Here is a 136,883-nt window from a genome sequence, read left to right on the forward strand (position 1 = left end):
ATAGAAACTACAATGTGACATTAAGTATCTGAGATTTTTATTGATAACAAAGGCACAAATGTCACATGTATGTAGCACTGATATAGTTGTGGACTGTTGGGTACATTCAGAATTGAAGGAAATGCTAAATTTTGGTGAGAAATTAGTACCAAAAATATGTGTGTATGCTGTACTCCCCCATGGATCTTTTAGGGACCTTCTGCTCCATGGACCCCAAGGTAAGGAACCCCACCCCAGAAAAAAGGGTGTTTTTAGTCTCCAGCAGCTTATTTCAGTCTTGGCTCACATGTGGGACAAAAGCCCGATTCTCTCAGCTTCCACCGGCCCCAGAAACTGACCCACTGGCATGGACAGTAGGTGAGTTTCTAGACCCCAGACCACCTTTATTAACCCCCCACCCCCACCCCAGGCACTGTGGGGGTGTGCAAGCCCGGGAAAGGGAGCGATTAAAGGGAAAACAAGCCCAATTTTGCTCTGAAAGCTGTTCCTTGTGACTCATTTCTATTTTGTGCACAACAAAGCACCTACGTATTTTGTCATTGAAAAGTTAATCAAAGCCCGTGAACTACTATATCTTTTAAAATTATAAAGATAAGGGGATGGCCTGAAACACGGAGGCCCTCCACGTGTGTAAACAGTGGTGTTCTAACGAACAGAGGAGACCCAGCAGTTAATTTTTCTCATCTCCAAACAGGCTTTGGATTACCAACCTTTAATTAAGATACAGTGTTGTTTCAAAAGCAATGTGTGCTAATAAATACCATCTGAGCTGGGGTGGGGGTGCTACAAAAATTATAATTGCAGCTGAAAAACCATGAGACGTGCAGCAAGCTAACCACGGAGGCCTTCTGGAAGGGAATAGTTTCCATGTGCTTCAGAGGTGAGGACACGCCTCGTGGACCATGTTCCGTGGCTTCAAAGCCGAGCCATCGTGAGGTGGGTTCTGCCTTCGTGTGTGGAGGGCAGACAGGAGGAGGCAGGGCCCTGGCTCAGAGGACCTCTGCCCTGGCCTTTTATGGCTTTAGAATCAAGAAAGTACGGGGGTGAGGCTGGAAGTATTCTTACTGCCGCTGAGACCCATGTGCTTTGGAGAAGGGAGTTCCTTGAAAAGAAAGTGTTTCTGCAGCTTGAAATGTCCTCTTGGTGTACATGTGACCTCGTCACACCCCCTCCTTAAGAGCTGCTGGATAAAATACAAGCTGTCCCGCTAAATTAGAATTTCAGATAAATACTGAATAATTTTTTTAGTGTAAGCATGCCCCGTGCAGTATGCTAAAAATATACAAAAGCGTTGTCATTGTTGACCTGAAACTCAAGTTTATCTGAGTGTCCTGTACTCTTACTTACTAAATCTGGCTACTCTACCCCCACTCAAAGCAGATCCTGGAACCTGTCGTCGGGATATCTGTAAAGAAACCCTGGGCCAGCCTGGATCCACGGAGGTCAGCTCAGGGCAATGATTGAGAATGCGAACTTCAGAGTCTTAAGGACTTAAAGTGGCTTCCAGCTCAGGCCTGTCACTTGCTAGTGGATTGACCTTGAGAAGGTTCCTTGGCCTCCCAGAGCCTCATCTTTGTCCTCTGAAGAATGGAGAGACTGAATCAGGGCGGATGTTCAGCCACATCCAATGGAACAACCTGTACTGGTTTTGCAAAGAGCAAGGCACTTCCCAGGCCAGTGCGTGAATAGCCTGCCAAGGCCGCCTCCGTCTCGCCAGCCACCCTGGCTCCTCCTCTAGATCCCCCCCAACCCCAACCGGTTTTCCTCTGGCAACAAATACCTGTCACAGACAAGGGCACCCAGTGCTGTGCTCAGTGTCCTTTCTGGTTGGTGGGTATGGTGGTTTATTAATAGTTAAATAAATTGACTATCACTCCTGTTAGGAATACCTACCTCAAAAGTCATTGTGAAGGTCAAATGAGTTGATGGAGAAGAACTGTGTGATAGGGGACCCTTATCACACACGGAAGGAAGGAAGGAAGGAAGGAAGGAAGGAAGGAAGGAAGGAAGGAAGGAAGGAAGGAAGGAAGGAAGGAAGGAAGGAAGGAAGGAAGGAAGGAAGGAAGGAAGGGAGGGAGGGAGGGAGGGAGGGAGGGAGGGAGGGAGGGAGGGAGGGAGGGAGGAAGGAAGGAAGGAAGGAAGGAAGGAAGGAAGGAAGGAAGGAAGGAAGGAAGGAAGGAATCCATATACCACTTATAAGAAAGAACCTTGGCTTTCTTTGTACGGGACATCATAAAGCGCTTCCCTCTATATGCATATAGATATAGGTAGATATAGCTATAGATAGAAGTGCACATACACGCGCATGTGCGTGTTAGAATCACTCATTACACCGGCTTAAAGAAATCTGAAAGACCATTGTAGCTTTAGTTTGATTCCTTCCACTTTATGGAGAGAAAACCTGAGATCCGGCTTAATTTACCGGCTTATCTAAACAAGGCCATTTCTATGCACTGGAGGAGAATTGGCCTGAGGGATCGCCGGAAAGATGTTTTTGCTCAAAAACTATCCCTTTCATCTAACTGCCACAAAGCCCCAAATTGCACCCTTAGCATTTCAGCCACCGTTTAGAATTGAAGGAAGGCGTGTCAAGGGGTTTCCCAAAGCCCACTCTCTTCAAGCCAGAAACAACCCAGGGCCATCCAGGGAGACGCAAGCACCAGGCTAAGGGCGTGATAGGAAGGGAGCTCTAGCCGGCCGGGGTGGCTCAGCGGTTGAGCATCGACCTGGGATCCAGGAGATCGCGGTTCGATTCCCGGCATGGCACATGCCAGGGTTGTGGTCTCGATCCCCAGTCGGGGGCGTGCAGGAGGCAGCTGATCAGTGACTCTCTCATCATTGATGTTTCTCTCTCTCTCTCCCTCTCCCTTCCTCTCGCTGAAATCATTAAAAATATATTAAAAAAAAAAAAAAAAAAAAGAAAGCTCTAAACGAAGCCACAAGGACACTTAGTCCTTGCAAAGATACAGGTGGCCAAAGTTAAAACTGTGTGACAGGCTGTCCCGCGGTGACCATTGTACACCTGTGCTGTTGCATAAGAAGAACAAATACAACAAACAAGAACAAATAAGAACAATAACAAAATGCGTAAAGACTAACGGATGTTGCATTCGGAAGAACTTCGACGGGAAAGCGGGACCCCCTCGATGCCACCGCACGCTGACTGAGCTCAGTCTTTCTTAGACTGTTGGTCAAGGGTTTTCCAGATGGTTGGATGGGAACTTTTTTCGCAGATCTACAAAGCACAGGTGGTGAAACAGACCCTCAAAACGTCCCGGGGCCAAGATGTCACAGGGCCGGTATCTGTTCACAGACACAGACGGTTCCCCCTCCCGCGTTAATGCCAACCGTGGGCGCAACGTCCTTGCATTTGGATGTGCCTTGCCTGCTGCCCGGGAGTCCAGCCTACCTGCATGTTATCCTGGGGACAGTGGGTGAGACCTATGGACTAGGCCGATTTCTCCAAAACATGGTCCACATAACCTCGAATAATTAGATGGGTTTAGATTAGAAGATCAGAGTCTAAGGAAATGCAGAAGGAAACTTCTAGAAAGAAGAAAAAAAACAGGGTTAAAATTCTGGCGTTTCCTTCCAGTATCAATACTTGTCATTTACTAATTACCAATGGCTGATCGCTAAACAAGGTAGCTTTTCCCATCAGAGTGTAATTCGTTTCATTGTCTTTTCTCTGAATCGTATTGTATTCCACTCCACCCGCCGGATGCCTGTTTTAATTAATTTTTGCGCTGCATTCAAAGGTTTTGCTTTTGTGCCTCTCTGTTTGATTTAAATTCCTCCTTGCAAATAAATAAATAAATATCAAAGCTAATGAGGCTCTGAAGATTTGAGATGTAAATATCATATGCAGATTCTTTCTGGGGTCCCAGCTCAGCGGAAGACCAAAAATAACACTTGGAAGTTTGATTAAGAAATCTCAGGCTCCCCCTTCCATATCTCCCTCAAGACCACCCTTCTGCCGGCAATTTCAGTTGTTTGACACAAAAAAAAATCATGCCCCACACACTCGGAGCCCCAGAAGCAAGTTCCTTTCAGGATCGGCTCAGGCTCGCACAGGGACTGCGCTGAGCCGCTGTCTAAGATCCGTCTCCAACTGGCTGGTTCACGTCTGTCTCGAGAGGCTGCCTTCTGGGTGTGTCTGTGCACACGATCACACGCATGCGGCTCACCTTGTATGCACGCACTCTCTCCCGGGCACTCACATACACTAAACACACGTGCACACACAAAATCCTACAGCCTCTCAGTCAGACTCGCCCACATTCATACACACAGGCCCTCTCGTACAAACTCCCAGCACACATTTACACCCACATGCACGTTCACACACGAATCCAGACACACGCACATGCATACACACACATTCTCTCACACACCCAACATGTGTGGCATGCTTCGGCCAGTCAGGGTTTCTCAGCTCAGAGCCACACCAAGCAGGTTTGCACCAGGTCTCCCAAAAGGCATCCTTGTGAGACATCCAGGGACACCCCCTTCCTTTCCTTTCGGGAGTATCCTTGGACGGCTGGGGGCTCAGTTATTAAACTCGATCCGAAGAGCTCTTAGGTTTTGCAATCTGCTTTTGCCCAAAATATGTGTATCCTTTACTGAGAAAGTCTGATTCATTTCCCAGAAATGTTCATCTGCTATTAATCTGGCAGGATATAGTTAGTGTTGTGATATTTCGGATATTGTTTTCCGGGGCGGGGGTGGGGAGGGCAGATTTCACGTGGCTGTCCCCCGGCGGCCCCCGGGATTACTCAGTGCTTAGAAGCCGCTCAGAATTGTGTGACAGCCTTTCCATGCAAGGGACTCACAATCATGTCTCATTAATTCGACGTGAATGAAGCCTCATTTCTGGCCTTGAGGAGCTTAAGATTTATGTGAAATTAATAACAGAACAGATGTCTTCACAATTTGGTTCCTCTGGAAAAAAAAAAAAAAAAAAAAAAGGAGGCTGATGACTTTGAAAACTTCAGTGCTTTAAAATGCAGGCCCAGGGAGTTTTCACTCCAGGGTAAAGAGCTGCGCCTCGCTCTCAGCCCCATCTCAGAACTAAGCGGAATTTAAATGTCAGATTTATATTAAACAGTCATATTCCCCATTATGACATATATAAACAACAGCTTATTACTTTCATTAGTAAGACGTGTTGGACATTTAAGCGAAAGCTTCCGAGATAAAGCTGCACCTCATAAGCACGGGACGCTGGGGAGGTGTGGGGGATATGCAGGCGGCCTGGTTTTTAGCTTGGTTTCTGATAATTTAATCATTGATTCCCCCCAGGAAAGCAAAATGCATCTGTGCTCACACAGAGCTCACCACTTTATGAAGAAGCTGAGCCGTCTCACGGGTGGACGTTTGTGCTGGGCGAGCGGGGACCACGAGCTCTCCAGTTCACGGGGCACTTTAAGTCCTGCCTCTTTATTTTATTTTATTTTTTCCTCTTGCCCCAAATCCCTCTCCTTTTCCTAGGTTTCTGTTGTACTAGGTGCCTCTGCAGCTAAATTTTAACACTCCTCCGGGCTGCAGGTGTCTGTGCACCAGTGGGGGCTGGGATCTTACTTCTCAAAGTCCAAAGAGGGACAGTGTCGGGGGAAGATCACCCAGGGGCTTGTCCTGGAGGCGGCAGGAGAGGATAGTTAGCCCCGGGCCAGGCTGAATTAATGAGGTCCTCAGCTCAAGGGACCTGTTACAGAGCAAAGCCCAGAGTTAAAGTGCTAGATTCAGGTCCCTTCAACCACTGTGATGACTCTTTTCTCTGTTCCAGGCCTGCTGTGTGTCCCCGAACCTGTCACTTCCCCACCCCACTCCCATAAAGAAAACAAGAGAACTGCGCCCAATAATCAGAAAGCTCAGTCACAGTCTCCATCTACCCCAGCTGTTGGCCTTCCTGACACCAGTTCTCTTACTGCATCTCTCCTGCCTCCTCCTTTCAAACGGGACCGGGTCGGGGGTCCCCGCTCCAATCCCCTCTGCTGAGTGACCCCCCGGTAACGGTCAAGGGCAGCTCTCAGGTCTGGCCCAGGGCTTCCTGAGAGCGTGGCCTTGGGCAAACACAGAGAATGCTCCTGGGAGCCACCCTGCAAAAAACGTCCGTGATACAGATAAACGGGTTTGCTGAAGAACCGGGGCTGTGAGCACGCGCCACGGGAGAGCGCGTCTCACACAGGCTGCGGGTGAAAGCGCGGTGGGGAGACTTCACATCACCCACCTCTGGTTGTGTCCAGGTTTCAGCCACCAAGAGAAAACATTTCAGCACAAGAACAGGACATGAAAGCGCACAGCTCTGCCACAGAAACGTGTAAGGCACAGCCTGAGGCTCCCATGGGGGTGCGGCTCCCAGTGCTTCTAGAAGGTGCTGCTGAGGCTGCTACCGATTTTAACCCCTGGGCCCTGCCTTGGGCTTGCGGGGATCTGGGGACCTCCCTTCCGCAGGGGAAGGCCTGGGTGCCCCTTAACCTTCTTAGAGAAAAACCCACCGAGCAAAACTGTGAGGTGACGTGACATGGCTGCACTCGGCCAGCAGGGACTCATCGACCGACTTAACGTCACACTGCATTGTGGAAAAGGCTCGCTAAGGACCACGAAACAGGTGACAGCCCCGGGCTTCCGTTCACCCCCAGCTTCACGCCAGGGCACCAGCTCCCCAAAGAGTGCGCCCGTCTTGATGAAAATGTCAGTGAAATGCAAAAGTGCGTAAGGGGTGTTTTCACAAGTCATTTCCTCTTAACTTTCCGGCTGGCTGGCTGCTCCTCGCCGACGCCTGTCTGTCTGTCCGCTCAGCCGGGGCACGGGACCCACCTTCTGCTCTGCCTTAGAAGAGCCCTTGTCCGAAACGTCCCCCCATCCCCGTGGGCGCCTGGAGGGAGGGGGGTGCAGCCGCTGCTTGAGGCTTCCCTGTGTCCTGCTGCCGGAGTTCAAAGACATGGGCTGGCATCGCTGGGCGCACAGGCCAAAGCTGCGCCACGGGGGTGAGGTGGGTCCAGCGGCAGGTGAAAGGGAGGGAGAAGTCCCAGCCCCGGACTGGAGCCGGCATCGGTGACCCGAGGGAAATAAGAGCAACATGGGAATGTTTCCTTTTAACTCAGGAGCTGAAAATGCAGGTACCGGAGGCTAGACGAACAGCGTAACTGAGGGTTGGGGTAGACACGAGGTAGTAGGGAGTGGTGGGGGTTGAGGCGAACTAGAAATCACTGTCCCCTCAGAAGGGGCAGGTGCTACTCAGCTTCAAATTTTTTTACTGTGGGGATGCAAGCCTGGTATCACTAGGTCTTCTGATTTTTTTAAAAGAAAATCCAGAAATCTGAATTTTTTAAATGTGAAATCTCTTGATTTTGTATTGGCTGCTTATTAAATATTTAAAACCTTTTTGTGGGTCAGGTCTATGGCCAAAATAGAACATGGATGTGGGTGAACTCTGGCCTTCAGTCCCGGGAGGAAACTTTTGGGCCTCAGGTTTGTCCCATCCTTAATTTCAACATGCATCCATTCCTTCATCTATGCACCCATCCATCCATCCATTTACCTACCCATCCATCCATCCATCCATCCATCCATCCATCCATCCATCCATCCATCCATCCATTTCTCTACCCATCCATCCATTCATCCAGCAGCCACACACTCCACTGAATATTCGTTAATGCTCCCAGCTGCAAGGTAATGTGATAGAATCAAGGGTGGGTCTAACCCCAAGGCCAGTCTCATCTCTAGCCCCACTTTGGACCTATCTTGACTTCAGCGACAGAGGCAGCCAGATATCGTTTTTAAATAATATTGTGTGCGTGTTTGTGTTTTAAGCACAAACCAGGGATCAGAACCAAGGTCTTTAGCCCTATCTTGGCTTCTAAGTTGCACGTGACCTTGAGCTAATGTCTTCTCTTCTTTAGGCCTCCCTTTTCCCGTCGCATAAGCTGGAGAATCTTCTGTGAGCTTTATGTCGCCAGTGACATTTCTGGTCTGGTTCTTAACCTTATTTCAGGCCCCCGGCCGGTATTAACCTTGGTGCTGACATCACCTCGCTGTGCCGAGCTGGTCTTCACAGGCTCCCTGCCCGAGGCTGCCACCGTGCCCTCCCTGAGCCCGGCCTGGGCCACAGTCACAAGAAATGCCTCCGTAAATGCTGCCACGGCTGAGCGCCCTGTTAGCCAAAGGAGAGCACAGGAGAGTGGCATCCCTCAGCCCCTCGGGGGGAGTGCTGGGCTGCAGTGGGGAGGGCTCCCGCTTGGAGACGGACTCCTCCTGCGTCCCCAGCACTCCCAGCACTCCGGCCTGTCCTTGCGCCCGGTAGGTGGTGGTGGTGCCAGAGCCTTTTAATAACACGTGCCAGGCAGGTTCTGCTGTAGGGTGGTGTCTTCCTTGTTGCTGATGTGAGGACTCCGGGAGGATGCGAGCCCTGAATTAACCCCTGCCTGACCCACCCATGCCTTCTGAGGGCAGCACCTTGACCTCTCCTGGCACAGACATTCGCAGAGTAAGTGCAACATTTGCAGATGAACGGGTCACTGTCTTCGCACACACACGTACACGCACGCACATGTCCCCATAAGCTTTTCCCTACCTGCGGCCCCTGAAGGCCACTTGTGCAACAGGTCACCCGGGCCTCCTACTCAGTCACTGACCCAGGTGCAGGAGCTGCCCTTCATCTCACATCCATGTCACAGGCTGCCCAGCTTCACCCTAACCATGTGACTCAAGCGGTCCTCCCAGGAAACGTCGTCAGGTTAGCAGGGAGCTAACTCCTGGGCCTCCCTCGGAGTAACAAACTGGGGGGAAACAATTTTGCTGATGTGGGAAAATGCCTCATCACTCTTGAACCCCCCTCTTTGAGGAATCGGCCCCTTCCCTCGAAGGACGTGGGGGGAGCTCACCCGGTCAGGGTGCCTCAGCCTTGACCTCAGGTTGAGTGATGACACATTAGCGCATTTCCGCCCACAGTTGCAGAACTGCAGCTCAGCTTCCAGGCTGTTCTTTTCTCAAGGCCCAAGGTGGTGCAGCGAGAGCAGGGCTGCGTGCTCCCCTGGGCTGTTCTCTGAGGCCAGGCCCCACCCTCTTGTTCCGCTTGTGCTTTCCGTGCGTCCTAGGTTGTGGGTCTATGCACGTCTCCTACATGTATTCAAGGACTTGGGGCCTGTCAGGGTCTGCTTTCTGCCCATCCAGCCAGGGGCCTTTTCAGAATTTATGGGTCTGCATCTTCTCCAGCAAACAATGTGGCCATAATTTCACATTTGTGCTTTTTCAACTATTTCAAAAATTATTTTTCCAGGGCCTAGCTGCCCTTTTTGAAAGGCAGGGATGGGAAAGACACACTCGGGTTTGCTCTGTCTTTGTTTAAGCCTGTTGCTGAGAAATTGTACATACTTAGTGCATCGTATCTGTCTTTCAGGCTTATGGTCAATAGCAGGGTATGTGTTTTTGTATAAGAACCGGCGAAATTTATTCAACAGATTATACATTCATTTTACTATTATGACTTCGTCCGAACAGATAATCCACGAAAAATGCGCTTTGGATTTCTTAAAAGTGAATTTAATTATAAGTAGCAACATGTGCTGGGGAGCTGTAATTGCGAAAAGCCATGTTCTGTAATCTGCAGCGACAGATTGTATTTCCAAGGCTTATCGCCGAGGAATTACAGGACCCAGTTTATGCGCTGCAAGTGTCTGGGTATCGCAGCTTCGCTGAAAAACACACCTCGCGAGCACAGCCTGTCCCAGCCGGTCAGGTGTGTCCGAGCCTTTCAGCAAGACCCGCGTTGTGCACCCAAAGCGGCCATCCCATTGATCCGCTTGTGAGACAGAGCCAGGCTGCTGGCCTTTGTCTTCGGGTCCCTGGGTGGTAAGCATTTCAAGTACTTTGCGGGCGTGTCTTGCATCCCTCACTCCCGGCCCTGCAAAGTGATTGAGAAGTTGGCACGGATCAAAGAACATAAATATTGTCATCGAGAAACAGAAATGGAACTATTTTGCTGAGCACCTACTGTGTCCCAGGCACCGTACTGAGTACACACTACGTCTTAGCTCCACGAAGCCTCCCAGGAGAGCCCCCTGAGCTCCGCAGATCCTGAGTTTATTGTACAGATGGAGACACCGAGGCTCAGAGGGAGAGACTGTGCAGCAACGTGCCCAGCCAGCGTGACTGAGTTCATGAGTGGCGTGGCCAGGACTTGACCGCAGCCCCAAAGCCTAGGTTCTCACCAAAGCCTTCCCGTTGCTTGCCTGCGTGGGACTCACAAGGTCACCGGAAAACAGAGTGACAGGCAGCCGGCCTGCCTATGGTGGCGGAGAGGCTGTTTCTAGCAGCCGCACAGGCCGAGGGAGGGAAGGGCGAAGCAAGCTGGGGCGCTGCCCCCACGGGGTGCGCTTTGGAAACCCCCAAAGCCTCCCTGGCTGCCGGCCTGCATTTCCACCAGAGTCCCTCTTGGATTCTGGACCCGGTGGAGGGGGTGGGGGCAGTGCCCACCCTGCTGACCACCCTTAGTGCTGGTCCCCGACGTGGGAAGGCGAGGACCAGCTGAGTGTGATGAGAGTGGGCACAGGACGCGGAAAAATTCCCAGGGTTGGAGACCGATGGGGCGCGCAGCTGGGCCTCCAGGAGCCCCCAGCCTTTAAGGGGAGTTTGTGGCCTCTGGGCCGTGGCCGGGTGGGTGGCCGACTAAGCCAAGTGGTGCCGATTTTCCTACGGCAGGGAGCTGAGGCTCTGGGGCAGCTCCGGCTGGGAGGCAGGCAGTGTGCGCAGGGACCTGGGTGCGAGGAAAGACGCGGGGAGCTTACAGGAAAGGGATTGACCGGATTCTTAGAAAAACAATAGCCAGAGCTTGTTGCCGCAGAAGGATTAGGGTCACCAGCTGGCTGCTCGATAGTGTGACTGGTTCCTGATGCTCCGGAATTCAAGGGCAGGAGGCACCGTGGGGCACGAGCTACACCTCGGGCTCCCGGGGCCCCTCCTGGTCCCACAATATGTAGGATGCTCCGATTGTCCGTTTCTCCTTCCATCTTACTTGACGCTTCTTGGAGTGCGTGGTGGGGTGAAGCTTTAGGGGCATTTATCTCGGCCAAGCAGAGACCTCATGGGGCCCCTGGAAACAGACAAACCTCAGACTCAAAGCCACAGGCTTCCTGTTCTTTGCCTGGACGCTGCAGAGAGCAGGGGCCTGCTAGTCCTAGGGTCGGGGCCTGGCCTGGGTGTAGATGGGAGACCTTCTGGATGGGGGGCGGCTGGTAGGATAAAGTCATCCCTACAGGTGAGAAGCTACCTGTATACAATCATGGGATCTCAGAAGGTCTGTGAGAGCCACAGGGAGAAGCCAGGAGAAGCCACAGGGCCCCCACTGTCCTCAGAACACAATCCAACTCCTTAGCTGGGCCAGCCAGCATGATCTGGTCCTGAGACCCCCCAACTTCACTTTTCTCTGTTCCTGTTTCCTTTATTGCCTCTCTCCCCTACTCTCCCCCAACTGCAAGCCCCAGGAGAGCAGGGACTGTACTTGACCAGCGCAGCCCAAATAAACACTCACCAGGCAAATAGATAAATAGGAAAAGAGACCCAGACAGGGAGTGAGGCCGGGCCATAGATGTCCAGAGAGGGGACCGAGATGTCATTGGGGGCGCAGAAACCAAAGCTGCAGGCTCTGGGGCACCGGTGGATTCAAAGCAGATTGCCTGGGTCAACACTCACTAGCTGTGCCTCAGTTTCCTCATGTGTAAAGGAATAATCTTCCAAATAGTTCATCCTCAGGGGCTTGTTTGTAGGACAGAGGAACTAATATATATAAAGTGCTTGGAACAGGGTCTGACGATACCATTAGCATGTCAACCAGCGGCAGTTGTTACTGTTCCAGGCCTCCAGGCCTTCAGCTCTGACGGGCAGAGCCAGGCGTGGTCGTGGGCCTCGGTGTCCTCGCCTTTAAACTGGGAGCGAGAAGCCCGGATGTGAAGTGGGTGGCGATGTCATTACTGAGCAGGTGGGGAGCAGGCACACACACACTGGCAGAAGCCCCTTTAAGGTCACGCTTCTGAAACGTAAACTTCCCCAGAGTTAAGAACCACCTGGGAATCTTGTGTGTCTAAAATCGAGGTTCTGAGAATACACCCCCACCCTCCCCGGGTTCTGATTCAGTCTCTCTGGAGTCTGCAGGGATGTCAAGAACTCACGGGCTGTGGTTGCGCATTGATGCCGCTAGATGGAGCCACGAGACCAGAGAATGGTCTGACCGGGGCGCCTCTGGCCCCTGAGGCTGCTTCGCCAAGAGTGGCCACCAGGTGGCGCCGCCTGTCCTCGGAGGGAGCCGCGTGTCTGCTGGGGCCTGGGGCGGGGATTGTGCCTTTGCAGAGTCAGCCTTCTGAAGGGCTCACAGGCCCGTCTCTGCTAAAGTGGGCTCTGGCCCCTAGGAGTAGCCCTGAGGCCAGGGGAGACCCAGTTCTACTTCAGGGTGATGGCCCTCCAAACCCCTCCCCCCATCAGAGCCCCACCTGCCGGTGGTCTTGGCACCTGTCCCCAGTGTGAAGGCTTTGCCTTCAGTAGGTGCTCGGCCAAGTCTTTGGATCACTTGAGCAGGTAAGACCTGCTAGGTAAGCTCTGTGGGGAGCTCTGTTATCATAAAGACAGTGGTCAAGGCCTGGCTGGGTGGCTAAATGTCACCAGTTTGATTCCGGGTCAGGGCGCATACCCAGGTTGCAGGTTCAGTTCCCAGTCAGGGTGCATTCGGGAGGCAGCTGATCGATGTTTCTCTCTCACATCGATGTTTCTCGCTCTCGCTCTCCCTCTTCCTCTCTCTCTAAAATCAATACAACATTTTTAAAAAATAGAGGTAGTGATCAAGTGTCTGCTACATGTGTGCCAGGCACTGTGTTGTGCTTCATAAACACTAACAGGTTCTCACCCCAGCCCTGTGGGATGGTTATTATGATTACTGAACAAATAAGGGGAGTGAACTCTACTAGGTTATGTCACCAGGGGTCACAGTCACTAGGCCACGGTCCGCACTGCAAAGTGGTTGCTGTACAAGCGCTCTGAATCAAGGAGGGCTTCCAGAGGGTGGGTTCTGAGCCAGCTTATAAATAGGGTAGAGTCATGCATTGGCCAAAGGGGGGCATTTGGAGAACATCTCTAAGCAAAGGGAAAACCAATGAGTTGAGGGTGGCCGTGGGGCCAGGCAATGTTTAACTGCAGGGGTGCAGGGAGGGAGCGAAAGACAGTGGCGTTGGGGAGCTGGCTGACAGAAGGCCTCACAAATGAGAAGATGGGGGGGGGGAATCAACTCAGGTTCCAACACTGCAGTTCCATGCTGTGCATCCTTGGTCCAGATACTTAACTTCTCTGGGCTCACTTCCCCTCACATTCACAGCCTGGTCACAGGTTCATTGGGAGGACTGGGTGAAGGTGCCTGTCACAACTCCTAGTTCAAATTGAACCCCTGGGGGTTGCTGCTTTTCTTTCCTGGGCAAATCCTTCTCTGTGAGCCTCAGTTTCCCCATTTATCCAAGGTGGCCATGTGGCGTGGTGTTTGGGTACAAGGGTTATCCTGCTGCTGATGCTGGGCGAATGCCCCTGAGAAAGTGCTCCTCTCTGAGCCTCTGTTTCCACAACGATAACACAGGGATGCTAACCATGCCACCTCCTACTGAACGCCGCAGTGCCCCGCCTCCCTCCCTCCCTCAAATGGCATCGCTCAGCTCTGGCGCCCTGGCTTTGGTTTGGGGGAGCCCAGCAAAGGATCAGAGGGAGGGAAACAGCAAGACCAGGGCATTAATTCCTGGGTCCCTCCCTGGGAGGTTTCTCGGGGTGGCTGCTTTCCGCAGTTCTCTCTTCCTTCAGGGTTCCCGCCCTTGCCCTCTCCTGTTGACCCTCTGGGCTTGCTATGGTCACAGTCCTGAAGCTTCTGGCCCAGGTCCCTGCACCACTGGTTGGCTGCCCTTGCACCCCACCCACAGGCTTTGGAGTTAATCCCTTTGTCATAAGCTCTCCTTGAATGACCCTCATCTGGCAGGGCCATCTGCTCCCTCCTGGGCTCCTGGCCGCCCTGGAGAAGTCAGGGCGGTCGCGTAGGGTCTGCTGGTCACAGCAAAGAAGTGGGGTCTATTCTAAGAGTGAGCCGACGCCAGGAAAGGGCCTGAAGCAGGGAGCAGCCAGGCCTGCTGAGCCTTCGAGCCTGGAATCCACAACCTGGGCCTGGGGCTGGGGTTCCGGCAAGAAACCCAAAGGTTGTGGGGACTGCAACCCCAGCAGGTCCTGCCTCTGCCCCACGAAGCCCGCGTGTGCTGGCACGCTCATGCCCCTGAGAGCGCTCCTCGGATGCCCCTTGGCAAGAGGCAGAGACAAGCTGTGGGAGGGCCCGTGACTTCAGGTAGTGGGCCTGACTGGCCCTGGTTTCTCAGTTAAGTCTTTCACCTTATGAGTCAGGACCCTTTGGTTGCAAGTGATGGAAACTCAACCCAACTAGGCTTAAGTAAAACAAAAACAAACAAAAACATGAACGGGATTAAGAAGTAGAAATGTCCAGTTATAAAAATAGTCATGGGGTGTAAAGCGCAGCACAGGGGATATAGTCGATCTTAGTGTAGTATCTGTGTACGGTGTCAGATGGGCACTATACTCATTGGGGGATCCCTTTGTAAATTATATAAATGTCTAGCTACTATGGTGTACACCTGAAACTAATATAATATTGTGTGTCAACTGTTATTTAAAAATTTTATAGAAAAAAAGAAAAACACACAAAATATGAAGTTAGGAGGAGGGAATATATTGGCTCAAGAAGTAAATAGCTCGGGATGGTCTGGCTGCAGGCACGGCTGGATCCAGGAACTCAGCCAACAGGAGCTCTGGTCGCCAGTTCTGCCCTCTTTGGTGTTGTGTCCTCTCAGGAAGCCTCTGTCACCTTCATCCCCTGCATCACACCAGCTTCATTCACAGCTGAGAGTGTGGTCTGCATCCCAACTACCTCCAGCAAAAGCCCCCGAATTCATTAACCAATTAATTAAATTTTGTTTCATTCCTTCATTGATAGTTTAGGCCCCAATGTTTTACAAAGACTTTTGGGGAAAGGTTAAATTTCAAATGGAGTGTCGACGAAAGAGCACCAGCGTAAGAAAAAGTCTTATAAGAGTTTATTTGAGCTAAACTAATGACAATTGCCAGGAAGCAAAAATCTCAATGGATTGAGAAAATGCTCCAGAGAAGGGCAGTTTGGCAGCTTATTTTATACACTGGAATCCAAAGAGGAGATGTGAGCAGGGTTACAGGACATCCATGGAGGGCAGATTGGGGAGGCAGGAGAAGGCAAGGCAGGGAACGCTCTGGGACGGATCAAAAGTAAAACAGAGAGACACGAAGTTCTTCACATGGGTGGGTGCGGGCCGGTTAACTATGAGCCTCGGCCTGTAGAGCTGGAACCGGGGACAAGGTAACGGGGAGGGCTCTGTCCTCTCGGGGAGGGCTCTGTCCTCTCAGGCTCTGAGGCCGCGGTTGTGCCCTGAGGGGTCTGAAAAGGACATCACTCTGCATTTTAAAGGCATGTTATCTTAGATGCAAAAAGATAATAGGCAGGCTCACTTAAGGCAGAGAGTGACCTCTGTCAGGGATCCAGGCCTCGCACATGACTTCCCGCCGTGACCCTCCGTTCAGTTAGAAATTTTTAAGTTCAGGTCATCATCTTATGTGGTTACGTTGGTCCCTGTGTTTGTAAGGCCTCCCCGAGCTCGTCAGGTTTAGCCTGTTTTCAGCCTCAGCTTCCCCTTCGGGTCATAAATCAACCCAAGGGACACACTGACCAGCCTTTTGGTTGGACGACATGGTCCTATGGGACTAGGGAGGCTCGTTCCTAGGAAGTCAGTGTCAGCGGTTGTCTCGCTGAACAATGACCCCCTGGGGACGGGGCAGGCCGAGGCGGTCACCTTGCATGGGAGTCAAGGCCAGATTCTTCTCAAAAGGGAAAGGCAGGTAAATGGAAGGCAGTCAGGTCTCACGGGCCTTCATTAAAAAGAACACTCTGGGTCGTTCCTAACCTACAAGCTATCGCGATCCAAGCTTTGTCTGTCTCCTGTTTCTGTATTTTGCATCTAGTAAAACATTTACAGTTTGAGGGTACATTACACACCTCTTCAGTCTTCATATCTCACCATGAGATGGGTTCCCATTTACTGATATTATTATTATTATTTTTATTACTTTAATATGGCCCATCTACTTCCCATTGGAAGCACTCAAGTGGCCTTCGTTTTTAATCTGATTCCTGCTAATTGTGTAACTGGGGACTGTAACTTGAAGGTTCAATCAGGGCCAAGGCTGTAAGGACACAGTGGTGTAAATCATAATTACCGCCTATCAATTCCCAGAGCCCGGAAGGCCGGCAAGAGTTTCAAAAGCAAGTTTCCTGAGGCTCAGCGGCAGTTAGGGGGCCGTGTTTCCACAGGCACATCAGCTCCCATCTGCGTTCGCACAGGGGCTAAGTCCTCGTTGGGTTAGGGGGTAAGCACGTTCCCGTAACTGGGTTCCAGTATTTATACAGAAAATTCCTTTGTTCATATTTCTTTTCCACTAATCTACAACTTACCCCGGCTTTAGTTTGTCTCTTTACTCACTCAGAAATAACCAACTCATTAGGACAAACTTACTTTCTTTTAACTTCTCTCAATACGTACACACACCCCTTTCCTTCCCTCTGTAAGAGCATTTCTTCTAAATTTCAAAAGGGAAACCATAAAAAGAGTATTATTAATAATACAAAAGTTATACACCTGCAACAATCATTAACAGTTGGGTTATTTAAGAACAAAATTTGAGAAAAGCCCAAAGAACAAGAATAACGGTTATTATGGCTAATATTATTCACAGACAGGTAAAGACAATCGAACAATGGGGTTTTGTTTTTTAAGTTCAAGGTAAATTTGTAGGTATACAGGCCTCCTGGATGTCTTGGGATAGCCGCCTGTCCCTGATGTTGGCAGCTTCTCACCCTCGAGGACTCTTTGATGTTGCTGTGGGCAGGGGCGAGTGTCGGAGATGGTCAAATATCCATCTGCAGTTCGGCACCTTTTTTGTTTTTCAGATGAGAAATGTGAATCCTTGAGTTAACACCTCTAAGTTAAGCTGCACGTGGCCTAGTTAGTAACACTGATAAGGCCCCCTCCAATGAGGTTGGAGAGTATTGAATGGATGTCTTCTCCAACAAACGAAGTCTCCGGGTTGTAAGTCGTGGTCTGTAAAGTGTTAAGCCTTCATCTCCCGGGAGCACACTGAAGTCATTCCGTTACTAATTCATCAATTTCTTTAAGCCGGTGAATAAGTCCTTGATAATAATGCAGAATGTCTCCTTTTAGGAAGGTTGGTTCATATGTCCCTTCATGCAGGTGCATAGGGCAGCCAGTGACTATTTCATTAGGAGAAAGGCTATATTTACGAAAAGAAGCAGATCTTGGGCGAGGAGCACTATAGGGAGAGCTTTTGGCCAAGGGAGATTAAAAGCTTCTGAAAATTTATCTAGCTGGGGTAATGAGCACAGTGAAATGGAACAGGCCACATAGTACAAATGGATTTTATTATTGGCCCAGTGAAATGAGTCCTTAGGTCACTGCAACTCAGAGGGAATTCAAATAATTGGAATTTTTCCCAGTAATAATTTACCTGCCGTTTAGGCTGTTGCTCTCCTGAAAGGGAGTACCTCAGCCCAGAGAGAAAACATACAAATCACAGCTAGCACATATTTGTATCCTTGAGGTTGTGGCATTTAGATAAAATCCAATGGCCATACCTCGAAGGAAGTGGGAAAGGTCCCTGGGCCCCATGGAGCGGTTTTCCTGGGTTCTATTTTGGACAGATAGAATCTGCTCTACACTTTACGAGCTACAGGGGGAGAAGTTTCCAGTAATATTGTCCACTCCGCGAAATCATCTTTTCCAGACCCCGGTGTTACCGCACGTACATGTGCAGTGTAGCCAGCGGGCCCCTCTAGGTAACATTAGTTTCTGATCGGGACCATGTCTGTTTGTCTGGGCCCAAGGGTCTCCCTTCTGGTTGCCAGCTCCTCTTTTCTTCTTCGGGAGCTGCGGTTGGAAGTGTAAAAGAGCCTTCTGACTTCACAGGAAGCAGGGAGCATGCCTGAGTCTGGATAATTTGGCTGTTTAGTGACACCGCCCGGCGAGCTAAGGGATTCCCTCTGCTCCCACGGGCGCAGCTTCAGGATGCCCCGGGATTTTGGTGATGGCCAGTTGTTTCGGCTGCTGGGTGGCATCTGACAGTTCTGCCACCTCTCTCCCAGCCCTCCCGGGCCGCCCTGAGGAGCTAAGAAGCTTGCTGCGTCCACAATATTCTGAAGCCCTGAGCTGCGACCCAGAGACACGGCGACGACCAGGGTGAATGTTGGCTACGTGACCCTCGGCTGACGGACGAGCTCGAGTTCTAGGGATTAGCTCAGCTCGCTGGGCAGGTCTTACTTCATTCGGGCAGATAAGAACTTCCAATCCAGTCCACCGTGGAAGCTGCTTCATCTCCAGCTCGGTAATGTCCCTGTTCACCTTTCAGATAAGGCCCGTCTGCAAACCAAATTAAGTCAGCGTTACCGAGAAGCTTCCCGAAAGCCAGCCCTACGGGACGGCGGTCAGCGAGCAAAACACAATCGCAGGTGCCTTCACCCCGCCAAGCAGCAAAGGCGCTGCGTTCAGACTCTTGCATGGACGTAAAGCAACGTTAGGTGCAGCCCTAGCCTCGGCCGGCGGACTGAAAGGGCCCGGGTTTGATTTCAGCCAACGGGACACACCTCGGTCCCTGGCCCCGGTCGGGGCGTGTGCAGGAGGCGACCAATCGATGTGTCCCCCTCACGTCGATGTTTCTCTCTCTTTCTCTTCTCTCCCTTCCACTCTCTCTGAAAAACCATGGAAGAAATATCCTTGGGTAAAGATTAAAAAAAAAAAGTACCATTAGGTCCAGAAAGAAGGAGCCAGTTGGTGACAGAAGTGTTGAGGGTGATGAGAATTCAGTGGGGATGCAACAGGGGGAGGCACATCGACAAAGGCCCGTAACTTCTCCTGTGTGTGCGCGTAACACGGCCGCAGAGAGGCCGCCACGCAGGCAGGGAGCCCGTCGGCCCCTGAGTCTAATCGCTGACTCTAATATCCTGCAGGTCTCCCATGATCTCCATGTTTTTGAGTCAAAACTCCTAAGGCATTTCTTTTATTTTCACATATAAAAAGGAAGACAGTTTCTAAGTAATGTGTCCCTGATGGGACACCCAATGGGAGCTTTAGATAATTCTGCCTCTGCTTGTTGACCTGCCGGATTCCACTGATTTGAATCACATCGATCTGATTATAATAGGACATGCAGAGGCTGGACCATTAATGAGAAATTTGGAATCCAGTTGTGCTGGTATCCAGTCAGACCCAACAACCCTCTAAGCTGTTTTTTGTTTGTTTTTAAGAGAGGAAAGGAAGACCTCTGAGTCTTCCAGGATTCACTAGTAGCCCATCTTTAGATATGAGATAACCAAGGTATTTTCCTTGGGGCAAACAGAGTCGAGACTTGTTCTTTGAGATCCTATATCCTTTACGGCTAGCTGCTGTAATAAGTAAGTTGTGTCCTCTTAGGAGTTTAATATGTCCTATAGCATAAGATCCACATATTGGATTAGAGTGAAATTTCTGGGAATTCCAATATCGTTCAAATCAGTCTTGCGTATCTGAAATAGGTGGAATTCTTTGTATATAGCTGGGGCATTACTGTCTCAGTAAACTCTCGATCTTCCCAGGTCAAAGCAAAGAGATATTTACTATCTTTATTTGTTGTTGTTTACCGGAATGCTGAGAAAGGCACTGCATAAATTTATCACAGAAAAATATTGCCGCCCACAGGAAGAGCTGATAACAGGGTATGTGGAGTTGGAATCACAAGAGGTCTGGGGATAACTTTTTGCTGTTGTTGTTAATCCTCACAGGAGGATATTTTTTCCATTGATTTTTAGAGAGAGTGAAAGGGAGGGAGGGGGGAAAAGAGAAAGAGTGAGACATTGATGTGAAAGAAACACTTAGATTGATTGCCTATTGTAAGAGCCCCAGCGGGGGCCAGGGAACAAACCTGCAACCCAGGTACCTGCCCTTGACCGGGAATTGAACCCATGACTCTTCGGTGCAAGGGCCGACTCTCTACCACTGAGCAGCACCAGCCAGGGAGGGAATAACTATTTTATTTACAGCTCTGAGATCCTTTACAAATCTCTACCCTTTCCCACTGAGTTTCTTCACTGGAAGGATAGAATTACAGGGGCTCGTGCATGGAATTATAAGCCCCTTTCAAAGTAATCTTGAATAATGGGTTTCATTCCAGCAACTACAGCAGGTCTTAAAGGATATTGGTGAATATTGGGTAGAGGCAACGTATTGTCAACAGTTAATTTAAGAAAGTGGCTTTCAGGAGAAGGTACAAAGGCACACTGGAAGGTTCTGTAACAAACAGTCTCAGGATTTCTTTAAAATTGACTCTGTAGCTGGTTCATTTAGTTCAAAATACATTTCAGCCTTCTGGACTATACGTGGGCGCCAGTGGTTTCAAGAAAGTCTCGCTTGTCAGGTGACTTGAGGAGATCTGACTAGTAAAAATATGTGTTGCCCTGAAACATTCCTTAGTGCGAAGGGAACAAGATGTTCTTTAAAAACAGTTTTGGTCGATTAGATAGATATCCCTACCATCTGCCCAGAAGCTCTACCCCGAGGCAGGGTGTGAAGGACAGATACAGTGCTTCAGTGTCAGAAGGGCCTCGGTAACTTCCCCTTAGGTGGGAATTCCAATTTCTCCCGTGTTCGTCAGGAGAAGGGGGAACGCCCTCTCTAGCCCCGTAGCCCCCAGCACCCCTTTGCTTGTTCCTGTTGAATACCGCTTCGGTTTTCTCCAGTCCTTCTTAAGGTGACCCGACTTTTTACGATAAGAACAGACTCCCCCCTCCCTCGTCTAAGAGAACTCTGGGGAGGTCTCTGATGGCTTGATTGCTGGAGCCGTAAGTTCCTGATTTTGGCAGCTTGGTCTTTTTCTCTTTGGAACAGGGTTAGGTAGTTGATCAGCCAGAACTGCCAGTTCATCAGTATGTGCGCTTGGCCAGTTTAATTTATGTTATTGAATCGGAGTTATAAGCTCTTCATCTAGTCCTTCCAAAAATGCTGAATTTAGCAAGGAGTCATTTTGATGATCCTTAAAACTGTCTGGAGACAGGCCTCAGTGTCAATGGGATGTTTTTGTTTTTTGTTTTCTAAATGTTTAAAGAACTCGAGTGCTGGCTCACCGGGCTTCCCCTTACTCTGCTCTCGTGGTCCAGTCCTTTCTCAGGGGTATGGTTGGTAAAGCCGGTGGGCTAATTCCATGCATTTTCCTGGCCTGCCTCTCTTTGTTCCCAGACAACCTTATTTGTGCATTCGGTTGCTCGCCTCTCAGAAAACAGTAGGCATGTAGTTGGAATAGGTGAGAATAGCCAGGATCCTATGTTCTAACAGTTAAACCAAATTCCACCGGGGTCCTGGAGGGGTTCAGAGAGATCATCAGATTCCTGAATTCTGTTCTAGTCCCAGGAATGAACCCAGCCAGGCGCTGGTTCCCTTCTGCCCGAGATGAGCTTTTCTCCAAAGGGAGCTGCCAGAATTTCTGTGTGGGGGGGTGTGTCGGTGCCTGTGTTTCCCTAGTCTACCCTGGTCTGCTATTTTGTTCTGAGTGTCCCCCGGGTGAGTAGCAGCTGCGGCCGAGGAGGCCAAGGCAGTAAAGGGTTCGGCAGGGCAGCTGGGGAAGTGGGAAAATGGGGCTTCGAAACCTTCCTCAGTTCAGAGACAGTCTCTAAAATTTCCTTATTAGCTTCCTGGAGGGTAGAAAGTCTCTGTGCTGTTTAATGGCTTCTATTTGCCAACTGAGATAAGCATTCTACTCATTCAGTTCGACTTTAGAGCTGTGCCTTGCCCCCCCCCTCCATGGTGCATGTCCAAAAAAAAAAAAAAATAGGTGCCTGGCTGGTGTGGCTCAGAGGTTGAGCATCGAACTGTGATCCAGGAGATCGAGGTTCGCTTCCCAGTCAGGACACATGCCCAGGTTGCGGGCTTGATCCCCAATTGAGGGCATGCAGGAGGCAGCCGATCAATGACTCTCATCATTGATGTTTCTCTCTCTCCCTCTCTCCCTTCCTCTCTCTGAAATCAATAAAAATAAAAAAATAAAAAACATTGGAAAAAAAAAAGGTGTCCAAAGAACTCCATTTAAGGCATCTTAAGTTATCACTTCTAGTTAAATCTTCCCATTTCTGTAAGTGCTTGCAGATAAAGGCTCCCTATGAATTGTATATCTGCAGGAATATCGTGGGGGCCGGGGGCTGGGGCTTTTCGGCCTTGGGGGCATCGCTTCCCAAACGAATTTTAGTTTTCTTTTGAAATTTTTAGAATATGAATAAATTTGTAGGGATATTGTGTAGTGGGTTGAAGTGTGACGCTTATGGGTTGAACCTCAAGGGGCTGTCACTTCCTGAGTCACTCCAACCCTCTGACGTGTCTAATACAATGTTAGGATTCAGAGCACGAGGTAATCAGCTTTATGTGCGTGTCCCTGGACGAGGCAATTAATTATAGTTGTGTTGAAATTCCTTATGGGGCCCTGCTTGTTTTGAGGGATACCCTCAAACACCTCCACATAGATTCCTAGTCACCTAAAAATGAGAACTGAAGGGAGGAAATGGCCCTCATCTTTGGAGCCAAACAAGTTCAAACTCTTACTTGTCCAGCAAAAGGTTTTGTTCAGACTTGCAGTGTGTATTTTCCAATTAAATAGCCAAAATTAAAAGCCTGCCACCCATTTTTCTCCCATCCTTGAGTTATCTCAGCCTTGAACCTTTAATGCCACCTCGAGCATTGTTTTTTTAAGAACGCCCCAAATAAAGTCAAGGCCTCCTACCTCCAAACCAGAAGGTCCAGAAAGCCAAGAAAAACTCATCCAAGTGCACTGAATGCAAATCAGGAAGAGGGAAGGGCACCACAGGCCCCTGCTGGTACCTAGCACTGCGTCCCAGTCCACAGGGTGGCCGTGGGCGGGCTTCTTTGGAATCCTACCTACTATGTCTAGTAAATGTCAAGGTAAAAAAAGTCCAGCCACGGAAAAAGCCTTATGAGAGTTTATTTGAGCCAAACTGACAACAATTACCTGGAAGCAAAATCTCAATGATTTGAGAAAACGCTCCGGAGAATGGTAGTTTGTAGCTTATTTTATTCACTAGAATCAAAGGAGGAGACATAAGGAGGGTTACATGAAATCCACTGGGGGTAGATTAAGGAGGTGGAAGAAAGCCAAGGGGAAATTTCTGGGATTAGACAAAAAGTAAAACAGACACACACCTCTTTTACATTGGTGGGTACCGGACAGTTAATGAACACTTACAGCTGCATAGAGATGGTATTTGGGGAGCAAGGTATCAACGAGGCTTCTGTGGTCTGCGCCGGTAGATGTGCCCTGCGGGGTCTGGGAAAGGAGATCACTCTGACAGTTCTAAGTATATTGTCTTAGAGGCAAACGGGCAATAGAAAAAAGACAACAGACTTAAGGTAAAGATTGACCTTTATCAATGAAGATTCAGGCCTAGGATGTGACTACCCACCATGACCCACTTTTAGTTGGGAATTTTTATGTTCAGACCATCCTATGTGGTACTTTTGGTCTCTGAGTTTGTAAGGCCCACCATGCAGGCCTCCAATGAGCTGTCAAGTGTAGTATGCCCCGTTTTTGTCCACAGGGGCAAATGATGTAAAAGTCCAAAACTGAGCTGAGGGAGTCACATGTAAGGCAATAGAGAATGGTGGGGATTGTGGCAAACCAAAGTACTTGCCTCACCTAAAGGGAGCAGCCGTTATTTAGCTTTACCTAATTGCTGCCATGTAGAAATTGGCACTCAGGGTTGCCAGAGCTTTGGGAATTTCTAAAATAAAACCAGAAAGTCAGAATTTTACATAAAGTATCCCAAGTTTCAAAATGCTGTTCAGGTTGGATTTAGCCCACAGGCCACGAGTTTGAAAGTCCTGCTTTAGTGAGACAACTTTTTCCATTTTCACTCCCAGCTCTGGCCTCTCCAACTGGCTCTCTGATTCTCCCCAGAGGCCATAGGCATGAGTCAAAAGGGGCCCAGCCAAGAGGCAACCCCCCTCCCCACTGACCTCAAACTCACCCTCTCCCAAAACCAAAGGCTTCACCCTGGGTCAGGCTGATGGGCCCAGCTCTCTCCTGCAGGGCAAAGTCCTTCCCAAGGGCCTCCTTTCAGACTGACTTCTGGCTGGCCAGCAGCACTTGCCTGCCAGACAAGCCTGCACTGGTCTTAAACCCATTGAGATCCAAGCTGCAGAGGCTTCCTTGGTTTTTAAGATAAAGACCAGACTCATCACCACGACCCGCCCCCCCCCCCCCCAGGCCCTTGCAGGCCCTCACAGGCAGATTGCTCCTGACCTTTTCAGCCCATAACTTTGCTCCTCAAATTGGTCTTTGCTGACCCCCAGGCCTGTCCCATCACCCTGCCCCCTACCTTTCTCAGATAGGGGGACTTCCTCTTCCATGCGTCTTGCTGTCTGTCATCTCTGGACCCTTGTATACGGTGCCCGAGACTGTGTCTGAAACATCCTCCCACCCCAGCCACCTCCACCCAACACTCCTTTGTCTTGTAGCTCTTCAGGCCTCAGCTCAGAAGTTGCTTTCTGCAGGAAGTCTTTGGTCGGTCTACACTAGTTTAGAGGCCAGGTGTTCCCACAGCCTGCTGGAGTCCCCATCACAGCTTGGCACTTAATTAAGTCCCTTTCCTGAGCGCTGAGGGGGCATTCCTCAGAGACGCTGATCAGGTCTTCTGTGTTTCAAGTGTATCTCTAGCACCTACCTGAGTCCCAGTAAATGCTTAAATATTTGCTGAAGGACATAAGAAAGGAGGGAAGGAAGGAAGGGAAGGAGGGAGAAAGGCTGGACCGTCCACTGTATCTGTTTGCATCTCTTTTTCCATTCTGACCATCTCTCTCTATTTCCACCTTAAACATTTACAGTCTTTTTCTCTAATAATCTGTAATGCAGCTGGTGTGTTTCTGGCCCTCCCTCCCCACCCCTGCCCACATGCTGCGGTGCAGGCAGTCCTGCCCCAGCGTCCCTCCAGGAGCCCTGTTCTCCAACCTCAGGACATCCCGAGCCTACAGTGGTGGCGCCAGATGTTTCCCCGCAGGGGGTCCTTGGGGTTTGTGCCCGGATGGGGGGGGCGAGGGAAGGGGGGGAGCTCGCGCCCTGACGGTGCGCGCGGAGGCCTGCAGCAGCGCGCGCGGGGAAAACAGGCGGGGAAAGAAAAAGTGGAGAAAAGGGGAGGAGGGCGAGCGGGGCAGAGGGGCGGGCCCGAGCGCGCCGCCCATCCCCCGCCTGCGCCCTCCCAGCCCAGCCGGCCACATCTGGCGTCGCCCTCCCCTGTTTCCGCTGCATCCAGACTTCCTCCGGCGGTGGCTGGAGGCTGCGCATCTGGGGCTTTAAAACTACAAAGGGACTGCAGGGCGGCGAGCGCGGGAGGCGGCGCGCGGGCTGGGGCGCGGGGACCCGAGAGCCGCGCAGCGCCCAGGCCGCCCAGTCGCGCCGTCGGCGCCGCGGAGCCAGCGCCACCCGGGCGGCCTCGCGGCCCCCGCGCAGCGAACCAGCGGCCCCGCGGCGTCTGCGCGGCCGAGAGCGCGATGATCCCGGCGCCCGCGGCCCGGGGCGCGCGGGCCGGCGCCCTGCGCGCGCTCTGCGTCCTGGGCTGCCTGCTGGCCCACGCCGCCGCCGCGCCCTCGCCCATCATCAAGTTCCCGGGTGATGTGGCCCCCAAGTCGGACAAAGAGGTGGCCGTGGTGAGTCGCTCCGCGGACCTCGAGGAGCCAAGTTGAAGCAAACTTCCTAGGCGAGGTTGGGGGTCGCCCCGCGCCACCTCCCCGCATCCCCAGTGGGCACCAGCCGTGGGGGAGGGGCCTCAGGAAACAGCTTAGCGGGGAGTCTGGGGCCAGCCCGCGGCGGGATCTGTTTTGGAAACCGTGGGGGTGCTTTGGGGAGTCCAGAAGGCCTTTGATAAACAACTTGGAAACTTCCCGGGTACAGCAGGGGGGCGTGGAAAGAGGGGGTGGGAGAGTCAGGGGGTGCTTGGCAAACAGCTGAGAAGGGCCTCTTTTGTAAATAACAGGGACCTTGTCTGGTATCCGAAGGGTTTGGCAAGGGGGTGGCTTTGTAAACAACTTTTGGTCACATCTGGGGGTTGGCTGACAAGACCCTTGGCGAGCATCTCGGGAGGCCTTTGGCAAAGGGCCTCAAGGGGGTCCCTTCTGCAAACGGTGGAGGCTCTTTTTAACCCCCTGCGGCACCTTGAGAAGGGGCTCCCGTGGCACGCGATTTGGGTACATTCCCGCACGCGTTCGTTTGTGAGCTCTGGGCCAAGCGGGGCTCGGCAAACATCTGGGAACCTTTGGCACACATCTGGAGAGGGGCCTTGGACAAACCGCTCCAGGGGACCGCTGGGCGAATGTTTGGGGCAGGAGTGGAGCCCAAAGCGCATCTTTTTTCGCCTGGCCCAGTGGACAGAGTGGCCAGAAGGGTCAACGGTTGGATCTCGGAAAGTTTCCTCGAACTTCTGCAACTTGTGCAAAGGGATGTTGGACAGGGGAGAGGTGGCCGGCGGGGTCGAAGTGAGGGGCGGGCGCAGGAGGCCTGGCGCGTGGGGCGGGGGTGGAGGAGCCCGGCGGGCGGGAGGGCGACGGGGAGGCTGGGGAGCCCTGGCTCCTGGCCCCGCGCCCAGCTGCGGCTCCAATGATGTTCTGTGAGCGCGCGCCTGGCTGGGGGCTCCCTGGCCCCAGCGTCGTCGGAGCAGGCTAGGGACAGCGGAAGGGCACCACCCCGCACCCTGTCAGGGCCTTGAGCTGGGGGACCCCTCAAGATATTCCTTCTAGCCCACAAGAAATCTGCGCCCTTATTGCTTTACCCTGCCCCCCTAAAAACCCCTAATCTCCTTTAGCCTGGTCCTCAACTTGCTTAAGACAGAACTCCCATGCCTGCTGGTCCCTCTGGGAAACCCTTCTCAGGGTGTGCTATCCCCCCCCCCCCCTTCCCAGCAGCTAAGCCTTTGTCCCCTGTGGATAAATGGGTCGGGAGAGCTTACATTTTTAGGGGCTGCTGTTCTTTCTCGGGTCTGGAGCTGGCTGGCATCACGATGTAGCTTGGCTAGGAGTGAGCGAGGAGCCTTGGATCCTGGACCAAGCTACCTGGGCGCCTGCACCTCCACGCAGCATATGGAAATCCATGTTGCCCGGAGGCAATGCGGTGGGAGGAGGCTTGAGAAGCAGGATGGATATTAGACAGCCTGGCTTCAAATCCCAAGTGTGCTAACCAGCCGGCCTAGTAAGCTCCAGCAAGTGCCTGAACCTCTCAGTTTCAGCTTCTTCTGCAATCTGAAGATAACAACAGTAACTTAAGGGAGAGGTAACCTTAGACACTCTGAAGGGGCACTCAATAGTGCTGGTCATCATTGTCATTATTGCTATCATACCCTGTATTTTTTCCTTTCCTAATTTCTCCTCCAAACAAGGTGAGGGCCCCTATAATAAGGTCTCCTGGCTCTTTTCACCATTTCAACACAGCACCAATCACATTTAAGTTTGCATTTATTTCTGCCGCGCCCTGGCCAGTGTGGCTCAGTTGGTTGAGCATTGCCCCACGCAGCACGAGGTCTCTAGTTCGATTTTGGTTACCTGCCCAGGTTGGGGCTCAATCCCCAGGAGGGGGCATGTAGGAGGCAGCCGATCCATGGTTCTCATAGCTGTTTCGCTGTCTCTCTCCCTCTCTCCTCTTCTCTTTCTAAAAACATCAATAAAACATATTCAGAAACATCTGTTGTGTTTATCCTAGCACTGTCAAAAAGTATTTGTTGAACAAATACATGAGCTGGCTGGCCCCTGACCCCCTGCAGAGGCCTGTTGGGCTTTGGCCTCAGTTTGGGCAGAGCCATGGCACAGCCCCTGAAGTGCCAGACTGTTTTCCTTTTGGAAATGACAGATCCGGGTTTGAACCCAGGCCTGTCTGTTGCTGCAGCCACGCATATAGCCCCTGAATCTCCGTATAAGAAAAATGAGGAAAATAATCCTTATGTCATCATCAGCAGTTAGGTGGATTAAAAGAGATGATGGAGGTAAAGACAGGTAGTGAATTACAGTTCTGAGCATGGCTCTGGAGCCAGATCGCTTGAGTCCAGATCCATCTCTGCCATCTGTTAGCTGTGTGATCTTAGGCAAGTTTCTTAACCTCTCTGTGCTTTAGTTTCTTTCTCTATACGATGGGTATAGTAACAGTAAGTATATTATAGAGTTACTGTGAGCATTAGAGTTACATGACCTCAGTGCCAAGGTGCAGCCAACTCATGGTAGCCGTGCTCTCTGCAGCTGTTATGTCACTCAGCTAGTGGGTGTCAAAGTTGGCTTGGGAACCTAAGACTCCACCCAATGCCCTTGGGCCCTGGGTATTATGTCTTGTCTGGGCTATGGGGCTGGGCTGGAGCTGGTTACTGCAGCCAGCTTTGGTCAGGACTGTCCCCTCCTGACGTGGCTGCTTACCTCTGGTGCTCATTTCTTCCAGCAATACCTGAACACCTATTACGGCTGCCCCAAGGAGAAGTGCAACCTGTTTATGCTGAAAGACACGCTGAAGAAGATGCAGAAGTTCTTCGGGCTACCCGAGACAGGTGTCCTCGACAAGCGCACCATCATGACCATGCGGAAGCCGCGCTGCGGCAACCCCGACGTGGCCAACTACAACTTCTTCCCCCGCAAGCCCAAGTGGGACAAGAGCGAGATCACATACAGGTGCCAAGGCGGGGCTGGGCGGTGGGGCCTCCAGGCCATGGGAAACAGGGTCTCCTTGGGCCTTGCCCCACTCTGGGCACCTGGCAGGTGTCCTATGAGGGCTTGGTGTCTTAAGGAGTTTGCATACAAAGTTTTTAGGAACTGGAGTCAGACCTGGACCTGAAGCTCACACTTACTAGCTGTGGGACATCAGGCTACTTATTTTTTAATGCCCTGAGCCTTGGTTTTCCCATCTACAAAATGGGGCTAAAACAAAACCTCCTTCATAGGATGGTGGGGAACTAAGCTAGATCACATATATAGAAGGCTTTCACGGTGTCCAGCATATAGTATCAGTGTAATAACTGCTAGTCAATATTATTACTAGGTGAGGTCATTGGGGCAGGTGGAAGGAAATTGATGATTGGTTGCTAAGTGGGTTTATATTATAAAGTTGTAATTGGTTGTTGATTGGGCTGAGGGCTCTGTTCTGCACGGCTCGTGTTGGATTCCAAGGATGAGATCTCTGACCAATGTCCCATATGCACTATTTATGCTCCTGTGTGTCCCCCCAGCCAGAAGTGAGGGATGAGAGTCCTGAAACGAGGGCTGAAGATGTTGGTTGGTCTAGGACACACAGGACCTCAAGGCACTCTGGGTGGGCTGTTCTCCCAGTGAGCTCTGCTCAACATACACACATTCATATGCCTGCGTATGCATACACACATGTATACACACGTGCACACTCAAACTCATGCACCCCTCACATGCTTATGCACACACTTGCACACCTGTGCACATACACCACCCTTGCACTCACACAATTTCATAGTGCTTGTACCCATGCACACACACTCGCATGCATGTGCATACTCGCTTCTTAGCACACACGTACACTCACATGCACTCCTTCCACCCCCAGGATCATTAACTACACGCCTGATCTCGACTCCGAGACGGTGGAAGATGCCTTCTCCCGTGCCTTCCAAGTCTGGAGTGCTGTGACCCCCCTTCGGTTTTCCCGTATCCACGACGGAGAGGCAGACATCATGATCGACTTCGGCCGCTGGGGTAGGCAGAATTGGGACCGGCAGGGGTGCAGTGTAGAGATGAGGGGGATCCGGCCACTGGAGAGGCACGGGGGGGTTGAGAACAGCTGAGATAGGAGGGCAGAAAGTTACACCGAAGTGGCGTGGGTGGGAGCAGACACTGCAGAGCCCTGTGGATGTGAGGCAGGTGCCGTGGCACTATCCCCTGGCGGCGGTGTGAGCCTGCGAGCGGGTGGTCTTCCTGCACTGCCCAGCGTGGTAGCTCCTAGAAACACAGGGCTGCTGACGTTTCAATTGGTTACAATGAAATAAAATCGAAATTCAGTTTCTTGGTCACACTGGCCACATTTCAGGTGCTTAGTAGCCACCTGGGGCTGGTGGTTATTGAATTGAACAGCACGAAGAATGTCCCCATCACCGCAGAAAGTTCTGCTGGATAGCGCCGGTCCACACTGAGGAACCCCAGGCGTGGGAGTAGGTCAGAAAGCATGGAGCAGTGTAGACAGGAGAGTAGCTGGAAAAGAACTTGGAGTCGATGGCTCCATGTGGGTTGGTGGTGTGGGCAGTGGCCGTAGTGTAGACATAAAGGTAGGTAGTGTGGACATTGTGAGCAGTGACGTGGGTAAATGGCACAGCCCAGGAAGACTGTAGGCATGTGGGTGGGTGCTATGGCCCTGGGCGGCCAAGCAGGCATGGGGGTTAGTTAGTGTTGTGAATACTGGTGACAGAACTGAGGCAACACTGTAGACCTTAGGATGCTAACAATCAAGTCAGCAACTCTCTACTGACTTGCTGTGTCCCAGTCTTGGATAAACCCGACAGGACAGGGAAGGGGACAGATGTCAGGTGGGCTGAAGGGCCCCAGCTATGGAAGGAGCGTGGCTGGGTGTCAGGTCCCGCTGGGGCGGCTAGAAGCTGAGACCAGTGTGTTTCAGAGCATGGAGATGGATACCCCTTTGACGGCAAGGACGGACTCCTGGCTCACGCCTTCGCCCCAGGCCCTGGTGTTGGGGGAGACTCCCACTTTGACGACGACGAGCTGTGGACCCTGGGAGAGGGGCAAGGTAAGAAAGCGGCCGTCCACAGGCCCAAGCGTCATCTCCAGCCCTCTGCATGTCTCCCTGTAAGCCAGCAACAAGGACTGGGCCTCCCCAGCAACCTCGGGCACCTCCGTCTGCTCTAATGGGAGAGTGTGAGATTGGGGGTGGGCGGCGGGGGGACGTCACAGGATCCTGGTCCCCAAGGAAGGGCCTGGAGAGGTTAGAGGCCCACCCTGCCCTGCCCTGCGCTGTGTCGCCCCTCAGTGGTCCGTGTGAAGTACGGCAACGCCGACGGGGAGTACTGTAAGTTCCCCTTCCGGTTCAACGGCAAGGAGTATACGAGCTGCACCGACACCGGCCGCAGCGACGGCTTCCTCTGGTGTTCCACCACCTACGACTTCGACAAGGATGGCAAATACGGCTTCTGCCCCCACGAAGGTGAGTCCTTCTGGTCTCCGGCTCCCCAGGCTCCCTGCTGCCCCCCGTCATTTATACCCCCCAAGGCTGACACTGCCAGCCAGCCAGCATCCCCCCACTCCCTTCAAACCCCATTGTCCCTCTGACCTGTATGATTAGCTACTTTATGCTTTCATTAAATCAGTTCCATTCTGAGTCTCGCCGTTAGCAATAATATTTGTGAAATCGTAGGTCTGATGTGCTAATTACTTTTTCTCTTACGTACCTTGGAATGAACTTAGAACTATTAACATGCTCGGTGGTTCTCTCTAGAACCACTGTACCCTCCAGCCAGAGTTGGGGGCTCAAGGGAGTGAGGAGAGGCTCGGAGACGGATCAGAAGCCTAGCAATGGAATTGGGGGGGTGAGACTCAGACACCAAGGCTGGTAACCGGCCTGGCTTGGAGACACCAACCTCTGGAATTTCAGCCATTAATCCTGGTTCTGATGCCAACTTTGCTAGTGTGTGTGTGTGTGTGTGTGTGTGTGTGTGTGTGTCTGGATCTGGGGACTATGCCAATTGCCTCTCTTGGTCTCTGTTTATTTTTGCTTGTGTCTACATGTCTGTGTCTTGACTCAATATTTATGTGTGTATGTTTGTCAGTGCTCAAAACACAGAATTTTCAGATATTCTGAAGCCATGTAGAGGAAAAAAAAGTTTAAGGGTTAAGGGTGTTGACATAGTCCTTTCTTAAAATATCCTTGACACACTTCATAATCAGAAATCAGAGAATCATAGTATGTATAACTTCATAGTCAGTCATCATATCTGATGATCCTGGAGATCGAAAGCCAGAAAAATGGCAGAAAACCCAACTGTTTTTCTAAATACTTCTTTCTCCCCCATAGACTCCTTGATCCATATATGCCTTTGTCTTCATGGCCCTAACTTTACATGTTTGTGAGTCAGTCTGACTCCACTGCAATTGAACACCGACCACCAAAGCTCATGTAATACGTTGTGTTAAGTAAGAGTTCAAGCCGTTAATAAAGCAGAAACCTTAAACAGAAATATTTCACGTATCCTGCATTTCCCAGTAGGGATTCGTTACCCCTCCCACGTATCTCACCCATGTGCCGAGAGAAGAGCGCTTTGATGACAGAACTGAAAACAGCTGTAATTCATAAATTTGGGAAGGGTTCTCCCCTGCATTGGACATGAGCCATCCACTTGGTATTTAGCCAGATGCAAGTGCGCACAGCACGCACATGTTTGGGTCTCGGGGCAGATGTTCTGTTCCGCAGCCCCTCCTGACTGCTGAGTCAGTGTCTGTTTCTCTTCATTCTCCTTGGAGGCAGGATCTGAAAGGAGATGGGGCCTCTCTGGGTGGTAGACAGGCAGCTGATGGGAGGCCAGAGGCGTGGAGGTTAACTCTTCGCCTTTCCCCACTCGGAGGCTTCCAAGGCATCTGGCCTCCGTCTTTTCCCTTCCTTTAGTCCCATTGTTTCTGGCCTTGCAGGAGAAGGTCTCTCGATTGGGGGGAGGGGGCCAGTGAGGATAAGGGGCCTGATTCCCGCAGTGGGGGGCCAGGGACCGGGCTCCATTCTGGTCGTGGCGGAGTTAACGGGGCCTGGTGAGGTCACCTCTGGCGCTGTTGTGCGCAGATGGTCCTCGTTACACACTTGTGGTTTTGCTAGTTGGCAATTCCAGAGACACCATTTTGTAGCTTTGGGGTGGATGAGGGCATGGGGAGTGGGGGAAGAACCTAAGATAAGCCCCGACTCTGAATCCCACTCTCCCCAACTTCTCCAGTCATGGCCCCCACCCAGGGGAGGTCAGAGTGGATGGCTTAATAAAAGGTTCCCAAAGGCCACCCTTCCCCTCCTTCCCCCTCACCCACTGCCTCCTGCGGGGACCGCAGCAGAGCTTTCCAAAAATCGCCTGGGGTGAAAGGAGGTGAAGCTGTGTGTGTGTGTGTGTGTGTGTGTGCGCGCGCGCGCGTGTGTGTGTGTGTGTGTTTGCGCGCACACATGGGAGAGAGAGAGAAAGTGTGAGCAAGAGAGACTGAGATTAGTGTTTTGTGGTTGTCAGTTACGCCCCTCACCCAGTTCTTCCATTCATGGATGGTGAGCAGTTCCAAACCCAGCTTTCTCAGTGCCTCAGTTTCCCTATCTATCAGATGGCCACTTGATCCTGCTGACCATAGATGATGTATTTAGTACGGTGTGGGCATCAGCCAGGCAGGGTGGGCAGTGAACTTGGGGCTGGGGCAGGGTTCCTGGAGGCTCCCTGCTGTGTGCGGGGGTCCATCAGTTCTCTAGGGAAGGACTGGGTTAACCAGGAGGCGAGGGGTGGTCCCAGGAGCTCAGAAAAGCAGCAGTTTACCAACCCGTCTTAGTGGTTTTTAGTATTTTAACAATGCTGTAACCTCACTGGAGGGAACCAGCAGGCTGGTAGCCAGCCAGCTCCGTGCCCACGGAGGTGCCCAGCTGATTTTCTGGTGCGCCTGGTGGGTGGTCTCTCTCACATTTGTACTCTCTCCCCACCCCCAGCTTTGTTCACCACGGGTGGCAACGCCGACGGAAAGCCCTGCAAGTTCCCGTTCCAGTTCCAGGGCACGTCCTACAACAGCTGCACCACCGAGGGCCGCAGCGACGGCTACCGCTGGTGCAGCACCACCGAGGACTACGACCGTGACAAGAAGTACGGCTTCTGCCCTGAGACCGGTGGGTGTCGCCGCCTCTCCCTGCCTTCTACAGGAAACCCACGAGAACCCCCGACCTCCTCCCCCCGTGATGGGGTTCTGGTCAGAATACTTAGCAGCTGGGCATCAGAGGCACGGAAATCAGAACAGATGTTGGGACCAATAGCCACTCAGCCAAACTGGTGACGCCTGGTGTCAGGCGCACACAGGCCCCACTCCGCACGACCCACACTCTCAGCCTCTCCCCCTCTCCTTCCTTCTCCCTCCCTCCCTCCAGCAGGGATTTACTGAGCACCTACTTTCTGCGGGAGAACACATGGGTCTCCGTAGGGCCGCTGTAGGAGCTGACGGTCCCGGGAAGTGTGTTGACACCATCGTCCCTGCCCAGCCCTTTGCCTCTGTCCCCTCGGTCCCCATCCATGGGAGCCTAACTAAAGCCCCAGGTTTGAAGCCCGGGCCCTTCCTAGCAGTTTCTGCTCAGGCATGTTTCTTAGTCTCTCTGAGCTCCGGTTTCTCCATCCATGAAACGGGTAACATGGTTCCAACTGCACAGGGCAGTTGGAGTGGGAGGGAGACGTGTGGAAAGCACTGATCCAGCGAGTACTCAGTCAGCATGTTTGTTAATGCCCACATCATGTCATTGTTCCTCGCGGCCCCTGTCCCATGTCCCTGACTCCTCAGCCATGTCCACTGTCGGCGGGAACTCAAAAGGTGCCCCCTGCGTCTTCCCCTTCACCTTCCTGGGCAAGAAGTATGAGCGGTGCACCAGCGAGGGCCGAAACGACGGGAAGCTGTGGTGCTCCACCACGTCCAGCTTCGACGAGGACCGCGAGTGGGGCTTCTGCCCGGACCAAGGTACAAGGCCCGGCCGCTGGGCAGAGACCGGCATCTCCCACATCTGGGCCGGTCACCTTCCTGAGTCCCCCCCACCTCAGGCACAGACAGTGCCCCCCGCTTACCCTGGCTGAGTCCCTGCCCATCCACAGTGGGGACACTCCCTGCTCCAGACCCGCCCAGGACAGAAACACTGCCCATTCTTGGTGGCCACAGTGTCCCTGCTTAGGCCACGCCCATCCAGGCAGAGGCAGGTTTCCGAGTTAAGACCCCATCGACCTCGGTACCTGCTCCCACCGAGACTAGCCAACATGTCACAGTGCTGGGCTCAGCACCCTACGAGGCATTTCCACTCCAGCGCGCAGCTGCTTCCAAGGAGCTGGGTGGGCGGGAAAAGAGGGGAAAGCAGGAGGAACTCACCTTCGCTCCCGCTCTGCCCTCCACGCAGCATGCAGAGCCCCAGAGCCCTCCCCGCCCCGTCGCACCACCTTCACCAAGTTGTGAGTGGGGATGCTGAGAGAGAGTGACCAGGAGATAGGGCGTGACCCTACTGTGTGGTCAGTGCCCTGAGCAGGGCACTAGGACCCACCTAAATCTATAGGTTTCGGGGTCACTGGCCTCATTGGTGGCTCAAGATGACCAGGCGAGAGAGCTGGTCCAGGGCGGGCCTGAAAAAGGTCTGCCTCTCTTTATGTTACTTTTCTACCTTTTGACTCACAATGAGATGGAACTTGGAGAAGGCCAGCTGACAGAGGCTGGCCCAGGGAGCCCCTGTTCCCCCCAGATGCCGTGCTAGGACACACCGACTTTACCTGCTCCACTCCAGCCTCCCCCTAAAGGTGGGCCTCACCATCCGCCAGGATGCTTTAGGGCTCCACGCTGGCACGGTGCACCCAGCTGTCTGCTAGTTTCCTAGCAAAGCATCCCAAACTGGGTGGCTTGAAACAACAGAAATGTGCCCTCTTGTACCTCTGGAGGCTCGAAGTCTAAAACCAGGGTCCCAGTGGGTCACGTCCTCCCTGCGGCATCGCTCCCTCCCTGCCTCAGATGTTACGTGGCCTTTCCCCTCGGTTCCATCTCTGTATCTTTTCATAAGAACACCAGTCATATTGGATTAAGGGGCTACCCTACCCCTGTGTGACTTTACATTTTAACTTATCTGCAAAGACCTCGTTTCCAGATAAGGTCACCTTCACAGGTACCCGGGGTCAGGACGAACCTAGCTTCTGGGGTTGAACATACTTCAGCCCACAACAGGTGTGACACAGGGTTTGCCCGCTGTCTGTGGCTGAGCCTGGGCAGCCACTTGAAGTGGGAGTGGCTTTGACTGCTGTCCCTGGGGCAGGAATGGTGGACCCTCGGGGCCAGCCTGTCCCCACCCTCTTCCCTGTTCAGAGACTGTGCAGAGCAGGTTTTCCCGTCGTCTCTATAGAGAAACACAAAAAGGCAGGAAGCACTATGTTTAACAAATGGGACTGGAAGTAGAGGACGGGCAGATGCCTCTTTTTCTTTATAGCACACGTGCAGCCTGCCCTGGGAGGGACGAGGGGACTTGGGCTGACCCCGTGTGAAAGGAATACGCATAGTCTGTTAGTCCCAGGATTCTCGGGAGCAGGGAAAAGCAATCTGTGCCACTTCCAGGGCCCTCTGTCCCACCATGAGATGCCCCCAAAAGGCTCCATCACTGAGGCCAGGGCCTGACTCCTCTCTCACCTCCCTGTCCTTCTGCACCCTCCCCTCCCTGTGGCCCTCAGGGTACAGCCTGTTCCTGGTGGCGGCTCATGAGTTCGGTCACGCAATGGGGCTGGAGCACTCGCAGGACCCTGGAGCCCTGATGGCGCCCATTTACACCTACACCAAGAACTTCCGCCTGTCCCAGGACGACATCAAGGGCATTCAAGACCTCTACGGTGAGCCTCAGCTTGGGGCTTCGGGGCGGGGGTCTGGGAGGCCATGCAGCCTGGGATGGAGGCCCAGGGGGTGCACCAGCAAGGTCCCATCTGTCCAAGATTGCAGGAGACAAGGGCAGGAGGCACGAGTGTTGACCTGGTCGGGAGGAGTCAGAATACTCCAAGGGAACCCTAGGACAGTTCTTTTCCCTTCCAAGTAACATCAGTGTTCACGCCTCTCTCGGCTCTCCAGCAGGCAGGGCAGAAAGGGGCTCTCCATCTTTTGGAAAGTAAATTAAGACCTGAGAAAGGCCATCAGGTTGCAGCAACCAAGTTAGGTTTAGAATCCAGGAGAATTAGCTAAATACAGGGTACAATTTCCCAGCACGTGCAATGACCTTAATGACACAAGGGTGTAGGTTTCTAGTTTTCCTAATTATTCTTTTATTTTAATGTGTAATAGGAACAATACAACTAGGACCTGAGACCAGTGACTTCTTTATTATCAGTGCTTGTAATGAGGCTAGAGTTTAAAAAGTCCATGTTTTAGAAAAAGTAGATGTATAATGGTATGGCAATACCTGGACCATGCCAAAGGTGCTTGAGCCCAGAGGCTGGGGAAATAAGTGAGCTTGGAAAGAACCCACAGTGGAGTGAGGCACCGGGTTCTATGCTGTCTCTCCCCACCAGCTGTAAGAGAGGAGCTGGTCCTTACCTCTCCAGACTCAGTTTCCTCATCTGTGAAGTGGGAGTGATAATGATGCCTACCTCCCAGGGATAGAGTGGGGACTGGTTCAGGTGACCTCAGTGAAGAGCATTATAAAGTGTGAAGGGCCATGGGATTCTGGTCTCTCCACTCTCCCCGCCTCCATGCGTCGTCTCCCTCTCCTACCCCGGCTTACGCTAAGGCCAGAATAGTATTTCTTCTGATCCTTAGCAGGTTGGGTGGGCAGCTCTGGGGCTCAGCCTGGTGGGGAGAATCCCTGGAACTGGGGAGAGTCTGAGGTCAGGTGTCCTCCCCCAGGGCCCTCTCCTGATGGTGACATTGACACTGGCACTGGTCCCACCCCCACGCTGGGACCTGTCACTCCTGAGATCTGCGTACAGGACATCATCTTTGATGGCATCTCTCAGATCCGCGGGGAGATCTTCTTCTTCAAGGACCGGTGAGCACGGGAGCGTGCTTCTTGTCCCCTGCCTCTGGCCCTGCTCCATTATTGTACCCCCGCCCCTCACACAGGGACCCACCGGGCGCTTCGTAGAATAGCCCGTATAGATAGCTTTGCTGCATGTCAGACGACCTCCGGATTTCAGTGACTTACCCCCACAGGCATTTCTTCTGCTTTCTCGTAGTATGTGTGTCTACGGGGTGTGTTGGCTTCAGGCTGTTGGCTTCAGGCGGCAGTGGGCCTCCCACCCCAGAACCCCCTAGGGGGTAGGTGTGCTCTGCTGTCACTCATTCTCCTGGGATTTGTGGCTACTCGTGGCCGATGGCAGAAGCCAAACCAAACCGCACAAGCACAGTGAAAGCCTCCGCTCACATCAAATCTGAGAATATTCCATTGACCGAAGCAAATCACATGGCCAAGCCCAGCACCTGCTCTCAGGGCTGGTACTGTGAAGTCACATGGCAACGGACACGGCTCTATAAAAAGAGGGACAGAAGGAAACATTGGAAATAATAACCCAGGCTATCACAGGCCTTCAAAATTGGCCTTGACCTCACATGGCCAAACTGTTGTATGTCCAGGGAGCAAGTAACCACAGGATAGAGAAAGGGGGTATCCTTCATGCTATAAAGGGCCCCACTCAATTGACTAAGAGCTGAGATACATCCAACTGCCCTAGCCTTCCTGAATAACGGCAGATAGTATGAGGACTGCACTAAAGGACCCATCCATGCAAACATACCCATCCATCCATTCATCTGTCTATCCATCCACCCAATATCCATCCATCCATTATCTATGCACCTATCATCCATTATCCGTGATCAGTTCTTCACGCTCCATCCATCCATGTGTCCATTCATCCATTCATAGAGCATGCTATTGACAGAATGGGCTCTGGAGCCAGATTGCCTGGGTTAGAATCCCAGACCTACAACTTACTGCTTGCATGATCATAGGCAAGTTAATTATGTATCTACTTTGTACCTCAGTTTCCTCATCTATAAAATGGGACTAATTTTCCCGTCTGTCTCATAAGGCTGTTGTAAGGATTAGATGAGTTTAGTTCTTAGAACAATGCCTGGCACAGAGTGTGTTCAGTCACATTAGCTGTTATTATCAACAAATATTACTTGGCATCTATGGTGCCAAATACTTGGTGAGGCTTTAGGAGCTGGGGATGGGGGTGGTATGCTGGGGTAGAGGGGCTACTTAATGCCTAGATCAGTGTTCTTAAAGAGGTCTCCATGGGCCTCTTACCCCAGAACCCCCTAGAGTGTGAGTGTTAAAACTCCGGGTTTGTGTTCCCACCTGTAGGCCCGATCACTTGCAAAATAGTTAAGCACCGATCACGTGCAAAAATTAGTGCTAGGCACTGAAGGGGGGCACAAGAAAAGCAATAGTGCAGGATAATTCAACTTAGACTGGAGTCAGATCTGGATGTGAATCCTGGTAACCTCTCTGAGCTTCATTTGCCAAATATGATCGTGATACCCTCCTTTACCCAGATGTTTAGCTGCAAGTATCAGAGAATCTTAACTCAAGCCAGGTTAGACAATGGGAAAAACTGTTCTCACGTGGTACAAAGTCCAGGGTTAGGGCTGCCTCTGGGAGCAGGAAGAGGGTCAGTGACTCAGTGATAAGTTTGTCCACTGCCATCCTCTGCATTGACTTCATCTGAATGCCGGGCTCCTCGTGGTTACAAGGTGGCTGCCAGTGGCAATTGGGGCTACAGGCTTCCTTGCCCACGTATAGCAAGAGAGAAGAAGAGAAAGAGACAGAAAGAGAGAGATCCCAAGTACAAAATTTATGTCTATCTGTTCAACCTTATTATGCAAACAAAAGTCATATAACAACTAACAGTTGCCAGGGAATGCTAAAGCTCTGATAGGCTTAGACCAGTGGTTCTCAAACTTTGGCATGCATTAGGCTCATCAGGAAGGCTTGTTAAAACACAGATCGCTGGACCCCAAGCCCGGAGAGCCTGATCCATAGGTCTTGGGTGGGGCCCAATAATTCGCATTTCTAATGAGTTCCCAGGGGGTGGGCTGGGATCACACTTTGAGAAACCGTGGCTTAAACTAATCAGAATAGTGTTGGGTCCACCTCCAGCGAAGGATGGATCGTAAATTTGGAAGCTTTGTGAGGAAAGGTGATAGGGAATGAATAGATAATAGATGCTGGGTAGACCAGCTAGAGTGCATATTATAATATTGTGAGAAGTACATTTTCTAAGGCACATAAAGTGCTGCCAAAGTATACAAATCCACTTCATTTCATTTCAGGACATGTTTTGAGTGCCATCAGCCCCTGCCTCAGTTGGCTTCTAACCTTAGAAGAGCTAAGACATTTAAAAAAAAAAATCCAGTTACTATTCCAGGCACTCAATGTTGGTGATTTTTGAGAGGCTCAGAGGAGGGAGAATACAGTGTGCGCAGAGGTAGTTAGGGAAGGCTTCCTGGAGGAAGGAGCAAGAGGGAGAGCAAAGAGGTTGCCTCCCAGCCCTGGCATCTTGCAGAGGGGGCTCTGCCCATCCTGCAGTCCTTCTCCGACCTTCCTTTGACCTTGCTTCCCCCTCGAAAGGCATCACTGCCCAAATGTTTCTGAATGGGCTTGGGGAGGCACCTGTGGTTGCCGCTGCAGAGTGACTGAGGCTGTGGCTTCCCATGTCCCCTTCTTTCCTTCAGGTTCATCTGGCGGACCGTGACACCAGGTGAAAAGCCCACGGGGCCCCTGCTGGTGGCCACATTCTGGCCTGAACTTCCAGAAAGGATCGATGCCGTGTACGAGGCCCCGCAGGAGGAGAAGGCAGTGTTCTTTGCAGGTGTGTGGGCAGGATCCTCCCGGGCCCTCAGCTCCGCGGGGCTCTGCCCCGTGGTTCCTGTGCCCCTGTGGGCGCTCCCTCTGCTTTAGGGATCCATTCTTTCAACCACCATTTCTGAAAGCATGGGATTCAAATGGGAAATTGGCTCAGACACCGGCATCCCATAGCATTGGCCCACAGTGAACATTTCATTACCTTGAATTCTTTCTCAGTCCTTTTGGTTCCTTTTCTAGAAGGAAAATCAGCTTAGTGCAGGTGTCTCTAATGGCAACTAGAGCCTTTAGCGGACAACAACTTTAGTTCAAATTTTAAAAAACACATCATTTGCTTTTATTTTTAAATTTTAAAATGAACTTATTTCTAAAGATTTCAAAATGAATTCCTTGTAATCAAACTATGAAGTAAAAAATTCCATAAGGGGTCTCTGCAAGCAGTGAAAAATCATCCAGCTAGGCCCACATGGCCAATATTTGGGGAGCCCTGTGTATCCTACATTGACTTGAGCACCTGCCATGGACTAGGGATCCAGCCCCTGCCCTCACAGAGCTCATAAACTAGTGGGGAGACAGAAAACCAGGCTGTTGGGGGGGTGCAGTAAGTGCTAGGATCAGGGAGATAGGACCCGCAGGTCTGAGCCAGGGCACAGGGATGGCTTCTTGGAGGAGCCGAAGGCTCAGCCTGCACTGTGGGTACATGGTCTACCCGCCGGCTCCCCAGCTCCCTTCTCCCAGGGATTATGGGCTGTGGCCAGGGCAGTACTGGTCCCCAAGGCACCTTTGCACAAGTTAGAAAAAGGTGCCTCTTCATGGCAGGCATGGCACTCAGAGTGCATGGTTGGTGAGTGGAGTGAGGGCTGGACTTACTCCCCCTCATCTCCTTGGCCAGGTATCTTCTATAACCAACTGTAAAACCATCCACATGAGCCCCGATGTGGCCTCTGAATCCAGACGTAAGCAGGAACTGTGTCCCTGCTGAGAACGGCCACAGTGGGGTCCCCGGCAGACAGATGATGGGAGGATAGGCTGACCGGAGGCATCTCGGCACCACTCACCGACACATTCTTTGCTTCCACCCCAGGGAATGAATACTGGGTTTATTCAGCCAGCACCCTGGAGCCGGGGTACCCCAAGCCTCTGACCAGCCTGGGGCTGCCCCCTGATGTTGAACGAGTGGATGCTGCCTTTAACTGGAGCAAGAACAAGAAGACGTACATCTTTGCTGGAAACAAGTTCTGGAGGTGAGTCAAGCAGCAGAGCCGGCTGCGTGGGCATAGAGAAGGCTCCGTGGCTTCATGCCTCCTGGGTCAAGTTCGGAGGTTGGTGGGTCACGGATGCCCCACTCTGGTCTCTAATCTGCCAGGACTCCAGCCCCTTTGAGAAGTCATCAAAGGATGACCCATCCTTGTGCACATTAATGGTACAATTCTGGTTAGAACCTCCCCCCCTTCTCGGAAGTCTTGACTGGGCCCATGTCTCTCTGGTTTGGAGCTTCACCATATGGGATGACTCACTGAAGGCAGGGTAACAAGAAGAAAGATAACACCTTCTCCTGTTGACATTATGTACCAGACACTGTTCCAAGGGCTTTATGAGATGAGGACACTGGGGTTCAGAGAGATTAAGTGTGTAGCTTAAAGTCACACAGCCAGCTAGTGGCAGCTTGGGATGTGAACCCTGGAATTCTGGCTCCCAGAGAGCATGTTATTTTCCACTATTCTACACTGTGCCTAAAAAATAGTGGGGTCCCAAGAAATGAGAGTATAGAGAGGCAGGGATGGAAGAGGGCAAGCTACGATGAAAACAGAGATGGGCGCACCAGCTTCTTTTAGGAATCAGGCCTCGGAATCAGGCTCATTGAAAGCAGCAGACACCCCCTGGCGGGTCTGCCACAGGCCCAGTGGCTGTGGGCGGAGGCTGGCAGGGGCCGGCTGGGAAGCAGGTAGCTCTCTGCTCCAGGTTGTCTAAAGGGGGGGACTGAATTCTGAGAGGCCATGGCCAAGGCTGAGGGTCAGGGGCCCAAGAGCTGGGAATGGTCAGTGAGAAGCAGTCTCGGCTTGATTAAAATTTGTCCTATTTCCCAGGTAAGGAAACTGTGGTCCGACGTGTGTTGTTGGCTACAGAGCCAGGATCATAACTGCCTCTCCTGTCCTCTCACCCTGTGCCCCTCACGGCCCTCTAAGGGTCAGTCGGTCAGTGGAAAGAGGTGATTGTGCAAGGAAGGGGTGAGTGGGTGTCTTCACCCACCCAGGTTTCTCCGCGGCTGCTCGTGCATCTGGCCTTTGGCCTGTCATCCCTGAAACAATCCTGCTGTCCTCCCAAGGGCCCTGTCTTCTCCCACGTCTCCTCCCACCACCCTCCCCTGGCTGCCCGGCATTCAGAAGGGTGGAATTCCAGACACACTGCTGAGATACTCAGCAGCTTAAGCTGATTGATATCTCAAGCCTCAAGAAAGAGCGCAGTCAGCCGGGAAACCACAGAGCAGGCTTTCTGCCCACAGGCTCCAGAGCCCTCCCAGGCGCACGCGTCCTGCAGGATCCTGGCATGGGAGGTGCTCCGGGACCTTAAAACATGGTCGGTGAGCTGCACAGGTTCACAGACGTGAGTCTTAGAACCATGGAGCCCTAGTGTCTTTGAATCGTGGTGTTGCACAGACTTTTCTAATCATCTTCCAACATGCTCTGTGTATGTAAACACATGGGAACAGACATGTCCGTGTGTGAGCATGAGCACACACGCCCATGCATGAGTGTGCACCCATGCACACGCGCGCACACACTGACACTCAGGCGGTGGCGATGCTTTGCTGGGGTTTCTAGCAGTTATCTGCCTCCCAGTCCTTCTCTGCAACAAGCCCACCTTCCAAAGTCAAGGTCCTTAAAAGTGGCAGAACTGTAGGGCCTGTCAGAGGCTCTGGGCAGGTTTCCAGAAGAGACAGATCTCGCTCCCAGGAGAGATGGCTAGTGAGCTTGAGATGCTGGTCCTGGTGCAGAGTCTGCAGGGGCCCCAGAGCCCCCTGGCTGGAGAAGGGGAGAGAGTCCCCGAGCAACAGAGGACGCGTAGCTGCCTCCAGCCTGGGCATCCCCTCCTACATGCCAGGGAGAGCTCTGCTCCTTCTGGATGCTTCCACAAAGCCCTCAAATATCAATTCAGTATCTTCTGTGTGCCAGGCACTGAGCTGGGGGCTGGAAAACAGTGGTCAAGAAATAGTCACCCTGCCTTGTGGAGCTTACGGTACAACAAGAGACATAAACAGATTTGAGTAAAATGACAATGGTTCTCACGATGGGCCCTGAACTTCATGCCAAGGCCCGAGGCTGTGCATTTCACCTGTATTTCTCATCAGAGGTAGATACTAGTATTAGCCCTTTTCCAGGTGTGGAAACTGAGGCCTATGTCCTCAAGGATACACCTGTGGAAAAGCTGGGACACATATGTCTGTGTTCCTCACTGCTGTTTCTCCAGCTGCAGAGGGGAAGTAAAGTGCCACAGAGGAACCTTTCAAAACAGTGTACCAGCGAGCCTGGACACTGTAGAGGAGACTCTGGGGACAGAGAGGAAAGTGAGATGTGGGCCCCTTCGGAGCATCGTCTGGTGCCACGATGCCATGCTCTTCCTGGGGGAAAAGGAACATAGAAGCAACTAATTCACTTCTCTGAGCCTCAGTTTCCTTGCCTATAAAATGGGGTTGATTCCTGCCCGCCCTGACTTCTGTGGGTAGAGTGAGAAAGAAACGAGGGCAAGTTCAAGGACACCTGGCTCTGGGCCGTCATCACGGTAGAGAATGTAGGTGGAGGGGTCGGTGGAGGTGATGCAGGTGGAGTGCTGGGATTTTGAGCTGGGACGCTTGGTTTTGGTACCCCAGGTCATGAGGAAGCATGTTAGGTCTTGCAAGAAGTCATATGATGGGGCTGGGATTAAGGAAGGCTTCTCTGGCAGTTCTCAGGGTGCTGGGCAAAGAGGATAGAACCCTGTAGAAGGGAGCTCAGAGGGTCAGAGGGGAAGCTTTTGCTGACATCTGGGTGGAGGTGGTCAGGCTGCCGTGGGGAAGAAACGTCAGCTATGTGGCACTATAGAGGGGCGCTTGGCTGTCACCAGGATGACATGCAATCATGGATGTGCCTAGGAAATTAGCACCACGAAGGCAAGATGCTATCTTGTGTACTGTGATATCTGCAAAATGATCCCAACATTTAAAAAGTTCTACAAAAATTAAAAAGACAGAGGTATCACTAGCCAGGAAAAAGACTATGCCAACCACATACTCAAGGTATTTACCCGAATTAAAGGCAGGGCTAGGATAGCTATGCAGCCAGGATAACTGGGGTGATAGGAGGTGCACCCTGTGACTAACAGGGTTTGGACTCACATACCACCTGCATTGTAACCTCGCTGTCCTGGCCGAGATCATCTCCCAGGACATGCACTGTCATCTCCACTTGACAGATGAAAACGCAGCAAGCCACCCAGAGAGAGAGTGATGGGATGGGACCCTTTCCTGGACTCCTAGTCCAGTGCTCATCACATTGCACTGGATCAAAGTTTGTAAGAGAATAATATTTCCCCAGTAATCTACCAAATACCAGATACAGGGATAGGCACTTTGTATGTGATGTTTTATTTCATATGTACCTTAATTAATACATTAAATTAAATATAATCCCATCTTCCAGCTGGGAAAACTGAGGCTCAGAGAGGCTCCCACTTAGAAGCTGGGTACCCTTTTGAAGTCTCTGGTCTGTGAAATGGGTATTTCGGTAATAATTGTGTCATAGGGTGTCACGAGGATTGACTGGGAAAGGAAAGGAACGGTGGTTTACTTGCTGCTTCAGCGTTAGCAGTAATCACAGGATTGCTTTTATAGGACTGTGAAGGTCACGGAATTAGTGAGCGGTGGGCTGGGATTCAGGCCCAGTTCTGACAACGTGTCCTCCCTTTCCCACCCGCAGCCCCCCTGAAAGGCCAGGTCTGGTTTCCCAGGCCCACCCAGAAGCCATCGGGGGCCCTCCCATCCAGGCCCGGGGGGCAGGGGGGTGGCCATTAGGGAGACCACTGGCTCACCACGTCCGGTTCCTTGCAGATACAATGAGGTGAAGAAGAAAATGGACCCCGGCTTCCCCAAGCTCATCGAAGAAGCCTGGAACGCCGTCCCTGATAACCTGGACGCCGTGGTGGACCTCCAGGGCGGCGGTGAGCTGCCCAGGCCTCTGACGGCTTTCTAGGACTCCCCACCCCCACCCAGGCCCCGTCCTGCAAGCACACACTCCCTCATTGTGCAGGGAGGCTAGCGGGGCCGGGCAAACAAACCAGTCCCTTCAGCCGGTGCTGGGAAGGCATCCAGACCCCTGACCTCCGCTCAGGCGGCAGGCTCCAGGCAGTAAGACCCAGAACGGCCCCTCACAGCTGCAGGGCCCGGGGCCAGGACAGGGGAGGGCGGGAGGCCTGCGGGGGCCGGGAACATGGGCTCCGTGCCCGGCATTCATTCTGGGGGCCTGATCCAGGCCCTTTCGGCTTCCACAGGAGGCCTTGTCACCGCCGCCCATTAGCAGTAGGATGGCTCCATTTGAGATAGGACCAACTCTGTCATGGCCTCTTGCTGGTATGGCAAAGAGCCCCATTCAACTCACTTTGCCTCTGGTCCCTTGCTGAATACAACAGGATCATCGAGGGATAGAATTTGGAGTTTGAAAAACATATTCTTGGGGAGGCTTCTGTGAGCTCTCTAGGGCCCTGAAAGTGGTCCAGTTTGGCATCTTAGAGGTGATTTTAATTAAATTCCATGAAGATTTTCTTTTGAGCCCTTATATGCTGGCTAAGCGCATGGTCCTGACCTCCAGTGGCTAAAGGTCTACATGTCTAACAAAAAGCAGTGTACAATTAGGTGTTAGGTTAAGGATCATCTTCAGGAATAAATAACTATTGAGCACCTACTATGTGCCAGGGTTTTAAAGAAAGTAAATGGGATTATGTATGTCAGGAGTCACAAATTCCAAAGCCCAGAGGGGCCAGGCCAGTAGCACAAATGAGTGAAGTAGGCAAGGCAGGCAGGGAGTGGTGGGGTCTGTGGTGAAGCAGAGAGCACATGGCTTATTTACAGGGGACAGTTGCTTCTCTGCGTCTGCTGATTGCTGCCCTGCAAGAACAGGGTCCAGTGTGGCTGGATATTCCAACTCATTTAAAAGGAAGCAAAAAATGTCTGTGTTTCCTTATGAAATTTCCAGATGTTTACACGGTGGAAACTTATTTAGAATTCAGAATAAAACAAAACAAAAACTCGTGTGAGCCAAATACAACCCACGTGTGGGCCAATAGAATGAGCAGCCTCCTGGTTTGTTGCCTCTGGTATGGAAAGCGCTTAGTTTGGTGACTGTGCTCTGAGGAGTACTATTGATATTAATAGCAGCAGGTATTGTCTGACTTCACCCTTGCCACAAGCCCTAACAGGTTAGTATCTTTTCCCCACCTTGAAGATGAACACAGGGACTCAGAGAGCTCCCTTCCTCACCATGTCCCTTTCCCAGCTTCAGAGGGGTCCTCTCTGGGTTAAAAGCTGCTTCCCTTCAGTGGGCAGGCTTTCAAAGCTCCCCGGAACCTTCCCCCTGCCAGAATGCCTGAGGGTGCTCACAAACTCTCTCCTTTCTTGTCCCAGGTCACAGCTACTTTTTCCAGGGCATTTTTTACATGAAGTTGGAGAACCAAAGCCTGAAGAACGTGAAGGTTGGAAGCATCAAATCCGATTGGCTGGGCTGCTGAGCCGGCCGCAGCTCCCGCAGGGCCTGCGTCTCCATCGCTTTCTGCACGTCGGGCCCTGAGCGCCGGGGAAGGACCCGCAAGGGCCCGGCAGCCCGCAGCTCTGTGGTTAATCAGCGTTCTCACCGCCACCTGGTAATGGAAGATTCCCGAGAGTGGCTGTGCCCTGTGCCCAAGGAAAGGTGCTGACTATACCCCTCCCAGGTGCTCTTTACCCCTCCATAGCCCACCAGCCCTCGAGAGCCACCCCAAAAAGATGCTTTAATATCCACGCAGCCCTGTGCTGGGCTGGTCTGGTGCTGCCACACTTTAGGCTCTTCTCCCTCCACAACCTGCTGTGGCTTCCAGCACCCTCAGAGCCAACAGAGACTGTCTCAAGAGGGCACCGGTGGCCCAACAGCCTGGCCTGGCCTGAGGCAGTGGGAGAGGCATGGCCCGGAGGCCACCCAGGCACCTGGCTTCTCCCTGCTGTCTGCCTTAGAACCTTCCCTGCACTAGCAGTTGGCTTTGTATGCACTTTGTTCTGAAGTCACTGCACGAAGCATCTCAGCCCACGTAGGGATGGTTCCCTTGTTCACTCTGTGTAGTCCTAACCTACCCCGTCACTTCCTCCACTGGATGGAGGAAAACCAGCCGTGGCTCCCTGCTCAGCCCTCCCCTCCTCACCCTTCAACAATTCCCCATGGGAAATGTCAACAGGTATGAGTAAAGACACTAATTGAGTGGCAGTGTTTGCTTCTGTTTTTACAGAGCCTAGAGAGGGGCCCCAGCCCCAGCCAGAAAAGGAAACTAAAAAGTCTGAGTCTCTGCTCCCTGAAGGGCGCAGGTGACATTTGAGAGATTCCCTAGTGTGTGAGCTGAAGTCCCTCCATCCCATGGAAAGGGACCTGAGACAGCAGTGAGTCATTCTGTGACTATAATTACAGGGTTCCCTTTCTCTTTGAGTCTCAGTTTCTTCATTAACAATAATCCCAATTCTCATGCTAATGAACAACGCCCCCCTCCACGAACAGAGGGCCTACTGTACATGCATCACTTCATTGAACTTTTACAACAACCTAAAGAGGGCATGGCTGTAATTAGCCCAAATTTTATTAATGAGAAAAGTGATTTGCCCAGGGTACAATAGATATTAGATAACAACCCAAGTCAAGGCCAGAGGTGACCCAGAGGAGGAGCTTTAGCCCTCAGCCCAGACCCTCCAGCAGCAGCTACCCTCCCCACTTCCCCAAAAGCCACCCTAAGTAAACACAGCCAGAGGAGAAATGCTGGCTTGCTTTCTGAGCACACCTTCTAATGAGTAAGCTCCTGAGGACTCCTGCGGGGAGGGACATGATGGCACGAGGGCGCCTGTCCTGACATGTGTTGTCCTTCAAGCCTCATAAGAACTATGAGGTGATTCTGAATTTTCCGAGGAGACAAACCTGCAGAGAGGCAAAATCTCCCGCCCAGGGTCCCAGAGCTGTTCAGTGAGGCTGGTATGCTGAGACCTGGGGTGGGCTCTTTGGGAGTTTCATGGAGGACAGTCTGCACCACAGTGGTCCCGGAGGGCTTCCTGAAGGAGGTCTTGGTACGAAACTAAATGATCCTACTACCTCAGCAATACTTCACTCTTCTCAGCCCTGCCCTTGGAATGGGCTCAGTGTGGCCTGGGGCCACTGGATGCAGTGCCTGGGACAGGTGGCCTTGTGCTTTTCTCTTCAGTGAAACTGACACGACCTGGAACTCCTTCATGGTCTTGGGGTGGGGGCAGGCTATAGACCCAACCCAGGAGGTTGGGTTTCTCTCTGGGCAGCTGGCCATTTTTGCTGGGCCACCTTCGGATTTCATCATCTCAGCCCACATGCATTGAATGCCTGTGATGTATAGCGTTCTGGGCTCAGCTTGGGCTTATGGCCCAATTTCTTACTTGACCTGCCACTGATTTCTTTTAGGCCAGAGCTGTGGGCTGATTTCGGTGGGTAGGGTGCCCAGGATCTCCAGGGTCTGAGGGAGATGGCCCGGGAGTCTGACAGGCCTCTGTCTCCTCCACTGCAGGAGGCTCAGGAGCAGGAGGGGTGGGCCTTTTATAGAGCTCAGGACTGACCGGAGGAGAACTGGGACCACTGGCCCAGAGACAGGGTTTCTGTGTAATTTGCCTGAAATGGGCTTGGCAGGAGTCCAGGAAAACATTTTTGTTAGGTAGGAGTAGCCCCGGAGAGACTATGGGGCTGTTTTGGGGTTCCTGAGATGGGTGTGGTTGGGGAATCCTGCTGGGAGGGCCCCCTCACATCCTGACCCTTGGGGATTGGCAGGAGAAGCTAAAGCACGTGGTGTCATCTCTGGATGTTGGACTGTAGAAGTTTTGCCTTTCAGCCAAATGGGCTTTCCCATTTGAATTCCATTTTTATTTAAGCATATCCTTCGGCTCCCACCCTGCCTCATGCCTGGCTGGGAGCTTCTCTACCCTCAGAGTGTGGCAATATTCCAAGGTCATTCAGATAGCAATCATTTGAACAACCAGAACTTTTTTAAAATGAAAAAGGAAAACCTAACTACTTTGACAATGGAAGCATGGTTTTAAATAGCTTAAATCAGGAAAGTCAGAATGGGGACTAGGCGCTGAATCATTAACTTGGGTAAGTCAGAAGGTCTCTCTGAGTATTTGTCAGATCAAACTTCTATGAAGCTGTAAGCTGAGCTCCTGCAGCTCTTACTGGGTTTGGAAATAACTTCACTGCTGACCATTCAGAGTGGAGAGACCTTACTGAATACATAAGTCCCTCAATAGGAAAATCAGGATTCACCATAAGAGTAGTGATAAACTAATCCTATGATAATGGCTGCTCTAGATGCACCCTGGATTTATTCTATTTTTTCTTCTTTTTTATTTTTTTTTATATCTTTATTGATTTCAGAGAGAGGAAAGAAGAGGGAGAGAGAGAGACAGAAACATCAATGATGAGAGAGTCATTGATCAAGCCCACAACCGGGACATGTGCCCTGACCGGGAATCGAACCCCGATCGCCTGGATCCTAGGTCGATGCTCAACCGCTGAGCCACGCCCGGCCGGGCCCTGGATTTATTCTAAAAACAACTAATCCTCAAACAGACCAAGTTCGTCTGAAATTTAATAAATTGTTGCCAAACAAAACATAAGGTATAATAAAAAACTTAACCAGAATCTGGATGCCTAATAATGAAGAGCCATGGTGTCCGGTACCCAAACAAAATATAAAATGAAAAGAAACAAACATGTGACTGGTAATCAAGAGAAAATCAAGAGAAAATAATTAGTAGAAACCAACTCGGAAATGACAGGGTTGATGATAAACCACCCCCAAATTTTAAAAGTATAACAAACAAAAATTAATAAAAATAAAAGAAATGGAAGACTATATATATTTTAAAAACACATGGATATTATATAAGTAAAAAATAATAAAATCTAAAACCTGATGTCAATAGGCTCAACAGTAAATTAAGTAATGTGGAAACAACAGATTTGTGAACTTGAAGACATGGAAATAGCAACTATCCAAACTATAGCACAGAGATTCTAAAAAAAAAAGGCTGCCTCCTCTGCCCCCACCAGAAGCAATCTTCATGAAAAAGCAATCTATCACAAGGTCTAACATACTTATGATCAAAGATCCAGAAGGAAAAGAGGGGCAGAAAAAAAAAAAAAGCCAAAAATGAGAACTTTGTCACAGGAGGTCTGCACTGCATAATGTTAAAGAAACTTATTCAGGCTGAAGGAAAGTTACTCGAGTTAGATCAATCTAGACAAAGAAACTAAAAATGCCAGAAATGACTTCCCAGCTGGGCACTATTGCAAGAGGCAGCTACTATTCCGACTGGCAGCTACCTGACCAGGCACGATCCCGACAGGCTGCCACCATCCAGAGGCAGCCAGTATTGTGAAAGCTGTGTGAGATCAAAACTCTGTTTTTTTAACTGAGAGGCTGGCTAGGCTCCCAAGGTCTCACAGTCCACTTAGAGATGGCCTTCATCATCTTCCCACAGGGTGGGAGAGGGAGCTGGAGCATGGGAAGGGGCCCTTATTCCCATTTATAATACATGTATGTTAAGGCAAATCATGAACCAAAGGTTATGTTACCATAAGAAGCATTCAAACCCGTGAAGAATTTTTGTGAGTTTATTTGAGGCACTGTTGACACATGCCAGGAAGCAGAATCTCCATGGATTGAGAGAGTGCTCCGGAGAATGGCAGTTTTGCACCTTGCTTTATAGGTTACAGTCAAAGGGGGAGACGTAACTGGGTTGCATGAAATCCATTGGTGATAGGTTAGGGAGGCGGGAGAAAGCAAAGTGGGGAAACCTCTAGGATTGGATAAAAAATAAAATGATAGACACACTTCTTTTACATAGGTGGGTACAAGATAGTTAACAGTCAAAAGTTAACGTGATAACAATGATAATGAGGGACTTTGTGGCTCTCCTTAGGACAGTGCCTATGCTTTGAGGGGTCCAGAAAAAGGAAATTTACTTTGTTTTTGCAAAGGCATGTTAATCAGGTAATGTTATTAAAGCTGCAAAAACGGGCAGGCTTAGTTAAGGTGAAAGTTAACTTTTTTAAGGGAAAGATACTGCCTTAGGACATGACTACCCACCATAGACTGCTTTTAGTTAAAAAAGTTTTCATTTCAGACCATCCTCTGTGGTTACTGGAGGTCTCTGATTTGCAAGGCCACCGTGCAGGCCTTCCTTGGGCTTGTCAGGGTTAACACGTGACCCCTTTTCTTCCACAGTTATAATTATAGGGAATGATGTTTTGGTCTCAATAAAATAAAGGTCCTTCTAATAACGGGGTATCTATATCCAGAGTGTGCTGGGCATGTGAGGGGAAGCACGGGTGGCTAGTAGGCTCCCATCCCTGCAGCAGCTCCCATACTGGCCGAGGCTCGGTGCCCACCTGTCAGGGACCAGCTGGGCAGGGGTCTCCTTGGCCTCTACTAGTTGGATTAGATGCCTCTGCTTCCAACTCCTCCAGATTTGAGGGAGACCCATTTTTGTGTGCCTGCCTATCAAAATAGTTCCTGCTTCTTGAGATACTGGCTGCTCCCTGCAGGCTGGATGGGACTTAGGGGTTCAACTTCACTGGTGCAGCAGTCAACGTCACTGGTCTGCTGCCACAGGTGCCCACGTAAGTCCTAGTAAATCCAGGTCTTTCACAGCCAGTCCTTCAGTTATTTCTTTGGAATCCAAGAACAATACGCTGAGGTTTTCTGGGACTTTAGCACTTTGAGTAATAATACATAATCCTAATGTATACACTCAGCTGGTCCTTACTTGGCCAAGAATTAGCCCCTGAGGTACCTGAAAACTGGATTGGGCTTTTTTTCATGATAAAGGCATTAAAATGACTATGCTAATTAAGAAGCAAGTCTCAATGAGACTCAGTGGAGGTGAGGCGGAGGAGTGGAGGAGGGCAACAGTTCTGGCAGGGGCACTGTGGAGCCAGCAAACAGCAGAGGGTCTTGTCAAAAAAAGTGTTCAATGGGCCATCCCTGCTTTCCCTGGGTCTCTCCCACCCTGGAGTCCCAGGCATTAAAAACTGAGTGCTGGGCTAGAAGTTAGAAATTTAGATCTGGCCCCAGCCTATCTTTACTTGGGAAGATCACTTAAGCCCTTTGTAACACAGTTTCCTCATCTGTAAAATTGGGTTAATTATGCCCAGCCTTTCAACTTTCGAGGACTGTGTTAAGAATCAAATAGGCTAATGTACATGAACTGTAATAGGGATAAAGGGCTCTAGGCGTCAATATTGGGTAACATAACCTGTCTCTGCTTCTATTTTACGTTTCTGCCTTTAGTTTCCTTTGCATTATGTTAAAACTTATTTACAATCTCACCAGATTGCCAGCCCTAATCCCCTCCTCTATAGAAATTCTGGAGCTGCTGCAAAATAGTAACTTAAGGCCTGAGAATGTTTCAGAGGCCCCTTCTGGCTCTGATAGTCTATTGCTTCTGGCCTCTCATGGTGGGACTGGTGGGGAAGGGGATGAGGAATGGACAGCACCCTGGAGGTGACATTGGTGGGCCTGGAGTCATCTTTTCTCCTGCTGGGCCTGCCCAATGGCTCAGATCCTTGAGGATCCTGGAGAGACAGCCTTCTGTGTAAGTATCTGGCCAGAGTGCCAGTAGGGTCTGCCAGTCACTGCATGGAGACCCAGAGGCTGGGGAACTTATATCATGGCTGTAATACTCTGTTATTAAGGTTCTCTGTTACACTGAGAAAGTTCAGTGGGTAAGTTTGCAGGAGCAGCTGTCCCAGGACCCAGACTCAGGTTGTCGTCATGCTTAGTCTGCTGTGAGCAGCTGATCAGCAAGGATAAGTCATTCACCATCTTCATCTGACTCCCAGCCACTCAGGTGGGGAACCCGTCCCCCCTGCCCCCCCAACCACCCATTTCAGTCCAGACAGGCCCTTGAACTTCTTCAGGGTGAAATGGGGCCACAAGCCAATTCACTTCCTTTTTGAGGACCAATTTCCTCATCTTGTGTGGAGGGCCATAGTCGTTTTTTCCTTCTAATAATAGTAGCTCGATATTCCCCACTGCCCCTGTTCTCAGTGGGACAGATTCTTCTCCTGGTATCAGTTTCTATATTAGTCAGACTCTGTGTCCCATCTGATGAACATCCGGCGCAGACAGGTTTAAACAAAAGCAAAATGTATACCAGAAATCCAACGCATAAAACCCACCCTGGGTGCATTAGCTCACTTAAGGAAGCAGCCCAGGTCCCCCTCCAATTGCTGGGTTCAGATCCCGCTGATCGGAGGCCTGCTGACCCCAGCTTACAGGGGCGGGCGGCAGGGCGGTGGACACGGCGGTCTGGCCAACACCACGGAGCCGGTGGACGCGGCCGGCCGTCCAGACGGGCCCCACCGAAGGCAGGGAGCTCTGCCTGAGCTGCCTCGGGGCGCGCTGCCCTGAAGCGGAAGCTGACACTTCCAGGGGGCCGAGCGGGACCCCAAGAGCAAGAGCCCGCACCTTAGAGGGCGGGGCTCGCGCCGGGGGCGGGGCGCGGCCCTAGGTAGCGCGCGCCTGCGCAGAGGCCCGGCCGCGGGGACCCGGCGCTCCGACTCCGCGCGCCTCCGACTCGGGCTCGGCGGCGGCTCCCGCGCTCCGCGTCCGTCTCTTCCGTCGGGTCCGAGGCCCGGCTCCGCCATGAGCCGGTGCGCAGAGGCGGCGGCCGTGGCGGCCACGGTGCCCGGCGCGGGCGTCGGGAGCGCGGGGCTGCGACCGCAGATGGTGCCCCGCCAGGCGTCCTTCTTCCCGCCGCCGGTGCCCAACCCCTTCGTGCAGCAGACGCGGATGGGCGCGGGGAGGCGCGTCCAGGTGAGGGGCGCGGGCCAGAGGGCAGGAGGGTCCAGGGGAGGGGCGCGGGCCAGAGAGGGCAGGAGGGTCCAGGGGAGGGACGCGGGTCAGAGAGGGCAGGAGGGTCCAGGGGAGGCGCGCGGGCCACAGGACAGGTGGGTCCAGGGGAGGCGCGCGGGCCACAGGACAGGTGGGTCCAGGGGAGGGCGTGGGCCACAGGACAGGTGGGTCCAGGGGAGGGCGTGGGCCACAGGACAGGTGGGTCCAGGGGAGGGCGTGGGCCACAGGACAGGTGGGTCCAGGGGAGGGGCGTGGGCCACAGGACAGGTGGGTCCAGGGGAGTGGCCTGGGTCAGAGAGAGGAGGCAGAGCCAGGCTAGGGACATGGGTCTGAGAGAAGGTGTGCGGGGAGGGGGGTGGGTCAGAGAGAGGAGGTACATTCAGGTGAGGGACATGGATCAGAGAGAGGAGGTGGGTCCAGGTGAGGGGCGTGGGTCAGAGAGAGGAGATGGTCTGAGGATGCTGTAGGTGTGATAGAGGAGGCATTTGAGGGGTGCGTGAGTCTGGGAAGCAAAGGCTCTGAGGAAGAAAGAGCTGGGGGTCTGAGAGGAGGGGGCTCATGCAGGGACCATGGGTCTGCCAGGAGTGGAGCTGGGGGTCTGAGAGGAGGGGGCTCATGCAGGGACCATGGGTCTGCCAGGAGCGGAGCTGGGGGTCTGAGAGGAGGGGGCTCATGCAGGGACCATGGGTCTGCCAGGAGCGGAGCTGGGAGCCTGGGGGGTGGGAAGAGATGGTGCAGAGAACACGTGGGTCTGAGACAAGGTCCTAACCAGCAGGCGGCTGAGCAGGCCAGTGGCAGGGGAAACATTCCTTCTGTGCTGAGATGGGGAAGTGAATCCGGGAGATCTTCAATTGGAGTTTGTGAGAATGTGGTGGGAGGCCAGCCTACCATAGGAGAGCGGGTTTAGGGAAGTTTTTTTTTTTTCTTGCCTTGGGGAAGGAGAGGCGTCAGTCTGGGACCAGCAGCGTGAGTGAGAATGCAGAGAGCCAGGCCTGGAGTTAGAATAAGTGAGGCTGAGACGACCTAGCTGAGCAGAGGCATGGAGGGTGGGAAATCAGAATCTAGGAAAAGGGATCGTGGGTGTTGGCTTAAGGTGTTGAAGCGTTTTTTGGTCCTGAATCAGTCTTGACCCAAATACTTCTAGATTCAAGAATGAGAGGCAGCCCAGACTTTCTTCCACTGTTAAAAATGGCCACATACAAAAAGGAAGTTTCCTTTTTCTTGCAAAGCACTGCTTTTACCATTCACAGTTACACTCACTCTTTGGACTTCCTCTTTGGTGAGGCTAGTGATGAAAGAACAAGATAGGCTTTGCCGGCTACATTTGTCCTGAGTGGTCTGTATGGGGGGAAAATGGATTTGTTTTTTCCCTGTCCATATCACAAGTTTCTTTACTTTGGATTTGAAATGGTGCGATTTATGCACAGCCTACTCATGTGCACTGAGACCATTGTCTTGTACAGGGGAGGCAGGTTAAGTGCTGGGCTGAGCAGCATGGGTGGTGGTTAAAGTAAATGATAGATGGGTGTCTGGCTGAAGAGGGTGTGAGAGAGAAAGAGGAACATGATGTAGTAATACCTCTTTGTAAAGAAGCAGAATGTTTAAAACTTTGACCTTCACGTCTGTAAATGGATAGATGTTCCCTTCGTATCTTAAAATTTTAGGAACACTTCTGAGTACAGTGACTGTCATTTAAGATGACTTTTGGTCAAGTCAGTGATACTTAAATGAAAATATGTCCATCTCTTTGGCTTCGTATTTTTGAAAGAGGCTTGAAGTGGCATATGATGTTGCACCGAGAGTAAATTATTGTCTTTTAATAGCAGGGCCTGTTACTTCCAGCTAACTGTGCCAGAGCTACAGTACAATGGAAAGATCACTAGTCTTAGTCAGAAAGCATCTCAGGCTCTGTCGTCTGTTAGTTGTATGACTTCGGCCAAGTCACCTTAACGGCTCTGAACTTCACTTTCCTCATCTATTAAATTGGGATAATAATACATCAAAGGAGGATTAAAATTAAGGAAGTAATATGTGAAAGAACCTGGTATTGTTTGCTGATCTTCATATGATAGTTATTTTATGCTATTTGTTGTCTACATTTTTAACATAGTACTTAAAATTTGCTAGTATCGAATGGAATTGAATATAGACTGGGTATTTTTTTAAAATTAAAAATCCATATACTACAGGAATACAAAATAGGTTTCAGTGGCTTCAATGGTCTAGGTAAAGGGAAGATTTAAATAGACATAATTAAAAAATAATATTGGCTATATTATCCAGTTTAAAAGATGCATATACTGCCTGGCCAGCGTAGCCCAGCAGCTGAACATCAACCTATGATCCAGGAGACCACCACTCGATTCCCAGACAGGGCACATGCCCAGGTTGTGGGCTCGATCCCTAGTTGGTGTTGTGCAGGAGGCAGCCAATCAATGACTATGTCATCATTGCTGTTTCTATATCTCTCTCTGAAATCAATAAGGACATATTTTTAAAAAATAAAATAATTAAAGATGGATATACCTTCACTTAAGTAAGACTAATATGATTAATTCAGACTAAATTTAATTTGAATTCAAATTTAATCTTGAATGATGATCAGTGTCTTGCTTAAGAACTGTTATCGCTTTTGCATTTCATAACAGGGCTTAGCTTTGCCCCTCCACTTCTCCTTTTAGGCTACTTAAGGGTCTGATACTTAGTGGCATGGAAAAAAAGTAGCCTAGCTTTCATTTCCTCAGTAGAATCTGGAATGAAAATGAGTGTTTGGTTGTAACTGTGGGGTCATTTACCATATGAAAATATTTGTTGAATGCCTACTATGTGCCAGGCACAGTGCAATTCTCTGGAGATACAGCAGTGAACAAGAGAAATAAGGACCCTGCATATCTAAAGCTTATATTTCATTGAAAAAAATTTAAACAAATAAGTACAAAAATAAATAATCTCATGTTTTAGTAAGTGCAGTGAAGACAATCCAGAGAAGAGGATAACCCTAATCAAATGTTAAGAAATGTCTCCCTATAGAGATGACATATTACCAAATGAAATACGATGGAGAATCCTCCTAATTTTTCAGTTACTCAAAATTGGTTTACTGTTAAGTACTATTATTTGTTGCAAATCAGCAAGAGGTACAGAAAAAAACATTGCCCAATATTTGACAACGTACTCAGTTAAAATCCATGTTACCTGCTCATTTTGAATGTTAGTAAATCTTATATGAATATTCTGTAACCTCATTACAACTTTCCTTCCTTACATTCAAGAATATTTCTTGGTCATTTGACAGGCTGTCTTTATTTGACCTGCCTTGGAGCCAACCCACTGCAGCCTTTTCTTTGGGGGTGTTTGCCAAAAACAATCAAAGGCAATTGCTTAACAGCACACTTACCTGAGGCAATGAATAATGATCAGGGCATAACAATAAGCTAACCAAGAATCTTACAAGAAAAAGCTTGTAACTTTATGCTGTTTCAAAAGACACACTTTCAATTCAAAGACCCAAATAGGTTGAAAGTACAAGGATGAAAAAGATATACCATAGTAACCAAGAGAACTGGAGAGACTATATTAATATTAAGTAAAATAAACTTAAAGATAGAAATATAGAGATAAAAGAGAACATATTATAATGATAAAAGGGTTGATTCATCAAGAAGATACATAATTAGGAGATTAAAGATGGTGGTGAACTGAGAGGAAGCTACACTGACATTCTCCTGGGACCAAACTGGAATTACAACTAAAATATAGGAAAACCATCCTGAATAATCAACTGCAACTGAAGACGAGCTGGAGAGCACCCTCATAACCAAGGAGGAAAAGTGGAGACTGCATAGAGACTGGTAGGAAGTGCAGAGGCTCAAGAGGGCTGGCTGGGCTCCCACAGGCAGCAGCTGAAGTTCCACAGGGATAGCTCAGCTGTGGGCGGTTCCCACTGAGGACTCTGTGGCCTGAACCCCAGGCTAGTCTTCCCAGCCAAGGGAAGCAGAACTGAGAAAGTTGCCCACATAACATCTGGCTGTGAAAAGCAGCCAGGTGTCTGTCTGCCAGGGAGAGACAGCTGGAAATGCAGGCACCCTCTTAAAGAGCCAACACACAAAGTTTTGTGTGCAGCCACTTACCTTGGGCACCAGCAGAGGGAGGGCAGAGTGGACTGGAGCTGTGTGTGAGGAGAATCTAGGGTTGTGGGCTCTGGAGATAGAGCTAAGAGAGCACCCCTCTGGATTCCTGTGCCGAGTCATTTCCCATACTGCACAGGACATCTTTCACAGGCAGACATTTACCTCCCAAGCAGCTTTCGCCTGAGGGGGAAACAGTTGCCCTACCCTGCTGGAAAACCTCTGGCCCTACCCAGAGGAGTTTCTACAGCCTGAGGTTCATTAGGAGAATCAGATTAATCAGCCTGCAGGCAGAAGCAGACCTCAGAGCACTTTGAGTCTTTACCTGATCTGCTTCTTGACATGGGCCTTGGAAAAGCAGACTTTGGTGTGCATTTTGGTCCTAACCAAACGAACCCAGCCCCAACAGAGGAGACCTCAAGCCATGGGTTGTTGATAGCTCCAAATAGGGTACTCAAGGCCAGTCACAAATAGTGTCTGATATTGGTCTGCTCCAGAGACCTTCCAAAAAGACTGAGAGTCCTAGCTGGCCTACCTGATACATAGAAACAAACCCAAATAGGCAGCCAAAATGGGGAGACAAAAAAACAAGCCCCAAATGAAAGAACAAGAGAAGTCTCCAGAAAAATAGCTAAATGAAATGGAGATAAGTAATCTATCAGATATAGAGTTCAGAATACTGATTGTAAGGATGCTTAACAGCATGAAAAAGGATATGGAAACTATGAAAAATGATCAGTCAGAAATGAAAAATGACATAGCAGAAATAGAGAATACATTGGAAGGAATAAACAGCAGATTAGAGGAAGCTGATGATCGGATCAACGAATTAGAAGACAGGGTAGAAAAAATCACTCAACCAGAGATCCAAAAAGAAAAAACAGTCTAAGGGAGCTGTGGGACAACATGAAATATAACAATATTCGCATCATAGGAGTGCCAGAAGAGGTCAAAAGTAAGCAAGGGTTAGAGAACCTGATTGAAGAAATAATGGCAGAAAACTTCCCTAACTTGGTGAAAGAAAATGTCACACAAGTTCAGGAGGCACAGAGAGTCCCAAGCAAGAAGAATCCAAAGAGGCCTATAGACACATCATAATTAAAATGCCAAAAATTCAATACAAAGAGAGAATCTAAAGGCAAAAGAAGAATCCAAAGAGGCCTATAGACACATCATAATTAAAATGCCAAAAATTCAAGACAAAGAGAGAATCTAAAGGCAGCAAGAGAAAAGCAAGCTGTTACCTACAAAGGAACTCCCATAAGGCTGTCAGCTGATTTCTCATCAGAAACTCTACAGGCCAGAAGGGAATGGCATGAAGTATTCAAGGTAATGCAAAGCAAGGATCTGAAACCAAGACTGTTGTACCAAGCAAGGCTATCATTCAAAATAGATGGTGAAATAAAGAGCTTCCCAGACAAAAAAGGTTAAAGGAGTTCATCACCACCAAACCAACATTGCAGGAATTGTTAAAGGGATTGTTGTAATTAGAAGTAGAAATAGAAGCATTGCAAGAAATGTTACAGGGACTGCTGTAATAATAATAAGAGATAGAGAAACATAGGCATAAAGAATTAAAATGGCAATAAATAAGGACCTATCAGTAATAACCTTAAAGACTTTAAGGGAGAGGTCAACAGCAATGCAGTCATAGTCTTGGACTTCAGCACCTCACTGACTTCACTGGATAGAGCTTCCAGACAAAAAGTCAACACAGAAACAGTGACTCTAAATGGCACACTAGATCATATGGATTTAATTGCTATTTAGAGAACATTCTACTCCAAAGCTGCAAAATATACATTCCTCTCAAGTGCACATGGGACATGCTCAAAGATAGACCACATGTTAGGACACAAAACAATCTCTACAAGTTCAAGAAGATTGCAATCATGTCAAGCATCTCAGGTCACAAGGGCATGAAATTAGAAATCAACTATAGCAAAAACACTCAAAACTTTCAAGCACATGGAAGCTAAATAGCATGTTATTAAACAATAAATGGGTTACCGATAAGATCAAGAAAGATAAAAAACTTCCTGGAAACAAATGAAAATGAACACACAGCAAACCAATATCTATGGGACACAGCTAAAGCAATCCTAAGAGGGAAGTTCATAGCACTGCAGGCCTACCTCAAAAAGCAAGAAAAATTTTTAGTCAACTATCTAACCTTATAACTTAAAGAATTAGAAAGCTCCCCTGGGAAGCTGTCTGGACCAGGGTTTTTGGTGTTTTGTTTTTTTTTTTTTATTGCTGCTCTGATTTCATCAGCTGTTATTGGCCTATTCAGGTTTTCTGATTCTTCCTCAGTTTTACATGATCTCACTCATATGTGGAATCTAATAAACAAAATCGACTGAGGAACAAAATAGATCCAGAGACACAGAAACATGGAACAGACTGAGGGATCTCAGAGGGAAGGTAAGGGTGGGAGAGTGGGTGGGGAGAGATTAATCAAGGAACTTATACGCATATATGCATAACCCTTGGACACAGACAGTAGTGTGGTGAAGGCCTGGGGAGGGGGCAAATGTGGGTTGGAGGGGGTCAATGGGGGGAAAAAGGGGGATATCTGTAATACTTTCAACAATAAAGATAAATAAAAAAATAATAATGGTTCAAAGAAGAAATCATAAGAAAAGCTAGTAAATACTTTGAGATGAATGAAAGTGAAGACAGAATATATAAAAACATGTGGCTAACATTGTTTCAAAGTCTGAAAAAACATGTTATAATAAAGGGAAATTATAGACCAGTTTCCTTCATGTTACAGATATAACAATATCAGCAGGTCAAATACAGCAATATGTAGGAGAGATAATATATCCTAAGTTTGGTTTATTCGAGGAATACAAGGTTGGTTTAACATACAAAAATTTATATTTCAACGTAATTCATCATATTAGCAAAACATATGAAAAGAAGCATATGATCATTTCAGTAAATGCAGAAATTTCATTATCTCATTTGACAAAATTTAGCATCTACTGATGCTTAAAAATTTTCTCAGTAAAATAGAAATAAAATGGTGTTGGAAAAACTAGATAAATCTATGAATATAAATGAACCTTGATCACTATGGCACACCACACACAGAAAAGTCATTTTAGGTGGACATGGCCTGAAACATAAAAGCTGAAATCATACAGCTTCTAGAAGAAAATAGAAAACATCTTCATTACCTGGAGGTAGGTAAAGATTTCCTAGGAAGGACTTTTATATAGAACATAAAAAGAATTGCTACAAACTGGTGTAAGACTAACAACCCAATAAAAATAGACCCAAGATGTGAACAGACACTTAAAATAAGAAGTTGAAGGGATGACCAACAAACGCCTGAAAAGGGTGCTCAGCATCATTGTTTATCAGGGAAGCGTGAGTTGAAACCTCAGTGAGATAGCATTTTTCACCCCTTAACTCGCTGCAGACTGACAACACCAAGTGTCAGTGAGGATGTGGGGCAACAGGAACTTTCACACTTTGTTCATAGAGATGTCAAATGGTACAACCACTTTGGGAAACAGCTTGGCAGTTTCTTAAAAAGTTAAGCATACCCTGATCCAACAATTTCACTTTCAGTGATATTAAAATATATGTTCACACAGGGACTTGAACATTAATGTTCATGGTCAAAAACTTAGGATAAGGCCAACTGTCCATGAACAGATGAATGGGTAAGTGAATTGTAATCTGTTCATACAATGGAATCATATTCTGCAATGAAAAAGACCATACTACTGATACATATGACAGCATGATTGAATCTCAAAACTATGAAGTGAAAGAAGCCAGACATAAAAGTACAGACTGTGTGATTTCATTTGTATGACAGTCTAGAACAGGAAAAGACTATGGTGAAAGAAAGTCTCAGTGGTTGCCGAGGGCTGGGGAGGGTGTGTTGACTGCTGAAAGGCACAAGGGACCTTTTTCGGGGGGTTTTATATCTTGATCTTGGTGGTGTTTGCATAGCAATATACATTTGGAAAACTCAACCTATACACTTAAAATAGGTGCATTTTATTTTATGTAAATGATGTCTTAATAAAGTTGATATTTTAAAGAGACTACCCACAACAAATGTTCGCCAAGATGTACAGTGGCTGAAACTCTCATTCATTGCCAGCGGCATTTTCAAACGATATGGACACTTATTTTTATCAACTTTGACTTTCAGACTTTCTTTCTTGGAATTATCCTGCTTCCAGTTCGTGCCTTATTGCTGGCATTAGTTTTATTACTGGCATGGCCATTTGCTGCAGTTTCAACAGTATGCTGTCCTGAAAAGCTGACCCATCCATTGACCGGTTGGAGGAGGTAAGAAATAGTTATGTCTAAATACTAAGTAAATTACGATTAAGACCTTTAGTTAGTGATCAGTAGTTTTATCTGACTGCTACCCACTCAATTTTAATTATTTATTCTTGTTTCTCAGATGAAAGTGTTCTTAATTTATCATATGTAGAAATTATTGCCCAAGAACAGATAATCTTTTGTCGAAGTTATTTCCTAGTATTAAAATATTTATTGCCAAGGAATGATAGGTCCCCGGTTCTCAAAGAGCCAGTTAGTATACCTGAAACCACTGAGGTTGGAAAACACCTGGCTTTTTTGTTTGTATGTTTTGCTCTTCCTCAGTTTTCACATTTGCTTTTATCCCTCTATAATAACTACATACTTTATTAAGTGATATAATTAAGTGGATCGGTTATAGTGTATTAATTCATTATTTCAGTGATTATTATTAGCAGCAATTTAATTATTGATCAGTATAGCCTAGCTTTGTTAAGCACTGAGGCCCACTGGAACTGCTCTTCCAGCATGTGGTTAGCGTGGTGTTAGAAAATAGACTGGTGATGAATTAAAGTTATGAGTAAAAGTCCATTCCCATTGGGCAGCTGCCATACGTATGTTCTAAAAGTGAAGGCCTTTCCGGTGGACTCCTTGGACTTCAGAGAGATCCATAGATGGGTTTTAGGGCACAATTACACTCTGAAATTGTGCACATTGGGTGTTGTGGGTTTTGGGGGTTTTTTTGTACGCAAGGGTCTATTCCTCTCATCTAAACCTCAAATGAGAATATGTCCTCCAAAATTTTTGAGAAGCACTGTTTTAGAAACTTTTTAAGAAATATACAATTTGTTGTTCAATTCACGTTTTAGTGAACAAATGTCAACATGAAACACAAAGCTGATTTGAACTAGAAATAAATCCATGCCTTGCAGTGGCTGGGGAGAAATGATACCACCTCAATCCTGGGAGAAATGATGCCACCTCGGTCCTGGGAAAAATAATAGCACCTCAGTCCTGGGAGAAATGATACCACCTCAGTGCTTGCAGATCATACTCCTTTGTTTTATAACTAGCTCAAGGTTGTATGTCACTGAAAACATACTGTAAGTGACATTTTTCATCACTTATTGATTCCTTTCAATAATTTCCCTGGTTGCTATTGTTAGTGGCTTATGGAAACCTACGATCAGGGAAGGAATAGCCTAAAAATCCAGAAAACAGATAAAATAATATTGAAAAAGAAAGTCCTACTTTTGTCAGTTAAGCCAGTATATTTACCTCCTCTCAAACAGGTGACATTGGAGTTATTATGTAACACTAGATTTTTAGCTTGCTTTCTCTCTCTCTCTCTCTCTTTATTGTTGAAAGTATTACAGATGTTCCCTTTTCCCCCCATTTATCCCCTCCACCCGGCATACCCCCCAGGTCTTTTCCGCACTATTGTCTGTGTCCGTGGGTTATGCATATATGCATATAAGCTATTTGGTTAATCTCCCCCGCCACTCCCCACCCCCACCTTCCCTCTGAAATTCGTCTGACTGCTCCATGGTTCTATATCTCTGGATCTGTCTTGTTCATCAGGTTCTACATATGAGTGAGATCCTGTGGTGCTTGTCTTTCTCTGACTGGCTTATTTCCCTTAGCATAACCCCAAAACACTAATCAGAAAGAACTTATGCATCCCTATGTTCATAGCAGCACAGTTTACAATAGCTAAGACCTGGAAACAGCCCAAGTGCCCATCAGTAGATGAGTGGATAAAAAGCTGTGGGACATTCACACCATGGAATACTACGCAGCTATAAAGAAGAAGGATCTCATACCCTTTGGGATTTTTAGTCATTTTTTAAAACATTTAAAATAGAAGTGTTTAGTGACCTTGAATATGGGATACTTTGGAATGTAGTTGTCAGAAGCTACATGGCTATAGATCAGAAATAGGAGATGTGGAAACTCTAAAAAAGCCTTACCTAAATAGAAATCTTAACTCTAAACGAAAGGGCAATAAGGAGAGAGATACGGTCATGTGTCTGTGCCCCCTGGGAAAGTACTTTGGCTTTCTGTGTCTCATTTCTCCTTACTGTGAAATAGAAGTCAGACTAACTTCCTCAGTAGCTAATTGCTTAAGAGTTCCTCACTATAACATTATAAGATTGTTGAGAAAATTAGATAGAAAGCCCATTTTTAAAAGCTCTCATTAGTTGTCTTATGGGAGGACATATGTAGTATTTTATTTTCATGAAAAGCTATAGGCCTATTTATATACTGAGATGCCCATCCTGTGTTTCCATTTCTAGGAGCATGTTTTGGTTTCCCTACTCATTTGAGCTTATCAAGGACAGAGACTGGACCTTACTCGTCTTGTGTGTCCAGCACAGTTCCTGGCACAGTTTGTGAATTAATTAATCTTTAATGACAGATTCTTTTGAAAAAGTCAGCAATTAGATTTCCTGAATTGTTTAAGTGCATCTCTGCTCCAAGGGAGTGTGATGGTGAATTTTCTTAAGATTCTTGATGATGTCTTAGAAGGCTGACTTTTATTTTTTTATTATTATTTTTAAAATTTTTCTTTATTGTTGAAAATATTACAGATGTCCCATTTTTTCCCCATTGACCCCGTCCACCCCTTACCTACTCCCCACCCCAGGCCTTCCCCACACAATTGTCTGTGTCCGTGGGTTATGCATGTAAAGTATTTGGTTAATCTCTCCTCACTCCCCCACCCCACCCCCAGAAGGCTGGCTTTCAAAAAATTATTCCTAAAATAACTCTGAGGACAGTTTCAGCCTGAGAATTCTAAAACGGTTTGTGGAGATAACCGCATCTTTGTTACACAAATGTAGATTCCCAAGGTGGTTACTTTGAAGGGCTGTACTGATCTGAGTTCCTCGGAAGGGTATGTGTTGAAAATTCATTCTTTTCACTTTAGAGTCACAGAAGAATGGAGCCACTTACTAGCCATTTGTCCTTGGAAAAATTACTTCTCTGTGCCTCAGTTTTCACATCTGTAAAATGGCGATAATAAATAATACCTATTTCATAAAATTGAGCTGAAGATTAAAGAAATTAAGATATGTAGAGTATTTAGAATAGCGCCTGGCAGAAAGCACTCCATGGAAGTGTTAGTTATTCTTAGCTTGTATTTTAAAATGAAGTGTTCTGATATGTTTTGGTTTTCACATTGTGTCTTCGTGTTTTAGAGTCAAGCCCAGCATTAGCTGCAATGAGCAAAGCTAATTCTGCCTTTTCTATCTATCTATTCAAAGGAAAATTACTCAGCCAGTTTTGAAGTTTCTGGGCCGTGCCATGTTCTTTTCCATGGGGTTTGTAGTTACCGTGAAAGGAAAGATCGCAAGTCCTACGGAGGCGCCGATTTTCGTTGCTGCCCCCCACTCATCATTCTTTGATGGCATCGCCTGTGTCGCAGCCGGGTTGCCGTCCATGGTTTCTCGGAATGAGAACGCGCAGGTGCCTCTGATTGGCAGTAAGTATTTGTAAGGTAACGTAGATAAAATATTGTCACTGTCATGATTTATAAATATCAGATTTAGTTTATTGGTAGGCTTTTAAGAGACTTAAAAATAATAAAAATTTCAAACATATTTCCTTTTTTCTGTGAGTTACTATATTGAAAGAATGACTTTATGAAAAAAAATTAGACTTCCCTTATAATTCTTTTAAAATCTTATTTTTAGCACTGTACCAGTATCTCTTTCTGTTCTTATACACGAAAGACCAGTTTTTCCAATACCAAACATGCTTGATTTTTTTTTTTAGAAAGACTTTAACCAAAGAATTTGTGGAAACACCCATTGCTGCTATTTCATTAATTTCTCTTCCAGGTATTAGGCCGATGAACACTATGTTTTTTGTCCTAACTCTGTTTTCTTCATTTCCCCCAAGTTTCCATGAGGGACCAGTGTATAACTCTTTGAAAATTATGATGTGGAACAATAAGTGCCTCCTGCCATAAAAAATAATGAAGCAAGTGAAATGTTTTTCCCACCAGATGCTTGGATCTCTCCCTAGGGTATTAGTCTCCAAGTAACTGCTCCCTGTTGTCCCAAGGTCATTGCAGGCGTCAAGTGATGAGAGAGCGAGTGTAAAAGTTGCCTCATGTTGCCTGCAGAAATCATACTAATCCATTTAGCTAAGAAAGACACTCTTTCTCAATGTAATTCCCTGCTTTACGTAATAAGGTGTTTTCCTGAAAAGTTGTGTAGCAATAGAATTTTGGTAAATTGAGATTTATTTGCCCTGTGCTAGGAAGTTACGCATTTAGAAGACTGTTGGGCTGAAAATTTTAGTAAAATGAATAATAATTGTTTTCAACTCCTGTGTACTATGAATTCACATAACCAGTTTTCAGGATGAACTAGGTAATCTTGTAGAGCATTTCAAAGATTTAATGTCAATTGAGGAAGACGACCTTTAGGGAGCAAATTGCATTTGCTGCTTTTCATATTCCTGCTGCTAATTTCTAGGAAATCAATTAAATATTTTTAGGTATAAATATCCACCTCTGCTTTTGAAACCAGGAGTTAAGTTCTAATAAACTTTGAATTAGAGGAGTTTTTAATAAGATTGCTCTTTTTTATTTGCTCTCATTTTAATTTCCATAAAATTTGTCCAATGATTTACTTTGGTAGCTTTCGCCAAAAAAAAAAAAAAGGCTTGGCTGTGATTTTTTGTTTGTTTTAAAGGACTGTTACGGGCTTTGCAGCCAGTGCTGGTATCCCGCATAGACCCGGACTCCCGAAAAAACACAATAAATGAAATAATAAGGCGAGCAACATCAGGAGGGGAGTGGCCCCAGGTAAAAAAAACACTGTAGATGTTGACGTAAATATATTGAGAGTTTATTTATTGTACACTTGTAAACATACTCGCTTGGATCCACAGAGAGCAGAATAAATGAGTGAGCCTTAAGAAGTCCCCTTCCCCATGAGATACTCCATGGAATTAAATGTATCACCCTTTTTCTATTCTCTGAACCCACTTCTGTTTTGTGTTATAAAAAGTAATTCCCTACCTCTGAATTTACTTACCTTTTAAATGATGAAATACTAATGCTCAGTCATGCTCAACCATGTGATGGGTTTGCTGAAAAGTAATTAAGAGCTTGCCTCTTATCTGAAGGAGCGTTTTCAGTTGAGGGGGCATCTCAGAATCACCTGTAGAATCTTTTCACACTTGACCATCTCGCCACCCCCTCCCCTGGGATGAATGCCTTTCGAAGGCAAGGGAGGGGCAACGTGATGGGATAAAGAAAGCCCCGGGGGTGATGCTGGTAAGTATTTTTCTACCTTTGCCCAGAACCAATGGTCCTGCAGCGATCTGGCCACCTGTGAGGATGTGGAAATGTTAGAGCACCCAGGAGAGTGTGCTCAACCGGGTTGTAGAAACCAGGGCATGTGAGGAATGGTTTAAAAGGTAACTAGGAGGGAGTGGCATTTGGAATAAGGCTTCCATTTTTCAGTTTGGATCCAAGGAATGTATCCAGGACTGGTAGGTGTGAGTTGACTCGTAAGTAGATTTCAGCTCATTTTGCTCGTCTCAAGGAACTTCCTGTGCAGAGGTAGAGTCGTCTGATTCGGAATCCTCTTCTGGAATTTTCGGGCACTGCCTAAGCAGCCACTCGAGGGAGCAGGTATTGTAGAAAGAATTCAAGCATTAGAAATGCTGGATGACTTGTAATGCCCCTTCCAGCTTGAGACTTCATGATTCATTGTTAACTGTGTAGCTATAGAATGTGCACTGAATGAGTCATGGTTGATACTGGATCCCATTGTCACAGGAAACGGATTTCTTTTTCAATTAGAAGATGGAATGGCATGTATTCATAATTTTTTTTTTTTACAAATAACCTTTTATGGTGGTGAGTTAGCCTAATGATGTTTCTCTGTCTAATTATTATAAAATACACTTTACTAGCTGTTGAGGGAGCAGGACTTTCCTATTTTGTTTTACGTACTTGGCAATTTATCCATTGCTAAATTCCAAATGCTTCAGAAAATCAAGTTGCCATTTCATTCAGCGAATGGGAAACTGACTGCCTACCTTTCACATGGAAAACGTGGGAAAGTACATTCCAAGCTAAAGACACTTCCTCAGAAAGATATTAAGTTGTGTTTCATGTGTCAGCTAATTCAAGAACCACAAAGCACAGTGTAGGCCGCTAGCTCCTCCCTGCCTCCCCGCGCATATTGCTGGGAGTGATGCCTTTTGGGGGGAGCGGGAGACGTCTGGGTTCAGAAAGATGTACTGTCCCCTGCATGTCCACTCGACCATAACTTAGGTCCACATCGCCTTCTAAGGCTATTCGGACCCTGAGTATCATCAAGAAACATTTGCTAAGTGTATCTATACTCCATTCAAAGCTTTAATCCATTTTCTGATTATCTTAACGGTCAGACGGCCCTTCTTTCAGAGGAAAACCAAACACCTATCATCTGATTGTCGCTTTCCTTAGAATCACGGGTCAGCCTTAGAGTTCGTCTCTGTTTTATAAGAATTGGCAGCTATCTGTGACGTAATGAGAACGTGAATAATGGGCTAATCAATGAATTAGACTGAAATATTAAATCTATTCCTTTTCTCCCAAGATACTAGTTTTCCCAGAAGGTACTTGTACTAATCGCTCCTGTTTGATTACTTTTAAACCAGGTGAGATCAATTAAATTACGTATTGTGACAAAGTGGTGTGGAAGCTTTTTCGAATGACTTGATAGGAGTACACAGAACAACTCTGAGTCTCACTTCTTTTCCAGTAAAAGTTCTTAACGTTATGAAGCCGCAGAACAGAACGTGCTTCTTTACTTTCTCTTTTGGTATCATAACCCCTTAGACTTCACCTATTTCAATGACTATTATGATGCCTTCTACGGTTCACTTCATTTTTTAATAGTATCAAGCCCTGAGTTTCAGAGTAATTGTGTAATTTTACATTTAATTTTATAGTAATTGGTAATGCTCTAAAATGTTTTTGTATTGGCTGTCAGGATGCTCAGAGCCAAAGTTTGAGCTCACTTTTGTCAGCCGTGGTAGTTCATGCTTCAAGCATTGGGCTTCATCTACATTTTTCTCACTTTGTCTTTGTCTTGATTTTTGTGATTACTTTAAAATAATTCCATCGAATAATAGGTATTTGGAAAATGCAAGCAAATGGAGATGTCAATAAATGAATATTTTAAGTGATTTGGGCACCACATTTAATACTTTGCTTACATAATTCTGAATTTTCAAAATCATTTTGGTAAACACCAGGGATTTACCAACATTCAGCAAATAGTTTCTTACGTGTACTCTTAAAACGTTCAGTTACTTGTGTGTCGTTTCTTGTTAGTTTTTTCTCTGTTGTAAAACTGGTGCTCGCACAAAGCCCACGTAACAAAACTCCATCGTGGTTATAGGAGCCTTCATTCCAGGAGTTCCCGTGCAGCCAATCCTCCTGCGGTACCCAAACGAGCTGGTAAGCATCGTACTTCACTGTGGGAAGCTTTCAGACATTGCCAACGGCACCGGGCCCGAGGGCCCCTTCGAATAGTTGAATGAAGGTCTGAACAGCTAAGTGGCGGGAGCCCATGGAGAGGCTCACCCCCCTTGCCTCATTTGGTTTTTAAAGTTGGCAAGACAGGCCCGTACTTGTCGATGCCAGTATTGCATTCTGCTTTTGCCGCTCCCAAGTCCCATGAGGACACCTCCGTGGCTTCTGCTCTGTTGTCACTGTGGTGCTATGATGAAGTCTCCGATTCAGGGTCTCAGCGGAAAACTTGCATAGATTTGTGATTTTCATTAAGCCTAGGAGGAAACTTTCCCGGAGTCACCGGTCATTGCCGCCGGGTGGACAAGGATTGTAGGGGCAGGATACATTCGGGACAGGCTTGGCGTTTAATTCCTGGCTCAGTCCTTACTAGCTGTGCGACTCCTGGCAAGTAGCTTCAATAAGACAATAGTTGAAAAGAATCTAAAATCCTCTAGAAAGTCCCCAGTTGGCTCAGGACATAGTCTCTGCTCCAGCGAGGCCCACGGTTGTCTCCTGGACATTCATTGTGTTACCATTTCCCTGAACACAGGTTTTGGAGGATGTTTTGGTTGTGAGGGGAACTTTATTTACTAAGGAATTGCCATGAAAAGGCAAGATGTAATTATTAATTACCTACATTATTGAAGATTAAGGGGTTTTGATCACGTCAACTTTCTACTCAGTGGCTGGTTTCTCCACCTTGGACATCTGTAGTTAAAGTGAAAATCTGTCAGACTTTTAGTCATTGTATTTCTGACTGTGGGTTTGCATTTGTCATATATTCAAATGCCTGCACTTTGCATTACTTTAAGCTTTTCTCCCAAATTCTTCTGTCTCCTTCTCTCTCAACTGATGTATTTTGGGTTTTGTAAGCAAATTCATTATCCAGATCTGCTCATATTCAGAGAAAAATAGCTAAGCATGCACGATAGGTTTTTAAAAATTCAGGACAACTTTGCTCTATAAAAAGGTGGTTATATAAGGGAGACGGATCTTTGCTATGTAGATACGCAGTCCAGGAATGCATAGAGCAGTTCGCTGTTGTTTAACAATAATAATCTACTTGTTTTGTTTTTCAGCATAATGCTTTTAATGTAGAAAGTACATGCATACCAATATTAAAATCAGGTTTTGTTTCATATGATATTCACTGAACTAACAGTTTAAATACTTTTGTTATTGTAGGATACTGTGACTTGGACATGGCAAGGATATACATTGTAAGTCACTCGTATCTATTATTTATAGACATTTTATTCTAGTGAAGAAAAAGAAAGTTTTTTTTAAAAAACGACTTGTTTTTGTGAAAGTAGCTTTCTAATCAGATGTGGAAATCTTGTAGCTGATAAGTGTCTACAGAGAGCATGTCTGCCTTTGCCATTAACCCCGGTGCCCCCACGGACAGAATCCAAGCCGCTTCGTGTTCCAGCGGGCCTTCAGCGTTTATCTGCCAACTCTCGGGGACATTCCAGGGACCTAGTTTGCATCATCTCTAGCTTTAATTTTGTAGTTCCCGTTTCATTGCAGATTCAGCACTATCTAAGGCCTTCATTGTTATTTTACTCTATATATATCGATAGGTATATAGAAATATATATATAGGTTTAAGCAGTCCAGAGCAATTTAGTCATATGATCTGAAATGTGAGTTGAGGAAATAGCTAACCAAGCTTTCAGTTCCATTCTGGATGTAAAAACATAGGGCTCAGCAGTTTCTGAAAACCCTTCAGAGAGGAAAGGAATACAGTTTCACTCTTAAACAGGCTGAAGTGAAATTGGCCTTTAAATAGGATGTAATATGTAGAGTCTCACTTTCTGTCTGAAGCGTGTTTCCATTTCGGCGAGAAATGTGTGAAACACCCGGATTTGAGGACTTTGCCCAGGGGCTTTCCCAGGAATGCCTTGTGATACTGTTATACACAGAATTCAAGTAACAGTGTTGATGGACAGGTGACAACCACTTGGAAATATTTAAAAGGAAATCATTTGCCTTCAAGTGTACTGTGGGCTCCCTTAGACTAACCTGTTAGACAGTCTGAACAAATTCTGAAAGTTGTATTTTTATACTCACTTTCTCCATCTTATATGTGCGAATTGCTTTGAAATAATAAATTTAAGTCAGAATAGGTAACTATTCAACCAGTTACATCTGTTAATGTTGGTTAGCCTGTGAGATACGTATGTTCCTCTTACACTCCAGTCCTTGAAGTAAAGTAAATGACACCAAAAATAAAGAACATAAATCGTCAAGGTTATCTAGACATTACATTATTGTTAACTCTTCGGGAGATCAGTTTGTTCATTTGGCCAGAATACAAGTTTCATGGCACTACTTGTTGTGAATGACTGGTTTTCAGCTTTTATGCAGGGAAAGTTAGGAGAAACAAGTAGTATGAGAGCATTTTAGAAAATTGGGTGGACAGTGTATTTATATTTCCTTGGGCCCTGTCCCAGTTGAGCTCCTTAAGGAGACAGTGAGTTTGGGTTTACTGTTCAACGTGACTTTTTTTTGTCCTGGTAGATGTGAAGGTCAGACAAGAGAAGGCTTTTCTGGAAGTGGCATCAGGGTTAGGAAATAGACTTCACTTAATCTAGCCTTCTAACCTGGGAGGTGTGTGATCAAGGGGAAAGGAAATAGGAGAGAGAATTCAGAAAAAACCCCACACAAATTGTCAGAGTTAAAGATTTCTTCGGACCTAGCAACCAACACAAATTCTTCAAAAGGCCCCACTCTGTTTTGTCCGAAAGCCACGTGCCACGGGCCTGCGGGAGCTCCCACGTTCGTGTTTGTGGTCCCGTCCGCTCCGTGGCGTATTTAGCACCGTGCCTGTTCCTGCTAATCAGGGTTTCAGGCGCCTTGCTCTGCACTCAGACCCTCAGGAAGGAGTTCTTCCCCAGAGCAGGTACCCCGAGGGAGGGGACCGGTGAACCTGGGAAACTGAGAAGGCGCGTATTCTAGAAAGTGTTGTTTGGTTTGTGTGGAGTGTGGACAACACAGGCGTTATGAGACCTTAGGTGTGATTCTGTTTATTTTTCTACATAGCATTCAGAATTTTCAGAACGGAATCATCTCTTCGAACCACTGACTTCCAAACTCAATTTTAAATAATTAAAGAATAATTTACTTTATGGGCAGACCATATGGGTTGGTTTTGTTTCCTTTGATAGTGAACGATTTTTTCCCCCTTGCAGGTGATGGTTTGAGAACTGATACTTATAGTAACAATTTATAGTTAATTTTATGGAATTGGTAGATCTATTTCCTAAATTTCCTCTTTAATTCAATTCCTTGTTTAAATTCCTAAAGTTTTTGTCTTAAGGCCCTTTCAGTAATTTTTTTTTACAGTTAAATCATATTTTAGTTTCTGAATAGTAAAATAAGGAGGTTGGCTGGTTGTTTTTATAAACGTGTTGTCTAATCCACGTGGCCAGCTTTCTGGGTCATCTGTCTAAGTGAGGCTAAATTAAATCCCTATAGGAACCTTATCCGGAGAGTCTAAATATATACTAGAAAGCTTCAAGTTGGAACAACTCTTTCAAAAATTATCTTTGAGAGGGTTGATTATAATCCCCTTCATGAAAACTTGTCTCACGTTGCCATGAAATGCGAAACTTTTCAGGAAATTTCCCCACAATGAAAACATTTATTAGTAACTGAGACAGTTAGGATCAAGTTTCTGCTTTTAAGAAAGGCCAGCTGATTTTTGTTTTTTAAATATCAGAAAAGAGGTTAGCAATGTAAAGTTCTACTCAGGAGTTATCCTGTAAACACATTTATGCACCTTACAATGTGGCCTTGAGTCGTTTCTCTAGGCACTTAGGCCTCTGAGCCTGAGTTGTCTAGGAGACTTCAAATTTGGGGTTCAGTCTGCTGAGCTGCGGCTCTGACTCACAAATACATACATGGTTTTACAGGTAGTGATTGAACTTTTGAACATCAGGAATAGTCTTCTAAGCCCAAGGAGTGTCATAGCTGCTGGGTAGCATTTGTAAACCCCAGATACGTATGAGGCGTGGCCTGGGCGCTGTGTGTGGAGAAGGGGTTGGTGAGTAATATTAGACGATCCTTGTATTCCATATAAAGGGGTCTTCTCTTTTCCCTCTTCAGCTTTCAGCTTTGTGTGCTCACCTTCTGCCAGCCCTTCACGAAGGTGGAAGTTGAGGTAAGTCATTCAAAACGTGGCCTTTCCTTTTAGTTTGAATACCTTGTCCAGAGAGACCGGATGTGCAAAGTCCAGAAGTTAAACACACCATCTTTCAAATAAGCCCTGTGTACAAATTGTGTACCTAAGCCCAGGCGATCAGGCCTAGCCCTTAGGATTGTGTCAGGAAACACCTCTAACTTCTGGGAACCTCCGACGGGTAACCAGTCTGGCCGGCCAGATTCGCCCCACCCATTTCTATGCCTTAATTCCTTTCAACGCTGCCCTCTGCCAAGGTAAACAGTGCACCTTCAGGCCCCCACCAGAGGAGCCACAGAGGCTGGGAGCCCCACAGAGCTGAGGTGCTGCTTGGTCGTGGGACGGCCTCCGAGGTCAGAAGCACACGGAGAGCCCAAGGCAGTCGTATCGGGGAGGCAGCTCGTATTGTTCACGGGACAGTCTTTTGGTTGGAGTTGCAGTGACAGACGGGGAATGGAGGAGTCATTAGGTCATTCTGAAAATTCTGACCATGTTTTTAAGATTCAAAGCTGTTTCCGGAACTATTCTTAGTTTCTAGGAATGGTACGGGATGGACCCCTGAATTCAGAATCTGGTTGGTTTTACTGATACTTTCAGGTAGTCTGTGAAGAGAGAGGGTTCCAGAGGGTTCCTATACGTCTGAATCACCTCTAAACGTACCCCCTCTCCAGCAGATGTAGCAACAGACGCAGAAATGCACATAGAACTGTACTTTTTTAATAGAGCACATGTGTCAGTGGTCAAATTGTGTTACAACAGAGGTATGCAAATTTCTCATTTTATTACCCTGACCACTGTTACCACATTTCCTTTCTGTGTCATGGGTTCCTTTCTTTCTTTCTTTCTTTCTTTCTTTCTTTCTTTCTTTCTTTCTTTCTTTCTTTCTTTCTTTCTTTCTTTCTTTCTTTCTTTCTTTCTTTCTTTCTTTCTTTCTTTCATCCATCTATCCATCCATCCATCCATCCATCCATCCATCCATCCATCCATCCATCCATCCATCCTCTCTGTCTCTCTCTCTCTGTCTCTCTCTCTCCTCCCTCCTAGTTACAATATTTGCATTCTCCAGCCGGTTCTCAGACCTGTTTAGCCTGTTTAGATAATATTTTCTAACAAAGAAAAGAATGTATCCTTTGTCCAACAACTTCACAGATACAATGGCTTTTTACCAGTTACAAATACCTGAATTGGTGGGGATTCCATGTATTTGAATTGTGGTGCAGGGCAAGAAGATGGGAATTTGTGGACTTCGAGTTCAGTATTCTCATTTTAATTATATGTAGTTTAGCCTTATGATGCTACCTTTCACTCAGGGGACTCCTAACAACTTTATGACTTTTGGGTATTTTTAATCCCCGCCATTTAGATGTAACTGGAAACTGCATCCTATCCCAGCAGCCCTTCGGGCGCTGCGCACACCCACACCCTGGCTGGGGACCGTGGCGGCCGGGCCCTGCCTCTGACTCCCCCACTCCGTAGCTTAGTTAGACGGCTCCGTTCATCTGGCTGGGCCAGGTTCAGTTGTCTTGGTTGTTCAGAGGCGCCCTCTTCTTTCCTTTTTCTTTAAAATTGATGGGAATCCTGCGTATTCTTTTTAACATATGTTTTTAGAAGTTATTCTTGACTACTAATCAGGTGAACCTAATTCAGGATATACCCTTCAGGAATGTGGCATTAGTTTCACAGTTTGTGAAATGAACTCGAGTGGATTATTAAAGTGTCCTTTCAGACTCCTTGTGAGCCACAGGCCATCTCAAGAGGTTGAATCCTGTACTTCACGAGCCTCCCCTCGTTAATGATGATTGTCAGATTCTTCAGTTAAGGAAATCACTGCATAGCTAAAATCAAGAGAACGTAATACTGAGGAATATTTCTTACCGCCTCTTTCCCCTTTGTTTCCCTTACACGGAGACCTGTCTTTGAGAAGGTTATTATTTTCTTGACTTTTGGATCTGAAAAACACAAGTTCCAGACCCTATGCCCTGGGGAATTGGTCCTCTGGCATCCTTGAACAGTGATGCCACGTGTGTCCGCCAAATGGTTCTGCTGGAAGCTAGTCTTTGAATGAGCGTGTGGCCTGGCGGGTGCGCTCACAGAGTCTTTTAGTAAAAGATCTTTACTGGCCAGATACGTGACAGGTGTGCCTTAAAAAGCCTATGTCTGGCTTAAGGGCATAGGGTAGGCAACATCACAAAATATGACATCGATTAAGAGCCTGTTGGTTTATCTCAGGAGAGAGGGTGCCTGCGGAGTCAGACTCTGGCACTGTGTGGGCCGCAGCTAGTTTCTGAATGGAAACATGGCATTCACCTTGCTGTGCAGTCACTTTTCTTCTTCATAGGCCGTATCTCAGTTTGCATTCAAAGCATCCATTATATTATTAATATAGCAAAGCGTTTTGTCTGTAGGCTTACAGACATACCTTGCTGTAGGAAAATTCCTTTGCCAAGCTTATGGTGAGCTGCTAGTGACTGGTGTTAGACCCACAATACTTTATGATGGGCGATTCATTGCCTTAAGTCATAGAAAGGGATTTTTTTCCATTAAAGTTGTCTGATTTCTGAAAGGATTGTCATTAGTCATGAGTGTTAGGATCAGCACCTATAGATTTATGTCACTTTTAAAACCTCCTGATTACTTAGGGAAGGTTCAGATACATTTATGGAGTTTATTTAAATATACAGATATACCAAAATGATCCGCAGTTTGGAGTCTAAAATGGGCCTTTTAGAGAAACTCCGTAGCACACATACACACACACATCACAAACGTACGTGCTTGCTCTGACGAAGCTAATGTCTTCTGGAACTTGGTAGAAGTCGGCATTGGTAAAGAGCAGCCGTGGAGAAGTGGGGTGTGGTAAGAAGAGAGCTTGCGGGGTTTGCAGCTCAGCCACCGGAATGCGCTTGAGCAAATGACTGACACCTCCCAGCCTGCGTTCTCACTGGTGAAACGGGATCACACGCGTTTTATAGGGTTGTTAGGATTTAATAAGGTCACTTCTGTGCTGGCACAGGGCTAGGGCTTAGTAAGCATTAACTTTTATTTCCCCTTTTATTTATCATGTAGATTATTCTGTTCTTTTGAAAAGGAAGCAGCAGTTGTTGCTCACAGGCACCTTCCTTGTTTTGCATTTTCTCCTTTTGAAAATGTAACAGAAGAATCCTGGGAGAACCAGCGTTGCACGTTTGTTAAGACCGAGCCTTCAAGTTCTTTTCCGTTGTTGGAAAAAGATAAGATTGTGTAATATCATCACACATCAGACTCGCCTCCTCGGAGTCATCGATTAGGAGGGAGGGATGTGCTGATGTGGCCAGGAAACTATGAGTAAACCAGTTCCGCGGGTCTGAGCCCTCGTGAAGGACTGGCTCTGGGCGACGGGTGGTCTTAAATTACAGGCTGGGGACTCTGACTCTACCTTGTGTGCAGTCGAAGGCCCAGGAGGAGGTGGGGACAAAGGCGCCAACGAGAGGTGTTGGTGTGGGAAGCAGGGCGTGGGCCTCCTTACCTGGGAGGGATGGTGATGGTGCGGTCGTGGGGGAAGTGAGGAGGGAATGGAGCCGTGGAGTCGGCCCCAGGCGGACGGAAAGGGAATTCAGGTTCCCAGCGGCTGGTGCAGGGCTGGAAAGACTCCCCTCTCCCCACCCGGGCTCTATACCTGAGTCTATGAAATAAACCGGCAACAGGTTAACAGGGGGAAAGGTATACAGGTTGATTAATTTTAAATTTGTGCACAAGGGCCATCACGGGGAATAAAAACTGAATTCTTAAAAGAAGTGGTGAGATTTTGAGAGCTCATTTACCATCTTAATAGACGAGGGGGAGGGAGGCTTATAGGCCACTTAGGGGAGAGCAAATGACTTTCCGGAGAGACAGATGGGCCCTTGGAAGCATAGATGAGAGCCTGTGATGAAGTCGCCCCCGTGTGATGTCTCCCTGTTTGATGAATCTTTGAGGCAGGGGGTTCATGCAATTGACTTCTTTTTGAAGGATCTGTCTTCAGGCAGGTGAGGGGATACAGAGAAAGCCTCTCCCTGTATTTGCTGCTTTTCAAGTGACCTCAGCTCAAAATAATCAACACCCAAGTGGCATATTTTGGGGTGGCATATCCTGACCCCCATCACTGTCCCCTCAATGAAGTTGACAGTGAGATGCCTTCGAGATGAAAAGTGCAGTTGCAACCCGAGAGGCATGGCCCGTGTTGAAACAGTGAAACGTGATGGCAGCAGATCAGAGCGGGACAGAGAAGGGCTGCCAGGCAGCAGGGAGATGCAGCCCAGGTTAGGGAGCCTGGCCCTCGCCCGTCACGTAGACACTGAGGAAGCAGACTCGGTACTAAGGAGACGTGTTGGGCACACTGCAAAGGTAAAGGAGGGTCTTCAGCAGAAACGAAAACAAACAAAAAGCCATTGATATGTTTTGAGGCAGTATGGTTGCCTTGGGGAAATAGTAGTTTTCCAGCAGCCGTGGGGACCCCGTGGAAGCTCACAGGGATTTGTCGTAGCCTCGGCCCATACGCTTTTCTTTGGCATCCCTCAGTGGTCTCCACAGGAGTGAGACGGGGGGATCAGAAAAGGTGACCGAGGGTTTGGGATGGGCACCATGGGTGCGGCGGAAGTGAGAGATGCCAGGTGACAGAAAGGCCCTTGGAAGCGCCCCCTGGCTAAGAGCAGGGTGGACCGGCAGGCAGACGTTGCAGGAGGGGCGGATAGAGCGGGATGGGTGGGCCCTGCGAGTGACCATGGGGTTCTCCTAGTCTAGGCAGGACCAGGTTAGGGGGGAAGTAAACTCTCAGAGGGAACAAGGGGGACTCTGGCTGAGGGACTTGTCAGAGGAGGAGATGGGAGTCGTATGTTCATGTCCACGACTGATACAGAATTGAGAATGTCTGTGGCCAGGTAAAGAGGCTGGGAAATCAGATGACAGATGGGCCATCAGTGAGGTTGCCGGGGATGAAGACAGAAAGTGAAGGTGGAAAGGAAAACGTGGGGTTCCGAAGCCGCTGGGGTGCTTAGACGTGTCTCAGGGGACAACGATAGCTAATTAGCCTCTTGGGTGCATCTTTCTTCCCAAATAAAGGGTATGTGCATGCCGAGAGCCTGAGGCTTTGTCAACACGGAAATGTGATATAGAGGGCAAGGGCTTATCCAAGGAGAGGTGACTTTTTTTTTACTAGAATTTCCATTGAATTGCTTCTCAGTAGGCCTGGGGCCCATGGGCAGTACATCCAGACTTTTAATTATTTTTTACTCTCAGTAGATTTTTTTCCCCCTTCAAGAATAAAATACCATGCCAATGTAAGAGTTATTAAAAATCATTTTGTGGAGAATATTATCTGTACTCAAAGAACCAAAGCCATAGTTCATTGTATTATGTTTGGTTAACAGTGGAGCCGTGATGTATTTTTCTGGGGTTTCAGTTTGTGCTACAAATCAAGTGTATTCTATATAAATGATCATTTGGCTTTTTTTTTTTTAAATGAAAAATGAGCGGGGAATTTAAAACTCTGTTATGCTATTTTGTTAGAGGTTTTATCAACATTGATTTTAACATACTGTTTTCTTCCTTGGATTTTACACTAAGCAAATATTAGAGATTTTACTAGAACAGACTGGAGGGAAGTTTTAAAAATACTCATTTGCGGCGTTTGGTGCTCTGGATATATAAGTGATGTGGGGACCTCTGGTGGCTTAATATATTTTTCCATCTTAAAGAGTAACTGGATACTAAACGGGAAGCTAGACTCAGAATTTCAGTTGGAAAGGACCTTGGTGATCATGTAGCCAGACTTTTCACTTGACAGGAGAGGGAACGGAGGCCGTAAGGCTAATGCCGTTTCCGGCACCACACGGCAAATCAAGGCAGCAAGGGTTACTGTCTCTGCAGCACGCCATTGTCCCCTTGGAGAGGATGCTAATAGAATGAATGTGAAAAGTAAAATGACATATTGCAGATTATCCTATAATTCCTGTCCACTTTATCTTAAAAATTCCACTTGCGCCCATGGCATCCTCTGCACCCTCCCTCCCTCTGCTCATGGCCTCGCCGTCTCTTGGTTGATTGCAGTGGGGTTCTCCCTGCTCTTAGCCTCTTGCTCTTGGGCTCACCCGCCCCCACCACCAGAGGTGCTGCTGAAAAACTTGGGCCTGGTCATGTCACTGCCTTGCTCACACTCCATCTCTGAGTCACCATAGCCCCTAGGCTTCTCAACATGACTAACAAGATTTGAAAACAGGTCCATGTGAGTCCAGAAGGGGTGTTATTTATACAAGTCTTTCGTTTTCTTTCAAACTGTGGCCCTGCCACTTGTGTGTGGCTTTGGCCATATCGTTCAAGCCCTTTTAGCCACATTCTTCTATCCAATGGAAATGGTAGAATGTGCCCCAAGGAATTGTTAAGAGAGTTAATCCTACCAAGACCCTAATATAAAGTACTCAGCACACAGTAGGTGCTTAATGGATGGACTTAGCTCATTGTCATAAACTTCTACCCCAGTACATGGAAAACTCCTGGAGGGCAGGGACTTCACTGGCATGTCTTCAGGGCCCCTGAGTACAGGGCCTGGCAGGAGGTAGCCGCCTAAGCCATACTTACTGAATGGAAGTGAGCCATGGAATCCTGAGCCAGCCATTTGATCTTTGTGAACCCCAATTCCTTATGACTAAAATTGGGAGGCTCAATGGAATGAAATAATGCATATAAAGCACTTATCACAGTACCTGGTTCATAGGTATAATTCAATAAACAGTAGCTGTTGGCGAAATCATGCTTATCCCGAAAAAGCTAAGGTCAGCCTCTCTGTAAAGCCTGCTCGGCTGCTTTTCCCTGCCCACTCCTGGCCAAATTAATCATTTCCTATCTCTCACCCTCATACTCCAGGATTGATGGTTTTGTGGGGAAAAACAAGGGTTTTAGAATTTGCCAGACTAGGTCTGACTCCTGCCAAGTGACCTGTTTGACTTTTTTTTTTTTTAAAATATATCTTTATTGATTTCAGAGAGAGGAAGGGAGAGGGAAACATCAATGATGAGAGGGTCATTGATCGGCTGCCTCCTGCACGCCCCCGACTGGGGATCGAGACCACAACCTGGGCATGAATCAGACCCCAATCGCCTGGATCCTAGGTCAACGCTCAACCGCTGAGCCACGCCTGGCTGGGCACCTGTTTGACTTTAAATAAGCTAATGAAGCTTTTCAGCCCTGTCTGTAATTGGGGGTAATAGTGATACTTAGCACATGCTGTGCTGGTCCGTGCTATAAAAATATGTGTCTTCTTTAGAACAAGAATACGGTCCTGTTGATCTTGCCTGGTATACAGTAGATGCTCAAAAACATGTCATAACTTACATATGGCTCCAAAACCCTGTTAGTGTTAGAAAACTATTAGTAAGAACAAGGACAGTTATGTAAATGAGCCATCACAGGATGTCAGCTAGGGAAAAATGAAAAATTTAAATGGTAATAAAGCAAAACAGGGTGTGAAGGAAAAGCTAGCAAGCCCACGCTAAGGGTTGAAAAAAAGCTGATGAAATTACAAAACATGAAGTTCCATGAAAGGAAAGTATGGCTGATAGAGGAATGGATGAAAGATAAACTATGAAAGACAAAGTCATCATCATCGTAACATTTTCACAGCAAAGGGAAGGGAGTGGTAGAAAATGCAGCTCTGAGATCTTAGCAGCTACCGGTGTCCACCTTCCAGAATTCCAGACCTGGGCCCCTTTCCCCCTCACCACAGTCGGGGAGGTAGGTGATCAGAGCCCGCCTTTGAGAGTTGGGGAGACAGTTCGGGAAGGTTAAAGGACATGCTGGTTAACACATAGGAAGACCCAGGGCCTGGAGACAGAGCTCCTGAGTCCAAGCTCTGGGTTCCTTCCATCCCATCAGGTTACTGATGCGCTTGAAAGGCAGGGTTCAGAGAATGATAGGTGACTTATAAATTAATGCCTTTCGCGTTTGGTGTCTGAGTCCCGCCAATTGTTATAAAAAGGTGTCTTTATTTTTCAGTTTATGCCTGTTCAGGTGCCGAATGCTGAAGAAAAAAGAGATCCTGTCCTTTTTGCTGGCAGAGTCCGGAATCTGATGGCAGAGTAAGAGTCTGTATGTGATTATAATCAATAGATAGCTTGAAGAGTGTTTACTAAAGGACATGTAACATAGTTTTAAGGATTTGGGTGTTTTCTTCCTAAGATCCTCAGTCCCCAATTAATTTTGGTAAGTAGAATAATGTTTTCCGTAAAATAGTTACTGTCCATGAGACAGAAGTCAACTGTTACGCTGTTATCGTAGCTAAAACACAAAGCAAACGTGACCGGCTGCAGAAGCTGCGGACGTAAGATTGCCGACCTCCGGCCACAAGACTTGTTCAGCAAATCTGAACAAGCAGAGAAATATGTCTCTTTGGCAATAAAAAGCCAAAGCTACTGGTTTAAAAAGTAGGAAATACTTTTCCATTTACTGCTGTTTGTTGACACATTCAGGCCTAGTGCAAAATCATCACCTGTTTTAAAACATTGCATTTCACTTTGCTTTTGATGCTTTCAGGGCTCTGGGAATCCCCGTGACTGATCACACGTATGAAGACTGCAGGCTGATGATCTCGGCAGGACAGCTGACGCTGCCGATGGAAGCTGGGCTGGTGGAATTCACCAAAATCAGCCGGAAGTTGAAGTAAGCGTATTTTAAAATTACTGCGCTATCATAAAGGTGTTCAAAAGAGACCTGTGTTCCTAATGTTTATCTTCTCTGGTTTTATTAGTGCTCGGCTCTGGTGTTTGTTTTTTGTTTTTGTTTTTTATTATGTTTTTATTGATTTTAGAGAGAGGAAGGGAGAGGGGGAGAGAGAGAAAATCATCAATGTGAGAGAGAAACACCCATCGGCTGCCTCCTGCATGCCCCCCACTGGGGATTGAGCCTGAAACCCAGCAACCTTTCGGTGCGTGGGACGGCACTCAGCCAACTGAGTCACACCGGCCAGGGCTCAGCTCGGTGTTTATTAGGGACCAGGCTTGTGCATTTGCCTCCCCTTTAGTTCAACCAGGTTTGTTTTTTCAAGAACAGTTCATTCAAAACTATGTGTGTGGTCACCGGAGACCAGGAGACGCTAGGTGTGGGTGAGTACAGCTCTGCCTCCCTACTCGGAAACGGCTCAGTGGTTAGTCCGCCCTGATACCTTTTTACCAAGAGGATAGCGTAATTAGACGATACCGGCCTGCAGTGGCCAGAACTTCTCTTTCAGGATAGGAATTGACGTGTAGAGCAGCAATTCTGGCCATCTTTAAGTTTTAAATACTTACCCAAGAGCTACCTTTTTCTTCTGGGTATGTCATTTTTTTAATAAAAAGGCACCCCTTTGTGCTTTTATGATCTAGTTTAAACCATTTAGAAACATCCCTTTTGAATTATCTGGTATGAAAGGTGTAACACCCCCTCCAAGTCCTCTATTACTACAGTTCATTCTGTTTTCATCCCTATTCGGGATTTGCAGAGTCTATTGATTTCATAGACCTTGGCATCCACCCTGGGAGGAAACTGCAGAACCAGTTACTGCATTAAAGTCCAATATTAAAAAATCACATTTTGATACCTGATAGAGCAAATACTATCTATAGTTTTTAGCTAATAAAACGTTTTTATATAATATTCACAATTTGATAGGTTTAGATAGTCGCTGAAATTGGTTACAGAAGAAATATGTGTTAAGTCACCTGTTTACAAGGTAAAGAAAGGATGTGATGGGTCAAATATATGGTGCCGGAAGGAGACTAAACTTTGGGCAGTGAGCACACAATGCAATATGTTTATGTGTAATAGAAGGAGTGCACACTTGAGACTTATATAATCTCATACTGACCGGCTATTTCAAGCCAGAACTTAACTGTGTGGCTGGCTACTTTGGTCAGCAAGGTGTTTAAAATTAGTTAAATTAATGTAAGTGCAGACACATGTATACTTGTGACCAGTCAGCAAGGTGTTAACCAGTGTTACCCAAATAAATTTAACAAAAAAGAAAGAATGTGATGTAAGCTACAGTGTTTTTTCTAGTGTTTATCGCCCTGGTTTTTCATAACTAGTATTGGAGGAAGTGTGTAGGGTCTAATGAATCGCCCTGTCCCAACATTTGTGAAATATGAATTTATCAGCCCAAAAGCTCCATGAAAGCAAAAATTGTATTTTTTTAGCCACTTGGTCAGTAAGTACTATTGACTTACCAAGTAATGTTTAGATTTAAATGTGATTTCTTATTTTCTTCTCATGAGTCATTTATTATTCTGCTACATTGCTCTTCTCAGTTACTTTTCTTTCCCTCTGATATTTGGGGAAATTAGTTATACTAATATCCTTTAAAAAAAAAATCAGGAGCCTGGATCCATGTTCAGGCTGTACTTTAAAATACACATTTTATTCTCCTTTTCAAACGTAACACTTACAGTGTTTCCCTTAGACAAGTGAAAAAACAGTGTTTATGAAACTGTGGCGCGGGCTGGGAAGGGCCGAGACCACCTGCTTCCATGTCCCCGCAGGTTGGATTGGGACGGCGTCCGCAAGCACTTGGATGAGTACGCCGCGATCGCAAGCGCCTCCAAAGGAGGAAGGATTGGAATCGAGGAATTTGCAGAGTATTTGAAGTTTCCCGTTTCTGATGTGCTGAGACAACTGTTTGCGCTCTTCGACAGGGTACGTTAAAGTGCGATCTCTAACATGCAAACGTTTCTGCCCCCCCCAGCATGAATCAATAGCGCAGGCAAGAAAAACTTGTTAGGTCAGTTTTCAAAGAAGCAGGGCTGAGCCCATGGTTTAATTGCATGATTTTATTTTTCCCCCTTAATAGTAATAATAATACATGTGTGTGCGTCTGTGTGTGTGTGTGTGTGTGTATGTCTGTGTGTTTTGTAACAGTTATAATAGTATCTGTTTATTTTAAACCCAGGTCAGAAATAAATATTGTGGCCATGTAATTGTGTTTGAAATATAGAATTGGGAAGGTTTCTGTAACTGGCAAGGATTTAAAAATCTACATTGAAGCTCATATGTTGATGACCTGGGCAGTACTATTCTGTTCTGAAGGTTTCTGGATTTTGTCCAAAATGTGTGAAAGCCAAATAGATTTTATTTTCAAATAACCTTTTATAACAAAGGTTTCAATTCAAGCTTGGCAATTTGCCATGATATTGGGGATACAATGTTCTGCTTGTGACTATGTAAGTACATGAAGTCAGACAACTGAACTATCAGAAAGTCTCCTTAGAAAAGCGTATCAAGATTTCAAATTCTCTATTTTTTTAATTTGCTTTTAATATATAAAATTTACTCACTGGGTTACAGTTGTATGAGTTCTAACAAATGCATAGAGGCGCGTAATACCACCACATTTAAGAAACGCAACAGTTACCAAAAAAGTACTTTGTAGGTATTCTTTTGTAGTCAAGTCCTTCCCCAGCCTCTAACCCCTGACAACAGAATCTGCGCTTTGCAGTCTGGCTTCTTTCACTTAGCACAATGCACTTGAGATTCGGCCAGGTCATTGCATGTATCAACAATCTGTTTCCTTTTATTGCTGAGTAGTATTTCATTGTATGGGCTTACCGTACGTAGTTTATCCATTTCTCAGCTGAAGAGCGTTTGGTTTGTTTCCAGTTTGGGGCAATTACAAATATCACTGCTGTAAGCGTAAGTTTTTGTGCAAATGTAGGTTTTCATTTCATTTGGGTAAATACTAAGGATTGTGATTTCTTTATTTTCCCTTATCTGAGAATGACTCTATTTTGCATCCATTCCTGAAGGATATTTTGGTTGCATAAAGAATGCGGAGTTGATAGCTCTTTTCTTTCAACAATTCATGAACGGTGTTCTACTGTCTCCAGGCCCCCATGACTTCACTGCCTTCCTGACTGTTCGTCGGGTTTTGACTTTCCTCACCAATCCTCCTGCTGTGGCATTTTATCCAGAGGTAGTTGCTTTTTGTATTTTGATCAGAGTTTCTGGTTGTAATCAGAAGACAAGATAGACTAAACTGGGCTCATCCCATCTTGTCTGAACCAGAAGCCCCAGTTCCCTAGTAACCACTGGGAAAAGATATTTTGCAAAGAAATTATAGCTTCATGACAGAAATCGGGACAGGGCATTTTTTCTTGTTTCCCAGAGCACCCTAATGTTCCTAATGACTATGCTCTGTGATGTCATAGATGAACTATTTTTTAACATCATGAGGTCAAGCTACCTTCGTCTGTAGGTGGTGCCCAAGCCTCTCTTCTGGGCTTGCTTGCATCATACAAATAATCTTTCCTTGTCCATGAAATGTCCAGTCTTCGTTACACTTTCTAATAGTACTATTGCGGCACTGCTGTACCATGTGATGAAGATTTAAGGGAAAGGAGAGGAAAATTATTGGCTATAACTGCAAGTTGGAAAAACAGGAACTTTTCACTCGTCCTGAGACTAGTCTTTCTGAGAGATTTATATAGGATGGCTCTAGAAACCATGCAAGTAATTTTAAATAAAGTTTCTGTAGATAGGACAAGAAGGAAGATGGCAGAGACATAGAAGTAAAGACAGAAGATGGGGAAGTGGGAAGTGACATGAAACAGGAACCCAGGGGGACATTTAGACTTCGTGCTCACCAGGATGTTTCATCAAAACTAAAAGTCATGCCCACAGAGGTTGCCCTCTCAGGTGTCACACGGTCATGACTGGCAGTGACAGGGTTGCTGTGAAGCGGTTCTGTCTCTGGATGACTGTGGCACCTGCCACCAGTTGCTCTAGCACTGCTGAGTAAGGGAAAATTTGGGAGAGGGGAAAGGAGTGTAAACCAAGGATTAAAATAACCCCTGGTTAGCCAGGTTGACTCACTCTGAACTTGAGATCCAGCTGGCTCCAGGAGTTAGGAGACTGGTGAGCCTTGGGAGCCAGTGTGGTCAAGCACGTTTCCGTGTCAGTTGGCTCACCCATCAGTTATCACCGTGACTTCACTTCTTTGTTTGGTGTGACTTGGCTTTAGATACAGGCCACGAGCCGGCTGGTCTTCATAGCACTTGCCTTTTGATCTCCAGCATACAAGGTAGAGAAATAGTCTGGGGAAGTAATGACGAATGAGTCTGCCCATCTCTTCTTTCCTCCTGTCTTTCCTTTTTCCTCTGTCTGTCTGTCTGTCTCCTTTTGTGTTTGTGTAACACACCTGCCTGTCTGTGCCTGTGCAGACTCACTTTGTTTTGAGGAGCCGAGTTGTGCAATTCCCACCACGCCCTGTCCGCATACCCGCTTCCATGCTAAGCTTGTTTTCTCAGTCGCTGCAAGTGATTTCGCCCGGGAATGTTCGATGGGAAAGACAAGGAAGTAACTTCATAGTTTGTTTCTCTCCCAGTGGCTTATCTTGCTACACTCAGTGCTTAATGAGGGCTGGGGGGAGGGGGAGGAAGGGTGGGAAAGAGAAAGGGTGGGGAGTTCCTGTTGCTCTTTCTGATAGCTATAAATTTGTGCAACGGCTCCCCTAACGCCCTCCCGCGTTCCCTCCCCACAGCATCCTCCTGCCGCCCTTCTTCCCTCTCTCAGTCTTTTCCCGTCTAATGTAGTTGTGGTTGGTGTTTTGGGGACAGAAGACACACTTGAATATCTCTCCATATTTCCTTCCTCTTTCTCTCCACGTACATTCTTGGCTAGTCTACAAAAACATCGTAATAGCTTTTTTTCTCAACTTGTCCTAAAAAATATCCTGTCTATTTAGCTCCTTCTCACATTATGACCTGGTTTTGTTTTGTTTTTAGACTCTCAGGTATTTGATGGCAGGTAGGGTCCGAGAGACAGGTGGCCTTCATGATCCAACACACGGTATAGTCTCTCCTTTGGGATGCTCCCCTTTGGACAGGCCCCATCTCTTTGAGAAGGAAAAAAAAAGACCCTTTTCAGCTTTAGGTTTAATTTAGCTTTTTTATTTTCACAAAGGCATACTGAACTCTCTGGATTCAGAGGGTAATTTGGGGTTAGTCAAATGCCCAGATGATTAGAGTTGAGGGCTGAGATAATCCTTTAAAACAGTGTCTTCTCAACATTTTTTGTATTCATTATTCAGTTTATGAGACAGCCGTTTTTACAGTGACAACTGTAAATGCAATGCCCATCAGAAATCGTTTATTTTGTCTTCTGGCATCACTGTGATGGTACCCTGCTGACAGTGTCTTATTTACCTGCAAGACAAAGTCTCAAGGGTTTCAGCACACGTGTCATCTCTGTTGCTAGCTTGACAGTCTGCCTCTTACCTCGTACAAGTAGCCCAGTTATCTCTCTTCTAGACCACGTCTCATGCTACATCCAGCATAATGTCCCGTCCGATGCACATCCCCATAGCAGTATGTTACCTTCCCTGGTGACAAAGCTATATTTTCAGGGTCAGCAGACTTCTTCTGTAAATGAGCCAGACAGTAAATATTTTTGACTTTGCAGGACACATGGTCACAAACTTTCAGAACAAGTTGTACAATTGAATAGAAAAGTTCATTATTGCCTCTCAGAACCATTTATCTGTTTATTTCTAATCATGGAAGCCATGTAGGTGCCCTGTCCTGACTCTTCGCATGAGCGGCTATCTGCCTGTTACAGCGCCCGACCTTCTCTAACAGGAAGAGACAAGCAAGGATGCTTGTTATCTATTATTGGCGCTCGTGATTTAACACTTGAACTAAGACCAAGAACAGGGCAGGCAGGAAGAACTCAGGATGCAGAGACGCATTCATTCCACATAATATAAAACTGTGATAAAAGATCTACAGAAGTTTACAATAGCCACAAATGCCGGGTTGTCAAAGTGCTAACGTGGACTCACACTCTCCTGTCTAACATTTAAACGAAGTGCATAGTAATGCCGGAAGAACTAAGTGCCAGGTAGAAGGCAGAAATGGGAAAAGTCGAATTTTTTACAGAATGGAAAAAGTAACCATCTAAATGTTATTTGACTGTGGTCTGTTATGAACATAATGGTATTGGTGGAAAGAGAGTGAGCTCATGCTAGACTAGAGCTTAGGAATTACAAATCAGTCCCCCTTTTCTGTCAAAATGAACCACATTCCACTAGTGAGAACTGTGGGAAGATATCAACAAGAGGTGTAGACAGATTGGTCAGCATAAAGATTCAGAGTGAATCCCTTTCAATCACATGTGGAGTAGCCTACAAATTAAGAATGGTCATTATAAGCACTGACTGCAGTCCTCCAACCCAGTCCTCAAACCTGACCAGCAAGCTTTGTTTTCATCAGCTGAACAGGGGTCTGCAAACTACAGCGGATGGACCAAATCCAGTCTGGCCCCTGTTTTGTTAATGAAATTTTACTGGGACACCACCATGCCTTTTCATCTATGTATTGCCTGTGGCTGCCTATTGCTACAACAGCAGAGATGAATTGTTGCAACAGACAGTGAAATCTTCTGTCCTTTGCATTTCCAGTTCAGGGTTGACATGGAGTATAGTATTCCATAGCTCATGTGAAAAGAACTCATCTTGATTCCAGTCTCAGTTCATCAGCTTCTATGAAATCTGCCCTATAACGTATATGATATAATGAACGGAGAAAGGCTATACCTTTCTGAGTGGGATAGATGAACTTTTCTATTCAGTCGTACATGGGGTCCTGAAAGATTGGTTGGTGGTCCTATAGGTCTGACCATTTCCCTCTTCAATTCTCAGGTCATCTTAGCTCCCCCATTGAGTCCATCGTAGTATTTTCTCTCACTGAGTGTTGTTACACTAGAGATGTCCACATAAGCATGAGACTTGTCTGCTTTATTTTTGGCTCCCAAATGCAAGCACACCTAGGAGATGCTTAAAGGAGATGGAAAGGAGACCACAGCATTAAAGCTTAACTTTTTAACTGGAGCAAGTGAGCAATCACTGGCCTCCTCCGGGAGCATGAGGAAGTGGAGCGCAGGGCTTTGCAAAGAGCACATTGTGTCAGACCAATGTAATTTCCTCCCGCGACAGACAGACAGCCCAAGATGGTAAAGAAAAAGGGGTAGGTATTATCTGTATGGACTCTAGAAAGGCTTTGGATTTCATCTAACACGACATTCTCATCAGTAAACTAGGAAGGTCCGGTCCAGGCTGTGCTGCAGTAGGTGAAAACCGCACCCGAGAGAAAGGCTGCTCTCCGAGCAGAAGGCGTGTGTCCTTCTGTGTTTTTCCAGGTCCGGTGCAGTGTCCCCACTGTGGAATTCTGTTTGGAGGTGCAACGTACTTGATAGGTTGCGATCAGAACTACTTTTGAAAACCAGACAATATGTCACAAAGTGGGAATAAGGCTCAGTAATCATGTCTTTAAATGTTGTGGAACTAGACCCAAGATAAAGAAAGGGTGCATTAAATTAATATATAGCATAAAGGGACTTGGGCCTCAGAAGGAAGTAATGCCAGGTAAGAATGCTGCTGCTGTCACAGTTCTGTGGTACACGAAAACCTAGCTTCCCGGGATTTTAGAGCTAACATGACCTTTGGTGTTAAATTCCTCATCTCCCTCATTTTGCAGAAGGCTGCCAGCCCCAGGGAGGAAGTTGCATGCTCCAGGCTGCACAGCTAGTTAATTGCAGGTCTAGGACTAGAACTGCTAGGTCAGTATTCTGTTTACTACCAACTGTCCTGTTGACTTTTTAAAAATAACTTTCTTGAGGCATATTTTACATATGGTATAATTTACCCATTTTAAGCATACATTTCAATGATTATTTTTAGTAAATTTACCAAGTTATGCAACCATCACCATAAATCAGTTTTAGAATATTGCCATCACCCCAATATGTTTCTTTGTGCCTTTTACTGTTAATTCCTGTCACCTGCCTATCCCCTAAAAAGTTGTCCTGTATTATTCTAGACCTGGTCTAGAATAGAGACCTTCTGTCTCTAGATTTGCCTTTTCTAGACATCTCATATGAATGGAATCATATACTACATGGTCCCTTGTGTCTGGCTTCCTTCACTTAGCATAATGTTTTTGAGGTTTACCCAGGCCATAGCATTCCATGTGAAGTAGCTCATTCCTTCTTCTTGCGAAGTAGTGCTCCCCTATATGGATGTATCACATCTTCTTTAAGCACTCACCACCTGATGGACACTGGGGTCGTTTCCGCTTTGGGGCGATTCTGAATAATGTGGCTGATGGCATTCACGTGTCACTGTTTACTTTTTAAGTTTAATATCTCTTCCCCCTCAAATTGAGGTTAAATTTTCCACCGCATGTGGTCCCCTCACCTACCCTTTTTCTCCAGATTTAGACAGTAGAGATCCCCAGACAGTGACCAAAGTTGCTATCAATGTTCTAATAAATAGCCTTAGGGGATTAAGGAGTCCAATGAAGAAAAGGCTTGTTAATCTAATAACAGTCTTTTACGCTGTGACGGTTTATGAGAAACTGTTTGCCAAATGCCCTCCCTCTTCACAGAAAATAAATGAGAGGAAGTGGATTTAAACCTCGGTGAAAAACACTTCAGATGGGTATAAGGAGGCACATTTTATATGGCAGTGGCTGCTGTCAAGTTAATTTCCTGTATTATAAAAACAAAGCCCATATAATTTCCTCTGAGAGAAGCTCATATGAATGGGTTTAAATCTGTGTGAGGCCAGATGGTCCCTTGGGGTCCCCTGAAAGGAGGACAGTCCTTTTACGGTGCTTCCTCTTTGTGGTTAAGGAGGACATTTGGCCTTTGGTGTTCCCAGAGGCCGTTTTATCGTACCCATGAGACCCGTTATTGGAGTCATTATGCCATAAAATCAGTCCTCGGAAAATTTTACACAAACCACTGGGTGTGGCAGGAGACACTGCTTTCGCGTCCTGAGCAGAGCAGAGCAGTGTTCCTTAGCGGCTGTTCTCTCCCTACTCATATTAGAATAGTCATCCGTCAGTACTAGGACTGTGCAGTAATTTCATATCTAGTCTTTTTTTTTTAACTTCACATCTCCGCTGTCAGTGGTTCCCACCGTAACCGTGAGAGAGACTGTCGCACAGCAGGTCAACCCCTTTCCAGTCATTACTATACTGTCCCTTCGTATCCCATGTCTGTCTGGAGAACCTGACGCGGGCCATAGTGAGGCCTACGCGCACCTCCTCTGTGGGTAAACGCTGTCCTTTCCTGTGCCTCAGCAGAACTCAGTGTCACCCTTTTGGGTATCCATAATGCTTTGATAATACAGTATAATGTATTCTTACCTCTGTGACCATTAAGTAATAGCTTTTCCAGGTTTTCTTTCCTCATCTCAAATACTTTTGTATCTTTTAGAGGATTTGCATGGATCCTAAATACCAAAGAATATTATATACAAATGGAATAGTATTACTAGTAGAAATATGAACACGGACTTCGGATCATAAGTACAACTATTTTTCTATGCGTGTCCTTGATTCTTGAGCACAGCAGTCCTGACGTATTAATCTTCGTATCTTAAGCACTGAGCCCAAGTCCGGATACATAATAAATGAGATGGAATTATTAGGAAATAGGCAGAGGAGATACTCCTATCATTTTTGCAGATTTGAAATTGAGGCCCAAAAATGCTAAAAAGTGATATAATGATTTAGTTATTCCTGACCACCTTTGCCTAAGTTCGCCAATAGAACTTCCAGAGGCCCCTGGAGGATTAGACACACTGCCTCCTGGTATCAAAGGGAGGGTTCCTCAAAGTGTTATCTGGGACTACCTGGCATAGACTGACTTCGGAAGATACTTATTAAAATATAAAATCAAATCTCACAAATGTAATATTGGGGGGGGGGAGGAGCCAGGCACATAAAATAAGAACTGAAAGAGACGACAGTACTGCCAATTTTACAGAAATAAAAAGTATTCTAAGAGAGTACTATGGGCAGCTGTCTGCCAACAGATTGGATAACCTAGATGAAACGGACACATTTCTAGAAACACACAACCTACCAAGACTGAATCGTGAAGAAACAGGCAATCTGAACAGGCCTATCACTAGAAGGAGATAAATCAGCAACAACATAAAAAACACCTCAAAACCGCCCAACAAAGAAAAGCCCAGGACCAGATGGTTCCCTAGTGAATTCTCCCAAACACTGAAAGAAAAGTTAATAGCAGTCCTTCTCACACTCTTCCCAAAAGTTGAAGAGGAAGGAATAATTCCTAACTCATTCTATGAGGCCAGCATTATCCTGATACCAAGTCAGAAAAAGATGCCACATGAAAAGGAAACTATAGACCAGCATCTCCTATGGATATTGATGCAAAAGTCCTGAACGAAATACTAGTGAACAGAACTCATGAGCACTGTAAGAGAACCTTCCATCACAGCGAAGTGGGAGTTATTCCTGGAATGCTAAGAAATATGCCAGTGACTTCAGACAAGGGAACCAAGACCATTCGATGAGGAAAGAACGGTCCTTTTCATAAACTGTGCTGGGAGAACTGGGTAAACCACATGCAAAAGAATGAAGTTGACCTTTACCTAACACCATATGTAAAAATTAACTAAAAAGAATCAATGCAAGGCCTAAATACAAGAGCTAGAACTATTATTAAAAAGAGCTGAAACTGTTACACTTTGTTCTTAGACAAAAACATAGGGGAAAAGCTTCATGACAGATTTCTCAATTATTTCTTAGATATGACACCCAAAGCACAAGCTACAAAATAAAAATTTGGTAAATTAGACTACATCCAAATAAAAACTTGTGTGCATCAAAAGACACTCGCAATAGAATGGAAACGCAAGCTATGGATGGAAGAAAATATTTACAAATAACATACCCGATAAGGGGTTAATATTCTGAATATGTAAAGAACTACAACCCAGCAACAGCAAAAACAACCCAATTAAAAAACAGCAAAGGACTTGAATAGACATTTCCCCAAAGACGACATGCAGATGACCAACAAGTATATGAAAAGGTGCTCCATATTGATAATCATTAAGGAAATGAAAACCACCTCACATCCAATGAGGATGGCTATATTTTTTAAAAAACACCCAAAAAAAACAGAAAATAAAGTGTTGCCGAGGATGTGGAAAAACTGGAACTTTTATGCTCTGTGGGTGGGAATGTAAAATAGTATGGCCAGTATGGAAAATGATTCCTCAAAAAAGCAAGAACAGAATTACCATGTGATCTAGCGATTCCATCTCTGGGTATAGATGCAAAAGAATTGAAAGCAGGGACTTGAGGAAATATCTGTAGACTCGCGTTCCCAGTAGCATTATTCCCAAAGCCAAAATGTGGAAGCATCCCAGGCGGCCGCCAGCGGATAAATGGGTAAACAAAAAGTGTTATACACACAAAGTGGAACACGACTTAGCTATAAAAAGAAAACAAATTCTGACACGTTATGACGGATGAATGGGAGTTATTATTTAATGGGGACAGAGTTTTAGTTTTGCAAGATGAAAAATTATCTGGAGATGGATGGTGGTGATGGTTGCACACAATGTGAATGTACTTAATCCTACTGAACTGTACATTTAAAATAGGTTAAGATGGTAAATACTGTGTATTTATGTATTTCATTACAACTTTTTTAAATTTAAAATTTAAAAGCGCTGGCCAGTGTGGCTCAGTTGGTTGAGTGTCGTCCCAGGGACCAAGATGTGGCCGGTTCTGTTGCCGGGCCCGGGCACATGCCCGGGTTGTGGCTCCGTCTCTAGTAGGGAGCGCGCAGGAAGCAGCCGATTGATGTTTCTCTCTCTCCCCACCCCCTTTCCTCTCTTTTTAAAATTAATAAAAACACGTATTTAAAAAACAAATTTTTAGACATGACACCAAAAAGTACATGCTGCATGATTCCATTGATTTCAGGTACAACATGCATCTGTGGTGGCAGAAGGCAGGGTCGTGGTGCCCCTTGCAAGAAAGACAGTAACTTTAGGAAAGAGGCACGAAGGGGTTTCTGGGGTGCTGGTGATCATCCGTTTCTTGACCGGGGTGTGTTCCGTCTGTGAAGCGTTGAGCTGTGCCTTTGTGATTTGTACAGTTTTCTACATGAATGTCACACTTCAAAAAAATATTCCCGAAAACTGTAGATCGTGAGCCCCACAGCAGACTACTGACTCGGAATCTCTGCATTTAAAAATCCCCCTTCCAACTTTTCCTGCAGAATGTTGGATTTTGGAAATCTTTGCTGAACAGAGGGGGTTAGGTAAACAGGCTTCCACTGCCCGAGAACCCTTCGGTTCTCCCCTCCACGTGAACATTCCTTAGAGAAGAGTGTCTTGCTTTCCTTGGGTCAGTCACTTTACATTAGGAAAACGCGCGTCACCTTTCAGGTGCCGAGGGTGGGCACCACCGACATCAGTGACAGAAATGGATCGTTTACATATTCATTCCCAAGTATTATTGCTTCTAAGTTGCCCTACATACTATCGTTTATGAATATTTATTAGGCATATGAGGAATATTTATTAGAAGAGCCCCAGGTTTTATTGAGGCCCCCTAAAAAACGGCAGGTGCTAGGACCTAACGGCGTTTAGGCCGTTTGAGTGGGAGGTGAGACATCACACCGTGGGGCGTGGTGCAGGGCAGGCAGGTACGGAAAAGCCAGTTCTTCCACATGTGAGTGCCACAGACTCCATTTCAGCTCTCTCCATCTATCTGCAAGGCTTCTGCAGCTTGGTCAGCAGAAAACATGTTTCTCGCAAAGGCGTTTTTGGAAGGAGCAGATCGGGGTCTTGGGGAAGCCCTTGGAGGCCTTCTTGGAGGAGGCGGTCGGAGAGGAGGACAGGGAAATGTTGGAGGGATAGTTGGAGGAATTGTGAGCCTCATCAGCGAGGCTGCAGCGGCTCAGTACACCCCAGAGCCGCCCCCCACCCAGCAGCATTTCACCACCGTGGAGGCCAGCGAAAGCGAGGAGGTCAGGAGGCTTCGGCAGCAGTTCGCACAGCTGGCGGGACCGGACATGGAGGTGGGCGCCACTGACCTGATGAACATCCTCAACAAGGTCCTGGCTAAGCACAAGGACCTGAAGACCGACGGCTTCAGCCTCGACACCTGCCGCAGCATCGTGTCCGTGATGGACAGTGACACGAACGGGAAGCTGGGCTTCGAGGAGTTTAAGTACCTGTGGGTCAACTTGAAGAAGTGGCAGTGCGTGTACAAGCAGTGGGACCGCGACCGCTCGGGCTTCCTGAGGACCTCGCAGCTGCAGAGCGCCCTGCAGGCCGCAGGCTTCCAGCTCAGCGAGCCGCTGCACCAGATGATCGTCCGCCGCTACGCCGACGACGACGGCCGCGTGGATTTCAACAGCTTCATCAGCTGCCTGGTCCGCCTGGATGCCATGTTCCGTGCCTTCAAGTCCCTGGACAGAGATGCAGATGGCCTGATCCGGGTGTCTATCCAGGAATGGCTGGAGCTGACCATGTATTCCTGAGCTGGACCCTCCCGGGGGACGGAGCCGCGCTGTCCTCGAGGCCGCTGCTCCCGCCCCGTCTCGCAGCTGCCTTTCCCCGGCGACCCTCCCGCAACCCCGCATGCGTCTGGACTTGCGCTGCTTTTACCGCTTAATTAAAACAGATTTGCCGTGAGAGGTGTTGTGAGTGGTTTGTGCATTAGCCCTCTGTGATGCCGGATTTCTCTGGACTTACAGCTGCGATGGGGTACAGGGCGGAGCTCTGACAGTGAGTTTGAATAGGCTATTGCTCGTTTTCTGAACGAATTCCAAGGAGCAGGGAATCTGTTGTTGTTACCAATGAAATTTGGGGGGGGGGAGGGATAAATCAAGAAAGCCCTTAGGAGATATAATTTTCCCTTTTAAAAGGTGGGGAGGAGGGAAGTTCAGAATCTGTTTTTCCTCTTAATGTTCCATCTGGTATTTCCATTATATAATCAATCAATCAATAAATAAGTAAATAAGTAAATAAGTGTAAAATGTTTTCCTGGAAACCTGTTTAACTGTATAGAAATAGGTTCAGGAATGTGGAATGACGCAGTTTTATATTAAGGGTAGTATTGTTTGTTTGGTTTTTTATGGTGGAGCAGCTATCTGAAATTCTAGAATGCTTTCGTCGTAGAAAAAGCATGTAGCAATTTTGTTTTGTTCCGATACATGTGTAAAGAGGGTCAAGGGCTTTGAGGAATGGAAGGGTGTACCATAGTCCAGAACGTCTGGCTGCCACGGGGACCAGCGTGATCCCTCTGGCATGCACTTCATGCGGATCAGGCGTGCCAAGCTCCCAGCCAGCTCTTGTCATGTCTTGCCCTGCCCTGGAACAAGGAATATTTTTGTTGTTGTTGTTCCTCTCTGGAAACCAGGCAGGAAAAATTAAACAGTGACTAAAAAAAACAACTTACATAAATCGTAATCAGTTCGATGGTATATAAAGCAATATAGAGCTATGTAAATGTCAATACTACCGGCTCTTCAGTGCAGGCTGCCAGCCCTGGCCGGAACTTACGCTCACGGGGGGCTCTTGAGGGACGCTGATACCTGAGCCCCCCTCCAAATGAGTTAACTAAGACTCTTCAGAGGTGGGGCCCAGAGATGAGCATCTTTAAAGCTTCCCGGTAATTCTAAAGAGCAGCCCAGATTGACAGCCATGACTTTAAAGAAAGGCTGTCACATAGTAGTTTGCAAATGCCTCAGCCCAAACTGAGGCCCAGCAGTGGTCAGTATTGCCAGTGCCCAGAGAAGGGCACCCCGAGAAACTGACACCCCAAAGCTAGGGTGGTTGTGCCCTCCTCGTGCATGGCCCTTGGTGTGGCTTTATCATCCCGATTCTGGCGGTGATAGCGGGGCGAGCAGAATCCAGAGTCCAGCCCAGAGACTCGGAGAGGCCGAGGCTGCAGGTGCTCGGTTCTCCTGCCTGACCGCCACTTGGTTACCCCTCCCGCTTTGCTGGTTTTCAGTGCATTTTTCCTCGCCCAGGCTACCTGGGAGGATCCTCCTGAGTTGGAAGAGAAAGTCTTCCTTCCTCTTTTGATTCATTTAGAGGAAAGTTGTAACTGTGGAGATGATGTAACTGGCCTGTGGCCAGCCCTCAGCTGCCTGTGGGGAATCCACGGTGTATTAGGAGAGGGTGGCATCGGCCTCTGCTTTCACCATCATCTCCGTCACATAGTATCTGTGAAACCGCATGCATATAATTCTGCACTGGGCCAGGCACACAGGTCCCACCCACCTTCCTCAGCAGGCTTGTCATTTAAGCCTGGCCGGGTGCGCTGCTCAGACCAGGTGTGGGTGGACAGGCCTGAGGCAGCTGCCAGCAGCCACAGTTAGCATCAGGACCTCTATTTGAGAAAGCTTACTCATGCGCCAGGCACGGGCGTAGGGACACGCCCGGGTGGGGAAAGCTGCCAGGACGCCTTGTAGGAGCTCAGAGCACTGTTATAGCGTAACCTCCCCCGCCATGGCTGTGGAGAGGGCAACGTAGCGTACGTTCCCCCCTTTCATTTTAAATGTTTTATGAAAGTTAAGACAATTATCTCACACGTGGGTGATAAAGTATTTCTCTCGATCATTGAACGAAGGGATTCCCTGCTCTTACGAAGTTACCTACGTTTTTCTTCTTTCTCTTCTCTTCAGAGATCAGAAAACTTTGTATTTATACAAGCACATCTTATGACCAAATGTTGTATAAAATTTGTGCAAAGAACCTCAGTCTCTAGGGCAGATGCTAGAACGTTAGTCCAAACTCTGGATTTGTCTGAGTAACCAAATCTTTGGTGTAGAATGAATAATTAAATTTCTTCGTTTTCATGCAATAGTTGATGTTTTTAAAGGCACATTTTCAATGTGAAAGGGAGTATTTTCCTGATGCCTTTAAAAAAAAAAAAATTGCCATTTCTACATGGGAGAATGCCTATAGCCTAAGATGAAGGCCTTTGATTCCTGTAACTCCATCCCATTATTTTAAAATTTCTAACATTAAACAATGCAATCAGTATAGTAAGGTGAAAATAACATACATTGATAGAAATATGTGAAAATGCACCTTCTAATTTTTAAATTTCAAAATACCCCATATGATTTTGAAAAACACCTTTATCTCATTTTAATCCACTGATTTCTACAACCTATAGCAGCAAAAAGTACTGTGTGCTCTGCACCTAAGAACAGCAAATCTCCAAAAGTAGTCAATGTTTGTATATTATTTTAAAGGCCACTTTTAAAATGTTTTTTGAGTAATAGTGCATGCGTTTTTACAAGTTGATTTACATAGCAGCCTCGGTCAGAAATCTCATCAGTAGATTGCACAGTTCATCTATAGTGGGACCTTAGAAATACGTTTGGATGTGCCTGTTGATCTTAACATGCTCTTAGAATTACTCATTTCCAATGTTTTCCTGTAATGCCATGTGGATAAAACAATTTCATTTCTAGAAAATTGGTAATACGATTAAGTACATTGAGGAGAGATATACTCTTAATGAATATTCAGGTAAACAGAATACCTCTTCCCCGACTCTCCTGGATAAGAGTCGACTGTGTTTGAGTAACGACACTCCTTTGAGTCTGTAGAGTGTCTTCAAAGACTTGGAGCCGTTTTCTGCTGGCTGCTGCAGAGTCGGTTCTGTTTTATGTGGAGATTACACTCTTACTGATGCCAAACATTTGTTAGTCCATCAAGTCCGCCCGAGCTTTGTTGCTACTAGTTCATTGTTTATCTGGGAACTCATCGCTTGGCAATTTTGCTGCCACAGTGATTCTGACACCTGGGATTGTAGTCCTAGTGCTGCTTATGGTTCCCTTGGGTCCTCTCTCCCCCTTTTTCCCCCTGTCCCATCTCATTTTACCTTTCTGCTCCCCTCCTGTCCTTCTTTGTCGTTCTCTCCATCTCCTCCTTCCGTCTTCCCTCCCTCCCTGCCTCGCTCGCTCTCTCCTTTCTGCCCGTCCCACCCTCTCACGGGTCCTGTCTAGGGGAGTCATTGATGTTTAGGAAAACGCTGCATCCACTCAGCCGGGGTTAGAATTCCCAACCCCTTCTCTTAACGTTGCCATCATGAAATACCTCCTGGGGTGTATAGATCCTAGGGTCACACTGGTTAGGCTTAGTTTCCAGAGGCTTAGCCGTGCGGGATCTTCTGGGGGCTGGTACCACCAAGGGGCCACTGGAAGGGCTCGGGTTTGCGCCCTTGCTGCTGGTTTATTGCAGATTCAGCCTGGAGGGAAGAAAGAACATCACTGTCATTGGTGCCTCAATTGACCTTTTCCCCTCCCTTCCATTTTCTACAGGTAGAGGGTTGCTTAGTGACCCTTTGTTGGCCATCATGGCCGGGCCACTGTCAGTGGTGGAGGGAATGCGTCAGCCCCCCCGGGATGAAAGTCCTCCCCAGAGGGGCTCCCATCAAGGCTGAGCTCAGGAACCACCCCGGGTGCCACAGAGCCTCTGTAAATGAGCCTCAGTGATAAAATGTGTGTATTTACTGCTAAGCAGGAATACCGTTTTCTTCCTCGTGAACTGGGAATGGGTGGGCCACCTGCCTGCTGTTCCGCCTCATTGCAAACTTTTTTCCAAATAGGCCCAGCTCGCGGTGATGTTGAGCTGCGTGGCAGAGCCGAGCCGAGCCTCACCTGTGGGCTGCGGTTAGTGGCGCGTCAGGCGTCAGCCGGTGGCCCTGCTCACTGATGTCTCCCATCCTTTCGCAGAACCACGATGGCAGCATTGACTTCCGGGAGTACGTGATCGGCCTGGCTGTCTTGTGCAACCCCGCCAACACCGAGGAGATCATCCAGGTGGCATTTAAGGTACTGTCAGCCCCACTGAAAGCATCTTGCTCTGCCTCGGAAACAGGTGTTGACTCTAAGTGTATTATTTGAAAATCAGTGAATCTGTTACATGAGTTTATAGATCTGCTGTGACAGGTACACGAGGCTAATGCAATTAAGACAATTGCTACCAAGAAGAAAAGAAACACAAGCATCAGTTTAAGCAAAAAAGGTCTTTGGAAGCAGTCCAGGTCTTGGCATCAGAACCAAACAGCAGGTGATTTCACAAATTAGCTTAAAAAGTTATCTCTTTTCTGCCTCCCTATTTCCAAGCCCCAAAGTGGGGTTCATAAATAAGCACCACCTGTCCCTAGTCACCCTACTTTCTCACATAGAACATTTGGATCTGTCCTCGAATCTCGCTGTGTGTGTCCGAGATCGGTTTAGAGGTATTTTCCTGATGGCGTTTGCTTTGTTGTGGTGGTGCCGGTGAACTCCATCAGGAATGTCCCCCTGTCCTCCCTCTGTGTCTTCCTGCAGTATGATATATATCTTCACTGCAGAGTTGAGGGACAGGTGATTCAGACCGTGGCCCCAGTCCCCAGCAGAGCCTGATGGAGGTTTGAATGATGAGGACCCCAACGTCATTGATCACTTCCATATGCAAAAACAGAGGGAAGAGTGCATTCCCGAAGTGTATTTTTGGTTCTTCTGAGTTTAAGGGGGCTTCATCTAATTAGTATTTAAATAGGATGCTCCCCTCAGAATCCTAATCTTGTAAGGTCTGCGCTCAAGTAAAGCAAAAACTCCATCTCCCTCCTGTCTTACCAAGCTGTGGCTGTTGATCTTATCATTCGACCACATGGTGGTCTCCTTGCTTCTGTTCACGATGACAGCTGGAGGACCTTCTCTGTTCCTGTCTCCTCTCATTTCTTCCTGGTGACAGCTGAGAAAACAGTTCCCCTGGAACCGCAACATGTTCCCCCCCCCCTCTATTATCTAGAAAGACTCTTCCAGAGCCCTCTCACAGCTTCGAGACCACCGGGGTAGCCTCAGGAATGTTCACATCTTCTATCCTTGACCGAGGAGTCCCCAAGTTTACTTTTTATGTCAGATTGGTTTAGATCGAGTTAACTGCGAGGCCTGCAGAGAACCTACGTAGTTGATGCTTAGCAGATGGTCAGAAGGCAAGGGCCAGAACTTCTTCCAAGTTTAAAACTTTTGGCTTTTACAGACTTATTCATCATAAACCCTAAAATTATACCCATAGCTAACTTATTCCGATCCAGATATTTCTGTTTCTGTTTTGGGAATGTATGCGTAATTATAAGTTTAGTTGGGCAAATGTGTACTTTGGTTTTACCAATGAAAGACCTGATAAAGAATGTAGCCCTCAGTCACAGTAATTACTGTTTATAAAGGAGTCCTGAGATTTTGTCTAGCCCAGACCTTGGTTTGGGGGACAGGGTGAGGAAAGAAGGACCTAAAACTATAATTAGACCCCTTTTCAGTAAGGCAAGGGTCATGCTTTATATTGGTTATTTTTTAACCTTGGATGTGTTAGAAAATATTTTGGCATACTTTATATTGATATGTGTATATATATGTATGTATATGTATGATCCATTCACATTCTTTTATTAGGGTAGCACTTCACAGTTAACATCCCATCTTTGGTCTCATTTCTTCATCACAGTGACCTTTACAGGTAGAGTATTGGTCAGAGTTCTTCAGTTGTAGCAATAGGCATGGACTCTGGCCCAGGGGTCAGTTGTGAGGACAGGGACTGGGCTCCAGAAACATCTCTGCACTCTTCCCTGGGCACTTCAGTGAAAACAAGCAAAGCCCAACTCTGTTTATCGCTCCCATTCCAGGGAGGGTCCAAGTGGTCTTGGGCCATGTCTTGGGCAAGACAGGATGTTTTTGATTAATTAAGTGTTCCACAGTGTTCTACGCAATGGGGAAATATCACTCCCCCAAAGGAAACTTGGGTGTTAAACTTCCTACCGGAGTCTGAGATTTACGTTAGGTCTGGGAACTTCGTAGCAAGGAGTCTATTGACAGCGATGAGTGATTGAGGGAAATTGCGTGTTTTAGTGACGGGAGCCATCTGGGGTAGTGGGACGAAGGACAGATGGAGAAGTGAAAGTCCCCAGTGTGGACACATATGGAAGTGAGAGCCACCAAAGACCAAATGAGGCAACAATTTAGACTGTTGGATGAGTGGGTGAGAACTGTTTAGGATGGAAGACCTTGAAAGAAAGCGTAGAGCTTTAGGGCAATGGGGCTGAGCCCTGGCAGTTACCATTTGAACTCTCAGGTCCATAAAGAACCCTGGGCTACAGGTAGGGAAAACAGATGCTAATTCACTTTTCACTCCCCAACTTACCTTAGCCCCCAGCAGGCCGGTGCTGAGTGGTAGACAATAGACTAGAAGTCAGCACTTTCTCAGCTGGGGCAGCCAATTACAACTTCACAGTATAGTTTTCTCCTCCCACACTAATGGGCAATTACAACACTGTTCTATACTTGCTTACTTATTTCACGATTATCACACCTTACCTAAGGCCTGGGTTTTCTTCCTGGCTTTGTTCATGTATTTGGTCAGAAGTGGAGACTTTAACAGCAGGATGTGTAGATATTACCTGCCTGGATGTGGATCCCAGCTCTAACACTTACCAGTTGTGTGATCTTGGGAAAGTTACCTGATTTCCTTGTGCCTCAGCTTTCTCATCTCTAAGATGGAGCTAATAATGACACCGACCATACCTAAGCCTCCTGTAAGGGTTAAATGAGTCAATACATATAAGGGGATTTGAATACTTATGATCAGTGCCTGCACGGAGTTAGTGCTTATATCGTTAAAAATTGTTAATGCCCAGGAGAGGATTTTGAAAATGGGATATTAATTATCCATCAGTTGTTCTGTTCTGCCGCTTGACTTTAAAAATCCTTCCATTCTATCACTACTGACCTCTAATTGATATGCAAGTCCTGTCTTTGCTTCCTTATAAATTCTCCCCTTCCTGTGTCCTTCCTGTTTTTCCACCCCAGACCCTTAATTGGTTTTCCTGTCTCTAGTTTTATTACCCTCCTGCCCCCAAGGCCGCCTCCACACTTGGCCTCAAAGAGCTCGTCAGTTCACTTGTGATCACACCACATTCCCAGCCATCATAGTCCTACAGGGTCGGGTGAGGCATTACATTTCCATCATGATCTGATTCCTGCATGTCCTGTAGTCTCCTGACTTGAGCTCCAGGCAATTACCCACCAGTTCTGGTATATTCCGGGACTCTCTCTTTAGGACCTAAGACCCAGCTCACCTGCCACCTCCTCTGTCCAGCCTTCCCTGACCTCTTCACTAAGAGTCCTCTTTTTGCCTCCACAGGACTCCCGTGTCTTTTTGTCCTTTGCACTGGGGTAGCCCCTATTTTAATTCTGTCCCTTTCCACCACTCATCTAGAAGCATTGCTAGGGCTGCAGACGCCATCCTTTCTCCAGGAACATATCCCCGGCCCGGGCGCAATGAGTGTTTGAATTACTCAAGAGCTTATTTCCCGAGATTATTCCGCACCCGTGCTGCTCTGAGGGAGCTCTTCCCTTCTGCCCCCTGTCCCCGCAGCTCTTTGATGTTGATGAGGACGGCTACATCACAGAGGAAGAGTTCTCCACCATTCTGCAGGCTTCCCTCGGAGTGCCTGACCTTGATGTTTCTGGCCTCTTCAAGGAAATAGCCCACGGGGATTCTGTGTCCTATGGTGAGTAGGCAGTTTGGCTCCTGACTCAGTTTACAAGGAGTGCATCCAGACTACGGACTGACGCTTATCCAAGAGTGTGGTTGCCCTCCGCTACGTATATTAACAATAGAAATGAGGATGATGATAGCAATAATGGTTGTAGTGGTGTAATGGTAGCAGCTAATTAGTGAGGGCTTACTATATGCTAAGAAATCGCTCAAACATTTTACATACATTCACTCATTCCTTACAGCAAGCCTATCTAATCAGTCCTCTTTATTATTCTTATTTTACGGAGATGCGGAGAATTTAAGTAACTTACATAAGGTCATCCAGCTAGAGAGTTTCAGAACCAGGATTCCAGAACCAGCGCTGCGTGGCTTTAGAGCCCGCACCGTTGGCCTCCACACCTGAGTGCCTCTCGCATCCCTCGGATCCGCTGTCAGCGTGGCCAAGCAGCACTGAGCAAGCCAGCCCACGGCGGTAACCGCGGTACGGAGGTGTGGGCTGAGGCACCCACCATAGTAGCAGTAGCTAAACCCTCACTGAGGCTTACTGTCAGCAGCGTGGGTAAGCTTGCATGCTCACTGTCTCATGTCGTGTTGATGGCACCCCCGGGACGGAGGGACTGTGGGGAGGAAGACCTTATGGCCAAATGGCAGGTCGGTCCATCGGTGACTAACCTTTCTCCCAACGGCTCGAGGCCTCACATCAGAACAAGTGCCGTAGGGCAGAAGGATGGTGCCTCAGTTTCCATCTATTTCACAGTGCGGTCATTGAGAAACACTCCACAGCAGAGTCCTAGGTGACTGTTTCCCCGCCTTAGCCTTGACCTGTCACAGATGTCAGGCCAGCGTATGTCCCCCAGTCTTTTCCCTTAGGCTGGAAGAGGAGATCTCTTAAGTGTGTTCCGAGAGTTTCAGCTTAACTTTTGTGGGATGGGGCAATTAGATCACATAACTTCTCTTACTCCGTTTTTAATTACTGTCATTTTGGCTGCCCTTTATTCTATTTTAGGTAATTAAGTGCCTAGGGCACTTAGTCTATTAAGTTAATTTAAGAAAACAAATAAAGACAAAAAGAGGGAGAGGAAAGGGAGGGAGGAAGGGAGGGAGGGAGGGAGGGAGGGAGGGAGGGAGGGAGGGAGGGAGGAAACGGGGAAGTATGTACCAAGGTAAAACTTGCAAGTTATGAACCCCATGCATACTCATTCTCTGACCATTTTTCTTTTATAATTAGGAATCTTTATTATTCTGAACTACCATTTTTTGAAAAATTATTTGGAATAACTATTTCAATGGAAGCTAATACTAAAAATTATTTGTAGGTAGTCATAATTTTGCCTGTTGATTTTAATAATTTTTTAGGGAAATGGGCACTGTTTTGGGGAGGTCGACCTTATTTTTCTCAGAATACACAGAATATCTCCCTTTTCCTGATAGTGTACCAGCCCACATTCTTTTTTTGCAGGAATGTTGGGGATATTTAAGTATTATTTCATAAAAGAACAAGTATTGAAATGTATCATCAATATGACCTTTTAAGTTGTTTAACTGTGATCATTTAAATTGTTTTCGTTCTTGGTTTTCCATTAGCCATATTAATGCCCAAATTCCACTTAAAATTAGTTCACAGCACTTCTTCTACAAATGAATTGCCCTTTAATTCCACTGACATCCCCAAAGAGGACAGAGACCTTGATCTTTTGAACAGAGCATACGTCTTGACATTAAAGCTCTTGGTTTCAGTAGATCAACCCCACTCTCATTTATCTTAGAAGTCACCTAAGCTCTCTGTGTCTCCGTCATTGAAACAGACTCATGCAGATGCACCTTTATTTTGGATGTTAAGAAATTACAATGCGTAGCTTACCTGATTTGGAACTATAAGGTGGTATATGGCTGCAAAATAATATTGCAGTTGCAAAGAATGGTTCAGGCTCCATCTGGCCATTTCCTAGTCGCTAAGACCTGTTTTATCTTTAAGAGTTGTTAGGTCGTCTGATGTGCTGTGAAGTAGGCCCTTGGTTATCACAGGATTTAAAAGAAAATAAATGGATAGAAATAGGACATTGGGTTGAAATCCTTTTTTTTAGAGACCCACACAGCAAGCTGATTCAAAGACCAGGTTCCCTTTGCTGTATAAGCCCCATAAACTTTACTCCGTCCAAACAGAAAAGGGTAGAAAAATTTCAGAATTGAGGGTAGCATCATATTTTAGAAACTCCAGGTTACTGGAGGCTTGCGGTTCAAACGCTGATGGTTAACTTGGTAAGCCTTCTACACCTCTACCTCAGCTCCTACATCTAAGACACCTGAGATAAAAAGAGCTCAGCTGCTCCGAGGGGCTTGTGTAGGACTATTATCTATTGTACACTCTATTTGTTTTTTTACGGATCATAAGTCGGGGCTCAGCTTTTCTAGACTGTAATATTTCCATACCAGAGTGAAGGGTTAACATAGTTTGAAAAAGCAGTAATGGAAAGTTCCTGGGTAATAGAATTTTTATACTTTTTAATTACAAAAAAACACCCCCAGAAATATAGAAAACTGAATACAACATCAACATGGAGCATAATGAAGTTTTTTATAAAGTGAACATTTGTGTAACTACCGCTCAGGTCAAGAAATAGAGCCTTTCAAGACCCCTAGGGACCCCTGGGTGCCCTTCCCAGCTGCAACCCTTCTTCTCTCCTGACCTGACTCAGAAAGGAGTCTGCATCGTGCTTTACTTTAGCACTTCACCACAAAAGGACACATCTTTAAACAGGGTATTTCCATTTTGTCTAAGTTTTTGGAATTTATATGATGGACTTGTGCAATAGGTGTTCATTTGTATCTAGCTTTTTTCATTTTGTTGTTGTTGTTGTTCAAAATGTTGCATATGTCCCCTTTTTTCCCCATTGACTCCTTCCACTCCCCCTCCCCCCTCCCCAGGCCTTCACCACACTCTTGTCTGTGTCCTTGGGTTGTGCATATGTGCATATAAATTCTTTGGTTAATCTCTCCCCACCCACCTTCCCTCTGACATTCGTCAATCTGATCCGTGCTTCCATGTCACCGAATCTATTCTGTTCATCAGTTTATTAAGTTCTTTAGATTCTACATATAAGTGAGATCATGTGATTGATGTTTGTCTTTCTCTGCCTGGCTTTTTTTGCTTAGCATAATATCCTCCAGGTCCATCCATACTGTCCCAAGGGGTACAAGCTCCTTCTTTACAGCTGCGTAGTATCCAATGGTGTGAATGTCCCACAGCTTTTTCATCCACTCATCCACTGATGGGTGTATCTGGCTTTTTTCATTCAACTCCGTGGCTTTAAGATTCGCCCGCATTGTGGCAACACAGCTGTCCATTCACTTTCATTGCCATATTGCATTATGTTCCCCAAATATGTCACAATTTATTTAGCCACTTCTACTGTTGACAGACATCTGAGCTATTTCCATTTTTTGCCTATCATGGATAATGTTGCCGTGGACATTTTCATCCGTGTCTCCCAGGACACAATAGGCACCAATTTCTCTAGGTTACATACATTTTGGGATAAAATTAAAGGGTCATAGAACACCCATATCTTCACCTTGACCAGATCAGGGAAAAACTGTCTTCCAAAGTAGTTGTACAGATTTATGAGGGTTGAGTAATAGGATTTGACAATAATTATGTTATTAAAGTCATATGTTAATCCATGTCCTGCCAAAAGAAGATTCACCTCAACTTATTGGATTTTGTTTCATCCCTTCCTCCAGAGGAATTTAAAAGTTTTGCCCTAAGGCATCCGGAATATGCGAGGATATTTACAACGTACTTAGACCTCCAGGCGGGCCATGTGTTTTCACTGCCAGAGGAAGGCCCCGCAGCTCCCTTCGTGGCAAGTAACAAAGTCAGCCCTGAAAGTCACGACGACAGTCCCTCAGACAAGAAAGATGACTGAACGCAGGAAGGGGAAGGAGGGGCTTTGACTCGAGATTGTGAAGGCATTTATCGATACCACTGTAAATATGATTTATTGAATAATGATGATGTGTAAAATGGAAGGCTTTGCCCTGGCTGGGTGGCTCAGTTGGTGGAAGGCCACCCTGTGCATCAAAAGGTTGTGGGTTCGATTCCTAGTCCGAGCACATACCTAGGTTGCGAGTTCAATCCCGAGTCGGGGTGTGTGCTGGGAGCAACCTATCAATGTTTCTCTCTCACACTGATCTCTCTCTCTCTCGCTCTCAAATCAATAAATACATATCCTTGAGTGAGGGTTAAAATAAGAAAATGGAAAACTTTTTAATAAAAATGATAGATTTTATTAAGATGCTTTTATTCGCATTATAGATCAATTCATTGTTTCTTGTTCTGTTGTGCTGTGCTGATTGGTTTACTGGTGATAAGCATGTTTTTGCAGACTGTCCAGTTTAATTTGCACACCCAAAGGAATGAAATGCTCTCACTTACTGAAGAGCATTAGTCAGCACGGTGAAGAGTTTTCTAAGGGAAAAGTTCTATTTTGTTATCTCTCGCCCCTTTCTGCTCTTGAAACAAGAATGAAGGGTCAGGGGAACATTGCCGGTTTTTTTACCTTTAACTTTACAGATGCATCTTTTCCCATTTCCTTTCACTGGATCACTGAGCTCAGTGAATTAATTAGAAGAGACTCTTAAAAGTTCCTGTTCTCTTCAGCCTGCGTCCCTATTGTAGATTTCCTTATCCACCTGCTAAGGGAAATCATATCCTTTTGCATGCTCTGCTGATGTAGCACTTTGTTTTACAGAAAACAGCTGTGGCCAAAGGCTAAGTGGGAATTGCCTAGTGAAGGTAACATTGATTGTCTAATGAGAAAATGAATTGTTTGCCATAGAGTTTACTTTAATTGGAGTTGGATAGTTCAGAATGTAGCTCTTGCCCAGTAAAGGAATCAGATTTGCTGTACTGCTGTATTAGAATTCATAATTTTACCATCCAGCTGGGAGCTTTATTTTGTTACGTGTCCACTCAAGTTCTTTAGGGCTTGTCTGAAATATCGACAGTATAAGGAAAACACAAAAGGTCCCAAAGAGTCACCAAAATCTAGGGACTCCAAAACCTAGCAACCCCACATTTAACCTGCAGGCAGGAATCTGGCAGTGACATTCATCCATTAGGTTAATCGATAATTTCCCTCTAGTGCCATTTTTATTGGATGTCACACACGTATACATATTGTCAATATTGTTTATGTTTGAAAATTTGAACAAAGAACCAATTTTTAAATATAATGAACAAAATTACTTGTTTCAAATTCTGAATTTAGTCTTTGAATTTAAACTCTTTGTTTTGGTTAAGTTGCTGAATATAATGGTGATTCACCCCCCAGACTAGTTTTTTAAGGCCATTTTTGAAGTTGAAAGTCTCATAAGAGAGGTGTTGGCATTTATATTTAATCAAGAGTCATGATTTCAAACTAGCTCTACAGACTAAACACTTAGTGTGCTCATTTAATGAGTAACTATGTATTTGGATAATTGCTTACTAAAAAATCTGTATAAGTATATATAATTGTTTGCTTTTTATATGTTTGAAAGCTAGGCAAAGCATTGAATGAGCTGAAAAAATTGGTTAAATAATTAGGAAAGTATATGTTTACAAGAGTGTTTTGTCATCTGCAGTGGAATGTATGTAATATTCAGGTACCGTGATTATTTTTTATCATAGAAAAGCCACATGTTAATCCTATTAGTTATGAGAAAGGGGCATTGAAACTTAAAAGCTTTCTATGAGGCTCTTGAAAGGGATCCTGTTGTCTTCCGGTTGTAAAACAATATTTTATGCTCTTTAATTCCACTTCTGCCAATGTACTATTTCTGTCTTATTACGTTTCTGAACAAACAGAACTGCTACATAAAATCTTGGCAATTAAAAAATTCTGGTTTTGCTGTTTTGTTTCAGGTGTAATGGGCCTTTTTAATACTGTGGTTTGAATTTATTTGCATATTTATGAATGCTATTAATCACTTTTGTTTGCATTCAAGCTTCAGGAAATGTCAGACATGATTTTACTCTAATGAAAAACCTCAGATTTTCGCCAAAGTGGCAATACTTTGTGTTCCTAAAGAAGGCGGCTCTTGACCAGGGTGTGCACGAGGACACAAGCGAGGCCTCTACTTTAGGCCGCTTCAACCAAGGTTTCTTTCAAAGAGGCTTTTCCCCTGGGAGGGTATAAAGTGAGGAACTGCAGTTCATCAAATCAGTTAAACGCAGCGGTTTTATCTAACGGTGCGAAAAAAATAAGTTACTCTTTGAAAGAAGTGCTAGATGCTGAGGCCGATACGCCGTACGGCGCTGCATCGGAAGGGCCCCGTGGGGAGCAAGGGCATCCGGGCGCGCAGGGCAAGCTGCTCGGGGGACGGTTCGCTCCCTTCGGCCGCTGCACTCAGAGAGTTTGGAAGGCTGAGTGCCAGCTGCGGGGCACCTGCGACCAGTGTCTAACAGAGGCCTCCCTCCGGAGGGCGCCGGCCTGCTGCCTGGCGAGGCTCCGCAGCGCAGGCTCCGGCCCCCTCCCGCTGTCGCAGGTGCGGGTGCTCCGTGGGCTGTGGGCGACCGGCGCTCCCGGAGAGGGGCTGGCTCTGGGAGCTCCTTACGCTGCGCGCTCTTCCGCAGCAGTCACCCCCAGGCTGCGCACACTAGCGAGAAACCTTCCGAGGAAGCAGACAGTTACGATCCTTCTTTTTCTTTTTCTTTTTAAAATATATCTTTATTGATTTCAGAGAGAGGAAGGGAGAGGGAGAGAGAGAGAAACATCAATGATGAGAGTCACTGATCGGCCGCCTCCTGCACGCCCCCGACTGGGGATGGAGCCCGCAGCCCGGGCCTGTGCCCTGACCGGGAATCGAACCCTGATCATCCTAGGTCGATGCTCAACCGCTGAGCCACACCTGGCCGGGCTCTTTTTTCTTTTCACTTGGATGAACTTTTTTTGTGTGAAAAAAAATTATAGCAGAGGATTAAGTGCTGTGTTGTGGCTTCGTAGAGGTGGAGGCCTTCGCACAGCTCTCGATGTGTTTCCCACAAGCACGCCCCAGGCTTCGGTGAGCAGGGCAAGAACCTAAAGAACGTCTACTCTTTTCACCGCATTCAGTTGCCTCTTCTTTTAGGTGCCGATTCTCTCCCCACAGACTCCTCAGATGTGTGCATAGGACCAGCAAGTTCTGACAAATTGTCTCCACTACAGTTTATTATATGTTCTTCTAAGATGTGAACCTTGTCATTTCTTATCATTGTTATAAAATAACCTGTGCACATTAGGGGAGCTCAGGGGCAGAGAAGCGATAAATGAAAGAAAGTCACATTTGCTTCCACTACCCCAAATCGCTCAGTTTCGACATTTTATTTCATTTTTTTTCATATTACATTCTCAGGATAACAATGTATATGGTATTTTACATCCTGTTCTTTCACTTGCGCTGCAACATTTTCCAGTGTCATTAACATTCTCTGTAAATGTAAATTTTAAAAAGTGTACCTACCACCTGGCCAGCGTGGCTCAGCGGTTGAGCATCGACCTAGGATCCAGGAGATCAGGGTTTGATTCCCGGTCAGGGCACATGCCGGGGTTGTGGGCTCGATCCCCAGTAGGGGGTGTGCAGGGGGCAGCCGATCAAGGACTCTCTCATCACTGATGTTTCAACTCTCTCTCCCTCTCCCTGAAATCAATAAAGATATATTAAAAAAAAAAAAGCATACCCACTATTCCCACCATTATAATATGTATAATAATTCTATTGTTGAAAATGTGAGTTTGAGTTTTGTTTTGGGACTGTTAAAAATATTCAACTCAATACTCTATAATAGTTCATAATTACAAATTGTTTGCTAAGGGATTTCTTTATACTTCCTAAATTCCAAAGTGAAAAATTGACTGGAGGTTTTATAATTATTAAAACTTGTTTCAAACTCATTTTATTACAGGAAAAAAATTGATATTATCTTAGATTATGTACAATCCAGTAATTTTAACTTCTTAGTGGTTGACAGGCTCATGTCTCATAAAGGTAAGTAAACTTCGTGTTTTTAAAAATAGTTTTCCCATTGTGAAAGTAACAGACTCCTTAATTATTACAATAAGGAATAATAATAATAATAGCTACCAATTTGGTGTGCTTACAGTGTGTCAGACGTCACGTTAAGGATTTACAAACCTCACCTCATTTAAACACTCACTTAGCATGGGTATTGTTACCCCTACTTTTAGTAAGGCAATTTAAAACTATCCCTAAGTCATTCATGAAGTGGCAGAGCCTGGAATTAAACCTAGTTTTGTCTGATTTCAAAGGCTATACTTCTAATCACTTATATAAAACCGCACAGCTACCTGATCTATAGAACTTAGAGGTTTAGCATCCGCCATATGTTTTCCTGCTTGTGGGTTCTGGACATCAAATTTCTACCCATCGTGGAGCGTGGTAGAAATGTGCTGGGGTGCTCTTTGCGCTTCTCCCCCCTAATGTTTTCACCCTCCTATAAGTTCTCTTGCCACACAGAAAGCACAGTGATCATTTCAAAGCGTAAACCAGATGTCACTGCTCCACTTTAATTCTTTCAAAGGCCACCCACTGCAGTTTGGACGAAATCCCAGTGATTCTGTAAGTCCCAACAGGGCCCGGCCCTCCCTGCAGCCTGGGCTCAACCATCTCAGGCACCTCCCTCATTAAACTCCCTCCACCCGACCTTTCTTTTCTTCAAACTGACTAAAGCCCCTTCCAGCCTCAGGGTCTTTGTACTCAAGGTCTTTGTTCCTTCTGGAATATTCTTTCCCAAAGATTTCCACCTGGATTTCTCTTCTTCATTTAGACTTACAGTAAAAGCTTCATGAAGATGTGATTCGGCCCTGGCCGGTGTGGCTCGGTTGGTTGAATGCCGTTCCAGGCACCTGAAGGTCATCGGTTTGATTCCTGGTCAGGCACATGCCTGGGTTGTGGGCTCAATCCCCATTCGGGGGCATGCAGGAGGCAGCTAATCAATATTACCCTCTCACATCGATGTTTCTCCCTCTCTCTCTAAAATCAATAATAACATTTTTTAAAAATCTGTGATTCATACACCATACAAGTTACCCACTGAAAGTGTACAATTCAGTGCTCTTTTAGCATATTCAGAGAGTTGTGCAACCATCACAACTAATCTAATTTTTTACCTCACTCAGATTTTAAATCAAATAGCATGTCATCTAATAGGAATTCCCCCATTGCCTAATTAAGAAAATCCACTCGGTCTCTACAGACATTCTCAATCCTATTACCTTTTTTTGTTACTGCTTTTAAACTTCTGCGGAATTATTTATTTATATGTGTATTGTCTATTATTCCTAGCACTTAGGTGTGCCTGACACATGATAAACACTCAATATTTGATGAATGGATGAATAACAGTGTTATCTTTCCTTTACTGCATCTTACCTTGTATTAGAACTTGAAAACCTGGAATTATGATCCCTAAAATCCATATAGAAGTGAAGGCTCAGGGAGGTTTTCTCACTGCTCAGAGTTACGTAACTGGTGAGTATTCGGGCTGGAATGCAAACTCGAGGCTGTCTGGCTCTAAATGTCGGGACTTTTGATTAGGCCAAGGTAACTCGAGCCCCTAAATAACTAAAGAATTACATGATAGGCTTTAGGTTCCAGAAACATGGAAACTAGATAATCTGAGAACCTTCTGGCCACAAAACCCCTAGAATGCTGAACAGAATATCAGGAACATATTTGACAAGCATAGCCGAGTGTGAAAGATACTAAGGGAAATCCTGAAAGGCCAAAAATGAAGAGGGAGCTGAAAACCAGAGCTGTGTGAGGACACGTGGTTGACCTGCGGACGCTGGTCAATCTCTGAAACAAAGAGACAGTATTTTGTGACTATGGGAGACCAAAGGCAAGGTTTTTCCATGAGGTGGGGATTTGGAACTGAGACCTCAGGGGAGGGAAAAACAGACTTGAAGGACCACACTCAGTAAAAGAATGAACTAGACAATTCATCCTCTGGAAAAGGGAAACAGGAAATTTTTCTGTCTCGGCCTGGGTTTTAGGTCAAGGTGGAAAATCTTCCTGCAGTCATTTATTTAATTTCAATTCTTTTAAATGTTTTAAGGCTCATTTTATGGCCCAGGCTACGGTGTATCTTGGTGAATGTCCCGTGTGTACTCGGAAAGACTGCGTGTTCTGCAATTGCTGGGTATAATATTCTATATATAAATATCAGTTGGATGTAGCTAGGTGATAGTACCGCACCCTTCTTTATCCCTGCTGGCTTTTTTTTACTTGTTCCCTTACTCATTGAAAGAGGGATGTTGAAATCTCCAACTATAATCATGATTTTTATCAGCTTCCATTTTGTCTGAAGCTGTGCCATTAGGTTCATGATCATTTTTGATGTGTCGTTTTGATGGAATGACCCTTTTATCATTATGAATATTCCTTAATTCCAGTAATACTCCCTGTCCTGGTGTTAACATCGCCACTTTAACCACGCCAACTTTCTTATGATTAGTCTTTCTCTTTTAACCCATCAGTGTCCTTATATTTAATATGCATCTCTTAAGTGAGTATTTTGTGGTCCATTTGGGTCCTGCATTTTTATCTTGTCTGTCAATTTCTGTCGCTTAGCCCACTTCCGTTCACTGTAATTCTTGATATGATTGGGCTTGAGTCCACTTGTTTTCCATTTCTTCCATCTGTTCTTTGATCTTCTCTCCTGTCTTCGGATTAATCAATTTTTTTAGTATTTTATCATTTTGTATTTCCTTTTGGCTTATTTACTTACAGTTCGTGGTTGCTCCAGAGCTTACAATATGCATCTTTCATTTAACATAATCGACTTTCAAATAATAGTATATTCTTCCCTTGTAGCAGGAACCTTTCAACAATGTGCTTCCATATGACCCTCTCTCTTCATTTGTGCTGCTGTCATATATCTATGGGTTTTTAACTCCACAGATACTATCATTTTTGTTCTGAATAATCAAGTAAAAATGTGGGCAAAGGGGCCTGTTCATCAGCATGTTGACTGTTTCTGTCGCCCTTCATTTCTTTGTGTATTCCAGCATTTTTCCCTCAGCCTGAAGAATGTCCTTGAATAATTCTTGTGCAAGTCTCCTGACAATAAATTCCCTCAGCTTCCTTGTGTCCAAATACGCCTTTACTTTGCCCTCATTTTCTAGAAATATTTGCTGACTAGAGAATTCTAGGTTCACTTTTTCCTTTCAGTACTTTTATTGTCTTTGATAAGAAGTTAAAAGTAATTCTCTTCATTGTTCTCTTATGTATAATGTATTTTTTTATCATCCAGCTACTTTTAACATATTTTTTCTTTATTACTAGTGCTGAGAAATTTTATTATGATTTCTCTTTGCATGATTTTCTTTATGCTTATCTTTTTGAGGTTTATTGAGCTTCTTTGATCTGTAGGTTTAGAGTTTTCATCAAAGCTGGAAGCTTTTCAGCCATTATTTCTTTAAATAATTGTTCTGCTCCTAATCTTTCTCTCCTCAGTTACACATAGATTAGACCATTTGGATTATCCACTGGCCCCTAAGTCTCTGTTGACTTTTTCCCAGTCTTCCTTTCTCTCTGTGCTTCAGTTTGATCATTTCTGATTCCCTTTCTTCAAGTTCTCTGATTGTTTCTTCTGTAGTGTCTAACCTGCATTATAACTGTTTCAATTCAGATGCTGCATCTTTTTCTTTTAGAATTTTCATTTAGTTCTTTTAATTAGTTTCTATTTGGCTAATGTGAAATCCCTATTTGGTCCCCCAGTATGTTCACAGATTTCTTAACATTCTGGAATATATTTGTGATAGTAGCTTTAAAGTCTTTGTGTCCTGTTTCATCACCTCTGCCTTTTCTGGGTCTCTTTGTTATTTGTACTGGCTGACTCTTATCAATGGGTCATGTTTTCCTTCTTCACATGTCTTTTTACGTATTATCTTGTATATAAATCTGTAAATTATTTATACAAATAATTTTGTATTATATATCAGACTTTATAGATGCCACTTTATTGAGTACCTAATTTTGTCATATTTACCATCTATATAGAACATTTTTTAATTTACATAACATTCTTTTTATTTTTTTTTTTAAAAAAAGCTTTAATCAACCTCATAAAAATTGTTCTTATAATTGAACTTGGATAGGCCCCCTTGCCCAGCATGTTCCCCAGGTTTCCAGGTGATGGTTTCACATTTCCAGGCTTAACGTGGTTATATGACATTATTAAAATGACAGATTATAGACATGGAGAAAAGATTAGTGGTTGTCAGAGGTTACGGGGGTACATGAGAATAGAAGAGAGGTGGGGCTAGCTAATTAGAGCAAAATGAGCAATCCTGAGGCAATGGATTACTCTGGATCTGACTGTATCAGTGTTGTCATCCTGGTTGTGATATTGTACAGTAGTTTTGCAACCTCTAGGAAAGTTAAGAGAAAAACAATTTTAGGAATCTAAAAGTGCACACAATTATATATTGAGAAAATTTTAAAATCATAAAACTATGACATACATTCTGTAAATATATTTGAAAACTTAGACCAAATGAATATTTTAAAGAAAAATCTAATAAATCTAATTTAAGAAGAAAAAGAAATCCTGAATAGCTCTATAATCATTATAAAAATTTAATTAGTAGTTTACATTCAACCTCCCTAAATAACCCCCAGATGGGGTTACAGATAAATTTTAATCATTCAAGAAACAGATAATCCTAATATTATACATACTTAACAGAAAAATAACCTTGATACCAAAATTAAATAAATAAAGGCAATATGAGAATGGTCAGTAATTACTCTGCTTCATTTATAAAGATAGATTTAATTATTTATTCTAATCCAACAATGCATTAAAAAATTCATGATCAAGTGGATTTATTCCAGGAATGCAAGGATGGTTTAATATTGGAAAAATATTTCTGTGTAGTTAAATTCATACTATTTCTGTTTCCTGTTGCATCTATGACAAATTACCACATACGTAGCAGCTTAAACAATTCAAAGGTGTTATTTTATGCTGGAAGTCACTGGGTCTCACTGGGCGAAAATCAAGGTGTCAGCAAGGTGGCTGCATTTGTTTCTTCTAGAGGCTTTAGAGGAGAGTCTGTTTCCTTGCCTTATGCAGCTTCTAGAGGCTGTGAACATTCTACGGTTCATGACCCCTTAACTCCACCAGAGAGAATGGCTCCTTAAGCCACATCAAAGCTAGCAAAAGACAGAATTTTTTTCATATCACATCATTCTGACCTTTTCTGCCTTCCTTTTCCATCTTAAAGGATAACCTATTTACTTTGAGGTCAGTTGATCAACAACTTTAGTTCCATCTGCAATCTCAATTCCCCTTTGCCATGTGAGGCATTTGTCATGTGTTTTCACTTCTCTTGAGCAAATACCTAGGAGTTGAATTGCTAGGAGTCATCGAGTAGCTTTGGGTTTAGTTTTATAAGAAACTGCAAAATGTTTTCCCTAAAGTCCCTGTACCAATTTACATTCCCATCAGCAATGGGTAGAACGCTGATTGCTCCACCACACAGGGCCTTTGGAGAGAGAACAACGGGACGAGATGGGAGAGACTCAGGACTCGCATAAGGATAGAAGTGATGATATGACCTTGAACAGAGACCCCCTTTGCTCTGATCTCACGTGGCAGCCCTTGAGCCACACCAGAAGCCCGCATTTCCTCAGCCATTGTCTGTGCGTTTATGGATTTGTTCCTGCGGAGGTCACCCAGCCCCAGCGCAATGACAGCAATGACGCATGGCTCCCCAGGGTGGGGTCAGCACAGAGGGGAGGCTGAATGTACTGGGGATGGAAGGAAAAGCCTTGTTTATTCCTGGAGAGCTTGATAGCCAGGCATGGGGCCAGGGCTCCTGTGCACATTTAGGGGGAAGGGTGTGGTACAGGGAGGACTTCACTTTGCAGAGAGGCTGCAGAGGTGGTGCAGGGAGGACTTCTGCACATTGCAGAGAGGCTGCAGAGGGTTGCAGCACCGAGAAGAATCCAGAAGGCGCCCAGCCTAGAGCTCAAGACTTCCCCCTCCAGCCCTCCATTTTCGCCTCAGCTCACCTTCCTCCAAGGAGGTCTGTAATGCAGAGAAAAGAATGCCAGGGTCAGAAAACTTAGGTTCTAGTCCCTGTGTTCATCCACTGACTTACTGTCACATCTCTTGCCCTCCCTGGGATTCAGTTTCCTCATCTGTAAAAGGGGGATATTGCTTTATCTACACACTGTCACTGAGATTTTCCGAGTCAGTTCACACCAAAGTTGTGTGTGTCTGAGAGAGAGAGAGAGAGAGAGAGAGAGAGAGAGAGAGAGAATGTGAGAAAGGACTGGCCTTTCACAGGCTGCCCTCCTATATATTATGCCCAACTATAGACACACCTTTGGAACTGGCATCAGGGCCACTCAGCCCCCCCTGGCTTCAGCCTCAGCCACCCAGGAGCTCTCTGGGCTCCGACTCACCTGCTGCAGGCGGCACCGCCTCGAGAGGGGACAGCATATCATTCTGCTCTGGGCCCGGCCTCCTGGCCTGTGTGCAGCCTGAAAACACAGGGAAGTCGATGCACTTCGAGGTAGCCCCCAACTAATCAGGGATGGGGGCTGCTGGACAAATGTCCTGCCTCCCTCGGTCAGGGGACAGTGCTGGGAGGCACCCGGTACAAGGAGCCTCTCAGGGGAACTGGCAGAATTGAGCACAACCCTGATAACACCCCTTACGGTGGCCTTTCCTCCTCACCAGGTCACTCGTCCTGTTCCTTCACTCCTGCTCCCTGGTGTCACCTTCCCAATAAAACCACCTGTGTCCAAATCCTCATCACAGGCAAGCAAACAAACTATGATAGCAGTGTAAGGCTTTATCTTCTGAAACTGTTACAAATCCACGTCTGTTGTGAGGCTTGAGGGCACAATCTTTCTGATAAATCCCAAGACGTGCTCCCACCTCCAACAAACCTGTCCCGCTGGTCACCTGTCACCTCTCCCGCTGGGCCACCGCCCCAGCTTCATTCCCCGGCCCTGCTGCCCTGCCTCTCGGCCCCTTTGCCCAGGAGTAGAGACCATGACTCCCTGTCCTCAGAGCACGTTCCTCAGAGCACGGCTCACGCCCTAGGCCGTGCTTAGTAACAGGGCTCCGAGGCCTCGAGGCCTTGGGAGGGAATTAGATGGCCCCTAGAGCTGGCACCTAGAGCTCCTTCTGCCCTTACTGACCACCTCTCTGGGCACAGGTGCTGGCAGCCACCGCACTGTCGCTCGGAGGGGAGGCCCTGTAACCCTCCCACCGCCCTCGGGAGCCTGGGGAGAGAGGAGGAGCACTCTCCTGCCCAGGTGAAAGCCACCACCATTCCTCTCCCAGGGTGATGACTGGAGCAGGCACCTCCCAGGAGTGCATCCTTCATTACCCCTCACAGCCTGGGCGAGACAATGCCACGAGTCCCCACACTTCCCTAGACCTGCCTCTTCCATCGCAGGCAAGGCCGGGAGCGCTGCCCAAGCTGAATTCACTTCCCTCTGTAGCCCCTCCTTCGGCATGGGGGACAGAGGAGGGGTCTGTTTGTCCCTGATGCGAGTTTTGGGAAAGGGGCTGCTGGGTGGGAACCCTTCCGATCTTGTGGTCTGTCACGAGCAAACACCCAAAAGCAAAAGAGACAACAGCTTCTGTTTTTCCATATTTAGGGGAAAAACAGTCCATAAGGGCGGGGAATTATGAAGAGACTCCCATTCGTGTCATCTCTCAGCCTTGAGCATCCCTGTTTGGGTTTCTTCACTGGTTCACCCCGAGAACAATAGGCAGGGTCTTGCTTTTCGGCTGTGAGGTTCAGAATGGCCAAGCGCTCCTTCTTAGAGCAAAGAGTGCGTCTGGCCCAAGGGGAAGAGCCCACAGCCGCAGCCTCGGCTCATAGAAACTGCTGCTGGCCCCCGGTGGCGGAGGCCACACGTGGGTGACGAGCCTTTCTCCTCTGGTAGCACAGAGAAACCGGTCACAGATTTGAGTTTGTCTCCAGTCCCTGGCTCAGGTCTCACTTGTAAAAGTGGACACATCGCCTACTGCCCAGTACCCACGGGGTTTGATCTGAGCACCCTGGGGGTGCCTATGTTTCCCTGGTCACTCTGGATCCCAAAGTGTGGAGGCTGCAGATCCTGGGCCAGGTTCCTGAGACAATTTGCCACGTGTGCTGGGCCACTGGGGCCAGGCTTTTCAAGAATCGGTGTGCCGGGCTGGGTCTGGCTTCACAGTCTCCAAATCCCAGCCCCCCCCCCCACCCCCCCGAGACATCCGCAGTCTCCTTCCCCAAGGGATGTCACAGCAAAATCTCTGGTCACCCAGCCAGTCTCACTTCTTGTCAGGTGCTCTCTGGTTTACATTCAGATGATCGGAAAAGACGTCGTGAATGTGAACACACGTTAAAACTCCCAAGTCCTTTAAGGCGTGACAATAACGGTGACTTTACCAGATTGTATTTCTTTTTCACCTGTGCAATCTGAAGTCTCTAAGTAGACGGCAGGTTCCACCAAGCGCAGGGCTGTGCTTGCCTTGCTTGCCGGGCGGGGAAAATGCAAAAGCAAATCCACTTTTGCAGGATGCTGAGGGTGCCCAGGGAGAGAAGGTCTGCAGGGCATGCTGCCTTCAGAAAACGGGCCACCAATCAAAGCTGATGGCAGGGTGCGTGTTTGTTTAGCAGACAATGGGACAGGGTGGGGGTGGGGAGGGTGCCTCCAGCAGAGGGCATGGCACCCGCTGGCGGGAGGGCCAGAGGCGATGGCCTGGTCAGGAAACACCTGGCAGACGCACAGGTAGGCAGGCGGGCGCAGGCCGGAGGTGGCCAGGGAGGCGGGTGCGCCTGGAAGGCCCTAGGTGCTCGTGCAGAGGCAAAGCGATCAGGCTTCCCCAGAGCTCACCGTCACCACCGGGATCATGCTGGTGCCGAGGACGCAGAGGTGCCAAGGGCAGGGGTCGCAAACTCCCCAACATCACAGATGTCAGCAGAAAGGTGAGTAACCCCCGAAGGGAAGGAAGGAGTCTGGAGTCAACTAGAGAGCTCTGCCCTCTCCAAACCTCAGAGTGGCCAGAGAGAGCTCAGATGCTGCAGGAGCCCGAGACTCGGGTTTTCGTTCCCTGATCTGTAAAGCAGTGGGTGGGTCCGATAAAACACGGGGGCCTGGAGTTGGCCCACAGGGTGCTGGTTGGTGACTCCCTGTAGCGGGCAGCTCCTTCCAGCGGCCACCCTGACTTCAGGCCGTGCAAGGCCACCACCACTTCAGTGACTCTCGGGCACCTTCCTGAGTAATCACGAATGGCTATGGCCTGTCCCTGGTGCAAGGGAACAGGCAGGTCTCTCGGGGGTGGCAAAGCCAAGCAAATGTTTGCTTTTCACCAGGATGCGATTGACACAAACCGGATCGAGGAAACCTGAGAAAATCAGTGGCTGAGGAAGGAAAAGAAATGTGTCTCTGTGGCCCCTTAAGCAATTCACTTTGAATCCCTGGCAGCTGCTCAATTGCAGATGCAACTCCAGGAGTTCTGGTTTGGAATCGGTCTCTTCGGGCGCTGGAGCTGGCTGCTTGGCCCAGAGCAGAGAAAGTGATGGGGTGGGAGTGGGTCTTGTCATTCCTGTCCTCACATATGTCAAGGTTGTTTTGTAGAGGGAACAAATCAACTCCTTTTGTGTGGATCCAAGGGCTAAACCCAGGGCCAGCAGGTGCAAGGTGGAAGGAGATGGCCTGACCTGAAAAAAGGGACTTCCTAGCCATCAGAGAGGCCTGCCAGTGGAGTCGGTTGCCTTTGGGGAAAGTAGGCACTCCGTCAAGGGAGGCATTCAGGTGCACACTGAATGGCTGCTGTTTGGGGACGACAGGACAGCGAGACGGGCTGCTTTGGATGGACTCAGGACTCTCCTGTGTGCTAGAAACTTTGTGATTTACCCTATTAGCCACAGCTCATGATGTTCCATTGACCTGCTTTACTGGGGATCTTGCTTTTGTGGGGGGCTTTTTGTTAGATAATATACAGAAACTTCAGAATTCTCTTTCCCCTCTAGAAATGGGACTCGGAGCTCTCAGCACAGGAACTATGAAGAGTGGAAGGGAACCCAGGAGCCTGGTACTTCAGAGGTGAGGGTAGCCGGGAGCCTTTGACAGTGACTTCATTTGTGGCTCCCTGGAAGGGTTCAAGTTCAAGCCCAGCTTCTGAGAAACAGGAAGGAGAAAGGGCAGATGGGACACGGGAGCCTGGCATTAATAAGAATCCAAATGGCTGAGTCACTGAGTTAATTTCAAAGTCTGAAGGTAAGAGGAAAGGAGAAAAATGGAAAAAAACAAAACCAAAACAAAACCCACCAGACAATTGGAAAGTAATGAAGGCCTTGCAAAGACCGCAGGTGACCGAAACGACAAGAGGTCGGGAAAATGTAATTATGCTCTGATATGTGAGTCCTCTGTGGCAGCCAGGCCATCCTGCCCCAACCCACCCCTCTCGTTTGATCTCTGCCTGGCCAATGGCAGCCCCAAGCCGAGGACACATTTAGACCGGCAGAGGGCTCAGCATGTGCTCAAAGCGGTCTCCTGCAGTCCCAGTTCCAGCGCCCACAAGTCCACCACTTATCCCTCCCTCTGAGTAAGGACAGAGTTTCAGAGTAGAAGTGGACCCTGGGAATCAGTTCGCCTATTACACAGAAGGGAGAGCTGAGGCCCCAGCAGCAGATCCTGTGTGAGTGCAACAGGGAGTCTGAGGTGTGCAAGAGCCATTCATTCTCTCCCCGGGGCTGACGGGAAAGCGCTCACTGCTGAAGTCAGAGCTTCGGCTTTAAATACACCTTCTCAGGGCATTGGTACCAGAGCCTCTTTAACTCCGTAACTGGCTTTTGAGGCACCGAGATTTCTCCCGTCCTACATACCAAAAGCCACCTTTTTGTTGACAGGGTGAGGTTTGGGGATGTCCTTAAGAACAATCAGCATCTGTGTCCTGCCCTGTTCACAAACCCATCCAGAGAGCAGGCCCCCCGTGGGCGGTTCTGGGCCGGCAGCCTTTGCAGTTGGTCCCATTTGTCTGACTTTGAGAGATGGAGAGAGGCCCGGAGATGGTGTCCCAGCAGGACTGCGCAAGTCAGGCAGTTTTCTGAGCCAGGGCAGTCATAGCTAAAGAACCAGAGAGAGCACGTCCACCTGCTCAGTAAGCATTTCTTTGTATTTTTCAGAATCAGAAAGTGTCCCCAGACTGCTCTTTCAGGGCTATCATCACAACCAGCCTTCACTCTTGGGCCAATCCTGCTCCTGCCTCAGAGGAAAGTCTCCACCCTTCTTCCTCGTGGCCCCCTAGTCACTCCCGGTGACTCTAGAACCTCCTGACCAGGTCCTGCTCCACCCCCTGCCCCCCACTCTGCACTTAGCGGGGGGCAGACCCTTGAAATACCACTTTGGTCAAAGGCTGTCTCACTGTGTGGAGAGTAAGCACCATCCTCCTCGGTGTGGCCAGAAAATCAGGCCACAGCCCATCTCTTCACTTCCCGTCCCACAAACATCCCTCCCTCCGCCAGAGTCACCCCTCCCTGCTGTCTGCAGGGCTGAGTCCTGCCCACCTGCTGGTCCTTCACCTCCGGAGGCCCGAGAGGGGGCTTCCAGCCAAGGGCCCTTTAGGGCTTTGTAAGTTAACCCACCTCTGGTAGTGTCTTTAAGCGCGTGTCAACATCGATTGATATCTTATGTATATGCTTGTGTGTTCCTAGACTTTCCCCCCCGCTTGAGTTTAAGTAGGGACTTCATCTGTCTTATTTACTGCTGTAGTCCTGGCTCACAGAACTGTTCCTGACACCTAATAGTTGCTCAGGAAATACTTGTGGGGAGGAAGGAAGGAAAGAAGGAAGGAAAGAGAAACAGAACGGATGGGGGGGTGAAATCTCTTGTATGTACATATTCTAGTTGGTTTTTAGCCTAAACAGGGTAACAGTTAACACAAAAGGGTTAACTATGGAATTTAAGGCATCAGAAGCAGCAATATTGGGGGGCATTTGGGAGGGTTGGAGAACCCCCAAGTCTCATCTTCCACGCAGCCAGCACTGTCACAGAGGGTAGGACAGACAGGAGCTAGGGGTGGGGGAAGGGAGCTGCCAGCGGCTCGGTGGTCTGTAGATGGAGGAGGTGAGACGTCTCCTCCCTGGCAGGTTTGCGGGTGCAGGCCCTGCCATTTTATGAACAGCACCAGGACTAGCATTGTCCCCTTCAGCCCTTGATTTCCCTGCAGCATATCGGCTCAAGAACCAGCCTGAGGTTGGCACTTGGCACACAACTGTGCGATGCTAAATGGTGGCGCGGGAGGGGGCGGAGGCGGGTTCCGGGGAAGCGGGACCGCTCTGGCCTTTGGTGTTCCCGAGGGCAGGCTCCCGGCGTGGACACAGGCCCTGCGAGCCGCTGGCCAGCCACCCGCAGGGAGAGCTCGGCTAAGCAAGAGCGGAGGCCCTGGGCAGCCTGGCTCGGGGCTCCCGCACTGGGGGCTGAGGGGCCAACATGGGCTCTGGGATCCCGTAGGGCACAATGAGAATGGTGACAGGGGGACCCTGCCAAACCTCAGGCTCTGTGGCGCCCAGATGAGAGCCATTTCCTGCTAACGTTCAAGTGGCCTCAGAGCCGTGGGGGCGGGGGTGCTCGGCTCGCCAGGGAAAAGTCAGTTCCCCAGGGCTTTTACTTATAACTTTGTTTGCAGATAGTGAGCCTTTTCCGTCCGGCTCCTCTTCCCGATCCTTTCTGCCTGGAACAATCACATTATTTAATTTAGACGAGTGAAGTTACCTTAGATCAATTATACTTATTTTTTTCTGTGTAATTTCCAAAGCCTAATATCTCCATTCAGGCCCAGCCTGGGGGACAGGTTGTCTAGCAGAGTCCTAAACGATTTCAGGCCTTAATTCAATTGTACTTTTACCACAGCCTGGGCAGTGAGCATAATTCTTTTATCCCTAAGATGTCTCATTAGCAATAATCTAATAGCACATATTAAAATATAGGTCACCGAGGTGGGCTGCCAAGTGGAAGACTTGTCATAACTTTGAAGGCTGGACAGCTGTCTTGTGCCCCCAACAGCACACCACCCCACTTCCAGGCTTAATTCTAAAACAATCAACTCAGCAAGGACAGTTTACTTTCTGCAGTTAAGGACTTACCCTGGCTAGGAAATCCAGTTGACATCTGTTGCTGTGAGGAGGGGTGGAGGGGCCTTTTCTTGCCAACATGACCTGGTGGAAAATATCTCTGGCCTTAGGCATTTGGGGCCGGGGTTCTGGTCCCAATTGTGCCACCAGTGTGCAGAGTGACCTGGGGTACGGCTCTTATTTTCTTTGGCCTCAGCTTTCACACCTGTAACAGGGGAAGGCAGTGGAGTCAGATCAACTGTTTCCTAAAGTCTGCTTGTCTTAGTACACACTTGACGTTTCCTTTAAATCAACAGGCTCTTCTTACTTAAATACATTTGTTTTAAAGAGGAAGCTCAAGTATCAACATGGAAAAATCTCAAGAACATTTGTGGAAAGATCCATGCAGAATGGTACCATTTGTGTAAACGTTAACTATGCACAAAATGATATTTTCGATTGCTTAGACAGGTAAACCGAGCCTATGCCAGACAGGTCAAGACAGCGGTTTTCTCTGGGGAAGAAGGAAAATGTTGTGACTGGGAGGGGACACGAGGGGGACTTCTGGGGTGCTGGTCATTTTTCAATGGCCTTGGCGGTGATTACACGGGTGTACTTACTAGGTCAAAAGCACCCTTATGATTAGTGCACTTCTCTGTGTGTGTTGAGCCTCATAGACACACACATGCAAGATAATTTTAAGAACACGCACACACACGTATCTGATGGAAACATATATACATATGTTTGGGAACAATTGGCACTGCGTAAGAATGGTGTCTGGCCAGGGGAGGTGGAAGGGAGAGGATTGTAACTGAGGAGAGAAAAACAGGGACATCAACCATATTCCTAATGTTTTTGTGTCTTAAGCCAGCTATAGTTGCTTGTTACATGATTGCCTGTACTTTTATGTAACTCTGAAATATTTCATAATTTTTAAATCATAAAGTTAAAAGTAATAATAATGAAAAAACCTTTATGTCACTACCATAAGTTGGAAACCGATAGCACAGGCCATACATAGATAGTAAGTATAAAAATAAATGCAACGAAAAGAAAATGCTGTTATTCAAATGGGCTTGGACCATGGGCTGAAGACTCTGCCCCTCAGCCCAGCTTCCCACTGTCGAAATGGGGATCAGTAAACGAGAGAGGGGCACTCCAGACAAGTTAGACCAGACTGAGGCTGGCTCCTTCACTAATCAGGGTTAAAAGGACATGGAAACGGGACCATACCTTCTCCCTTTGTGACTCAAGGCCGTTTAAAGCAGGGCCTGTCTGGCCTTAAGTGACCGGCCATCTCAGTGACCTGCTGCCCCACCTCCGGAAAGGGTGGAGAGGTCTCTCTAAGCGCTGGTCCTTCTGGCTTCTAGGTGGTTTGGGGGGTGGGGAGAGGTCTTATTAGGAGTAGGGTGGGTGACAGGGAGATAAAAAGGGAGGGATTATTATTAGCAAAATCATTAGCAATTATTAGCATAATTTGGAAAGCCTTGTGGGCAGGTTGGGAGGAAGTGAGCCTGGGAGGGAAAGAACTCCAGCTCCGGGGAGAAAGGGCCAGAGACCCTGGCAAATGGTAGGCAATGCTGAGGTTCAGAAATGCATCAGCCGCGACCTCCAGGATCCCAACTCCAAAGAGTGAGGGGCCCTGCTGAGAATGGGGAGCTAGAGAACAGAGTGGGGAGGTGGGGAGGCTGAGAGGGTGGGAACCAAACAGGGAGCCACCAAGCCACTGGGGTAGAGCAGTGGTTAAGAGTGTGTGCCCTGGAGCAGCCTAGGTCTGGGTTCAAGGCCTGCCCGCTGTTACATCTTAACCATGTGACCCTGGGCAAGACATTTAATCACTTTCAGCATTAATTCTTCATCTGTAAAATGAAGATAAAAATAGTGGGCTCCGTGTGGCATAATACTTAGCCTAGTCCCTGGAACCAATAAATGCTCAATGAATGGAAAGACTGCCAAGTATATAGCAAATATCTATGGTGTATTCAGTGTGGACAAACACTGCTGAAGCTCTCCTCGGTTGTGACACACTTAAGCCTTACAACTACTCCAGGAGACAGAGCCTATGATGAGCCCATCGTACAGAAAACAAAACTGAGGCACATATCAGCCCAAGATGACACAGCTGGTAAGTGACAGAGCTAGGATTTGAAGCCTCAAGCAGTTAGTATGAAAGTCGAGTGCCACTGTGCCGTCTCATCACTTCAGGGAGGCCAACGGGTCGGGGTCTTCTAAGAAATGAGAAGGGGAGGGTGATGGTGTTTAACATACAGAGGGCAGAAACTCACTACCTTGAACCCTGCTCGCTAGTTCCCTGGCTCCGCCCTAAGACACTCATCGTTTCATCTTGGGGGCCAGGGTACAGGAGCAGGACATGCCTCAGGCAGGCATTCTCTGTGTGGCCCCCAGTGTGGCCTACTGCTTGTACCACCATGTGGAAGCAGCGTACTAGATTCGGGCTCCTGGGAGCGAGGCCCAGTTTAGGCCGGGGTGGGGAGGGCAGCGTCTTCCAGCCTTTGGCCTCCCTGTGGACGAGCCTGTCCTGAAGACTCATGCTGGTCCTTCTGATGAGGGTGCAGTTCCCATCTCCATCTCCTCACCCATGGCGCAGGACTGTCCCCTGGACTGTGAGCACAAGGCCGCTTTTCTCCCTTCCGGGCCCTAGAGGGCGCCCGTTCACGCCACCCAGGGCAAGGACAGCTGGGCAGGACGTGCCCGCGTGTTTTGCTAAGTGTGGTCAGATCAGAGGGAAGGGGTGCTGGCCTGGGAAGGAAGGCACTGAGGGTGGGCAAAGCAAGTGCAAATCGCTATGGCCACTCTCAACCTGAGACTGTGGTTACAAAATGCTAAGTCACTGATACTGGGATTGTTTTATTTAAACAGGAATTAGACACGCTGCAAATATGCAGATTTCTCGTTCTCACTGCACATCCGCTGAATCCACACTTCTGGGGCGGGGCCCAGGAATCTGCACTTTAACGATATGCTAGAATGACGTGAGCTGGGGAAGGCCAGAGGCAAAGGGTCTCTAGGAAGAAGCAGTGACCTTCAAGGACATGACTGCAACTGTCATCACAAAGCCTTGATAAACGGGTCCCTTCCTATTGGGTTACCAAAGTCATTCCCACTGATTATCTTGACTAGTATATTATCCCCATTTTACAAGTGGAAAACTGAGGCTCAGAAGTCAAAGGTCACCTGGCAGGTAAATAGTGAAGTCAGGCCTTGAACACACTTCTATTTTTTTAACTCCATAGGCCATACTCATAATTATTATACCAATATTTGCTATTTCATCCCAGTCTTGGAATTTGAAGTCAGATAAACCTAATTGAAAATTCTGGAGAAGATCCTGCCTCCCACAAGCATAGAGAAATTAAACTTTTTGAAACCACAGGAAGAAGTAACACATATGTTATACCAGGCACTGTCCTAAGTGCTTTACACGTGTTCATTCATTTAATCCTTTTAATGAGTCTATGAAGTAGCTACTGTTATCACCATCCTACCCATTTTACAGATGAGAAAGCTGAGTAGGACACCTTGGCCATGATTTCACAGCTAGTAAGTGGTGGAACTGGGATTAAATTCAGGCAGAGGCTTCTAAGTCCATGCTTTTAGCCCCTACCCCATTCTTCCTCTCCAGGCTGCAGGAAAAGCTGAGCTTGGTCAGTTTCTCAGGAATAGGTGTCAGAGGGCCAGTGAGATAAGTGGGGAGGGAGTCGGAAGGTAGCTGCAAGAATCATGTGAGTCCATATTTATTACTGGCCAAGCCATCGGGAGGCGTTTCTTAAAAAAGAAAAGAGCGCTCAGAGACTAGCGGGATTTAAGAGATTCTGAGATGGATTTCATGCAACAATCTGCAAGCCCCCTAAAACTATATTTAAAATGCTGTGTACATTTAAGAAGACAAACACATGGAGATATGTACTGTGTTCTTGGATAGGAGGAAGAAAGACTATTGTAAAAATATCAATTCTCCTCAAATTGACCTATAGATTCAAAGCAATCACAGTTGAGAGTCCAAACGTCCACAGGGCTTCTTCACGGAACTCAGCAGGCTGACTCTGAAACTGTAAGGAAGAACACTGCCAAGACATTTCCAAAGAGAAAGAGCTACAGCATCTTGCCCTATCCGACAGGAAAACTTATTAGGAAGCAATGTTTGCTTGTGTTCCAGCTTTATCGAGGTATGGCTGACTGATAAAATTGTATATATTTGAAGTGTACAGCGTGGTGATTTGATATACATATACATTGTGATATGATTACCATCATTGAGTTAATTAACCCATCTATCACCTCACGTAGTTACCTTTTGTGTGTGTGGTGAGAACACTTCAGATCTACTCTCGTAGCAACTTTCGAATGTACAATACAGTATTGTTAACTGTAGTCACCCTGCTGTACCTTAGATCCCAGGTCTCAAAACAAAAGGTTTGTACCTAGAAAGCAATGCCAATTAAGATAATGTGATATTGCTCAGGAACAGATAAACAGACCGATGGAGCAGAGTGAAGAGTCCAGAAACACCCCATTGTACAAGGAAACATGAACCACAGCCAACTCCATCATCATGGATGAGCCTCAAGTGTCACATTCAGTCACAAGTCACAGGACAATGTCAATAGTGTGATTCCTTTTATATAAAGGTCAAAGGACAAAACTAAACAATGTATTGTTAGGAATATGCTCATAGGTGCTAATACTGTAAAGAAAAGAAAAGGAATGAATATTTGCCAGATTCCCCATAGTGGTTACCTTGCAGTGGGGAGAGGGGTGAAGGGATATGCGGAGGGAGGGGCACACGGGTCTCATGGGGGACTGGAAATGCTCTATTCTTATTCCGGAGAAGGGGTTCTTGTGTGTCCATACCATTAATAGTATTAAAATGGTTCATACATGTTTTATATAGTTTTTCTTCTGTGTGGTTGTCACTGAGTTGAAAAATGCTGGGTGTGTGTGCATGTTCTGGGAGAGTCGACGTTTCACCCGATCATCTAAGGGGTGCCTGGGCTCCTAACCGAGTGCACGGGGCACGGAGCTTTCTGAGGCCCAGTCCTGCTCGGATATCCCAGCCTGACTCCTGAGCCCGACAACCATCCAGAGGGTCAGCCGACCACAACCCTCCCCTTTCCTGGAGAGGGACGGGAACCAGGTGTGAGTCCCTGTCACCATAACTCACAAGACTCCCTAAGGCCAAAGGATGTATTTGGGGGCTAACACGAAAGAGGGAGAAGGTCCTCCTTGGCTTCCAGTCCCTTTGCCTGGAAGCCCTGCTGTCTCCTCCCTTTCCTAGAGCCTCCGCTGACACACCTTCCATCTGTCCTCCTTCCTCCTACGGTCCATCCCCACCTTCCTGACAGACGTGGCCCTCGCCCCAAAGCCCAAGAGCAGCAGAGAGGAGTGAGGTCGCGGGGGGCTGACTACCAGCCCTGCGCTTTCTGCCCTGGCTGCCTCTCCTGTCTCCTGTCCCCATGCCTTCGGCCCTGCCTGGCTCCCCATCCCATGGAGGGGACAAGGCTGACTCCAGGGTTGTTACCCTAAGGAGCGGGACGGGGGCCATCACCCGGAATGGGGTGGCGAGGAGCAGCGGGTGCGCGCGGGTCAGGGGTGTTAGGAAATCGGCTTGGGACGGGAAGGGCCCAGGCACCTTTTGTGACCCACGAAGAGATGTCAGGTCTGTAGCCGGATCCTGGCAGAGGATGTGAATGTGAATGTCAGCGACAGACGGAAGCCTTTTAAGGCCAGAGCCTGACCTTTGGTAACGCGTTCAGTCCTGCCCATCTCTCTCCAGCGGCTCCCACCTCGTTCAGAACAAAGCCCGAGGGCCTCCTGTGGCTGATGCCACGGAAAGGGTAAGCGCCACACGAGCCCAGCCACGCCTGTGGCCCTCACCGATGGCGGCCCATTGGGGCAGGAGCTCAGGAGGGTCTAAGGGAAGCCTTGAGAGCCCCTGGGAGCTTTAGTGGGAGGTGGCCTCGGGGGACTCGGTTCAGCTTATGGGTGTTTTTGAGACTTGTATGCTGTTTGTAAATGCGGTATAATTTATAACAATGACCACTGACCCCAGGGCAGGGCAGCTGCAAAGACATATAGGCAGATTGCCTCCTGATCCAGAAACAAACAAAAAGAGGGAAAAAAAAAAAGAGAAAGAAAGAAGAGAAAAAGAAGGAATCACATGTATAAGCAAACCTCTCCTCCCCTCTGGCCTTAGCTCCCCCATCAGTGCAATGGGGGTGCAAGCTCGGAGCCCATCCTCAGGACACTTCCAGGACACGGCCCCTCGGACTCCAAATGTCTCCCAGTCCAGCCTTCGTGTGTCAGCAGGGTCTTGGTGCCTGCGGGGACAGGGCTAGGGCTGACGGAGAGCACCAGCCGTCGCCTTGTGCCCATGGCCTGTGTCACCACGTGCCATGGTAAGTGGAAGTGACGCCTCCTCGGAGATCACATTAGCTCTGATAATGCTCAAGCCGCCTGCCCGCCCCCTTGCCCTCAGGCCACTTGGAGGGGCCAGGACACAGGGCACAGAGAGAAGCCACATGGCCCCATGGTTCTTGGAGCTGTGGACAGGGAATCTGGACCAGAGATGGAGAGAGACGCCTTCCCCTCAGCCCAGACGCAGCCTGGTGTCCTCACTGCTGTCCCCCAGAAGTCTCGGAAACCACAAGGTGGAACTCTTGGGACTTGCCGATTGGCCCTTGGATGTTGTGTATGTGTGTGTCATGGGGGGGGATGCCTCCTCCATTCCTGTAGCAAACACTCCCAGTGTTTTGCTCACAGCCCTCGGCATTGTCATTCACTGTTCCTGCCAATGCAGACCTGGCCCATCAGCTTTCTACAGCCAGTCCCTCTGCTAGAAGCTTTTTTCTGGTGACAGGGGTGTGCTCAGCCACAGACCACGCGGGCTGGAAATGCTGGCAGGTAGGCAACCTGGGATTGGGTTAAATACTCAGGTTTCCTTGCCTAGGAATCGCACAACCAGAGGTCCCAAGCAGGACTGCACACAAACTGCCCGCAGCTGGAACTGCTCCTAATGTCCCCTCTGCTGGTTTCCTTCCCTTTCCCGCCAAACCTCCCCACTTGTTCACCAGGGGCCACCTCCTAAATAAACTACTTAAATTCAATTCTTTGTTTCAGGTTTGGCTTTGGAAGAATCCAACCTAAACCACTTCAACCAAACAAATCAAACCCAATCAACAACTGAGATCGCCTCTAGCGCTCTTTTGTACACATTTCTGGAGCACAAGCTATGCAACAGAGTATGTGGGCACTGTCCTATGCTGGCGGGAAGTCACACAGATCATTGTATTAGACAGATATACAAAGCCTTATAAAGGAGTTGACTCTGTTGTGGGAGGTGGCTATCAGGGAAGGCTTTCCTGGGGAGGTGACATCTGACGTTTTGAAGGATGAATAGGAGTTCTCCAGGTAGACAGGAGGAAGATGAAACAGCATGTTAAAAAATCCAGAGGTGTAATAAGGCACAAAGTGCCCGGGGAACTATTAGTCGCTGAGTATCTCCCATGTTGCTAGAGAACAAATCGTATTTTGGAGGTGGTAACGCATTTGTAGAAAGAATGAGGAAAAAATTAAAATAGCCAGAGATGCGGTTAAATGGACAGGCAGAATCTTGTCTGAATTGCTGAAGGTGTTTAGATATTATCTTGGAAAGATGGGAGGATTTTGAGAAATTGTGGGTTATCTTTTTCTGATTGCTTAAGTATCAGAAGCTCATTGTCACAAAGTTGGCAGATAAAGAGAAATACAAAGAAGAAAATAAAATGACCTCAAATCCAGGGTTAATTAAATCACATTGGCATGTTGCCACCTCTCAGGGGAGCTTTGGGCAGAAGAGTGAGGTGATCAGACTGGAGAGTTAGAAAGAGATCCGGAAGCTGGTGAGTGTCATGCGGCTGGAAAGATACCGGGTGAGTGGCCCACGGGGAGGCTGCGAAAGGGGACAGGGGTCTCTGGAGGGGATGCGGCTGCAGTGGGCATGCTGGGGCTTCACCAGGCGCTTAGAGGTGGGGTTTCAGGACCAGCTGGATGGGGCAGGGCATAGAAGAGAGGAGGGGAACATGACCGCTGGAGAGATTCTGAGTGTTTCCATCTGTAAACTGGTGGAAGGGAAGGGAGCCAAGATGCCTGGGTTCTTATCTCAGCTTTGTCATTTCCAACCTGTGGGACCTCAGACAGGTCCCTTGAATCCTCAGGCCTAAAAAACAAAATATGATTCTATTCCTACTTTGCTCACAGGCTTGTCAAGATAATCCCTGAGTCAAGGGAGATTACCGCCCTTGATGGATGGGAACCTGTGGTTCCAAGCTCTCCTGAAATCTTTGCTCCTTCCTTCCCCTGATCCTCTACCTCCAATCATCAGCCCCCAGAAGGCCAGGACAGACCCATCACCCCACTGGTTTTCCCTTCCTCTCCTCTCTGCCTCCTTCATAGAGGACATTTGCCATCCTGGTCCCTCCGGTGAAAAATGCTCTAAGCACAACTCCCATGCAGCCCCATTCATTCATTCATTTTACATGCTAATCAATGCCCTAGTACGTTTGAGGTGCGAGAAATACAGTGGGATGTAGGACAGTCTAAGTCCCTGCCTTCATGGAGCTCATATGCCCCTCAAGAGGAGACACATAATAAACAAGCAAACATAAATTTGGACAGTGATGTCATGAAGGGAATAAATTAGGGTGATATGATAGACAGTGGGGGTGTATTTGAGATCAGGCAGAGGAAGCAGCAAGCGTAAAGGTCCTGTGGTAGGTTTGAGCTTTAAATGTTTAAAGATCAGCAAGCCTGGTCTTATCCAAATTCCCGTCCATCCTACTGAAGTGTTGTCACCTCTGGGAAGCTTTCTTGGATCACCACCCCACCCCTCGCTTGATGACTCGGCTCCACGAAATTTCCATAGCCCTGCGGTCACTACCAATCCTGACCATACTGGGTTGTGATTGACCCTTTACACAATGAACTGTTAGTTCTTTGAGGGCAGGGACTATCTTCTCCACCGCCCCGCTAGCCAGCACCAATCAGGTATACAGCAGGTAATCAGCATCCATTTGACAAATGAATAAATTAACCAATAGATAAATGAGTGAGTGAAGGAATGAATGAATGAATGAATACCAGGTCTTACTTGTTTAAATGCTGCCTTCTCAAATTCTCCAACCAAACAGGAATCCCACCCTCTCCTTACCACACGCTGTTTTTCCCCCACAGCACAGACCACCTTCTCACATACCAGCTAATGTATGTATTTATTATGTTTCCTGTTCCCCTCAGTCTCCACGTGACAGAATGTAAACTCCATCATGTCAGGGATTTTTGAGTAAGTTCACTCATGCATCCCCAGAGCCTAGAACAGTGCCTGGAACATGGCAGGCACATGTAAGAACAGAGGCGTGAAGGGGAGACTAAATGAGTGGACAGATGAGTGAGTAATAGTTCTCAGCCTCACACCCCAGGGCTCGGGACCTCCAATGCCTTGCTAGCCTGCCCGGCTGTGCCCTTTCAGCTCAAGCCAGCCCAACAAAACCCACCCAACGGCCTGCCCGCATCGCTTTGCCACCCCAGGCACTGAAGTTCCCCTTTTGTCGTTTTTTCCATGGGGGAATCCTAGCAGGGTAGTTTAAGAGGCCTGCGACGGATGACAGAGCTGGCACTGAACCGGGTCACTTGCTCTCTCCAGTCTTGCCTTGGCCCCCTCTCAGAAGCGACTCAGCCCCTAGTTCTGGGAGTCCCGTGGTAGGAAGTCAGAGCCTGGCGCCCCAGGAGCTGAGTCTGGTGCCTCCGTGCGTGCTGGAAAAGGACCGCGCCCCGGCCCGAGAGTCGACGCGAGCGGGCCGCGGGGATCCCGCCGCCTCCGGAGCCCGCGCCACGCCCCCGCCCCTGCCAGTCCCGGTCGCGCTGTCACTCTTCATTAGTGCTAACAGGCTCCAGACAGCGCGGACCGGGCCCCGGGTTAATGCAATCGGCGCGTTACCTGGGGCGCAGGCTACATTACCAGCCCGGCCCCTCGGCGGGCCAGAAGCAGCCGGCCCGCCAGCCCGCGCCCCTCGGCCGCCCGCGCCTCCAGCGCTCCTCCGGCTGCGCCCGAGCGCCACGCCGCGGAACCTGGCCCCGGCCCGCGCCCCGCAGCCCAGCGAGGCGGGTCCTGAGCGGTCCGGGCGCGCGGCCTCCGGGATCGCGTTGCTGCCGGACACGTGAGTGCGCCCCGCTCGAGGGCCCGGCTGGATGGACCGGGGAGACCCAGGCTGGGGCGCGCAGAGCTAGAGCGCCAGCGAGTTTGACGCGCAGAGGTGTACGTGTCCGGGGAGGTTCCCGGGCTGTTGGCGGTGGCGCAGACCCGAGCTGAGGGGACAGGGTAGCTAGCGCGTCGGGCTGGTCACCGCCCTGGGAA

The 136,883-nt window shown here is 47.4% G+C and overlaps 3 protein-coding genes across 3 annotated transcripts; all 3 read left to right on the plus strand.

Annotated features, from left to right (window-relative positions):
- Positions 1–25,691: 25,691 nt before the first annotated feature.
- On the plus strand, positions 25,692–48,207 carry MMP2 (matrix metallopeptidase 2). Its single transcript, XM_016221069.2, has 13 exons — positions 25,692–25,862; positions 28,627–28,853; positions 29,755–29,903; positions 30,817–30,945; positions 31,186–31,359; positions 33,871–34,044; positions 34,704–34,877; positions 36,611–36,766; positions 37,770–37,911; positions 40,602–40,738; positions 41,816–41,975; positions 45,815–45,924; positions 47,384–48,207. Exons 1-13 carry the CDS (start codon positions 25,707–25,709, stop codon positions 47,485–47,487), a joined length of 1,992 nt encoding a protein of 663 aa, XP_016076555.2. The 5' UTR covers positions 25,692–25,706; the 3' UTR covers positions 47,488–48,207.
- A 6,450-nt stretch (positions 48,208–54,657) lies between these two features.
- LPCAT2 (lysophosphatidylcholine acyltransferase 2) lies at positions 54,658–111,254 on the plus strand. Its single transcript, XM_087827407.1, has 14 exons — positions 54,658–54,828; positions 63,172–63,311; positions 66,554–66,771; positions 67,991–68,103; positions 69,893–69,953; positions 70,700–70,758; positions 71,998–72,032; positions 74,920–74,974; positions 82,997–83,079; positions 83,534–83,659; positions 85,513–85,666; positions 101,555–101,653; positions 105,237–105,372; positions 109,104–111,254. Exons 1-14 carry the CDS (start codon positions 54,658–54,660, stop codon positions 109,286–109,288), a joined length of 1,635 nt encoding a protein of 544 aa, XP_087683533.1. The 3' UTR covers positions 109,289–111,254.
- On the plus strand, positions 96,599–97,650 carry CAPNS2 (calpain small subunit 2). The gene has a single exon (XM_016221071.2). The coding sequence runs from the start codon at positions 96,599–96,601 to the stop codon at positions 97,337–97,339; it is 741 nt and encodes a 246-aa protein (XP_016076557.1). The 3' UTR covers positions 97,340–97,650.
- Positions 111,255–136,883: the final 25,629 nt, after the last annotated feature.

The sequence above is a fragment of the Miniopterus natalensis genome, chromosome 18 (assembly GCF_054644295.1).
Source record: "Miniopterus natalensis isolate mMinNat1 chromosome 18, mMinNat1.hap1, whole genome shotgun sequence".
Taxonomy (NCBI): domain Eukaryota; kingdom Metazoa; phylum Chordata; class Mammalia; order Chiroptera; family Miniopteridae; genus Miniopterus; species Miniopterus natalensis.

Excerpts from the sequence above, each read along its gene's own strand:
- LPCAT2 (XM_087827407.1), top strand. The coding sequence starts at position 54,658 with ATGAGCCGGTGCGCAGAGGCGGCGGCCGTGGCGGCCACGGTGCCCGGC. Across the intron at positions 69,954-70,699 it reads TTTGATTACTTTTAAACCAG|GAGCCTTCATTCCAGGAGTT; the intron begins GTGAGATCAATT and ends TCGTGGTTATAG. Across the intron at positions 85,667-101,554 it reads TGTTTGCGCTCTTCGACAGG|AACCACGATGGCAGCATTGA; the intron begins GTACGTTAAAGT and ends ATCCTTTCGCAG.
- CAPNS2 (XM_016221071.2), top strand. The coding sequence starts at position 96,599 with ATGTTTCTCGCAAAGGCGTTTTTGGAAGGAGCAGATCGGGGTCTTGGG.
- MMP2 (XM_016221069.2), top strand. The coding sequence starts at position 25,707 with ATGATCCCGGCGCCCGCGGCCCGGGGCGCGCGGGCCGGCGCCCTGCGC. Across the intron at positions 37,912-40,601 it reads ATCTTCTTCTTCAAGGACCG|GTTCATCTGGCGGACCGTGA; the intron begins GTGAGCACGGGA and ends TCTTTCCTTCAG. Across the intron at positions 40,739-41,815 it reads GAAGGCAGTGTTCTTTGCAG|GGAATGAATACTGGGTTTAT; the intron begins GTGTGTGGGCAG and ends CTTCCACCCCAG.